The 141,738-nt window shown below is 39.7% G+C and overlaps 9 protein-coding genes across 15 annotated transcripts in view; 6 read left to right on the top strand and 3 right to left on the bottom strand.

The window, feature by feature from the left end:
- The window catches only part of dgkaa (diacylglycerol kinase, alpha a), a 23,305-nt gene extending 2,663 nt beyond the window's left edge, over positions 1–20,642 (top strand). Inside the window, exons 2-24 of one of the 2 annotated variants that reach the window (XM_078255677.1) lie at positions 6,520–6,623; positions 7,264–7,340; positions 8,507–8,636; positions 8,830–8,904; positions 8,989–9,038; positions 9,211–9,285; positions 9,610–9,726; positions 12,015–12,132; positions 12,297–12,385; positions 12,498–12,617; positions 14,259–14,357; positions 14,586–14,672; positions 14,797–14,870; positions 14,951–15,025; positions 15,185–15,270; positions 15,406–15,495; positions 16,076–16,236; positions 16,327–16,391; positions 16,777–16,867; positions 17,031–17,217; positions 19,103–19,220; positions 19,429–19,489; positions 19,639–20,642. In XM_078255677.1, coding sequence (XP_078111803.1) covers positions 6,548–6,623; positions 7,264–7,340; positions 8,507–8,636; positions 8,830–8,904; positions 8,989–9,038; positions 9,211–9,285; positions 9,610–9,726; positions 12,015–12,132; positions 12,297–12,385; positions 12,498–12,617; positions 14,259–14,357; positions 14,586–14,672; positions 14,797–14,870; positions 14,951–15,025; positions 15,185–15,270; positions 15,406–15,495; positions 16,076–16,236; positions 16,327–16,391; positions 16,777–16,867; positions 17,031–17,217; positions 19,103–19,220; positions 19,429–19,489; positions 19,639–19,719 — 2,202 coding nt within the window. In that variant the 5' untranslated portion in view covers positions 6,520–6,547 and the 3' untranslated portion in view covers positions 19,720–20,642. Of the gene's footprint in view, positions 1–6,519; positions 6,624–7,263; positions 7,341–8,506; positions 8,637–8,829; positions 8,905–8,988; positions 9,039–9,210; positions 9,286–9,609; positions 9,727–12,014; positions 12,133–12,296; positions 12,386–12,497; positions 12,618–14,258; positions 14,358–14,585; positions 14,673–14,796; positions 14,871–14,950; positions 15,026–15,184; positions 15,271–15,405; positions 15,496–16,075; positions 16,237–16,326; positions 16,392–16,776; positions 16,868–17,030; positions 17,218–17,720; positions 17,785–19,102; positions 19,221–19,428; positions 19,490–19,638 lie in introns of those variants that run through there. The other variant, XM_078255679.1, reaches the window with a different exon arrangement.
- Positions 20,643–21,972: 1,330 nt separating this feature from the next.
- tamalin (trafficking regulator and scaffold protein tamalin) lies at positions 21,973–33,661 on the top strand. The gene is made up of 8 exons (XM_078255676.1): positions 21,973–22,326; positions 24,712–24,764; positions 25,899–25,953; positions 27,886–27,988; positions 29,199–29,292; positions 31,381–31,447; positions 32,371–32,437; positions 32,668–33,661. The coding sequence occupies exons 1-8, from the start codon at positions 22,129–22,131 to the stop codon at positions 33,159–33,161; spliced, it is 1,131 nt and encodes a 376-aa protein (XP_078111802.1). The 5' UTR covers positions 21,973–22,128; the 3' UTR covers positions 33,162–33,661.
- Positions 33,662–59,308: 25,647 nt separating this feature from the next.
- On the top strand, positions 59,309–64,442 carry nr4a1 (nuclear receptor subfamily 4, group A, member 1). Its single transcript, XM_078255675.1, has 7 exons — positions 59,309–59,421; positions 60,637–61,435; positions 61,554–61,683; positions 61,774–61,937; positions 62,047–62,249; positions 62,425–62,603; positions 63,277–64,442. The coding sequence occupies exons 2-7, from the start codon at positions 60,647–60,649 to the stop codon at positions 63,531–63,533; spliced, it is 1,722 nt and encodes a 573-aa protein (XP_078111801.1). The 5' UTR covers positions 59,309–59,421; positions 60,637–60,646; the 3' UTR covers positions 63,534–64,442.
- A 6,833-nt stretch (positions 64,443–71,275) lies between these two features.
- gtsf1 (gametocyte specific factor 1) lies at positions 71,276–73,567 on the bottom strand. 3 transcript variants are annotated; one of them, XM_078255674.1, is made up of 7 exons: positions 73,479–73,567; positions 72,677–72,798; positions 72,469–72,575; positions 72,192–72,318; positions 72,014–72,097; positions 71,768–71,825; positions 71,276–71,679 (listed from the first exon to the last, which is right to left on the bottom strand). In XM_078255674.1, the coding sequence occupies exons 2-7, from the start codon at positions 72,759–72,761 to the stop codon at positions 71,598–71,600; spliced, it is 543 nt and encodes a 180-aa protein (XP_078111800.1). In that variant the 5' UTR covers positions 72,762–72,798; positions 73,479–73,567; the 3' UTR covers positions 71,276–71,597. The 3 variants fall into 3 exon arrangements, with proteins under 3 accessions (XP_078111800.1, XP_078111798.1, XP_078111799.1); XM_078255672.1 differs by lacking the exon at positions 73,479–73,567 and adding an exon at positions 73,143–73,323; XM_078255673.1 differs by lacking the exons at positions 71,276–71,679; positions 73,479–73,567 and adding an exon at positions 73,143–73,329 and having other exon boundaries at positions 71,802–71,885.
- Positions 73,568–73,612: 45 nt separating this feature from the next.
- letmd1 (LETM1 domain containing 1) lies at positions 73,613–86,285 on the top strand. 2 transcript variants are annotated; one of them, XM_078255670.1, is made up of 9 exons: positions 73,613–73,782; positions 75,370–75,524; positions 76,997–77,112; positions 79,377–79,459; positions 79,681–79,867; positions 82,164–82,265; positions 82,777–82,929; positions 83,068–83,164; positions 85,390–86,285. In XM_078255670.1, exons 1-9 carry the CDS (start codon positions 73,763–73,765, stop codon positions 85,476–85,478), a joined length of 1,002 nt encoding a protein of 333 aa, XP_078111796.1. In that variant the 5' UTR covers positions 73,613–73,762; the 3' UTR covers positions 85,479–86,285. The 2 variants fall into 2 exon arrangements, with proteins under 2 accessions (XP_078111796.1, XP_078111794.1); XM_078255668.1 differs by lacking the exon at positions 73,613–73,782 and adding an exon at positions 73,872–74,319.
- A 663-nt stretch (positions 86,286–86,948) lies between these two features.
- cd63 (CD63 molecule) lies at positions 86,949–99,012 on the bottom strand. The gene is made up of 8 exons (XM_078255671.1): positions 98,866–99,012; positions 97,286–97,372; positions 90,557–90,745; positions 89,688–89,762; positions 89,497–89,595; positions 89,162–89,305; positions 87,875–87,958; positions 86,949–87,349 (listed from the first exon to the last, which is right to left on the bottom strand). Exons 2-8 carry the CDS (start codon positions 97,349–97,351, stop codon positions 87,284–87,286), a joined length of 723 nt encoding a protein of 240 aa, XP_078111797.1. The 5' UTR covers positions 97,352–97,372; positions 98,866–99,012; the 3' UTR covers positions 86,949–87,283.
- Positions 99,013–102,265: 3,253 nt separating this feature from the next.
- Positions 102,266–109,166, top strand: nemp1 (nuclear envelope integral membrane protein 1). Of its 2 annotated transcripts, XM_078255666.1 has the most exons (10): positions 102,266–102,406; positions 103,378–103,499; positions 103,798–104,014; positions 104,100–104,172; positions 104,258–104,351; positions 104,454–104,568; positions 104,962–105,187; positions 107,140–107,316; positions 108,109–108,159; positions 108,336–108,417. In XM_078255666.1, the coding sequence occupies exons 1-9, from the start codon at positions 102,295–102,297 to the stop codon at positions 108,113–108,115; spliced, it is 1,143 nt and encodes a 380-aa protein (XP_078111792.1). In that variant the 5' UTR covers positions 102,266–102,294; the 3' UTR covers positions 108,116–108,159; positions 108,336–108,417. The 2 variants fall into 2 exon arrangements, with proteins under 2 accessions (XP_078111792.1, XP_078111791.1); XM_078255665.1 differs by lacking the exon at positions 108,109–108,159 and having other exon boundaries at positions 108,336–109,166.
- A 1,979-nt stretch (positions 109,167–111,145) lies between these two features.
- On the bottom strand, positions 111,146–116,967 carry ormdl2 (ORMDL sphingolipid biosynthesis regulator 2). The gene is made up of 4 exons (XM_078255667.1): positions 116,860–116,967; positions 115,293–115,466; positions 112,944–113,095; positions 111,146–111,931 (listed from the first exon to the last, which is right to left on the bottom strand). The coding sequence occupies exons 2-4, from the start codon at positions 115,464–115,466 to the stop codon at positions 111,796–111,798; spliced, it is 462 nt and encodes a 153-aa protein (XP_078111793.1). The 5' UTR covers positions 116,860–116,967; the 3' UTR covers positions 111,146–111,795.
- Positions 116,968–126,926: 9,959 nt separating this feature from the next.
- Positions 126,927–140,258, top strand: pan2 (poly(A) specific ribonuclease subunit PAN2). 2 transcript variants are annotated; one of them, XM_078255664.1, is made up of 26 exons: positions 126,927–127,027; positions 127,481–127,786; positions 127,881–128,050; positions 128,202–128,322; positions 128,473–128,550; positions 128,636–128,906; positions 129,492–129,837; positions 130,841–130,937; positions 131,540–131,653; positions 131,766–131,885; positions 131,987–132,115; positions 132,241–132,440; positions 132,981–133,129; positions 133,262–133,368; positions 133,466–133,564; positions 133,690–133,778; positions 134,136–134,280; positions 134,390–134,527; positions 134,659–134,718; positions 134,816–134,906; positions 134,991–135,148; positions 136,534–136,677; positions 137,762–137,941; positions 138,086–138,179; positions 139,584–139,775; positions 139,909–140,258. In XM_078255664.1, the coding sequence occupies exons 2-26, from the start codon at positions 127,499–127,501 to the stop codon at positions 139,941–139,943; spliced, it is 3,615 nt and encodes a 1,204-aa protein (XP_078111790.1). In that variant the 5' UTR covers positions 126,927–127,027; positions 127,481–127,498; the 3' UTR covers positions 139,944–140,258. The 2 variants fall into 2 exon arrangements, with proteins under 2 accessions (XP_078111790.1, XP_078111789.1); XM_078255663.1 differs by having other exon boundaries at positions 139,584–139,787.
- Positions 140,259–141,738: the final 1,480 nt, after the last annotated feature.

Below are 141,738 nucleotides of genomic sequence, written 5' to 3'. Positions count from 1 at the left end.
TGATAGTGGCGCCAAATATTATTTATCCTTGAGCACTGAACAGAGCTGTGAAAACACCAAGCACATTGGCTTCCCATTTACCTCTGTGAAGAAGTGTGTCCACTTGTCTTCTTTTTTGACAAAGACATTTTCCACCCGCAGCTAGTGCATGAACAGCAGCCTAAACTTGACAGTGTTAAGCCTGTACGTAAGCATGTGGGATCTACAATAGCAAATCCAGCATAGGGCCTGCTACTCTTTTTAAGACAGTCCATCCCCCAATGGACAAATAGGAATATTGAAAACTTGGAATTAATGACTTCTCTGCAAATTTCACAGTTTGCAAAGTCATCCAGTGGGGCGGATTGCACCCATTGGCCGGTTCTGGCCCTAGGGCTGTATGTTTGACAACCCTGCTCTGGGGATAAACAAATGTGAATCATCCGAATCAGAATACTGTATTGATCCCCTCTGGGAAATGTTTAAGTTGTAGTTGCTCACAGTCAAATTTAAGTCAAAATAAGAGTAAGAACAAACTAGTCAATAAGTGACATAGCTAAAGCACAAGAAATAAAAAGTTCAGTAAAAGTAAAGAAAGTTTAGGTTTATGAAGAAGTGGCTTTTTAAAAAAATCTCATATAGTTCCACTAAGTGAGTAAAATGTTACTGCTGGTTTATTTCTGGCTTGGCCTGCAGTGACCCCTTGAGCAAACAGTCCATTTATAAGTAAGGGAGTTTTCCCGCGTTCATGCGATGAGTCACAGTAGCATGTAGAATGCAATTTGGTTTTGAAGGCCAAACATGGCTCATAGCATGGGAGGAGGTGAAGCTGCAGGGGGAAGACTCACATACTGACAGGGCTCCCTCGTCCCTGAGCCTCTCAGCCTGGGCCTCCTCCTCCTCTTCCTACAGTACCTGGTAAGTCACCCGTGGCATTGCTCTGACGGAAAGCAGCTGATGGAGGGAAACACTTTCCATAGCAACCAAGCATGTCCTTCCTCCCCCCTTCTGTCAACCTAAAGCAATCTGTAAATCAGTACACACTTCAGTGAAGAGGATTGTTGTAGTTTCAGGAGAAACACAATGCCCAACATTAGATGTAGACTTCACTTCGGTTCAAAGAACCTACGCAGTCTTTTCCAACCACAGAATGACGAAGTCAATGGCTCGCACCCTGCAAGTGTTGCAAAACAGCAGATTTCCTTGACACAAGGCGTGGGCGTTATGACAGCTTTCATAAATATTAGCCTGCATGGAAAAAGGTCATCCCCAAATGTACCTTGAGACGGTTCTTGTTAAGAGAATCCTTTAGGGTTCTTGACAGTTTTATGTCAAGACATTAAGGGTTATAATTAAACACATGGCATGTGTAAAGGAAAATGCCAACTGAACTGTTTACTTTAATTTCTAATTATTTCACTGTTCAAGAAGTCGCTTTGGTATTTTTCAGTTGAGTGGTCAGAAGTAAAAGTGAATGTCAGGCTCTAAAATAGTTTTTTCAGAGGTTTATGGGGGAGTGGATGTTACTTTCAAGTCAACAAGCTGTTGCTATAGACTGCTTGAAGAACCACTTGAACATTTCAATTGTTCTTTACTGCCATTTCGGTCACAGTATAGCATAGATCCAGGAGGCCGTAACTCGTGTGCATTGCTGCTCAGAACATGTGCTGCACCATTTATTCTGCACTGATTATACCGTGCGACATTTTGTTCAAACAGAATTATACCTCAAGCTTGTCTGTCAATAGATCAAATCAAAGTAAATAACACTGAAGGATGGCTATGTGACTCCTGTTAGCCCACAATTAAATCGTTCTCATGTCTACACAACAGAGTCTTTCCCGCATAAATGTTTCTATTAAGCAACATAAACAGTTCCCTCACACCATTTAACTGAAGCCAAGCAGTGTAACCTTATTGAGAGTCGGCCCCCCGTATTAAGTCTTAACAAGCTTCAGACATTCCTCAAATCACGTGCAATCTTTATACTTGTTCCAGTAAGCCCATTAAGATGGTGCCACTGTTTGTCAAAACTCCATCCTATGTTTGAGAGTGGAGGATACTGCCTCGGCATATATTACATTATTCTATGTCTATCTCTAAGTGCAGGGAATGGCTCATCCTGTGCTCCGTGTTCTGACTGGTCCTTATTCCCACTCTGCACCTTGCATGCAAAGCATTATCTAATCAGGAAGTGAGGAATCAGATTACTCTGATAGGCTTGAGATCTTGTTGAACCAGACTATTATGATGATGATGCTCACGACATCACGCTCTTCTGGAAAGCAGAAAAACCAGAAAGGAGAAAAAACACCTAAGCGTTCTCTAAAATAAAAGGTGTGTTTTAGGACTATTTTTAATTTTTTTGTATGACAGTGTTTGAATATGGAGTGTATTTTTAGGATAAAGATTTTTCAGGCTCTAATCAGGTGATCAGTAGCAGGAGGTTTTTCGTGATTCCTTCATGTGTCACTCTGCTGTTGGTACAGACCTGGCCCACCTGATCGGCTGCATAAACAGAAGTGCTAGGCAACGCTGCTGACCTTTTGAGGGAATTAAGTGAGGACAGTGTGAACCTTTCAGAGTCCAAAGACCGCAAATGGATACATATTACATGTAAAGAGTGGGTGCTATTTCAGATGATTTCATTCTCTTTTTCTCAGTACGTTCTTTGTCCTTCCAGTACTCTGTTCTTCTGTTAAGTTCAGGCAGCCGTCACTGATGCGTGCGCTAGCTGCACTTTAATGTTTGATAACACATGCGGACAACTGTGTGAACAGCGCATTTACAGCGCGGCCCTTTTCATCAGGCTGGAAACCACCAAACAGTCTAAAATAAGCTTTCGTTTGTGTAATTGACGATAGAATAGGCTCAGATCTCACTCAGACATGATTTACAGTGACTACAGCATGTGTGTATTTAACTCCTTAAAACTGTTACGCCAGGTTCAGTATATATCATATATTTATAATGTATTATTATATTTGAAACTCTTTCCCCTCGTAATTCCTTTAGTAACAATCACTTTTTTAAACATGGAATTGCCATAATTGTTACTGAATACATGCTTTTAAGCCAGCAGGCTGCTCTTTAAAGATAATACAAATAGTTTTGTTTTACTTTCTTTAAGGACACATTATTTCTACTGACCATTTTCCAAAGCATGCTGTAAAGTTTCTCATATTTGACTTTCCATCCTTCAGTGTCCTTTCATTTCCATACAGTATTGAAATCAATGAATGAAACCTTTATTTTAGTCTTTGGTGATTAGACTCCAGGATTAGACTGACGATCTGGATGGATATTTAAGTAAAGTGTGGCCTCTGATGATGGAGGAACCCTGGGTGCTGGGAGTCATGAAGACTGGAGGTAAACTGGGTGGAAGAGGGTCGCATCGATTTTGCCTGAAATGACAATTGACAGCAGCAGAGAGGAGAAAAGATTTAAAGTTTGAATGCAACAATGCGATAGCTCACGGAGATCGTAGCAACATCTGGTTGGTTTAACTGAACGAGCGAACGCCCACATTCAGCTGATGACAATGCAGCTGATTAAGTTGGGAGAGAGAGAGAGAGAGAGAGAGAGAGAGAGAGAGAGAAATGTGAAGCATAGAAGTCTTCCTGAATGAACTTACGCTAAGCTTTATAAAAACATAATAAAGAAGCATCATTTGGGGAATCGATGAAGGACTTTAGGTGCAAGCACAGCAGATGATTCAAACTTCTTGACTTGAGCACTTCAACAGAGTATGGTAAAAAACTACATTTATTATTATTTAAGTATTTTTATCATTTTAGAGAAGATACAACATACAGTGTAACATTACAATGTCAATTATAAAAGACACATTTATTATTTTCAAAGGTCCATTATCGTTGCATGGTAAAGCAGGTGAAGTGCAGATTGATTTATAAAGTCTCCGCTGCATTACTTCATAATGGTAATGTAAATTAGGCAAAACTTAATGCGGTTTGCTGTGATGGATTATACAATTAAGAGGACTTTTAAGCATAGATCGCAAGATATTCTGCAGTTATGTAAAGTATTTAAGGGCTAAGTCATGCAAAATTACTGTTGTGGTTCTTTAAAGAGAGACTATGTAACTTTTGCTTAACAAGTGGTGAATACTTGATAATGGAAAAAACCATAGTGTAAAAGCTAGAGGTGTAACAAGCAGTCAGAAAAGTCAGAGTCAGACAGTCAATAAATTGACTCAGTAATGTCATATATATATATATTAGGGCTGTCAATCGATTAAAAAATGTAATCTAATTAATTACATACTCTGTGATTAATTAATCAAAATTAATCGCATACATAATTAACGGTGCCTGAACCGATACTTTTTAAGAAAGTAAAAAAAGAAAAGAAAAAAAAAGGGTACTAAACAACAGTTGGTGACATTAAAGAACAGCTTGTTTATTGCTAAGGCCATATGGTCAAAATTAAATGATTTAATAACAATGTATAACAATAACAATAACTTATTTCACTAGTAAATTGCTGTTGAACGACAAAAACAACAACCAGATAGGAAAAGGACATTTACAATAACTTCAAATGCACCACGAGGCTGTAGTTTACCAGTTCCATTGAACTGGCTGTGTTGTTGTTGTTGTTGTTTTTTTTGTTGTTTTTTTTTCACCGTCTGTGTTGTTTCTCTGACGGCAGCTGCAGATTGTTACATCCCGGTGTTGAATCCTGTACAGTAAAACACAGTCACACTTTACACCGTTTAGCGTTAGCTGTCAGCATTTTAACCGTGTTTAATCCAGCTACTAGCTAGCGGTAGGCTAACGTTAGCTGCTGTTGAGTATAGTGTTAACTAGCGTCACATGCAGCAGTGTTTGTGTTTCCTGTAACGTCTGTTTCAGAGCAGCAGAGAGAAGCGCAGACATATCAGTGGAACCAGATTTTCGTCTGTATGCAAACGTCAATATGGAATAGATTAATCTGCGTTAATTTTTTCTCAGATTAATTAATCGAAATTAACGCGTTATTTTGACAGTCCTAATATATATATATATATATATATATATATATATATATATATATATATATATATATTTATATATAAAGTGTGCTTACATTAGCCACCATGAGCTAGCTACTGGTGTCATACCAGACCAAGCAAAACAACAAACCTCTGAGATTATAAAATAGAGCAAGGGCGCATTTTATCGCTGATTAACTAAACGTTTTGTTTGTAAAAGGGAGAATGTTATTTTATCTATAAGAATATTACATGGTCTTGCTTTAACACAAACATAACCTAATACCAAATAACCAAGACAAAGAATGCATCAGTGAATCAGAAGAGCATGTGTGCTGTGTCTTGGTGCTTTTTAGGACAGACCTGCTTGGAAAGATCACATGTCCTGGCTATCATAATTGCTTTACATATTGAATATACAGTTAGCTGCAATAGGCATTCTATACTTTTTGTATTGATCTGTCCCTGTATTTTGTTGCACAACCTTTTATACATACATCTACAACAGCAACAAGGATGGGAACCTTTTCCCCTCCATTAACTTGTTACTTCCCTTTCTTAAATGATTCATGGATATACATTTGTCTGTTGTTTTTCCTGTCATTAGGGAATCTCCTTCCATTATGTTTCACCTGCATGTTTGCTTGTGATGAAAGCATTCATAATGAACCCACCAAATGTTCATCCAGACTTCGTGTTTCTGACTTCAGAACGACACGCAAGGCCAACTTTCATTGCGATTACAAGCTCCTTTTCTGTGTCAGATTCAAATTTCATGCTCGCTTTCAGCCTTGTTTGACATTTAAGTATCTTCCCTTTGTTTGGAGGGGACGTCCCCTGATAAGCCAAATTTTGTTTTTACCTCTCTGCAAGATTTTATTGTTTATTTCCGCATTTCAACACTTCATTGTACTCTCTTTTGTGCTAAATTTAACCAGACACTCTCTATATCTGGTATTATATAAATCAAAAATGGGCCAGTGAGTATATGGAAAGAGATTTTGGGTGCAGAGAATCCCTAGAGTCGAAGTATCATGGGTACCTTAACTTTAGCCTGACATCATTTCTACCAGTCCCAGTTTTTAATCGCTAGTTGCATGTTACTGGTGGCGAGAGATTTAAAATAAATACAGTATATAGACGTGACAGCTCAAAATTGTTCATGCTTGGCATTGAAGCCGCTTTTCACAGCATACAAGAAAATAGTTTTATCACACACACACACACGTCGAGGAAAGACTGTGGGTTTATGAATACAAACCACAGTGATATGGCGGTTAGGCATACAAACCTATTAGAATTATTCATTGTGTTCACCATAAGGCATATTGTCTGGCAGTTATGTCCTTGCTTCTTCTTCACTCAAACTTTGGATGTTGAGCGTGATTCTCCCTCTCTACTATCATGGATTTTCACAGAGTGAGACGGGAGATGCTATCTTTTGCTTGCAGCCATGCTTTTATGTTTTACAAAGAGGTAGGCTACTGCGCACCCACCTTCTTTCTTCTCTACGTCTATGTCTCACTGTTTCTCTCGCTTGTGCACAGGCAGGCAGTTAGTGCAGAAGCAGGCACCATGTCCACCCCCACAAACCCAGAGGTGAAGGAGCTGAACCCTGTCGACTTTATCCAGCTACAGCAGTACATTGAATGTGAGTACAGACAGGCGGGCGGGCGGGCAGGCAGCTTTCTCAGCGCTTAACACCCCCCCTCCACTTCCACTTCCACCCACACATACACTCATTTACACTCGATCATGGTTTCTCATATCTAGAAGAGGTTGCAGCCTGCCACATTCTTTTTAGCACATATTTAGTTGTCGTCGTTGTCCCCCCCCCCCCAGATAAATGTATATTCATTGTATAATCATATGTGTACATGATATTACAGAAACGTGGATTTCAACAGTTAGAGCTGGGCGATATGGAGAAAATCAGATATTAAGATATTTTTGACCAAACACCAAAATATCGATTTTGCGGCAATATTTCACAATATATTTACACAATAAGATTTTTGATAAATAATCATCAGTGATGTGGCTATAATAACTAAGTGGGTAAAGGCAAGAACAGTCTGGTAAGTTCAGAAAATGACATCACTTAACTGTAATGCAGCCTTTAAAACCAGGAAAAGGCAACACTTGTGTCATATTGAAATCGATATAGTATCGATATATTGCCCAGCCCTACATGCAGTAGAGTAGCATGTGAAAAATGTAAATTTGAGAGCCTCCCCCATGTACAGAAGTATATGTGCATCCCTGTGTGACCTGTTTGTCTTTGCTTTCAGACTGCAGCCTGAAGGTGAAAGACGTGCTCAGGGAATTTGATGCAGATGGCCGTCTGGCCCGGCACAGACATGGAGAGGTGAGGGGACGCCGTGTCCTGCTGTTCCTCCATCAGGTCCAAAACTCACTGGAAGTGATATCAGCTACGTGACACATTACTAAACTGAGTTATAGTTGTCAGTGTAGCAGTGTAATGAGAAATTAGCATTTGATTTACTGTATATTGAGCGGTTAGTAATTGTCCTGCGCCGATTAATTAGGTACAAACCCATCGATCATGATGACTAAGCTGTCCGAGAGAAATATCTTCATTCGCATCTTCAAGCGCATTCAAGCAGGGTTGATGTAAATTACCTGCTTATTTTTGCCCACGCAGCACAGCTGTGCTGTACAGCATGCTGGCTGCCCTCATGCAGTGTAAGCTCAAATGTGAGTGAAAAAGATCTTTCCAATACGTTAGTGTCAGTGAGTGACACTGCCAACTAATTTGTGCAGGAAGCAAATGCAGTAATTTCGGATGGGTAATTTGGCTGCATACAGTTTAATTAGATAATTGGAAGGAAATGTTTTTTTTAATGGGAGAAAACTATATATTGCCATAAAGTACTAGTTAATAGCTTTTAAAACATACAGAACAATTTAATTATTTGGAAATGCTGGTGTGTGTGTGTGTGTGTGTGTGTGTGTGTGTGTGTGTGTGTGTGTGTGTGTGTGTGTGTGTATGTAGAATAATTATGCAGTTTCTGTGGTCTCACCCTCGTCTGCCTTTTTTTCTTCTTTTGTTATTGTGATCTGGCTGTGACATTATTTATTACTGGGTCAGCTCTGCAGGGTATCAACTAGGGAAATGGAATAATGTCAACAAGAATTGGGTTTGTGGTTCACCGTTATCGAGGGACTATTGCTTGTTAGCCCTGCAGCATATTATCATGTGAGAAAGACAGCTACCAGGCCAAACAGATGGACTGAAATGCATGACTCTCAAGCTCAAACCAAGGTTTATTTTCTGAGAAAACGACAAATGAACGTCATCTTCCCTTATTTCAGAAGTGATGACTTTGAAAAATGCAGAAGTTAACACACACACGCACACACACACACACACACACACACACACACACACACACACGCACACACACACACACACACACACACACACACACACACACACACACTCTGACAGTTAAAAAATGTCACAAAAGTACTGTAAACTAAATATGGCTCTCCTATTCTCCCCCCCCTCAGTGCATCAATGAAGAAGGCTTTCGTCTGTTCCTGAAGACGTATTTAGAAGTGGAGGACTTCCCTGTGGATCTCTGCCAGCGACTCTTCCGCTCCTTCCAAAACTCTGAACCCACCCAGGCAGACAGTGCCAGTGAGATTATACACCATGTATTAACACAACTCACTGCCTCCACGCTACTTTGCAGCATGCCCTTATCACTTTACACCATGGCCTGTTTGGCATGCACTCATTTATCACCACATAGCTGTGTGGTGCTGTTTGTGCAGATATTGTAACCAGAGTATTCACAACCAACCCTCTGTCTCCTCCGTCTCTCCTGTAGAGGAGGTCTTTCTGAAGGATGTTTCATGTTACTTCTCTCTGCTGGAGGATGGCCAGCCAAGGGACAAGCTGGAGTGTAAGTCTTTTAGTTCCTGCCCTGAGATAATTTGAGTGATGACTTGGTCCAGCACTTGTACTTTCATTTCCCCTCTCTTTTTAGTTGCTTTCAAGCTCTACGACAGAGACGGCAACGGAGTCCTCGACAGCTCTGTAAGTTGTTGAGAAGAACTTTTAGGTGTGATTGTCAAAATCAAATACAAACATTCTGGCTTAGTTGTGGATCCGACTGATAAAATTAAAGGTGGAATTGCCATTTATTTTAAAGTACTGTATCATACCAGTCACATTACTAAAACATGTATTTTGTTGTTTTTTTAAACAGGAAGTGGATAGGATTATTGCTCAGATGATGCATGCTGCAGAATACCTTGGATGGGATGTGTCAGAGCTGAGGCCGGTGAGTCCCAGAGTGCTCGGAAATGTAAACGCCCTCAAACACATGAAAGCCTGTGCAGGCTGCTCTGTCAGCTGTGGCAATATAGTAAATGTACATAAAGATAGACACCTTTGTTTGTACAAGATGCCTTTTACAGCACTGCATACGGTGTATGGCAGTACTTGCTACTCATTTGCTAGGGTTGGGTAAAAAGATAAGCGTCTCTCCACCTATAAAGTCAACAAATTCCCACGCAGGACTAGTTTCAGAAAACATATGGTCTTCTTTAAGTAATAGAGGTTTGTGTGCTGATTGGATAATAACAATCTAATGTCATTTCATCAGGTTCTGAAGGACATGATGACCGCAATTGATGCTGACAGCAGCGGCACGGTGTCTCTGGAGGAGTGGGTGGAGGGAGGCATGAACAACGTTCCCTTGCTGGTCTTGTTAGGTCTGAAGGTACTTTAAAAGCAGCATGTTTCACTTTTCATTAAGTGCTGGCCTTGAAACCATAACTCAGATATATTTCATTTTTACAGCAGGTGGTAAAACCCACATTTTTTTTTTTTTACTGCTCTTGTGAAACCTTGGCTTTCTCCTCTGTCCTGCGCCTCCTCCCTGTCTATAAGGGCCTTTTTGCCGACTCAGTGTTACAGGGTGTGGTAATGTCATCTCCTCTCTCATGCAAGCTCTGCACCATCAGAGTGCTTTTCCATTTACTCTGCACATTCTGTGCCCACATTGAACAAAGGACTTGCATAAAATAGCAATCTTTAGGCAGTGGGCACTATATTTGACTAAAGAAATAAATCATTTTAATATCGGGTATGTACTTAAAAATGGTTTTCTTGCGGGCAGATCAGTTTTGTGGTATGGGTTTTCTGTAATGTGTTGCCAAGAATGTAAAAGCCACTTACTGTTAGACTGCATGTCTGCCTACTCACTGTGGCGGTGTAAAACCATGGACTGGACTCTGCCACCGGCCTCTACAACAATGCCAGGGACTTCCCCTCCGGCTATTTCTAGCCACCAACAGACATTTGAAGCCTGGGGTGCATGAATTGAGCCCCCTCACAGTTGCTGTGTGTTTTTTCGCAGCCTGCCTGCTATGCCTCATGCAGTAAATGATAGGCTGATGCATTACGTCAGGGAAAAAGCATTTCAGTGTGTAATCCGGATAAGAGCCGTGCTCGCTTTGTAAACAGATTGAAGGCAACCTTATAATCTTGTGTTGAGAATTTGAGATTATAGTCAGTGTTGATTTGAATATCCATGGTGCTACACCGTATGTCATGATATGTCAAGCCACTACATACTGCATATCAGCGAACTCATTAGGGCAAGGTTAGTCATGAGTGGGTGTGAAAAACAACTGTGAAATGCAGGCCTTGCCCACAGTGTTTTTATGAAAGGATTTGTGTAGTTTGATCCACAATTTAACAACGGAAACAATATGAGCTGTATGTATGATGTCTTTTTTATATCCAAATGCAGATGAGCTAGCACAGTCACAAAGATCTTAAAGTGCTCATATTATGCTTTTTGGCTTTTCCCTTTCCTTTATTGTGTTATATATCATTTTTGTGCATGTTATAGGTTTACAAAGTGAAAAAGCCCAAAGTCCACCCCAAAGGGACTTACCATCTCCAACAGAAAACACTGTATTCTATTGTAGTCCAGCCTTTACTTCCGTGACAAACGTGCGTCACTTTGTAACACACGTTATAATGCTCGCCTAGCTGCTAGCGTGGCACGCCCTCATACTCTGCTTCTGACTGGCTAGTAGTCCTTACCTGGGTACTGTCAGGGCACGCCCTCATACTCTGCTTCTGACTGGCTAGTAGTCCTTACCTGGGTACTGTCAGGGCACGCCCTCATACTCTGCTTCTGACTGGCTAGTAGTCCTTACCTAGCTACTGCGCATGTGCGACTCCCAATAAAGATGGAACAGAAGTGAGATGCCTCACTCTGTAGCTAAAACAGAGAGCTCAACACACAGGGTGAAAAGAGGAGCTGCAGCAATGTGTAGTACGACAAAAATATGGTGTGTTTTTTTTTAATTAAACCATGTAAACCTATTCTGATATAACCTCTAAATGCAAGTATGAACCTGAAAATGAGCATAATATGAGCACTTTAAACTAGAGATGCACCGATAGACCGGTTTTCACGTGCTCGGCCATGACCGGCAGGTCAGTCTGACATATGCCGATTTCATGCCGGTCAATGCTACAATTAACTGACAACACAAATTATACCAGTTACAGTTCTCAAGGACGCACGCACACACGGATGTGACAGCACAGTCTCTTTTTCCTTTCTCTCAACTTTTCCGCGGTGTGAAGTGCGTGTCCGCGCTATTCTCTCACATGTAGGGAACCTCGTGAATTAACCTGCAACATGTCAGCTGTTTGGAAATTCTTCAGTGTGTGTGCAGAAGATAACAAGTTTGCAATATGCAACACGTGCAAGGAAAGAGTACGGCGTGGAGGGATGACACCAAAAACCAAAATCACATTTTTTTAGTTGGTTATTGGATGTGAAAAGAAGGAAATGGTTCTAACATTGCACTTTAGATGTGTGTGAATTTCCCACACCAGGAGTAATTTATATAGTTCTATTTTATAGTGATCCATTATCTGTTCAAAAAATGTTCTATGTTCTGTGCAAAATGTTCTATTAAAGAAAAGATAGAAAATAATTTAACTTCCATTGTCGTCTTCAATGATTGCTCCTTCAACAACCAGATGACCCAGAAGGACGGACAGCACCTTTGGAGGATGAAACATTTCAACAAACCTGTTTACTGCAACGTGTGCCAGAGCATGCTGCTGGGTCTGAGGAAACAAGGACTGTGCTGCACTTGTGAGTACCTAAAGTCAGCAGAAGAGGGCAACACTACAGGGACATTTGTCACTAAAACTGTAATGTCAAAATTGAGAATTGCAGGATCCGTTTTAAATTAATATTCAGCTTTAAATTTATATGAATGTAAACATCATATGACAGCTGGGTGTCCTGTTGTGCAGGCTGCAAATACACAGTCCACGGACGCTGTGCTAACAGGAACCCGGCCCCCTGCACCCGGACCTATGTGAAGTCAAAGAAAGAAACAGGGGTATGCCAGTGTCTCCATGAGAACATTTACAGTGGCACTTAAAGTGTCTATATAGGACGCTATACTGTGAGTGATCTTATGTGGGAATTTAAACATTCATCTCACATTTCAGGTTCCAGCACACGACTGGGTGAGTGGGAACTGTGACTCTAGGAGGTGTGAAAAATGCCAGAAGAAGATCAAGAGCTATCAAGGCTTAACGGGCAAACACTGCGTGTGGTGCCACACGATGGTGAGGATGCATCTCAGTCTGTGACTGATTTTTTTAGGAACAAATAGTTTGAAATTAAATGAAATCTTTATTTCCAACGATTAAATAAAAAATGCTATGTTGTTAAAAAACAACAAAAATAATTCAACATGACACACACTAGACCCGTTTGAAAAGGGATAGGAAGCAGTCTAGGCTTGTCAAGTCCTACGCCCATCTAAGTGCACAATCCAAATATACTAAACAGACTATTTTAAATAATACAAAAATACTACTCCAATTTATGTCATAGTCTATCAAGCTATTAAGGAAAAAAAAGGAAAAAAAACAAGCACCATTAACGTCAGTGAGATTTACATTCTCCTTCCTCACTTCTGTACTAAAAATATCTGTTGTAAAAACATTTAAATTGAATTATATGTATACTTTGTTTGATCGTTTTGTCAAGTCCATTCCACAAAAACTGTGCATTTTGGCTCAAACGGTCTCATTGTACCCATGATGCTTTGGGTTAAAAATTCAGCCTGGAGAGGCTTGTTTCACCTAGGGCTGTGCTCAAAACATCGATACAGCAATATATCGTGACGTACTCCTCGCTTACCAATGCAGATGCTACTATGGACATCGGTATCGAGTATCGAGTATCGAGTATCAAGTATCGATACAGCAGCAAATGCTGTGACGGCAATTTTGGGAAAGAAACCTCACCCATGGTGCAGTGTTCAATGAAGCCAACAGATGGCAGACAAGGCCAATCCACATTACAAAAACAGCACACGTCAATTCAAAACAAACATTCATTCAAGCATGTAAAGGTTAAAAAAGGTACAAATATTATATTTGCATTTATTGCTAACTCTGGGATTAGTAACGGAGTATTTTAGTTTAGTTTAAAAGGCAGGGTTGGTAACTATTTCCAATATACCCTTTTTTATATCATGTTTGAAAGTAATAAATAACTTATGGACTCTGAAAAAGGAGTGAAAAAGATCTGTCATCTGTAGCTGCTGTAATCCTGTAACAACACCCACCAATCACTGCCTCGCGGTCCGCTTGGAAAGAACCAATGAAATGCCTCCTCGCCCCGCTGCGTGTACTCTACCCCTCCCGTGTTTTAGCCTGAACTCAATGCGCGTCACCTCATTACTGACAGTAGTCATGTTTGTTCTAAACATTGGGTTTGATAATATTAGCTGTTTACTTACCACTGAATGAGATATGAAGTCAAATGTCGGTCCTTTCTCCGCTCTGCTCTGAAGCAGCGACGCAGAGGTGCTCGTGCACATCTGTGTGGGCGGAGCCCAGAGGTGATACTACTTTCAAATCTGGCTAGCTTTTCAACATTACCAACCCTGCCTTTAAATTCTCTGTCTCCAGTGTTTTAAGTTGTGCGATCGCTTTTATACAGAATAATAAAGAACAGCAGTTATAGTAAAGTCTGTGAAGGACATGGTCATGATTCAAAATGAACGTGTGTTGTGATATGTATCGTATCGTGGCTTCTATATCGTGAAACGTTCCCACCAAGTTCTTTCTCCTAACTTTCCTGTCTCTTTTCACTAAGCAGTAAGTGAAGCAGAAATGCAAAAATGTGGATCCTGTCAGTTGTCATCACTGTTGTGCTGGGAGTTTATGTAATGTGACATTGTTTGTGTTTTACAGCGTCATGATGAATGTGCAGGCCAGGAGCCAACACAGTGTACCTGTGGGCCCCTCAGAGACCATATCCTGCCTCCATGGGCAATCTATCCTGTTGTAAAGGTACAGCATTATCCTCGGGCACATGTACTGTACGGAACAAACACTGTCTGTCACACCAACGCAGAACATAACATCAGCCCAGGGCTGTTTGTTGTTGTTTCTTTCTCACCTATGTGGCATTTCGACAGCTACAGTGTGTAAATATTTTTCTTTCTCCTTAAAGGGCAAGAACATCTATTACATTTCCTCTGTTTTTATTCAATCTTTGCTTTGTTTTGGTCCCTAAAGGAGAGACCAAACAATGTAAAGAATGGCTGCTCAGGCTCAACAGATGACAGCGAGCTCAATACTACTCCTGATGGACAAGTGCTTCAGGTATTATTCTCCCCCAGCAAAGTTTTTTTTTATTAATGCTAAATATTTACAACGAGGTGGCTAAATTTGGTTTGGATGTATGTACGGGCAAATGAAACTATTACATTTGTTTATCATTCAACAGATCAGCCCCGTGCCAAACACCCATCCTCTTCTAGTGTTTGTCAACCCCAAAAGTGGTGGCAAGCAGGGAGAAAGGTGAGTTAAAAGAAATACATTCATGAAGAAATAGATGTCTAATACATGCACATTGTTAAGCCTGGTTTCATGTATTACAGAGTCCTGCATAAATTTCAGTATTTACTGAATCCACGGCAGGTAAACAACCTTTCGAACGGCGGACCTGGACCAGGGTGAGTAAAACATGTTATGGTCAGCATGAAACAGAGAAAAATAGGTGAATGGAAATAGATTTGATTTTAAAATACACAGAGCCAAATATTACATAACAGACCACATTGTCCTGAATACTTGAAGCGCTGCTGTTATAGATCCCATCATCTTTCTTTCAGACTGAGTTTCTTCAGATATCTGCAGGATTACAGGATCTTAGTGTGCGGGGGTGACGGCACAGTTGGCTGGATTCTAGACGCAATAGGTGAGCTTGATGGATCACTATAAAAAGGAAGCACTATTAGAAGATGCGTAAGCCTCCGCACCATGAGCTTCTGGTGAAAATCATTCTGACGCACATTCTATTTCCTTCCCTTATTATTCCTTTTCTGGCTTTCAGATAAAGCCAATCTGGTGGTACGGCCCCCTGTCGCTGTGCTTCCACTGGGCACAGGAAATGACCTAGCACGGTGTCTGCGATGGGGAGGAGGTCAGAAATAAATGAAAATAATGAAACAGTTTGCTGCATATGTTACTGTTTGTGTGTTTGTTTGAATGTGATTCATGAAATAAGAATGCTTTATTCTAGGGCTGCACAATATAAGGAAAATATGCCATATGCGATACCATTGTTTTGTTAATTACTTGCGATAAATAAACAGATATTAAAGTGTACTCAGTTCTGCATTTCTGCTGCCTTCAGTATTCTGCTCAAATACAACAAACTGCTTGTTGACTTGAAAACAAATGAAAGAGAATCATTTCTAACATTGTTTTATTGAACACAATGAACAGTGAATTGAATATAAAAAGGCACCACTAAAAAATAAAAAATGACAGTTACATTTTAAAGTACTTTATACTTCTTTCAACTAACACAAAGGATCTCTGAGTGTTTTTCGCAATATGCCTTTCACGTGTGATGTGTTTTTTTTCTGCAGTTGATATCGCGATAACGGTTAAAAAAACAATATATATTGTGCAGCCCTACTTTATTCTATATTTGTCTATATTAGTCATACGTGGTGTGTGTGTGTGTGTGTGTGTGTGTGTGTGTTGCCTTTCTGAAGGATATGATGGTGAGGATCTGAGTCGTATTCTTAAAGACATCGAGGGGAGCGCTCAGGTGATGATGGACCGCTGGAGTGTGCAGGTCATCACAGATGAGAGTCAGGAGAAGGGCGACCCCGTGCCCTACGAAATCATCAACAACTACTTCTCTATTGGAGTTGTGAGTTTCTCAGAAACACATCACACAAGAGCAAGTGTTTATTTTTCAGTTTTGTGTTTGGATCATTTCTGTGGTGTGTTGTGTTGACAGGACGCCTCCATTGCCCACCGCTTTCACACAATGAGGGAGAAGCATCCCCAGAAATTTAACAGCAGGTACGCATTCAACTCTTTGGGTAAACACATTCAGTTTTTAGGGCATGTCTTCAGGGACAGCAAACCGACAACAACATCCCACTCATAGTAAGAACACACAACACAGTTTTGAAATCATACGTCTAACAGATGTGCTGTTCAACAACAGAGCAGACCCCGAGGAACACTTTTTTTTACTTTCATTTTTCCTGTTTGAAGTAACGGGTTTTTTAAAGCTGAAAAAAAAAACTGAATGCAGGTGGCGACTGCAGATGTCTGAAGCAGCAAGCGTTGCAACTTGACTCCTCCTGCCTCTAAAGAGCTGCGTGTGATAAAAGGAAAAAATGTTCTTTGAAAATTGTATATCACTTAAACCTGAAAAAGCACACTTTTTCTATGACTGCAGAATGAAGAACAAGCTGTGGTATTTCGAATTTGCCACTTCAGAAACCATCTCTGCGTCCTGCAAGAAACTGAACGAAAGTCTAACCATCGAGGTGAGATCGCAGCATCAACTTTATCAGCTTTGCAAGTTTGCGTTTTGTCTTTGTAACTAGCTGTTTTTGTGTTGGGTGAAAAAAAAAAAGATGTGTTCCCACAACCAGACAGAGTACTGATGCTTTACTTTGTCTCTGTGGCCTGCTGCTGTTTCTTCTTCAGTGCTCTGGTACTCCACTGGATCTCAGTGGCCTGTCTCTAGAAGGGGTTGCTGTCCTCAACATTCCCAGCATGCATGGTGGCTCCAATTTATGGGGTGAGACCAAAAAAGTGGACACTAAGGGACTGACAAGTCAGGAAGAGCCCGAGGTGATCATCGACCCAGAAATCCTGAAAGTGTCCTCCCAAGGTATTTTGTCTTTGGTGAAGTTAGGGTGCATGCTGTATGAGATCAACAGACATCTGATTTAAAGGTGCCGTAGGTAGGATTGTGAAGATCCAAAACGGTCTCCTAAGCCCCTCCCCCCACAAGGGAGAATGAATGCATGTGCATGAGCAGTGATTGACACACAGTTAGACCCCCCCCCGGCCCTGATTGGTGCATCTGAACAGGAAGCTGTGGATTTTTGCAAATCGCACTACAGGCTGTAGGTGGTGCCAGAGGAGCCAGATTCTTTTTTTTCTTTAAATGACCTGCTTCATGTAGTTCTACTGGAACATAGGGTCAGTTTCAGCAAATATGACAGAAAGTCAGTTTTATAAGTCATACCTACTTTACCTTTAAATCTGCCCAAATCTATATTTTTCATCTACAGTTGCCCCTTAAAAACATCAAACCTTATAACTTCTTTCTGCTCATTGTTTTGATTTTACAGCACACAAACCTCACTCTCATTATCCCTGTTTGTTTAGGCAGAAAGTTCCTGATAAACCCACTGTATCTGTTACCAGCCCAGTACCAAAGCAGAGCTAAAAGGCGAGTGTTGTTTGAACTAACATTTGTCAGATGGACACAAACAGGACCCTAAATAAATGATCATGTTGCTTCGTGGCTGCTGGATGTGTAAATAAGCAACTGTTTGCTAAAAAGCTTCACTGAACGAAGCTTCGCTGAAGGGGATATGTCAGACGTGTTATCTGCTTTATCTGCTGCTCCCAAAGTGGTCAAAAAAATCAATTAATGTAGCTTTAAAAGGGCCATTAGCACCAATCATTAAATGCAGTAAATGAAACTGGCTCCCATGTGTTGAAACCATCAGTTTGACTTGATGTATTTTAATGCTGTTGTGGTATTTAAACCTGCATTAACTGATTTTTTTCTGGCCACTTGAGGGCAGCAGAAACAACTTGTAAACCCATCACTGACCTTTCAGGATTTTATGGCAAACAGTTAGTCCAGCACACACAGACCATAATCATTCATCTGGGGTCATGTTTGTGTCCACCTGTGCAATATTCACTCTCCTTTAAGTTCTGATTTTGGTGTCTACAAACTACAGAGGCAAATACATGTCTCTTTAGCTGCTAAATGCTCCACTGTGTTCACCAGCTAGTTGCTAACTGGGTCTGTCTGCTAGGGCTGCACCATATGAGGAAAATATGCCACATTGTTGAAATGACTTGCCATAAATAAACAGATATTAAAGTGTACTCAGTTCGGCTGCTCTCAGTATTCTGCTAAAATACAACAAAACTGCTTGTTGAATTTAAAACAAATGAAAGGAAATCATTTCTAACATTGTTGTATTGAACACATTGAACATTGAATTGAATATAAAAAGGCACCACTAAAAAAAAAAGAATGACAGTTACATTATGAAGTGCAGTTTTCTACTGATATTTTCTTTTAACTAACACAAAAAAATCTCTGAGTGTCTTTCGCCATATGTCGCAGCCTTTCACGATGTGTTTATTGCGCCAGTTGATATCGCGATGATAAAAAAAAAGATATATATTGTGCAGCCCTACTGTCTGCCGTTGACCTGAGCAGGTAGTATACAGTCAGTTTATCAGAACTTTACTGAAAACAGCTACCTGTTGCTGGAAGCGATGTTTACGTGACCCATTGTTACATAGATAAAAAAAAAAAAAAGCTATAATATTTGCACTTTAAATGTATTACAGTTTTAGTATTAGCATAAATGTATCCAATAATGTATGTATGTAATGGATCCAGTTCATGCACAACATGATTTTGTTACTTTAATTGATTCCCACATTGCGTCCTGATGCGGACAAAATATGATGACTGATATGTGCACTGGATGTTCGCTATGTCCATGTGTTCTTGTCAGATCTCAGTGACCGTCGATTAGAGGTGGTCGGCCTGGAAGGAGCCATGGAGATGGGACAGATATACACGGGTCTTAAGAGTGCTGTGAGGCTCGCGAAAACATCCCAGATCACCATCAGGTGAGAAACAGCCTCACACAGACATGTTCAAACTTGTCAGGCTTTTGGGCTCCATGTCTCGACAATGGCTTGTAGTTGACTTTGATCATCGGCTGAGGATGATCCTCTGGTTCTTTACATACCAGCAATTACGTATGCCCGCTTTCCTGTTAATTACACATTAGGGTAATTGATTTTGCTACTTGATCCCGCTCTACTTTTCCCTCAGGACAAAGAAAGCTTTACCGATGCAGATAGACGGAGAGCCGTGGATGCAGCCTCCATGCACGGTAAATAAGACACAGACACAATGTCTTCTTAAATAGCATGAATTAAATATTGAAGCACATGTCACCATTAGCAATACAATTTGTATTGGTTTGGGATTTTATTATATTGTTATTTAATTGACATTTTGCTTTTTGTATTTCCTTATCAGATTCACATCACACACAAGAACCAAGCCATGATGTTGATGGCTCCTCAGGCCAAATCATCTGGCTTTTTCACCTACAAATAACACCTACAAACTGCTCAGAGGCAGCCACATGCACTCGTTTGTTGTAATTAGAGGACTGCCACTTTTTTAAAATATAAAATCAGTTTGAATGTTTGTGTTGTAGAATAACAAGTTATGATAGCTGCATCTGTGTAACACATAACTGAAGCATGGCACTGTATGAATACAACTGTATGGTAGGATATGTTTGCATCGTGGCAAAATGATTTTCACCAAACTCAACTCTCTCGCCGCCTCTGTCTCAGTGCTTCACAGTTAGTGGAAATGCTGCTCTGTAGGAACTTAAAGTAATGTTTAAAGTAAAGTGAATGTCCTGCTAAAAGAAGTATATTCAGCTTCACGTGCCTTTACAATCTGTTCTCTATGGTTATGGCTTTGGTAGAAGACTTACAGAGCTTTGTGTAGACATGCACTTTGGACATAATCCATGTAGTATTACTTTTTTCGTTGTGGCTGTAAAGATGCTGTAAAAGCCAGATATATTGTATGTTCTTGTCAATTTGGAACCAACCACTTTTTTTCATACATTTTTAGAAGATACTTGAAAGTGTTTTGGGGAACAGTAAAAGAACAATCGTTGCCAAAAAGGCTGCATGTTGATCAGCTACAGCAGTCAGCCTGCTCTACTGTTCCTTACTCTACTGTGTGTGTGTGTGTGTGTGTGTGTGTGTGTGTGTGTGTGTGTGTGTGTGCGTGTGTGCGTGCGTGCCTGCGTGCGTGTGTGTGTGTGAGGGCAGAAAGCTGAGATGTATTCACTTTTAACTTATAAATTACGTTGGATGTGAAATTATTGGTTTAAATATATTATGTTAATAATTTAAATGCTTAATCATTCATATCATTTCAAAATATCTAGAAGATGTTTATGTAATATGCCTGCGATAACACACTGTGTAAAGATTTAATAAATCATCTGGACTTCAGTGTTTGGTCTATTTCATTTATTATGTGGTAGAATATTTATTCTACCACAAGGGGGCGTCATCCACTTTTTAGTCTTTGCAGCATCTTCTGCTCCACTAACTCAAAATAATTGTTTTCTCTGCCTCTTTAAGACTTAACTCCTCATTGTAATCTCTTTGTTGTCAAAACAAGAATCTGTGCTGAGAATAAATACTAGTTTTTCCTGAGTAATATTACCCCTAACTTTTAATGAGTAGGTTGGTCTGCCAGCAACTAATGCTGCCTTCAAATGCCGTTGGACAAAACATGACTACCATACTGTGTGTTTGGAAACTTTGCCAACAGCTGTCAGAGTGGTTTACACAACTGTTTGCACATTAAAATAAGCCACCGAATTAAAGAATTGTGTCACATATGTACCTTACAAAGTTACATCTATTCTTAGCTAGTGGGAATATGCTAACTTTTTAAAGAGCCGCTCAGGACATGTTTTAAAGAGCTCAGGACATGTTTTAAGAAATATACTCTGCTTTGAATAATAATTTCTCTTTTTGGCTTTTCAACAAAAAACTTCAATACACTACTTACCCATTCTAAAAAAGGACATGTACAACATGTCTCCTACTTTACTGAAAAGTCTATTTACTGTGTCTGTGTCCAGGAAGTTTCAAATTTGGGTGCAACAACTCAGTGAAATCAGTAGACAGCAGTACAGTAAGAAATGAATAACATTCACTGAACTAGAGCAAGGTAATTGTTGCCTTTCTGTTTTGATATAAACATTGATTTAAGTATGCAACTAATGATTATTTTCATGCTCAATTATTAAAAATGTCAGAAAATAGTGAAACATGTCCAGCACAATTTCTTAAATATTAAAAGTTACGTCTTCAAATGTCTTGTTTTGTCTGACCAAAAGTAAAATACAAGTACAACTAAATAAATAAAACATTCAGGTTACCATTAGATAAATGGTATCTGAGAAGCTGACACCAGGGAATGTTTGGCATTGTTGCTTGAAAAATGACTAAAACGATTAAAATGACTAATCAATTATCCAAATAATGACTAATCAATTGATCAACTAGTTATTCTGCATCGATTACATGCCTTATGTGCATTTTTTTTTCTCCTCTTGATTCTACAGCTAATTTCTAAAATAAAACCACTACTTTCTTTGGCTGCATTTACAACCCCCAAAAACAAAAAAACACGTGCAGCTGCCGAACTGTGAAGGAGGAATGTCCGAGGTACACGTGAAGTCAGCAAAAAAAGGATGCACGTCAACATCCCTATTGGCACTCATTCGTGTCCTTCACAATAAAAGTCCCCGCCCCCAGCCTTTTCAGAAGAATCACTCTCAAGTCATATTATAGTTGGCTCCACGTTGAAGCTCATAACTCGGTCAGCATCTTCCTCGACTGGTTTCACTCTCTGAGGACAACAACACACTTTTATCATTATTTTTATTTTTTATTTTCGACAACTCTCTTTTATGAGCTCAACATGACGTTCAGGAGGCTGAAGAAGGTGAACTCCAGCGGGCCAGAGAGTGGACCCGCACCTCCAGACAACGACATTTATTTCCCCTCGTCAAAGTCAGACAGCTGCCGGACTGGGGACTTACCGACACACTCCTCGGAGGTTTACAACTACAAGACTTTGGCTTACTCTGGAGGGACGCTGCCTAGGAATTTCAAAAAGGTAAGAAGTCCATTCAACACTTGTTATGTTACCTTATTATGTCTCCCCTGTGTCCTCATTCATTGGGTCTTGTAGTCTGAAGTTCTCAATATAGTTAGTATTAGTTATTAACTGCACTCTAAAAGTTATTCTGTTAACTGTTTCAGCTCCAGTTGTTCATACCAGACATGTATACTTCTTTAATGTGAAATGTTTAGAGGCAGAATAGTTTACTTTTGTTTTTGCCTTTTTAGCATCACACCATTTTTTTGGACAGTAGACTTCCACATTTGTTTATCACTTTTTTGTTGGTGAATTGAGTGATTCTTTCACCTGCCACAGGGACGAGAAGATACCTTACAAAGATATGTAGACTAGATGGACTTTGTATGACTTTATCTGAAAGTAAAAACCTGTGGTTCTGGATGTAATCTACTCAGATGTGCAGTGTTGTCGATCTATCTGGTGATTCTTGATCTGAAAAAATGGTTTGGGCACCTCAGCTGGTTCATGGTGTATCTATCTACAGAGAGCATCTTCACTTAAGGCCAACAGTGGCCCATCCAGGGACAAGTGTGGACCACCCAAACACTGAATCTGATTTATGATGTGTCAGGTTTGCCAGGGTCTGGTGCTTCAAAGGAGGACTTCATCCAAATTAAAATGATGATGATGATTTGACACAAGCAACAATCCTTAAAGTAAAAACCTGCAACAGTTCAGGTTTGTTTACAGTTAGATGGAGTATGAATAATACTTTCTTTTTTTTTGTTTTCTTTTTTTTTTTAACATACAAATGACTCCTTTTCTTTTGAGGGATGGTGAAATATATTGACATTAGTATGACTTTTGGAATGATTTACATGTAGAAACAATTACAAGCCTTTTGGTGTAATTATTATCATTTAGTATGACAATAACGTGGTACCAATACATGCTTAAATATACAACAATATATAAAATGAAAAGACAAAACAAAAAACTCAACTAAAAGTTATTTTGTCGTTGATTGATGCCAAAAGACCAATATTCCCATGTTAAAGTCATTTAACTTTGATCTTTGACCTTAAGATTGTCTAAAATGTATTAATGAAATGTACTTGCATCATAAGTACAGACTATACGGTATTGAAACAACTAAGTCATTTTCAAATTGAGTTGTATAAATCAGATTGACTACTGACTGATCTCATAGAGTATCATTTATTCTGCTTTATAAATTATTGTTCTGACTCTCTACATGTTGCCTCTATTTCAAAATAGGAGCACACCGAAGATTCCTTAATCTAAGAGAAACAAATCAAACGTGTTAACCTGATAACACCATGACTGATATCCCCCTTCTCTGATGCTCCAGAATGACACCAACTTTAGCCGATGCGGCATAATATAGGCTGAAGGTTTTCATGGCTAGTGTGTCAATTGGCACACTCTCCTGGCTATTGTGTCTCTCATAAAGATGGATTCAATTCTGTAACTTCCTTTTGGTGTTTCTGACATCCTAGTTGGAAAGCAGTTTAAAACAGACAAGTGTAACAGTGTACAGTAAAGAGAGGCACAGCTATCCACCAAGCTACATGCATACGTGTGTGCAGTGGCTGGAGTGAACGGCTACAAAAGTGCATTGTGCACACACAGGCACAGAGATCCCGCTCCAGCCACCCCCGTCGGTCTCTGAGGGTATTTGGGAATAAATGCACTCATTGAGATGGGAGTGGGACAATTCTGTAAGTGTTGGGACATAAAGAAAGCAACATTTTACGGTACTACCCAGAGAGAGACTGTAGCACAAAGCAGCCTTTCATAGGAGCAGCATTTGAAAATGATTGAGTTGGAACAGTCGAGGATTGATTGTAATGATTTAGTGGAGCCTTCTGGACAGATGCCTTCCTTATTTACACAGTCAGGTAGGGCAGAGTCCTGACCTACTGTTGACTTGGCTTTTCACTCAATGCAGTTATTGTGGCAGTTATTCTCACCACGTGTGTCTTATTTGTTTCTTTAATAGGCTGGAATTTGCACAAACGGCTCTCAAACAAGATCTAACGTTTCACATAGGTCAACATTTTGAGTGCCTGAGGGCAGCTTATTTTGTGTTAATTAAAGCTAGATTTTATGTGCTTTCTGATGTCGTAAGTGTGAAGTAAACAAAGAGCAGCCAGACACGAATTTCTGGTTTCACCTTTGATGTTTCCATACCGGCACAATGGCAAAGTGGCACAATGGCTACAAAATACAAACGCGTAGCGCACATGTACAGCTTCAAGACTAGATGGACCAGTTGATGCACTGATGCGTATAGTAGGTGTGTCCTGGAAACCCCCCCACACCCTCATGAGTGATATTGCGTTAACCTCCCGCAGGTGTCTGACACGCTTCATGTCTTGTTTCGTTTTCTCCTGGCAGGGTGGCGGTCTGCAGAAATGGAAACCCTTAACAGTGACACCAGAACCACAAAGGTACAATCTCCTTCATCCCTCACTGACATTTACCCTTTGTACTTTTTCACTTTCCTCTTATCTTCCTCCGAAGAATGATTACAAGTGAGCAGCGTCATCCCGGAGTGAAAGGCCCTCATTCAAACAGTCAGCCACAACGATGGCAGCCAAATGTTATGCATGACATTCTTTGATGGGTTGTCATGAATTTTCATGTGTTTTGCTGCGCCTGCATGAGAGATGCTGTGTTGACGTCTGTCAGTCCAACAGACCCTTGTACTGTACGTTTAGCTGTGACGTCCAGAGGCTGCCGGACACAGAAGAAGTCCTGTACAGCCAGCAGAGATATCTTGTTATGCAATTTAGATAAGGATAAAGGGAGAAATCCAGAGTTGGACATAAACATCTTGTTGACCTCCTCTCCTCCTGCTCTTGTGTTTTGGAGTTTATATAGGCCTACAAAAATGCTGTTTTATAAATGAGTCTTTGTATATAATCATTACCGTGAGCCAAACAGCTGACAGACTATGACATCCCATATTTATTTGATTTAAAAGAGAACTCTAAGAAAAAAAAAAATGGCCATCACAATATCCTACAGCCCAAGGCGACGTCTTCAAATGTCTGTGCGACCAACAGTCCAAAACCCCCAAATATTCAGGTTACAATGATATAAAACCGAGAAAAGTAGAAAACACTCACATCTGCGAAGTTGACACCTGTCAATATGTGGCATTTTGCTTGAAAAAGGGCTACAATTACTAATTAATTATCCAAATGGTTGCTGATAACATTTTTGAATAATATTGCATGACATGTTTTTTTTTCCCTACTTGATTCTACTTTTGTATCACATGGTTAAGACCCCCCCACTTCATTTCTACAATTGGAAACCACTACTTTGAATTGTAAGACCAGGGAAAGCAGCGATTTCACACAGTTGAGAAGCTGCAAGCTGCAACCATCAAACGTTCGGCATCTTTGCTTGAAAAATCACGTAAACAATCAATTGATGATCAAATTAGATGCTTGTTGCCCACTTAATCATACAGCTCCCATTCATATTAAAAAAAGACTCTGGGATATCTGATTGATATAAAAGATGTTGTGAGTCAGTTTAAATAAAAATGACCAAATCTCTTTCTTCTTTTCCAGAAAGGTGGTGGTCCTGGAGAAAAATGAAGAGGAGACGTTTGGTTTCGAGATCCAGGTGAGAGGATTAACAGCGACTATTTTAGAGCCTCTCGAATGCCATTTAACGGGATTTCCCTGATCGGCCACATATCTGTCACCAGATTATGAAACTTGAGTGACTGAAGCGTGGACATCTCATCCTGTAAATCTCTTAATCCGAGCATTTGCCTGCTCTGGCGGGGGTCAAAGGTCACGCATCAGTCAAATAACTCGTTGAGTGTTAGTCCCATGACTCGAGAGAAGGGGAGATTTTTCTTTTCCCAGCGTTTTAAGCTGTGTGGTTTGCTCACACGCTTGCCATGTAAAACCTGCCTCACGCTCACCCTCTCAGCATGCAGACGCTTCACACATTCAACCTCATTATCTCCCCGATCTCTCATTCTCTCTCGCCCCGAAGCGCTGCAGCAGACCTCACAATGTTACATCTGTAATGCACACCCCGCTCTTAAAATAGTTTTCTGAAATGTGTTAAAGTTTCTGTAAACGGAGCACTGCATCGAGGAAAAGACATATTGTTCTATTTATGGTTTGGATGGAGGCTGCCGCCCTTCCTGTCCGCCTGTGGCCAGAAGGAAGCGAGAGCACTAGGACCAGTTTGACGTTCAGCAGTGAGAGAGATGACTTTGGACTCTTGTGTTTTCCTGGTGGTTATCCTCCCTAAGTGCCTGTTGATCCATACGGATGGATGTGGAGTTGAGAATCCAGCATGCAAATGGGATATTTGCATTTTCAACAGTATTTGCGTGGTTATATGTTGATCTTTCAGGCAGCTGATAAGCAAATTTTCCATAAGAGACACTCTTTTTTTACTTTAATAGGAACACTTGACTGTAGCAGATGGACAGCTTGATAACTCGCATGTTATTTTACGGGACACTCTCATAGTTTTGTGAGTCTGTGGACCTGTTTGTTGAGGGAAAGGCCCTGACCGTTTCAGCTGCAGTTTGACTGACGGCTAGTTGTGTGATAAGGGGAAGTCTATCTGTTGCCTACACTGCTCTGACCTTCTGCAAAGAGTCTGCGGTGACTGAAACAAGGAAGAGCACACAAATACATGTGGAACTGTTTCCAAGACAACTAAATATTAGATACATAATAAGGAGGGGATATCTTGTCAGCTTACAACAATGTTCTGTGTTTAATATGCTGAACTTTCTTAATGTGTTTTATGTGAGCAGCAGGTTTATAAAGTGGCTGATTTCAGTGTCAGTTTCAGGATAGGATCACATTTTCTTAAAAAAATACTGACATGCCTATACAGTGTGTCCACTGAAGGAAATATTGGTCACTGTAATTTGTCCTCATGTCCATACTGGCCACAAAGAGATCCAAATGTACAGTTTTTTGTTGTTGATAAATTCCCTCTTTGTGCTTTCATGGTGAGTGTTTTCTTGGAGGGATAGTAACACAAAAAGGGAGACTAACTCAGTGTGCTGAAGCCTCAAAATTATTTTCAGCTGAACTTTAGAAGTAGTTTATGCAACTTTGGATCATTATTTTTGCACATAATAGAGTTTGTCCCCCATCTCCTACAATAAAACTGCTTTTGTATAGCATTAATGGACAGAAAGAACAATTACAGCATCTTTTTTTAATGCACATGTGGGCATGTCAGTACTGTTTTCAAAATGTGAACCTGTCCTTTAAAGTTGAAAAAGCCTACCGTCGCTTTCTGTTCAGTCAGGCAAGAGAAACAAACCTTACTTTGCATGTTTGTGCCACGTCTCCGCATGTTGAGTGATATGATCTGCTTTCCGGCAGTGTCCGTCACGGCTTCCTCAGCTTGTTAATCAGTGGTTTTTCAGTGTTGCATTGTGCATCTCCACAATATTTCAAAACTGCTGACATCAATCCCATTGTGTAAGCCAATTCCTATACATAGAGAAAAAGGAAGTATTTACTCTTCAGCTTGTCTTTTTTTTCAGAGTGATTGTTCTGTCTCTTTCAGACTTACGGCCTGCACCATCAAGACCAAAACTCTGTGGAGATGTGCACGTTTGTGTGTAAAGTGCACGATGACAGCCCGGCCCAGCAAGCAGGACTTAAAGTTGGTGAGTTTGTGTTTGTATTTCTCTTTCATGCATCAAAGCTTAAAATAACCTGGAAAAAAATGGTAATAGACATGAGGGGAAGTCAGCACTGGAAGTGAGCATGTTTTTTTTTGTTTTTTTGCTCGTCCTCTTTTTGGGTTTGCCAGCTGACACTCATGCACCGTACGTCAACAAAAGCACTCGTGTGTTTCGGGCTGGCTGTTTAGGGAAGTACAAATATGACCGTTTGCCTACTCATTTTCCAGTCAACAAACAACTTAGTGAGCAGCTATTTCAGCCAACACGTATTTGCCAGCTCCTCTCACCAATGTGCCAGATGGAGTAAAGCAAAGACAACCTCTCAAATGCCAGTTTTGAAGCAAGTGTTATTTTTATTTGGCAAACATGACTTGTTTCCTTTTGGATCCCTCTTTAAAAAAAAAACAGAAATCCTCAAAGATAGAAACTTTTAGAAATAGAATAGATAGATTTTAAAAGAGGCAATATTTCTCAAATTGAGTTGAGAAGAGGATGCTGGGTTTTCGATAATGTGCTAAAAAGCGCTGCGGCGGTCGTTCACTTCGCTTTTATAAATTGTCTCTGGTTTTCAAACTTGTGACCGCTCAGTCACAAGCTGGCTGCTCTCGGCGTTAATGTCCTCATCAGTGTGTCAAAAAAGAAGGAAGGCCATTCTCCGCCTCCTTCCTTCATCCGACCTGCGTATGTCACTTCAGTTTCACTTCCTACATTCCTGGCATGCTGGCTCTATTGTTCCCCGTGTCTCGCTGCGAACACAGTGACTTCATCGCATGAAGCCGATTGGGCGGCGATTTTTAAAAAGAGGAAAAATAGGCTTTGTTCTGAAAGCTCACAAAGGCTGCTGTCACGCATGAGAGTTCACACCACATCTAATAAGTCTGAAGTGGAACAATATGACTCTCATAGATAAATAAACAAATATGGCTTTAACATGTTTAAATAAGCCTCCTTTCCAATGGGGCGGTGACTGCAGTTCATTAACGAGCCGTATGCCACGACTGCACACGTCTTCCACATTTGTGTTGCACGTGTGTTGAGGTTTTATTTAGAAATCAAACAAGCTTTAGTGGGCTGCAGCTTGCAGTAATTGAAGCCACAGTGGATTGAAGTGCATCCTGACCTGATTGTGTGTGTGTGTGTGTGTGTGTGTGTGTGTGTGTGTGTGTGTGTGTGTGTGTGTGTGTGCGCGCAGGGGACACCATCGCAAGTGTGAACGAGGCCACCGTGGAGGGATTTCGGCACAAGGAGATCGTTCAGCTCATCAGGGCCTGTGGCAACACAATCAGGTACACAGAAAACGCCGTGGATGTTTAGAAAATTATCATTTCAATCAAAATGTTTTTAGGTAATAATAGACATATTCCAGTTATTATAGTGCTGAAACGATGAGTCGATTTGACAGAAAGTTGGAGGCTATTGTGGTAATCGTTTATCTGACAGTTGAAATAATCTGATTCGTGTAGAAACAAAAACCAAACGAGCTTTTTGATGTTAACAGGCTGTCAGAACTCAAGGTAAAAATATCTATTCAGAGTGAAACAACCTGTGGATTACAAGAGGGACATTTCTTAACAGGAAAGAGAAGAAAAAAGGCGATGCTCATTGTGCAAACACATCAGTCAAATTCAAAATAGAGAGTCTTATTGTGTCTGACATCTCTGGCAGCTCAATTGCACAGCAGTAACTCATTCGTAAAATGAATTTAATGTTCTAGATATTGTTTATTCAACCAAATTTTAGTTTGTTACAAGTTTCCCAAAATCTATTAAAGCTATAGTGCGTAGTTTCTGTGTCCCCCATGAGGAATTCTAAGTAATGACAACAAAACTGTTGGCGCGTCCACATGATACAAGCCTTCCGTGATCGCGCACCACCCCCACCCCTCCCCCATACAGTTGCTTTTAGCCAAGCGGGACAAGGAGGATTAAAAAAAACATGATGGACTCTTCAGAAAAGGGAATTATCTTCGGTCAAGTTTCTGCGCGGGAAAGTCGCCGGACGACACAGTTTTCTGAGTCATACTGAGAACTACAGAGAGAGTTGTGTGGAGCTGATAGTCTTATGTAACTTTTCCCTCTTCGGTCCCCCTACAGGTTGTCTCATTGGAACTACAGCCGCTCGAGCCTTTTTAACATAAAAAGTTACGCACGAAAGCTTTACTGGTCAGTGAAAATTCAGTTTACATGGGACGGCATGGATTCTTGCGACCTCCAAAAGGGGGGGGGGAATGAATGAATGAATGAATGAAAAAGTTTGAAAAACCACTGGCTTAAGTTAATAACTTAGCAAAAAAACAATAAAACCGCAAACATTTTCTGGTTCCAGCTTTTGAAATGCGAGGACTTGCTGCTATATCTGTCAATTGCATATGTTTGTGTTTTGGGCTGTTGGTCGGACAGGCTGTGAGAACAGCTCAGGCTATGAGAAGTTGACATTTCACATGCTTGGAAACAAGGAAGGCAAAAGTATTTAACGGCCACAGGCGTGTTGAAAAGCCATTCGTCAGCAGAGAGGGTTGAGACACTATATTGTTTAAAATATGGGGACAACAGCGCACATTTTCAGACTGTCTCTCGTGAAAGACATTCATACTGTTGTTCATATGAAAAGTGCCCGAAATTGTGTCAAGAAGGGGGGGGGAAGAGAGCTAGAGAGAGAAGATCAAACCCGATAGAAACGGTCAGACACAGACCCCTAATCTGACATGGGGAAAGGTGTGGTTTCAGAAAATGTTCAACCATAGGTCAAGCAGTTCTGATGAAGCATACTGGCAGCTTAGAAGTTTAAAAATAATCGAGGGAATACATTTAAATGTCTTTTTTTTTACTTAATTTATTGAGTTAAAATAGATTTGTCAACCAAAGCTTGAGTATCTCAAACATTGCTGTTAGGATTTAATATGTGGGGGTTTAATCTGAACCACACTCTCCTCCTCCTCCTCCTCCTCCTCTACTTGTAAAAGATTAAAAGGACAATTAGCGAGGTCCTCGCCTGTACGCTTGGAGAGCTGCTGCTAAAAACGTGAGGTGAACCGCATCAGAGTGGCACAGATTTTATGGACTGACATCATTAAATTATACTTACAACTGGAGTCTGTATAAACAGTTAAAGTGAAAACAAGCTCTTTGAGTTACCCACTCTTGTAATCAAAGGATTTGCCACACCGAAGTGAGTGGAAGTTGTATATGTTCCTTATCCTTCCACCTCTCTTGTAAACTGTTTGCCACCAGACTCATTCCCGCCACCGTCTTTATAAAAAGAGCCTTTCATATTTTTTCTAAATCGCTGTTTTCTGCCCTTGTAGTTTTTATTATAAATGTTCGCTTCCTGTTAACGCTCATTAACTGTATCGCCTTCTGGTTTTACGCTTAAAGGCTGGAGACGGTTTACAGTGACTCAATCCGAAAAGCAGAGCTGGAGGCCCGGCTGCAGTATCTGAAGGTGAGTTTTTTCTTTTTTACTTTTGCTGCAGCAGTTTTTCACTGTTTGTCAGCAGTGAGTCCGCCTGTTTGTGTGTGTGTGTGTCACCACACACACACACACACACACACACACACACACACACACACACTATGTTATGTGCCTGATATAGACACCAGTTCCCCCCTCCCTCCACACCTGTCTCCCCAGCACAGCACCACCTGTTGCATCAGCAGTCCACTGATCGTTGCAGACATTCTCAAACTCGTGGCCGTTAAAAAGCTGCCAGCTTTTCCCCCCAAAGATTACAGCAGCTGTCCCGCTCTAATCCACGAGTGTGAGAGCTGCAACACAGCCGCTTTCTGAGATCCTAATCCAACGTTTTAAAGAGTAACCTGCTGCTCAACACACTGCATTGTGTGCAATGTTGATACATGTTGATTTCTCACTAAATGCGACATAATTGTCAACTTATTGATGTTGCTATAGAGCAAAAACAAAAACAGTGACTGAATAAAGTACTACCTAAAGCGTCACGACAAAAACTGCTACAATCATATTCACACTTTTCGGGAAAAGCCCCCTTATATGAAATCCTCTGTAAATTTTAGCCTGTAACTCCTGTTATTTGTCAAAGCAGTTTTTCTGGTTCACACATACTGTCCCCTTGACACAATAAGTAACTTTGGCGACTTTTGCACCTGCAGTTTAGACACAGATAATTTGGCTTTTTAGTCTTTTTTTGCTTTGAAAAGTCTGTTATACATGAGCTGGCAACTGTCAACCCATTACGGTTTAAATTAATATGTCCTACCTTGTAGCATTGCTTTTAATTGTACACAAGTTATTTCAGAGTTTAAGTCATTTTTCATGAGTTGTTTTTACAGCCTGTGTTGTGGTTTTCTTGTCCCAGTCATTTAACATCTCTGTCTTCCTTTTTGTAGCAAACTCTTCATGAGAAATGGGATGAATATCGGTCGTTGATGGTGCAGGAGCAGAGGCTTGTTCATGGTAGGTCGTCTTGTTTTTGTGTCTTGTTAATTCAATTAACTTTATTTCACCAGGATAATCCACTCAGTGCATGTATATACATAAAAAAAAAACAAGACAGGTTGAGGAAATATTTTTTTAAATGCACGTTTTCATACTAAGAAATGCTCAGCTTCCTTCATGCATGCATGTTTAGGGATACTTAGTTTAATCATGAATGAAATCCCTAACTCTGCCCTTCTCTCCTGTAGGCATAGTGCTGAGTGATGCCGCGGTGTACGAGTCGCTGGAGTCAGCAGGCGTATACGGCAGCCTCGGCACTCCCAGCCCCGCCGCTCAGAGAGCCCTCCACTGCACCGGAAGCACCAGCAGCAGCGCCAGCTTCCTCAGCACGGCCACTGAGGACGACCCTCTGTACCAGACCTGCCTGTACCAGGCGGACGGCAGCGTGGACTCGGACAACACCAGCGCAGACAAAAAGAGAGAGCAACAGCCGGCACAGAGGCAGCAGCGCCTCCGACCAGCCAGCGAGCTCTTCACGACGGCCAAGACGCAGCTGACCCGCAGCGCCAGCACACGCAGCTACATGAGGGGATCTTCGTCATCCTCGGCCACCTCGGGGGAGAAGCAGGGAGGATTCAACACGCTGCAGAGGAAGCCCAAACAGAAAAGCTTCCGCAGGCGCCTCCTCAAATTCATCCCGGGCTTGAACCGACCGCTGGAGGAGGAGGAGAGCAAACTGTGAGCAGCAAAGTAACTGAGCTGTTTGCCCAAACTTCACAGATCCAAAGACTTAAAAGCACCACTGACTGTCAAACGAAACTGCCAAAGAAAAGAGGTAAAAGCAGCCCCAAAGAGTGAAGAGACTGAGACCAAAGTGTGATGGCTCGACAGTTGCACCTCTCCACGTTTTGACCAATGAACATGTGGCTACGCTCTGTAGCCCTCAGTGTTTCACAGCTGTACATAACTTTTGTTTCCTTTTTGTTCTTTAAGTTATTTATTTATTTTAACATGTCAGCTTTTATGTACAGAATGAAGGATTTTTCCGTTTTTTACTGCATGCACCGACTTTTATTTTGACAGCTGAGTAAATGCCCCGTTACCATTTGTGATTGTTCAACACCACTTTTTGTAAGAGACAAGTTTAATATCTACTTTAGATGATTCAGATTGATGCTGTTTTATTTTATTTTTTCCACCTAAGTCACGGTTCCTAAAAATAAAATATGTGTCATTTTCAAATTTCACGCTCATTATTTTGTGCAGAACTTGCAAGAAAGCTATTTTGTTCCACAAGCCACAACTGTTTGTGGGAATCGTAGCTGCCAAACTTAAATTAGCGCTCAGACCTCAAGTATACACACAATCTGTTTGTAATTTCCCCAGTGGAGATGTGTCCTACTCCATGTGATACTTTTAAATATAGCAAGCCTTCGTAGTTCCACAACTCTTCCTCCGTTTCAAGAATGTTATCACTCGAGTTCTCGAGGTTAATGTCTGGTTTTTGGATGGTTTGAGGCTTTTTGTGGTGTGAGGTATCCAGAATGGAGGCTGTTGTATCGGCTATGACACAGTTTATTGTTGCGAGGATAGTGAGGAATGTGCGGAGAAAGGCATGACCCAAAATTCCAAACACAAATGCTTTCTTTCAGCTCCTGCAGACGAATGCTGATTCCTCCTCTTCCACGCTCCCATATTCCCATGGCAGCTTCAGTTGTCCAAGAGGTGTGTGTGTGTGTGTGTGTGTGTGTGTGTGTCTTGGAGTCTTTTCATTCTTGGCTCCCAGCTGACCCATGAGGTCATGGTGGTCACTCTCTCTTCAGCGTTGATCCCTTTTGTCCTCTCTGCCGCTCATTCACAGATGCGTCGGGTGTGTTGATGATGGTGAGCGATGGTATGTGGCCATGTGTTTTGAGCCGAGCCCTCTGACTGATGTGGGCACATTAAGGAGAAGCAGGAGGGGGGTGACTTAAGGGATTGTTATGCAAGCTTGCCGGTGCTTGAAACGTGGGTTTAGAGCAAATGGGCTGGATGCATAACGAGGGGATAATTATTCAAGATGATGGTACACTAAAAACAATGTGTGAATGGCCCATTTAACGGAGACAGAGGGCCCAAACAACCAGGGTGCTCAGCAGTTAACCTAGCAGGCGGTTAGTATAGGGGGGTGGCTAGTCAATAATACTGTTGCAAATGAGCAGACTGTAGCAGTCACCCTACTGCTAAAACACCACTGTTGTTCCACAGACTCTGGTGAATTTGTTTTGCAGCAGTTGGTTTAAGTATGAACTGCAGATGGAGGTCAGTTTTTACTTAATGTGTGTTTTTTGGTTGTTTTTTTGTAACTATAATTACTTATTAACTTGATGTTCATGTTGAGAAAGGCTGGATTACAGTTTTGTTTTTTGTTTTTTTTCTGATGTTTTGGTGAAAATGCTCCAGCAGGTGTTGTGTTCTTAAAACTCTTCATAGAATCATCACAGTAACATACTGTACTAGGATCTAAAACCAAAATACTCTGAAACAAAAAACTCACACACATGACAGCATGAGAGCACCTTTTATTTAGTGGAGATGGAGATCAGGGCTGCAGACTGCAAACTTTTATTATGGATTAATCTGCAGATTGTTTTCTAGACTAATTGATTGATCATTCGGTCTATAAAACATTAGAAAACAGTATCTAAAATATATCAAATGTCTCGTCCAAAGACTCCAAATATTCAATTTACAATAATGTAAGACCAAGAACTTACAACAATCAAATGTTTGTCAATCAATGTATGTCAATCGACTAATCCATTTATTAATCATTGGACCTGTAGTGGAGATGAACAAAATCGAAAATATTCTTCCTCGTTTTTGATAAGGAACAATAATGTGTGAAATATAAAAGACCATTTCTCGATTTGTATCCTTTTTTGTAAACTGTCCAATCGTGAGTCTGGCGCTGTAGAGCCCCTTGACCCCTCTGCCCTCTGGGCCTGTTCAACTGCAGGCCCAGGGGGCAATTGTAACTGCATCTCTTACTCTTTTTTTTTTTTTTTTCTCACATTTTTGTTTGATAAACACTTGGTACCAACCTGGGGTCTCTCTCGTTTTTGTTTTGGCATGTACTGGTTATAGAGTCAAAAGTGTACCTCAGTGAATGAGCCGACGCAACCGAAACAGTTTTATCTATTTATGTCTGCACTTGTATTCAATGCTCTGCAAACGATGCTTTCAATGGGAAGTTTTTTTTTTTTTATCTCTGAATTTGCACTCTTCAGACACGAAAAGAACTGTACTTACTGGTCCGGTCCTGTTAGCACCAGTCAGTGATGTGAAATGAGAAGCTTTTGAGAAGAGGAAGCAGAAGGGCTTGCAGGACACAGTTCAGCCTCTGTGGTGAAACAGCTCAGACCAGAGTGCTCTTTCTCAAGCGTGGTGTGCGTCACAATTCCTAATGGCCGTTAGTGCCTCTCTGGTCAAATTAGGATTATGGATCAGTGCAGATGTTCTTATTGGTTAAAAATAAGGAACGTGCACAGAAAAGACACCAGACAAAACCACAAATGCTATTCTCACGCAAAAGATAAAATATACATGTTAGAAGCAGAAAGATCACTCAAAACGTTTTGGGTGTCATAAAGCGTGGGTGGCCAGTGTGGCACTGTGGAGTCTGTTGTGTCTGATAGAGGGATAAAAACTGGAGTGGGCTGTCAAGGCACAGGATGTGGGTGACAAATGTGCCGGAAAACTACTATAAAGATAAGAGAACGGTTAAAAAAAGACACATGCATGTGATTATCTCTATGTTTGTCTATCACTATTTGTGTTTAACAAACAGAGAGGACAGGTAACGTGCAGTAAAACAAGAAAGCACGACGCCAGACTGGACACCTGCTTCAAGAGACAACAGGTCTGGACTAAAGACAGGGTCAAAAGTTACATATAAAAAATATCCTTTACTTTTAAAATTGTCCATAAAAGAGTGAGTCTAGCACCAACAAGAGTAAACAAAACTGTCCAGCATGACTTGGCTGAATCCGCTTTAGCCATCCCCTTCTACAGTATTTTTTAATAAATGCAAATTGAAGAACAGTCATCATAATCTGCATCTGAGATAAGGATTCTGCATTTGGTTTCCCAGCAGCAGCAGCAGTAGTGAGCTGATACCTTACAGGTTGTATTGTCTCTTTGTGGCTTTAACTGCCTCTTTCCTGACGCTGCTGCTCATAATTTCCATCCAGCAGCTTGTTAATGGACAGATCAGTCATTCAGGCAAAACCTCTTATTTAAAAGCTGGACAGCTCTGTATTTTATTAACCCCCCTAGATACAGTCCATTAAATTCCAGTAGCTGCGTGAGTCTATAGGTCCAAATATACACAACATACAGTAGTGCTAATAAAAGTGGTACAGAAATAGCAGCTTACACATGAAACATTACCTTGAAGGCTGTGAAAACGTATTTTGATAATCAGCTTCTTATTATGAGATATGGGGTCCGACATGAAAATGTTTCTGCCAAAGCTAATTGATTATTTTACAGTAAATCAAGTTCAACTTCAACTTTATTTGTGACCCCGAAGGGCGATTAGGTGTGCAGCAAGTATAAACACATACAAGACACATAAATACATACAGGTTCTACACACACTCCGACTGGAACACAACCGTAACAGTACGAGGACAAATAAATACCAGTACAAGGTGCAAATGAAAGATTTCTGGTTGTTTTTTTTGTTTTTCTTTGTTGATTTGAAGTAGGAAGAGCTAAGTTAGAAATATTAACATCATTTCCATTAAAGGTTTAGCAACCTTCAAAATTTAAATCTGATTGTAGTTGCCAGGCGCTACCGATGAAATCTGATCAAACAAACACCTCCACAAGCTGATTAGCTTCATCAGGACTAGCTAGTGTTGGAGTGTTACTGAGGTTAACTAAAACTTCCATAGTTGCTTATCTGTGTCAGTCAAATTCAATGTTAACTTGTAACATGCTACTCCAGAACACCTTATTCGTCATGAATAGTAGGCTACTACTCCGCTTGTTAAAACAGTTGTATATTGTTTTTTTGTGGCTCTGGAGGCTGCATTTTAAAGTCTGAGAAAATAACCCATGATATCGTCATGGTTATCTTAAATAATGTTGGAGACTTCCCATTTTTTTAACAGTGGTCAAAACTCCAGCAACAACTCAATTGTGTTGTATGGTGACCATGAAGAAGGCCTCACGATAAAATTGTTCTTTGTGCCGGAAATCCCTACTCTGCTGCACATATTTAACAGAAAGCTGACGTTACAAACTTCAGGGTGGAGTTTGAAAACGTGGACGTTTACCTGACAGGGAGGGTCTAATGACATATGCTGCATAATGAGTTGCATTATAGGAATTGTAGGATAGTATTTTGGACTAAAATTAGGACCAATTTCAGCTATTTCTTTTTTCTATCCGTCTTTTGTGAGTCCCACCACCGGATGAAAGTCCATCCAAAGTGCTAAGTAGCTGCAATCAGCTATAACCTCTTTAGAGGATTACGTGGGGAAATCAATTCAAATTGTGTTTTACTGAATAGATCTTTCAGAGCTGTTTTTAATTGTTTTAGGGGCAAAGGAAAATCACTACAGGATCTGGTAGATTGCAGTCCAACATCTCAGGGGTTGACAAAGTTGGTATATGAGTATGAAGATAAGATGAAGCTTTCTGCAAAGACGACTGTCCATAAAAATAAATGTGTTTAGTTAGCAACACTTCCTGTTCATTGTATCTCTTCATAATGTGGCATCTCAAGTCAGAAAGTAGACCTTAAATGGCCCCCGCCCCCACCCCTACACACACACACCCACACACCCACACATACATGACGCACGCATACACGCACACACACACACACAAACTTGTATACTATTTCCTGTTTAGGGGAGCACCTGGTGTAAATGTCTGGTGTTATTTGCTTTTATTTTCCTTTGCTGCTCATATGTCAGACAGTCATGACCATTTAGCTTTAATGCTAACACAGGAAACACAACAGCTGCATGGGTGAATTAATTAATGAATCATTTGTATATTAGTAGATAGTCGTAGGCTTAGCCCAAATAATACAATATATATGAGATTGTGTTTGGCTTAAATGCTGCATTACTCTGTCTTTTATGTCCTGCTTACAAAAGCATCAGTAATCAGGATTAAACTTAATCATTTGCAGTTTATTTTCTTAGATTTGAAGGGATGTCAAATATCACGTAGCCTTCACAGTGGGTGTACAGTGGGTGTACAGATGGTGTATGAAAGGCCCCATTTAGAACGTTTAGTTATAACAAGTTCCTCTTTTTTCATGATTGTTTTATGATGTTTGAGAATACAAAGTCAGATAAGGAACCACCTGCCAATGTTCAGTCTATTTCACTCTCTGATCCACACACACACACACACACACACACACACACACACACACACACACACACACACACACACAATTACTGAAAATGAAAATAACTGATAATGATTTCCTATAAATTTCTATAGGAAATGCATATGGGTATTTTTTGACCCACATATGAAAAGTTGAGATAATAATGATAGCCTAAAAAAATGAATGGGGGAAATCAAAAACACAATTTTTGAGGAATAACTGGAATATAAAATGTTGCTGGGTCATTTCTGCCCCATGCATCTAGGACTGAAGTGCTTTTACATAAAACCTCTGACAGCCGTGAATGTGAGGGAGAAGGAGAAAGTCCTCAGTACAATGGCAGGAAGTGTCATGGGGTTATATCTTTAGCCTCAGTTTGAAACCTTTTTGCCTGAAATTGTAACAGCTAAATATCTCAGTTAGATTATTTACCAAAGCCCTGAAGCTATACGTGTGTGTAAGCACGAGTGTCTAGAGCAACACGCAGACCAGTAGACATCCTCACGTGGGTCGAAAGAAAGAGAACAGCGACAGTAACTTCTTCCTGTCTCCAAAGACAGGAAGTGGTGGGGATCACCCTGTTCTGAATGTCTTTTTTTTTTTTCTTCCTCCAGGGGATGCTGAACAAATACAACAACCACATCCGTACTGACTGAACAGTACAGCCGACAAGAGAGGACAGCATATTGTCTTCATCTCCTAACACGTCAGGGCAAATGAAATCAGCATGCCCGCCTGAAAGCTCAGGCTGCAGAGCAGGAGCGTCTGGGCTTCAGGAATGCTGTAAGCTGTGGTGTTTGTCCAAGAGGAGAGAGGATGTTGACTCAACGGGGTTTTTTCAAAAGCCAGCTCCAGGAATACAGAGAGGATGGAGCCCAGAGATACTGTACCATGTTCCCAGAAAACAATTTGTTGAAGTTCTCTGTTCTTAGGAAGATCACGTTGTGCTTTTGTTTGATGATGACCTACCGAAATAGCCCCACTTCTGTCAATAAAACCACCTAAAACTGATACAGGGTGTGGTCTGAAATGACTTTGAGACCTAATAAAGCTCAGTAATACACCATATTTACAGTGGGTACGGAAAGTATTCAGACCCCTTTACATTTTTCACTCTTTGTTTCATTGCAGCCATTTGCTAAAATCAAAAAAGTTCATTTTATTTCTCATTAATGTACATTCAGCACCCCATCTTGACGGAAAAAAACAGAAATGTAGAAAGTTTTGCAAATTTATTAAAAAAGAAAAATTGAAATATCACATGGTCATAAGTATTCAGACCCTTTGCTGTGACACTCATATTTAACTCACATGCTGTCCATTTCTTCTGATCCTCCTTGAGATGGTTCTACTCCTTCATTGGAGTCCTGCTGTGTTTAATTAAACTGATTGGACTTGATTAGGAAAGGCACACACCTGTCTATATACGACCTTACAGCTCACAGTGCATGTCAGAGCAAATGAGAATCATGAGGTCGAAGGAACTGCCCAAGGAGCTCAGAGACAGAACTGTGGCAAGGCACAGATCTGGCCAAGGTTACAAAAGAATTTCTGCAGCACTCAAGGTTCCTAAGAGCACAGTGGCATCCATAATCCTTAAATGGAAGAAGTTTGGGACGACCAGAACTCTTCCTAGACCTGGCTGTCCAGCCAAACTGAGCAATTGTGGGAGAAAAGCCTTGGTGAGAGAGGTAAAGAAGAACACAAAGATCACTGTGGCTGAGCTCCAGAGATGCAGTAGGGAGATGGGAGAACGTTCCACAAAGTCAACTATCACTGCAGCCCTCCACCAGTGAGGGCTTTATGGCAGAGTGGCCCGACGGAAGCCTCTCCTCAGTGCAAGACATATGAAAGCCCGCATAGAGTTTGCCAAAAAACACATGGACTCCCAGACTATGAGAAATAAGATTCTCTGTCTGATGAGACCAAGATTGAACTTTTTGGCGTTAATTCTAAGCGGTATGTGTGGAGAAAACCAGGCACTGCTCATCACCTGCCCAATACAATCCCAACAGTGAAACATGGTGGTGGCAGCATCATGCTATGGGGGTGTTTTTGAGCTGCAGGGACAGGACGACTGATTGCAATTGAAGGAAAGATGAATGCGGCCAAGTACAGAGAGATCCTGGAAGAAAACCTCATCCAGAGTGCTCAGGACCTCAGACTGGGCCGAAGGTTCACCTTCCAACAAGGCAAGGACCCTAAGCACACAGCTAAAATAACAAAGGAGTGGCTTCGGAACAACTCTGTGACCATTCTTGACTGGCCCAGTCAGAGCCCTGACCTAAACCCAATTGAGCATCTCTGGAGAGACCTGAAAATGGCTGTCCACCAACGTTCACCATCCAACCTGACAGAACTAGAGAGGATCTGCAAGGAAGAACGGCAGAGGATCCCCAAATCCAGGTGTGAAAAACTTGTTGCATCATTCCCAAGAAGACTCATGGCTGTACTAGCTCAAAAGGGTGCTTCTGCTCAATACTGAGCAAAGGGTCTGAATACTTATGACCTTTTATGATGTAGAATTTTTGCAAAGTTATCAAAAAAGAAACAAATATCACATATTTCAGTTTTTCTTTTTTGATAACTTTGCAAAAATTCTACATTTCTGTTTTTTTTTTTTCTGTCAAGATGGGGTGCTGAATATACATTAATGAGAAATAAAATGAACTTTTTTGATTTTTAGCAAATGGCTGCAATGAAACAAAGACAAAAATTTTGTACTTTCCGTACCCACTGTATATAGTGTGTGGGTACATAGTACCTTTTGGCCATTGTACATTTTGGTACATAGCTTTTATCTGACGCAGTTCAACACATTCTCACTTTTGGCCCACACACACTCCCCCTCAAAGGCCTTCATTCTCAATCCAAGAAGGTAGAACTGACTCATGTGGTGATGATGACCCATACACACTTCATATTGAAAGATTTGTATTTAAGGTGATGGTGACACACGAACGACGATCATGAAAGGAGATACTCTGCTTGTGATAACATGTTGCTAAAACTACGCTAACTGATCAACATATTTTTTTTTTTTTTTTTACATATTAGGAAAGGAGGAAGTTTACCCATCTGTCTAGTCAGTATGTGGTTTGTCAGCCGCTGCTTCTTCTATCTTTTTTTCCATTTAGTTTTAGATTACAAGATTACATCTCACAGCAAATTTCTTAGTTTTGCCGATCATTTTAGAGCAGAGGTCGTTTCCATGTTACATCCAAAACAATCTCTTTTGTGCTTAATCTTTAACACCCATAGACATGTATATTCACAGGACTCACTGTCTTATCATTTGGTCTCTTTGGTTTAGTGTGAAAGCAGTTTGTTGGGCTGAATTCAGCACCAAAATAGAGAGTGACTGTATTCTGCATGCTGATGAGACTGGGGAATTCACTGTGATTTGAAAAGAGACCAAACATAAGCACGTTGGGGCAAAGCTATTATCCATTTCCATCTGAACGGCAGCTGTGGTTGTAACAGCTGACATTTCTCTTCCACCCTCTACAAACTTCTTCAATCCCTGTCTTATACTGACAAGCTATGGCTTTGTATTGTTTGGGGATTCCACTTGCATCAGTGCAATCAACCCCTGGTGCGCACACACACAAACTCTTTATAAAGTCCCCCTGCTTACTCTTAAACAACAGCCTCCTGGCCTTGAACAGGTCCAGGAAACTTTGAGACAATAACACTGCTATTTCATCCATGGACTGTACTGTATCTGGAAAAAAACAAGAGGAAATTCATTGAAGAAAAAATGAAAAGCGGCCAAAGTCAGCCAAGAGCCAATATGTGTGAGTCAGTGATGGCGACTGTCCCAGGCCTGGAGAGGAATCAAAACAAAAGCACCAGCAGCCCAGCGCGGCGGCCGTGCAGGCCTGTGAGGTGATAGGGACTTCCAGGGGGTGTTCAGCGCTGCCTCCTGACTTTCTGGCTTGACCAAGTGTTTTGGGACCTAATGTAATGCTTCCTGAGGGTTTTCCTAGGAAGCAAGGAAAACATTTCCAACCCTCATCCACACCTCTGCTCAGAGACAGCAGCAATGACCATGACGACAACCTGAAAAATCAAAAGGAAAATATCACAAAGCTGAGGTGTGAATAAAAGCAGAGGTGCTTCCTGTGAACTTGTTGTTTTCTTAAATGTGTGGTGATGGCGCAGTATATATGACACATGCGCAGTGGATATGACACATTCCTTTGGTGTGGGCGATCTGGGTTTGATTCCCACTGCAATACATCAACCAATGTGTCCCTGAGCAAGACACTTAACCCCTAGTTGGTCCAGAGGTGTGCGACCTCTGACATATATAGCAATTGTAAGTCGCTTTGGATAAAAGCATCAGCTAAATGACATATAATGTAATTTCAAATGTTTTTATTTTTTTACAGTGGTGGAAAGTAACTTAGTACATTCAAATACTGTATATTTAGGCATATAATTTTAAATACTTGCACTTTACTTTAGCAGTTCAAATGTGCTATTTTATGGGTAAATATTTTACTTTTTACTCCACTACATTTATTTGACAGCTATAGTTACTAGATACTTCTCAGAAAAAAAGTATATAATAAGCTTATTAAATAGACTATTGGTAAAGATAAGACCAGTGATTCCCAATGTATTTGATTTGTGACTCCATTAATGAAGGCAATACTTGGAGAAGTGTTTGGTCTCTACTTGGTTTCAGACATCTATGAATTAAGCAGATCTATTTAGAGACCTTTCCCCGATAAACCTCACAGATGGTTTTATTTAAATAACTTTTTGAGACCCAAAGAGGTAAATTATCCAATATTTCATTAAAAAGCAGATGTATCTTGTGACCCTGTGGAAGGGGCCTGGACTTAACTAAACTACTTAACTGTACTGTATATAAAGTAATTAAAACTAGCTCCAATTCGGCTACAACAATAAAATGATTCAGCCCGTGACAGGAGGCCAATCACTGGTCATTTCAGAGAGAAGGCATTCCTATTGGCTGTTCTACAAATGCAGATGGGCATGCACGTCCCTTCAGATGGTGAAAGTCTGATTCAATGGAGGAAAATCCTGCTGTTATTCCAGCATTGGCAACAACTCCCTACACTGCAAAGCAAACCAAGAAAAGGAAGACGGACAAGAGAGTCAGACAATAAACACAATAAAATGTGTCAATATCGGTGGACACTTCAGAGATGGAGAAAAAATGCTAATAGTTTAGCCTTTTGCTAACTGTTGCCGAAGGATCACCACTGCGGCTAATTCAAGTTCATGTTTATGCAGCTAGCTAGAGCCTTAAAGGTGCCCTGCCACACAAAACTGTTTTTACTTGTATTTTTTTTTAACTATGTTCGGTCCATATGTGTTTGTGTTATGTGGTGAATGTGAAAATGAACTGCTACCTCCTCTGTCAGCTCTAGCCACTGAAAAGAAATAAGCGGAGTAATCAGGCCAATTACAAAAGCTAGTCAGTCTGACGTTGTGTTGCCTGAGCTCATTACTATTCATGAGCTCACATAGTTGCGCTGGGTAAAGGATGCTGATAGCCAGGCTCTCATTGGCTAGCTGTTAGCCAATCAGAGTCAAGCAGCTTAGTTTGTTGGATATTAATGAGAACTGGCACAAAGTCAGAACAGAGTCTTCCTGCTGGCTTTCTATACCACGCTAAAATGGCTTGAAACAAGGTAACCAAGGCATTTGTTCCACAAAAAATGTTACAGAGTCTATGGTAGAACTTCAGACATTACCACAAAGTAATGAAATACATGTGGCAGGGCACCTTTAAATCACAGTATGTCATAAAGGGCTTTTCAGGCCCCCAAGTTTGCTAAGAAAACAGGACGGTAATTCTCATAGAATTGCCGCTATATAACTGCATCAAAATCATGATCGGGATGATTGAAATGAATGACTAGTAGGTCTACTTGTACATGTTACTGTCTGAATAGTCTCACATTTCCAGACCTTACTCCACATACATTCTGGGATAGGATGAAAAAAACACACTGGGTTGTTTGCATTTCTTTAAACCAATCACAATCGTCTTGGGCAGTGCTAAGCTCTGCAAAAAGGTTTTGTGAAGAAACTTGTTTTGGTTTGAACCCTGCAAAAGAAAACGCCACATACAACATTAAATACAGTTAACTGTTCACACAATACACTAATGTGAGCTATTTAAATTAGCTGGATACATGGTTAAACCTCATTTGTTCTTACAAGTGTGTCGCCGTGTATATTTTGTCCACAGCAATCGCACCAATCGGTCCCAAAACGTCCCAAAACGTCCCAGTCAGAGAGTAAATGCCGTAAACATATTCTTTGTAAATCTTTACAATCATTCACCGAAAGAACCAAGTAGGCCTGTCTAATTGTATGATCCAAATTTTGTTCAAAACTTGCCATTTTCAGCATGTTGTTTGAAGTTAGTGAGTTTGAGAACAGCAATACACACAGAGCAGAAAGTGAGGGACATCCGGCGCGTGAGCCACGCGCAGGAAATCAGGCAATTATCTTTAAAATGTACCTCCATTGATCAGGCTACTGTACGAAGCGTATGCATATGTCTGTGCTCGTCTGGTGGGAGGGGCTAAGAAAAAAAGAGAGGGGCGAGCTGCAGGGTTGTATTTTCAAATTGTTTTTTTTTTTTAAAACAGCTAGATTTTTGGGATATCATGAGATACTGCGAGAAGAATATGATGAGCATAAATCACATGAAATACTGTATATCACACGAAAATGCCTATGTGTCCGAACAGCAGTGGATCGAATCAATCAGCGTCCGGTAATGAGCTTCTGGCAGCTACAGGCGTGGTTAGGTGTGTGTGGCGGCCGCGACTGTTTGTTTAAAACAACAATGGCAAATGTCATATTTTGCATGTGAGTACTTCTTCCACTACGGTTTTCCTATGCGATCAACTGTAGCTCAATAATCAATGCCTACAGTACAACAATATATATATATATATATATATATATATATATATATATATATATATATATATATATTATATATATATATATATATTATATAATATAAACACAATATAATGTGTCCTGAGACTGTCAATGACTGCCCCAGTGACATCCTCAGGGCTATCCCTGAAAATGAACCTAGTGCAGGACGGTCCAGTCTAGTGTGTGTGGCCCAGTGTATGTGGGCAGTCGATGAGGGAGGAATGTGAGAGTGGGAAGGCTCAAAGGGGGACATTCTTGTGACCTACAAACAGATGACAGAAAAGATTTTGTCTTCCCGGTTGACAAAGACACGCATGAAGACAGAGCTCATTATTCAAACCGTGCTGTGATGAAATGTCTCTGTTGACAGCACAGCGGCCCTTGCGTCATTTTCACTTAATGAAATCTGGATGGAAAGTTATTGTTCAACACTGACAACTACCATGGCCCATGTAGGCCCATTGACTAGAGTATCTCACATAAGTATCTGCATGGTGTGTAGCCTGCCTGTAACAATTAATAGATTTAAAGTAATAACATCCACACATAACATCAGATGTGTAAATCATTTACATTTTCTTATATTATAAACAACTGTCTTTCAATTCTCATCTGTGGAATAAATACCATACTGCAACTTATTCATCCAGTCACATAAACTCATTTTGTAGATTATGGCCATCTCTCTCTCTCTCTCTCTGCTTGTCTTTAAGGCCTATTAGCAGCAATAGACATACGTTTGTTTTTTATTGTTGACAAATATATATATCATAATCTTCTGTATCTTGTGCTGTGTTATGTTATTTTATAGTTGTTTCCCCTTTTCATTCATTAATCCTAATCTTAGCACTTTATTTTTCATTTTGTGAGATGTCTTTATAAGCCCACATCTCCTTCTTTTAAATATGTAATGTATTGTTCTGTTTGTGTTGTCTTACCTGTGCAAATAGGTAAACCGATAACTAACCAAAACTAGTATTGCTTAAAATATTGATACAATTGCTGATGTTCGACATGTGTTGATTATCCAGCCAAAACCAAATGCCAACCATTTACTGTTTTTCCTCATTAAACAACTAGATAGAGCAGCCCTGACATTTAAGTGCAGTAAATATGGAATTTACTGAGATGAGGTTGCTCAGTCACGTCGGGATGCTGCCCTCCAGTGGTAAATCAGTGCACAACACAATGGTTTCTAAGCAGAATTTCATTAAACACCCTTGACACTGGTAGTGAATCACAAAAAGTATATGTCAGGTTGTAATCTTTGATTTCAAAAGACACAAACCAACCTTTTCTTATTTCCAGATCTGCAATCAATATCTAGCATCTTGATTCATGTAAATTTCTGTCAAAGAAACTTTCTGTGACTCTTAAGACACAGGTCATTTTTCCACTCAGTACATTTCTCGAACAATAATAAACTATTGTTCTTTGAAGGATCAGGTTTACAACAGTTATGTATTGTTAGATACAAGCAAAATATAGGTGTGTTCCAGTGTGAGTGACTCAGTCAGCATGCACAATACCAGGACGCTGGAGCAGCTAAATGGAATTGAGCCTTAATCTGTTTGATTATTTACACCTGTGTTTTTCTTTTCTTTTGACAAGTCAAAATATCTTCATGAAAAAAGGGTTATTAGTCAGGTCTGCTTCCTTGTATTGTCTCTACAATGTTCCGACCAAGTTAAAAATATTTTACCCATTTTATTTTAAGAGCCGATACATTTTCAAGCTCACTTTTATACAGTTTAAGATTATTTTTGGGGGGTTGTATTGCTAGGATAAATTAAGACAGGAAAGTGGAAAAGAAAGGGGGAATGACATGCAGCAGGTCGGAACAAAACCCGTGGTCACGCCGACAAGGACTAAGCCTCTGTACATGAGGTGCATGCTCAACCAGGTGAGCTAACCTGGCGCCCCACTTTTATACAGCTCGAACAAACAAAGCTGTGAACTGTCAGAGAAGACTTTTGGCCAGCAGCATTGACCCCAGTGATTCAGTAACAGGTAAATTACCTTCAACAGATCCTCACGGCCCTTGAGCTGAATTTCAACCCTAACCTGAGAGTCAACACAAGTCATGCTTAGTTAATGAGCATGCTGTCAAAAAGAGAAAAGTTATAGTGTCTCTCTACTGGTGTGACTTCTGTAAGAGCTTCATCAGAGCAGCAAGCCAGAATTACAAAATGAAAGTGAATCATTTTTACTTGTATGTTTGTTCAGAGAAACCATCTGTATAGATAAGGACCTATAGTACATCATTGTGCTCAATGTTTGGATACCCCCTGTTAGAGTAATTTAATTCAATTCAATTTATTGTGTCAAATCACAACAGGAGTTATCTCAGGACACTTTACAGGCCTAGACCACACTCTATAATTTAAAGAGACCCAACAATGGCCAAATGTGTAGTGTAGTTGATGATATGATGTGGTTTGTGTTGATGATGATGACGATGATGTCTATGCTGCTGCTGATGATTGTGTTAGGACAGCAGAGATGTTGATCATGTATACAACATGTCTAGTCACTATACTCCTCCTGTGTATTTGTATGGTCATATTCTATTCTGCCTTTACATTTTTTAGATGTTATTGCTGATGTCTATGTTCTTTAGTGTATTGTAATATGCCTTGATGTAAAACCAATTGCCCTCCAGGGACAAAATAAAATTGAAAGTTTAAGTAGGCCTACTCAAGAATATTTTTGAGGTACTAGTACTCTATTTGAGTATTTTTATTGCATGCTACCTTCCATTTCCACACTTCAGAGATATCACTCAGTCGGCCTCAGTCTTGTCCCTCCCTTCAGCCACATTGTCACTTCCCCAGCCCCCTGCATTTCCTCTTCCATCCACCAGATGCCCTCAGACCCCCCACCTCCCTGTCCCAGTCATGCTCTCTCATTCACCTGCTCACCTGTTTCCACTTTTCCACATCAGCCCTGCAGTATTTAAAAGGGGTGATAGAATGCAAAACCGATTTTAAATAGGACATACATAGAACCTCAAAATCCCATTGGCCTCCCTTTCCTCTGAAAATCTCACATTTTGAAACTGCCTCTGAAAACGAGCAAATCTCAACAAACCACCGAGTTGATGTCAATTTATCACTAAATTCACTTCTGAGACTTTTTCATGCAAAACATCAATTATGTAGAGGTCAAATATTGGCCTTTAAAAAAAATTGATGGCTAATTGCAAATTTTGTCCGACTGTCGGAATTCAGCAGCCGGTGCTGCCTGGGTAGCAGCTTTGCCGCCTGGCCTGTCCTCCTTCACAGACCCTGGCCCGCTGTGAGCTAGATGGAGCTCCGTCACGGCCGGCAGCCCGCAGTGCTCCATACCCGCGCAAAGTCACCGTTTCTGGGTTACTGGACTACCAAACGCCGCTGCCCTGAGAGAGCTCCAGGGCCTGCAGCTCCTCTCTTCCTGCTAAATGGCCGGTGTATGTGGGTGAGAGTGCGGTCAGTGAGCTTGTTACGTCCGCAATCTCTTACCACAGGTTCCAGTTAATCTTATAATGGATATGTGTGTTGAGTTATTTAAATAAACGATTGGGGAAAAACATGCCTCTTGTCTGCAAGTCTCATTGATAGTGCCCGCGGTGAGCTGGATGGAGCTCTATCAATGAGAGCTAGCTAGCCTCCTCCAAACGAGACCCATAGGATTGAAGGGACACTAGCAGCTAACGAAACCCCTCGAATTCACAAAAATGCATTAAATTGAAATCGGACACAAGTGTTAGCTAAGTTTTGTAAGACCCTACGGTAGCTGTAATATAAGTGGCGTGATGAAATTCAAACTGTAAATATACTATAGTTATGCCGGCAGCCGGCCAGCTCCGCGGAGCCCCGAGACCCGGTAGTCCAATAACCCAGAAACAGTGACTTTGCCCTGGGAATGGATCGCAGTGGGCTGCCGCTGTCTCGTCAAACTGTGTGGAGCTCCTGCAGTCTGACACGTCTTACCAAATAAAACGGCCCATATTTGAGCTTCATATAGTTGATTTCTCACATAAAAAAAGTCTCAGAAGTGAATTTAGTAACAAAACATTGCAACGTCTGAAATATGAGACCTGCTGTCTCATCTCCAATGTATGTGGTTCGCTCAACCAATCAGCACGCAGCTCATCTAAATATTCATGAGCATACCATATTTGGAAGAAAAGCTCTCGTTCCAAATAGGGCCAAAACACAGGGCCCATAGAATAGCAAACGGGCCATTTTCAGCCCAATCAATGTTACATACCCTATTAGGAGACCTTAAGGAACAGTGTGAACTACCCTATATAATAATCAATCATTCTATCACCCCTTTAACTGGCCATTTTCCACTCAATTCCTGCCAGATTATCAATGAACCTGATTTGTTCCTTTCTTACTTTTGTGTTGCCTTTTCCTGTGTTTTGACTTGTTGCCTGTTCCTGACCTGCTCACCTATCATGCCCCTCTCTTGGATTTGGATTTTTGGTCCAGGCTGGTACTGGGGAGCTGGGGGTCCTGCGCCGATCTGCCGAACTCTTGTTCTGCTCTGTGGTCCTGAGCAACGCCTCACGGGCGTCATGCCAAACCGGATGACAGCGACGTAAGTTCTCCTGAACAGAGGGAACCGCCAATTCCTTATCCTTATACCCCAGCGACGCCTCGAAAGGGGATAGGCCGGTAGCAGAGGTGGTTAGGGAGTTGTGGGCATACTCGATCCAGGGAAGGTGTTTCGCCCAAGAAGATGGATGCTGAGATGCTACACAGCAAAGAGACGCTTCCAGGTCCTGGTTGGCTCTCTCAGTCTGGCCGTTTGATTGTGGATGAAATCCTGAGGAGAGACTCAGTCGCGCTGAGAGCAGAACAAAAATCTATCCAGACTTGAGAAATGAACTGTGGGCCTCTGTCAGAAACAATGTCTACAGGTATTCCATGGGGACAGAATACATGCAAGACTAAGAGGTCCGCTGCCTCACTGGCAGTCGGTAATGCTACATAGTGAGCAGATTTAGAAAATCTGTCCACAATGGTGAATATTGTATCATTACCTTCGGACGCAGGGAGACCAGTGACAAAGTCCAGGGCTATATGTGACCACGGACGACTCGGGACCGGCAGGGGTTGCAGAAGACCCGAGGGAGACTGGTGGGATGCTTTACCCTGGGCACAAGTGGTACATGCTGCCACGAAAGCCCGGACCTCAGCTTCTGCTGACGGCCACCAAAAATGTCTTCTCAGCAACGTAAGGGTACGTTGCATCCCTGGATGGCAGGTGAAACGGGAAGAATGGACCCACTGCAACACTTCGGACCGCACAGATACAGGGACATAGAGCCAGCCAGATGGTCCATCTGCTGGTCCAGGGTCTGATACTTGGGCCGTCTTGACCAGAGATTCGATCTCCCAGCGAACTGTGGCCACAGGTAGAGGGCAGGATGGACTCTGGTTCCCTGGACTCAGAGATGGAAGACTGGCGGGACAAAGCATCAGGTTTTACATTGTGAGATCCTGGACGGTAAGTAAGAGTAAAGTTAAACCTACTGAAGAATATGGACCATCTGGCCTGGCGAGAGGTTAGTCTCTTTGAAGACTGGATGAAGGCCAGGTTCTTGTGGTCGGTCCATACCACAAAAGGCTGTTCTGCCTCATCCAGCCAATGCCTCCATTCCTCCAGCGCCAGTTTCACGGCCAGCAACTCCCGGTTTCCCACGTCATAGTGTCTTTCTGCTGGAGATAACTTCTTGGAAAAAAAAAAAAGCACAAGGATGGAGTTTTTGAGCCATGGGGGAGCGTTGTGATAGAACCGCTCCAACACCGGAGTCTGAAGCATCCACTTCCACCACAAAAGGCAAAGTAGTATCGGGGTGAATGAGCACAAGGGAGATGGAAAACAGTTTTTTCAGGGTACTCATGGCTAGATCAGCTTCAGGAGACCACACAAACCGAACTTTAGGGGAAGTGAGTTTGGTGAGGGGAGCAACCACCTGACTAAAGCCCTGAATGAATCTCCTGTAGAAATTAGCAAACCCCAGAAAACGTAGTTGTTTGCGAGTCTGGGGAATGGACCATTCAGATACTGCCTTAATCTTGTCGGGGTCTGCTGAAACCTGTCCCTTTCCAATAATGAACCCAAGGAAGGGGACTGACTCACGGTGGAACTCACACTTCTCTGCTTTAACAGAAAGTTTGATATCCAACAGACGTTGCAGGACGAGACGGACGTGGGAAACGTGTTCTTTAAGGGACTTAGAGAAAACAAATAAAAAAAATTAAAAAAATTCCGAATATCGTCCAGGTAGACGAAAACAAAACGATTCAACACGTCTCTTAGCACATCATTCACCATAGTTTGGAATATAGCTGGTGCATTTGTGAGTCCAAAAGCCATTACCAGATATTCGAAGTGTCCAAGTGGTGTATTGAAGGCTGTTTTCCACTCATCTCCTTGCCGAATCCCGACGAGATGATAGGCATTTCGCAGATCCAGTTTAGAGAAGACCGTGGCGCCCTGAAGTGGTTCAAAAGCAGAATTGATTAGTGGCAAAGGGTATTTATTTTTTACAGTAATGTTGTTCAGACCGTGAAAATCTATACAGGGGCGCAGCGTCTTGTCCTTCTTGTCCACAAAGAAGAACCCCGGCCCCACAGGTGATGATGATGGACAAATGATACCCGCGGCCAGGGACTCTCCGATATATTTCTCCATAGCCTCTCTCTCAGGTCTCGACAAGTTGTAGAGTCGGCTAGCAGGCAAGGGAGCTCCTGGAAACAACTCAATCGCACAGTTGTAGGGTCTATGGGGTGGCAGAGATAATGCTTTCTCCTTGCTGAACACTTCCGCTAAATCCAGATATTCTTTGGGAACTGATGACAGATTGGGCAGTTTCTCTGATACAGAAGGGGTGTTCACGTTGGGAGGAATAGCTGAACCGAGACACGAGGAATGACAAAAACTGCTCCAACTGCTGATAGTTTTGTGTTGCCAGTCTATTTGGGTGTTGTGTAACCGGAGCCATGGAAAACCGAGAGTGAGAGGGGATGAGGAAGCTGACACTACTTTAAAAAGTGATTTCCTCTCAATGGTTACCGGAGAGAACGAGTGTAACTGGGATGGTTTGTTGTGTAACTTTAGCCAGTAGCTGACCGTCAATGGTTGTGACATTGATAGGGGATGGGAGTGATTCAAGGGGAATGTCAGCCTGCTTAGCCAGATAAAGTCATAAGCGGCATAAGCGTTCAGCTGGGAAAAGCCGAGCTCCACCCAAATGCATGGGCTCCCCCTCATCTCTCGCAGCGGGGACAGGTGCTGCAGAGAGCTCTCTACGGAGAGAACATGAACTGGGTCTTGGTGTCCTGGAAACCCGAATGGGAACGGGTGCGGGTCCACTCTTCTCCCGTCTCCTCTCTCGGATCCTGTTGTCAATCTTAATAGCCAAAGAAACAAGACTATGCAGGTTACTGGGTTCATTGCGAAGAGCAGCTCAGCTTCGACAGTGTGATTCAAACCATGAACAAAAACTCCATGTAGTGCCTCATCGTTCAATCAATAAATTAGAAAAATCAAATCAAAAAGAGTATTCAGCCACACTCTGTGTATCCTGTCTGAGGTCCAACAATCACTTGGAAGCGTTTCCGACACGATCTGGGTGGTCAAAAACGGTACACAACCGTGAGGGGAAAAAAAATAAATAAATCAGAAAAGGTTAATCCGGAGAGATGTTGATTGGAACACATAGCTTCAGCCCAAACTAGTGCCTTTCCCCTAAGTAACCCCAGTGCATAGTGTACCTTTGAGGATTCTGAGGCAAAAGACAGTGGCTTCTGTTGAAAAATGAACCCGCATTGAAACAGGAAACCTCGACACTTGTTCAATTCCCCAGAGAACGGTTCAGGAGATGTCACAGGTGGTTCCCGGAAGAATGGCGCAGATTCCATGGCAGAGGACGCTGACTGAGTGGGAGGAGGAGCAGGGAGGGGTGGAGCACTAGGAGCACTGGGAAGAGACAGAGTTGTAATTTGAGAAGACAGCTGAGTTACTTGATTGAATAATTGTTTGTTGGTTTCCAGTAATTTATGGATTAACTGGTTGTCCTAACAGAGCTCCTTGATTTTTAATGGCTCGAAAAATGCCGTCTTCGTCTGGTAACTGGGAAATCTCTGCAGGGTCCATGGCCAGTTCGTTCTGTTAGGGGCTTGTTCTGACCCAGAACGCAGAGATTGCACACACAGACAATGAAAGCAGTTTGTAAAGTTTTTAATGAACAAAATGGTACTCAGAGATACAGTGTGGATTTTGTTTGAGCGGGGAATCGCCTGGTTAGTCTGAGTACCGAGGCGAGCCGAGGTGGAAGGATCCAGGTCGTACGAGACTCGAGGCGGACAGGCAGGGAAGAGTTCACAGAAGTTTCCACAGGTGGAGGATAAGGCTGGACGGTAAGGCTGGAAGCTTGTAGGCACAGCGGAAGAGGCAGCAGGTCTGAGCGGTCATTGAATAAACTGAGAACTCAGAGCCACGTTACCACATGGATGTAGATAACGAACTGGCGCCGAAGAGGCGATCAGCCCGGGTTTAAGTATTGCTGGAATGAATCTTGTAGATGAGCTGCAGCTGTGAGGAACTGCTGTGCAGTGTTGATTCGGCCACGCCCCTTGACCTACTTTCCTCTGAACACACCTCCAGCACTCCAGGTGGAAAAACACAGATACACACAGACAAACAGAACAAAAACACCCAAAACAGGGCAGAGAGAGAGAGCTGCCCATAGCTCAAACAGCTACGACAGTAAAGTGTACTTCTGTGTGCTATTCGTACATTCGAGTACATTCGAGTATTAATCAGTCACAGAGGCCATTTTCTGCAGAACGAATTGACTTTTGATACTTAAAGTACATTTTGTTGATAATAACTTTATACTTTTCAATACATCACTGTAATTTGTAATAGTGTAAATAGTTTTACATTGTTCTATTGGTACTTTTACTGGAAATTATCTGAATACTTCTTCCACCCCTTGGAAGTCTTTCCACAAAGTTGATTAATAGTTGTTCTGGAGCTTTCAATTGTATGATTGAGCTCCAATATATATATAAAAAAATGTCTGTCTCTCTCTCTCTCTCTCTCTCTCTCTCTCTCTCTCTCTCTCTCTCTCTCTCTCTCTCTCTCTCTCTCTTTCTCTGGTCTAACTTTCACTTATTCCAAGTGGGATTTCTTGTTAAATCAGCTTACATTTTTGCATCATGTTTGCAGTCAAGACCAAAAACTACATTAACCTTTAGACTTGAATTTCATGCTCCCACGTGGCACCACCAGCTAGAGCATGAACAGTATGTAAAATCATCCTCCCATTAGTGCAAATGTCAGCTTGTTGACAACTGTGCTAACAGATAGGTTAAGATGTCACTTGCTCCTGGAGTGTCTGATAATAAATTGTCTCCCAGTACACACTTATGTAACTTGTCATATATAATTCAAACATAGGAAGTCCACAACTGTGGAGAGGAGAAGTGGAAGAGGAGGTCATAATGAATGTGATCTGTATGTAAAATATAAGATATCTCTTATGTGTGATGTCTCTCCTCTTTTCATTTGAAACTGGAAAGTGGAACTCGATAAGGACAGTGGTGATATAAGCCTCATGGAGGAATGTGAGTGCAATAGAAAACTGCCTCACGTGTTTGGTCAAAAAAAGAGGAAGAGTCACAAGGAGGCCTAGTCATGTTTTCGTCATGTGTGCAACAGCTTTTCCAAATATGTGAATTTCATGGTCTCTAAATCCGTCTGTAAAACATTTTCCATATTGTGGTATTGAATGAGGCATATGGATTATCCCTGACAGTTCTTGCCAACTTTCTTTTTCACGTCTGTTTTACAGAAGAAACTACAGTAATGGGTGGATTTATTTGTGTTTTATGATGTAGTGACTGTCTTGTAGACTTTCCATTTGGTGCCACCATAATGTGAAAAAACCTTCTTATTCCTGCATTTAGACCACATCAAACCATGTATCAAAATGTCCAAGATACATCAGTAATCATACGCTGTCACAAATATAATATAGTTAATTGTCGCCAATCAAAAATGGAAAAACATGACTTCATCAGTGGAGAAATAGAATGAATGCAGATGCTTCCACACAGGACACAAGTGGCCATGAAAAATATAAAAATGCTGTAATTATAGACAATCACCAGACCTCAACCCAATTGAACACCTATGGGAGATTGTGTTAGACAGCGCTATTCTCTCCACAACCAACATTAAAACAAAAAGTGGCATGAAATGATGTATTTGTTGTCCACAGAGGATGACAGGAGAAGTGGTCGAAGAAGTCATAATTGATGTGATCTGTATGTTAAATATGAGATATCTCTTGTCTCTCTCTGGCTCATTCTCTTTTAATTTGAGACTGGAAAGTGGAACTTGATAAGGACAGTGGTGATATAAGCCAGAGGACTTTGGTGAGCCCCTGAGTTTTGATCGTGCCACCATGAGGTTGACACTTTGGGGCTTTAGTGAAATGTCTCGACAGCTATTAAATGGGCAAACTATTTTTGGTGCAGAATATGAGCTGTGTCAGACACAAATGTATCTGGAAGTCCTAAAACACACATGGATGGAGTGAAGAGTCAGGTGTTGCTTCAATAACGTCATGTTCACACCGTGTGCTTTCAGTCAGTGTAAAGCCGATGAACGTGTGAAAAATAAGCAGAGTAATGGACGTGTTTGGTTAACCACAGGTTTGTTTTTATCCTTTTCACATTCAAGATAAGGTTATTGTCATTGTACCATTTCACAAATCTATTTTCTTCAGACTGGTCCACTGATAGATTGTCTTATATTAGGTATATCTGCATATGAAATAGCATGATTGTCAGAGTTTATGTGATGACACTTATTATTATACAATCTGAATATAACAGGAGATATGCCACATCCCTGGAGTGTGTTCAAACACTGATCTGCTGTGTACAACTGGTAAGGAATGACTGATACCACTTTATGTAGACACAAACAAACCTTAATCTACATAACTTCCTAACTTGTCCTGTGCACAAGCAGAGGAATCCTGTAAAGTTTGGAAAAAGATGCAAAGCAACACTGATAGCATCTTCATCTGTGCCTTATTTACATCTGTATGCAAACTACCAGGGATCTAATGCACAACTGACTTCAACAGCTATAGCTTTTTTCCGGCCGTAACAGTTGGAGCTTCAGTCAGTCTATCTGATGAAAAAACTTGTTATCAGTGCCATTACAATGTTGATCTTCCTCATGGATCCCCCAAAGGTCTCCTGGTCGCTTGAATGAGATGTTAAGCCGTTGAAATCTCACCAGAAACAAACACAGACGTGACGGACAAGACTGTATTGAAGAACTAGAGGATTTCTCCACAATGACAAACATCTTCTCAACTCAAAAATAGCACTCTGGAGGAGCAACAGGTGGTGGGTGGAGCTCTGGCTATGTACATGTGAGAATACAAAATAAGTACAGTGTGTGTGTGTGTGTGTGTGTGTGTGTGTGTGTGTGTGTGTGTGTGTGTGTGTGTGTGTGTGTGTGTGTGTGTGTGTGTGTGAGAACAGTTGCACATAAAGGCCACATTTCTTGCAGAACACATAATGTCGAAAACCCTCACATCAGCCTTTACACACACAGATACACAGTAAAATTTACATTACAACTGACCAACAACTGTCATTGTATTTACAACTTTGTCATTCCAGCAAATAACTTGAAGTAGTTCTCTTTCATATGAATCTGTGCTCAAATGATGTTGTTGATGTCACAAAATGTGCCCTGTGTCTGCTAACCCAGATCAGATAACCAGTGAAATCAGTTTCTGTGTAGCAGGGAGGCACAGTCAGTGCTGGCATGACATCACAGACGCCCAGTCATTCACAGGAAGAAGAAAAAAAAATCTTCAATGGTAGGGTGATTAGTTTCCACTGCAGTCTGCAGTCAACCACGAGCCAAAAATGTGTACCATCCAAGAATTTTGTCTCAAAGCTGATGGCAGACGCACAACTCTTAATCTTCTTGCAAGAATGACCTTGAACAGACAGCAACAACAAGGATCACAATGCAAACACACAGCTGAGTCCCTTTATTATAATATTCAGAATTTTTGCCATCACAATTTCAGCTTGATGTGTTTGTGGCCTGCTTCCTCTGTTGCGCCAGATTGTGAGAAGCTCTTTCTGTTATAATTGACATTCTGGAGCAGTGATCATTAGTGAGCCTCTGTAATTTGAGAAACAAAGAAGAAAAAAACTCCAGGTGGAAGGAGAAGTAAAATTCTGGGATCGTACAGCAGGCCTGCAAAGAGTACGTATGCAGTTTCCTCTACTACTTTAGGAACATTTAGGAGGTAGACAAAGTAATAGGAACACCACAAGTATCAGCCAACACTGACACTTGTGGAATATGTCCATATCCCATACTTTTTATATTCCTTTCTCACACTTTTACGCTGCTATTTATTGCTTGTTTGTTGTTTATTTGCACAATAAGCTTATTTTGATTTTCTTTTATATTTCTTTTAATATTAGGGAGTGCCAACACAAGTTTTGTTGCATTGTTGTCTTGCACAGCAGTAGTATAATGACAATAAAGTACTTATCTATCTTATCTAGTATACAATGCTGCAATACACCACAACTATTACCTTTAGAAAGACCTTCAATTAGGACGTCTGACTGTCTAAAGGGGTGGTAATGGCACAGTGGATATGACACATGCTTTTGGTGTTTGGTGGGTTTGAATCCCACTGCGATACATCAACCAATGTGTCTCTGAGCAAGACACTCAACCCCTAGTTGCTCCAGAGGCGTGCAACCTCTGACATATATAGCAATTGTAAGTCGCTTTGGATAAAAGTCATGTAAAATAATCTAATAGTACAAGTTTTAGAAATATTATTATTATTATTATTATTATTATTATTATTATTATTAATAGTAGTAGTAGTAGTAGTAGTAGTAGTATTATCATGAGTACAATAATTGGATTGATTGCACATGGCTGGATTAAGTAACCTGTTTCTGCCCCATTAACCTCTTGTTCTTCACACTCTCTGTGCAATATAAATTAAAAATAGCTTTCCCACCTATAAATCGAAAAACGTCTAAACTACTGTGACTTCCTGTTTATAAATCATAAAATAATTTTCCAGTTTATCAGCAAAACGTACTGTATTGGCGGTGTGTCAGCCTGTTCAAAAATATTATATCATATTCCGCTTTATTGAGTTGTATTTATGTGTGTGTGTGTGTGTGTGTATGTGTGTGTGTGTGTGTGTGTGTGTGTGTGTGTGTGTGTGTGTGTGTGTGTGTGTGTGTGTGTGTGTGTGTGTGGGGCATGGATGCATAAAGAGAACGTGTGGGGAGGACAATGCTGCGGTTCTTCACCATTCGCGCGTCAACGGAATCCTGGAGTGCGTCATCGAACGTCTATTCTCTCGAACGCGCGCTATGATTGGCCGGAGCCTGGAAATCTCCCCGCCCACCGCCCATGTATGGAACTCTTTCTCTGGCGTCATGGGTAGAATAACTCGGATAGTATAAAAGTGTTGCAGAGATGTAAGCGCGCAGGGACTTGCTCCTCAGCTGGGAAACACTGAAGATGACTGACAGTTGTTTGTGGAATACAGACAGTTCAAAACACTTGTAAACGGGCCCAACAGGTAAGAAATATTTATTTTTATTTTTGTAATATAGTAGGCCTACTCTTGAATGCGGAAACTCCATTTTTTTTTAAATGTCACATCCGACACATGGGCTTTACAATGAGTTTAAATGGAAGAGAAAGCAGCCGCCCCGTTCCCATTTATTAAGCAGAAAGCAAAGTGAAGTTGTATTGACGCTACAGGTGTCTATATAGGTGACTATATAGGCCTACTCAATATTTTACTCATTCTTGCACAAAACTGTACAGTTGTTTCATTTTAAAACGAATATATTGTATTTATTAAATATTTTTTCATATTTTTATAGTAAAACCTGTTCTATATTTATGTGTGTTGACGTTTGACTTGCTTTATATATTTATTTTCTCTTACTGTGTAGTCTATAGCCTATTGTTATGCACCGAAACACCAAGGCAAATTCCTTGTGTGTGAAAACCTTCTTGGCAATAAACCTGATTCTATTCCTGATCTAATTGGAGTCAACTGTATTGTCATTACACACAGTACAAGGACAGAGACAACTAAAATGCAGTATTAGCATCTAACCAGACGTGTCAAAAGCAGTAAAGTGCAAAGTAATATACAGAATAAATCGTGATATCTAGAATAAAAATAGAATACAATAAAGTAGAAGGTATGGATGTGTCAAGATATAAACAGTATGAACAGTATGACTAGTGTGATATCAATACGCAAAATATATAGTTTTTTGCCATCCAAGTGTTTAACATGTGCCTCATGTGTTGTCATTGAGCCCCTGTCTGAAAGTCAACGCCCACATACTGTACTCTCCGGCATGAGCAGCTGACCATATTTACTACATAGTACTAATACATGACACAATGGTTTACGACTGTTGCTATGAAGAGCACGGCACATTCTAGGTTTTCTCATGAAGTATATGCAGTATGTCTTTCTTAAGGCAAGGCTGGATTACCAAGTAGGCAACTGCACCAGGGCCCCCACAACGCCAGGGGACCCCCGAAGTCCACTGTGTGGCAACTGTAGGGCAACCTAAATTAGGTTATATAACATTTTATATAACTTTTAAAATGTATTAAATTTCAGCACATGAATACTGTGCACAGGTAGTAAAAGAGGGCCCAGATGCTCATTCCTGCCCTAGGGACCCCTAACAGGCCATGGCTTGAGTGTTCCAAATAAACTTAAAAATCAGTTTGGCTTTAATATTGTTGATTATGTCTTTTTCAGTCTTGCAGCCATGACTTGCATACACCCTCAGCATGGATCTCAGCTCTACGAGAACAGCCCTGGCAGCTCGGAGCTTCAGAGCACAGACTTTCTCTCCAGGCTTGCTGTGGATACGAGCAGCCCAGGAGACCACCTCTCTGCTCCATCCCTGCCAAGCATCAGCTCCCTGGTGGACACTTGCGTGGGTGACTTTGACGCTTATTCATGTCAGTTCACTGCAGCCCCTGCCCACATCACTCCGTCGCCGGGCCAGGAGACCCCTTTCAAGCTGGATGACCTACAGGTTTATGGCTGCTACCCTGGAGCATTCACGCTGAGTTACCCTGACGAGGCAGTGTCCCCTGGTGGGTCCGACTATTTTGGCAGCTCCGCATCCACCTCATCTCCTTCAACCCCCCGGTTCCAGAGTCAGCATGCGTCCAATTCCAAGTGGGATTCAGCCTTTGGGCCATACTCACCCAGTCCAGGGTACTGGGCAGCAGAGGACAACTCAGTGCCACAAGAGCCCTCTTTCTTCACTTTTGGTTCTGTGGAGGATATGTCCCATTTGGGTCAACCACACTCACGAGAGCAGAATCCTTTCACTTCGACCCACCCTAACCCCTCTGCATTGACCTTCCCCACCTTGGTGATGGAGCAAGCGTGTAGCCTGGATGGCACTGAACAGCTGGATGGGAGCTCATCACCCAAGTTAAAAAGTCCCAGTGGAAATGAGGGCTGCTGTGCCGTGTGTGGGGACAACGCCTCCTGTCAGCACTATGGGGTTCGCACCTGTGAGGGATGCAAAGGGTTTTTCAAGGTATAGGATCTGACTTGTCTATGCAGCCCATTCATCTATTTCCATGCAAAGACGACTGTTTGAATGTTAAATGATTGTTTGAAACAGGTTTGGAGTAATTCTTCTTTTTATTTCACAGCGTACAGTACAAAAGAATTCCAAGTATGTTTGCCTTGCCAACAAAGACTGTCCTGTGGACAAGAGGAGGCGGAATCGATGCCAGTTCTGCCGTTACCAGAAGTGTCTTGTTGTGGGCATGGTGAAGGAAGGTGAGTTCAGTACATATCCAAATGATTGGTTTAGAATTAGGATGGTAATGCTGAACTGAAAGTAACATTTGATGTCACCAATTTTTCCAGTTGTGAGAACAGACAGCCTGAAAGGACGAAGAGGCCGCCTGCCTTCAAAGCCTAAAGTGGCCCAAAACGTGACAGCCACTGTGTCTCCAGTGAGTATGATCGCTTCACTTGTGAGAGCCCACATCGACTCAAACCCCAGCATTGGGAAACTGGATTACTCCAAGGTAAAAACAAAACAAAACAAATGACATGCAAAATCCCAGTTTTTTTCCCTTAATATTTAATTACGCACTTATGAATCTGTTTGAACTTCTCTGCTGTTTGCAATTTCAGTATGATGAGACAGAAGTCAGTCCAAACCAGAAAGAGGACGCTAGCGATATCAAACAGTTTTACGAGTTCCTCACATCCTCCATGGAGGTCATCAGGAAGTGGGCGAAGAGCATCCCAGGTTTCTCTGAGTTCTGCTCAGAAGACCAGGAACTGCTGCTGGAATCTGCCTTTGTCGAACTCTTCATCTTGCGTCTTGCATATCGGTGAGTGCAGTGCCATGCAAAACTTTCAGCATGCTTATCATTAGGGGTGCACGATTCAGAAAATGTCACGATTCGATATCGATTTTCAGGCTCAAGATTCGATTCAAAAATCGATATTGCTGATGCCTTGAATAAAATCATCACACTATCTTGTTATTTTTCTTTTCTTTTGAAGTTCCAATCCTGATATGGACAAGCTGATCTTCTGCAACGGGGCCGTGCTTCACAAAGCGCAGTGCGTCCGAGGCTTTGGGGACTGGATCGACTCCATCTTGGAGTTTTCTCAAAGCCTCCATCGCATGAGGCTAGACGTTTCCTCCTTCTCCTGTCTCACAGCCCTGGTTATAATCGCTGGTAAGAGCTGCAGTCATCCTTTAACACTATTTAACACATTGACGTTTAGAAGTAGAGGTATCAGGCTTTAACCCACTGTTTTCCCCCCCAATTTAAAGCCGAGTTATTTTTATTAAGCAAGGGCAACTGTTTGCACAAGGAATCTGGTTTCATTGGTGTGAACAATTCTAGGCAGTTACACAACACAAGAGTGGCATAACAGGTGTTTGACAGAATGTAACACAACCTCACGTATAGCGCAGAGAAGATGTAAGAAATCACAGCAGACTGAATATAACCACAATGCAGGTTTAATTTCGGTGAGGGGATCAATAAAGGATTCTGATACATTTAAAGCCAAGGAATTGTAGCAGCATTAACGTTTCTGCACCAGTGTGTGTCCACTTTAGCAGAGCAGTATCCCACTTAATGTTAGTTAATGTCTTGTATAAAGAGTTTCCAAATTCAACCAAGAGTTGTGGTCTTTTTAAAGCTGAGTAAAAGCTGAGAAAAGAGGAAATTATTTGATTAAAAACTTGATGAATCCTATCAGTCAGATTTGTCACGTCATGCTTTCAAAGTTTACAGTCTTTTCTATCAGTGTGTGATATTTGTGTGATGTATCCAATCAAAATACTAAAGCATAAAGCTCACTCTGACACCGACTCAAAATGTATCTTATTTTCTGCTGCAGACCGACATGGTCTTAAGGAGCCAAGACGTGTGGAGGACTTGCAGAACCAGCTCATCACCTGCCTCAAAGATCACATTTCTGGCTGCGGCTCTGACTCGCTGCGGCCCAATTATTTGTCCAAACTTCTTGGGAAGCTGCCTGACCTCAGGACTCTGTGCACTCAAGGCCTCCAGCGTATCTTTTACCTTAAATTAGAAGATCTTGTTCCTCCACCACCGATTGTGGACAAAATCTTCATGGATACGCTTCCGTTTTGAGTGTGAGATGTGAAGATGTGATATATAAAATTTGGAGTTTATATAAGAGCCAAAGAAAAACAGACTGACTCATACTTCAGGTATAAGATGAAGAGGGGATTTTGCAGCTCCAGAGGAAAAGGGCTACTTCTGAATTAAAAAGTGAATGATTTATAACACTTGCAGAAGCAACATGTATGTGGAGCTGCACAAAATGCTCTTCCTAGTTGGTTTTTCCAGGAAATTGTGTAGACAGGCCAGCTCATGGACCAAAAGGTGACTGTTTACATACAACTAGGTGCCATGAATGGAAACATTTCTGATGGAGGGAAGATTATTGCACTTTCTAAACAGTTACAAATTCAATACAAACAATATCAGCCCATCATTTGAAGGATATAATAAGCACAATCATTTAGCTTTTTTTTGCTTTTGACTGTAAATTGCACATCAAGTATCCTACAAAGCATTGTTATGATATCTTCAGGCTCAAGAAATAAATATGGGCATTATATTTCTGTTTAGTTTAAGTAATTCAGGTGCTCCAGGATGTTTTTAAAACAAGCAAATGATTTCACAGAACCACTTGAATACACTTTCCAGTCCCTCTGAGCTCCAGTTTGCATTATATCTAATGCCACCATATGTATTTGGTGGTAATTAAGTAGGTTAAACCTACAGAATTATTCAGTGGTATCATTCATGTATCATGAATAGACATTGAGCAGCTAATATACTGTGTATCATCCAGTTCAGTCTTATACACTGGCCTTTTATGTAGATTATTTTGAATGAGTTTTAAACCTGTTGGTGTTGTTGCCACATCATCTGCTTGTTTGGGGGGAAATGTAATTTTGTTTTGGGTTATTTTTACATACTAAGAAGTTATATTTTACTGCAGCTAAACATGAAATAAAATTTAAAACAGCATATTCCGACTGCTTTTTGTCATCTTTACATATTTAGAGAAGTATATTGAATTAGGGCGTGCTTGTAGTTTTTTTTTTTTTAAGTTGTCCCTACTTGTGCTTGTGAATTGCAAACATTATAAATAACAATAAGTCTTACTTTGTTAAGTAAATTAGTATACAGTTTATTCTTCCATTGTGTGGATCCATTGTGTGTTGCTATGCCAGCAGCCTGTAAGCCTGAGTCAAGTGTAACCTCTTCTTTTGGCAACAGATAAGAATCCACCTCCCACCCAGTTATGTGCTGGTCTTTTTTTAGAAACCAGTGGAATTCCCAGTCCGGTCTCAAGTGACACAGACTACTTCATCATTGTATAATGTCACATTCTCACATGCGTGTGTGTGTGTGTGTGTGTGTGTGTGTGTGTGTGTGTGTATATATGTGTCAAAAACATAAATGAAAAACTTGTACAGCTTGAAGTAAATGTTATGGAAGAAGTGCTGCAAGTCAGCCAATAAAACAATATTATTTATAGATTACTCTGGTGCACCTGTTGACAGCCCATGGGCCTCTATGATCCACTATAATGGTCCAAAACATGCAAAGTCAGCATGATTACAGAGGCTCAGGATCATGAATTAATAAGAAGATCACCAAAGTTATATGAAACGATGGTGAGGGGGACGTAAAGGCCTGTACTAGATTCCATGGCAATCCATTAAATAGTTGTTGAGATATTTCAGTCTGAAGACAAGGACACTAAAAACAAGGAAACAGCCTGTATCCACGTGGGAGCTAGACTGATAAGGTCATCAGGTGATATTGGCTTATTATCTATAGTCACTGTCGGCATATACAGTATGTTTGCTGATAAGTGCCAAGAAATTGCAATGAAATGCCTCAGTCAGTGCACATCTTGGTAATAATCTTTAATAACCAAATTTAAGGGATTTCTTTTTTAAATGTTATGTCTTTATGTAAAAAAACGGCCTCATAAATCCAGTATTAGTCAGGCTCTAATCCAGCCCACTTCTTCAGTTTGCAAAATATTTTATGCAAGTTTATGTGAAAGGAGCTAGATTATAAAAGTAGTCTGATAATCAGACTGAATTGCCACTCTATTTCACTTCATTCGTTCAGCTTGACATTGTGTTAATGTTAGACTATTCTTTTTTAGTTTTGTTAACAATCAGTAGTGAGTGACGTGGTTCTCAACGTTTTTCTCTTGGTATTTTACATTAATGTAGCTAGGTATCTTTTGTTTTTCTCCAACCAGGGGATTAAAGTCGTCATTGAAGCACAACACCAGACCCATCTATAACAAAGTTCCTACAAAGAACATATGCAGTATTCAGTACATTGTGTTAATTATGTTCTCTGGTGTTTATTTAACTTCAGACACACTTTTGTCCAACAGCACACCGAACCAACATGAGTTGCTCAGTGCACATCCATTTTTAGCTGCAGTCACACTGGGGTGTAGGTTGACAGTGCATTTGAGTCTATCTACAGTGGGGAGAACAAGTATTTGATACACTGCCGATTTTGCAGGTTTTCCTACTTACAAAGCATGTAGAAGTCTGTATTTTTTTATCATAGGTACTCTTCAACTGTGAGTGACGGAATCTAGAACAAAAATCCAGAAAATCACATTGTATGATTTTTAAGTAATTAATTTGCATTTTATTGCATGACATAAGTATTTGATACATCAGAAAAGCAGAACTTAATATTTGGTACAGAAACCTTTGTTTGCAATTACAGAGATCATACATTTCCTGTAGTTCTTGACCAGGTTTGCACACACTGCAGCAGGGATTTTGGCCCACTCCTCCATACAGACCTTCTCCAGATCCTTCAGGTTTCGGGGCTGTCGCTGGGAAATACGGACTTTCAGCTCCCTCCAAAGATTTTCTATTGGATTCAGGTCAGGCATAGTGTGTTACTAATGGTTTTCTTTGAGACTGTGGTCCCAGCTCTCTTCAGGTCATTGACCAGGTCCTGCTGTGTAGTTCTGCTGATCCTCACTTCCTCATGATCATTGATGCCCCACGAGGTGAGATCTTATGCAGAAGCCCCAGACCAAGGGAGATTGACCGTCATCTTGAACTTCTTCCATTTTCTAATAATTGTTTCAACAGTTGTTGCCTTCTCACCAAGCTGCTTGCCTATTGTCCCAGCCCATCCCAGCCCCAGTAGTCTGGCAATTTTATCCCTGATGTCCTAACACAGCTCTCTGGTCTTGGCCAGGGAGAGGTTGAGTCTGTTTGATTGAGTGTGGACAGGTGTCTTTTATACAGGTACCGAGTTCAAACAGGTGCAGTTAATACAGGTAATGAGTGGAGAACAGGAGGGCTTCTTAAAGAAAAACTAACAGGTCTGTGAGAGCCGGAATTCTTAATGGTTGGTAGGTGATCAAATACTTATGCCATGCAATAAAATGCAAATTAATTATTTAAAAATCATACAATGTGATTTTCTGGATTTTTCAGATTTGGATTTGGATTTTTTAGATTCCGTCTCTCACAGTTGAAGTGTACCTATGATAAAAATTACAGACCTCTACATGCTTTGTAAGTAGGAAAACCTGCAAAATCTGCAGTGTATCAAATACTACGTTCTCCCCACTGTATATGCTTCAGCGTCACTTGAATTCTTGTCATGTCACTCGATTTTTTGCACTTGGTCCGATGTCATATCAAACACTGAGAATAGACCTTGCTCATGGTTTTAGAGGTTACCTATAGCTAAATTATCTGAAGCAGCAACCAGCTGGCCTCATGCTTCTCTTGAGTTACAGCTTCTAAATTTCTCCGCCTGGTGTTGTTACGTAACTTAATATAAGTTGGAGGACTTGATAACATTGCAAATGTTGGACTTATGCATTAAGAGCAGTAGGATAGATCACTCCTATTACGGATCGTATGTGGGTAATGGTACACTGATAGCGACAAAGGGGGGTAGGGTAGCTCTCTTATGATCTACCAATCATGCCTTAGTGGAAACTTGGGAATTCAAGAGCAACTTGACTGCAGCTTGTTTGAGTTGAGTATGAAATACCAGTGATAATAGAGGATCACAAGCTTCAGACAGAGTTACAGGATAAGAGGCCAGTTACAGAGACTAAAGTGTCCACTCCACATTGTGCAGGACTCTTAATGTCTGTGAGAATATGAGAATGTCACATTTATAAAATAAGATCAACAAAGAGGCTTGGGTTTCACTGCGTGCCTGAAACTTGTTAGCAGAGTGTCCAGCTGCCGGGTGAGCGTGATGAGTATCATAAGGGTCATAGCTCATTGTGGACCAGAAGAGTGTACTGTGAAATATATCCAAACAAGCAGCAAGTTGAATTTTATAGTTAAAAAGTAAAGGAGCATGCTCAGTGGCTTTTACTTCCCTTAAACCCTCAGATGACCAGCTGGGGTCAAATGTGTCCCCAAAGATGTCAGTTTATGAAAATATCATTACTTTAATTAGATTTTTAGGGATATTGTACATACAGAGGTCAAACGTTGGAATTATCACATTGCAAACATTCTTAGAAAACAGCAAAAAAAAAAGGTCAAAAGCGTCTGAAACACAGCATACCTGTAGCTTTCTGATTTACCTATCTATTATTTATTTTTATTTATTGTATGTCATTATTATAATTTTTGTGATGTGTATCTGGTATTCATTTTAACAAGACTAAAGGTTTACAGCTCTGTGAGGCTGTAGGCTTACTTAGCTAAGGGCACAGAGGCGCTTTGAGCTAAATGCTAACATCAACATGCTAACAGTGACAACGCAAACATGCTGATGTTTAGCTGGTATGTTTACTATGTTTACCATCTCAGTTTGGCGTGTTCATAGCTAAACTAAACACAAAGTGCAGCTGAAGCTTATGGACATGTCATTTAGTCATAAACCAAAGTATTGGACAATAAGATCATAAATAAATGTTGACCTGGTTATGGTGCTAGATGAAAAGTTAAGGGATCAACAAAGTGATTAGTGACGGAATTGAGGGTGGAAGTGGTCTGGGTGCAATACAGGGGTCTGTTTATTGGACTACCTCAACCTCACATTGGACAATGAATGGACACACAGCAGTGTTTTGGTAGTCTCCTGGAAAGACTGCTTAACATGTCGTGCATGGTCTAATTTTTCTTGTCATGGACTGTCTATTCTATTGTATTCATTTTAATTTTTTTTATTTTTAAGTATAATTCTATCCTTATTATCTTATTTTAGTGCCCTCACTCTGATATTTCAATATCAACATAATACAGTTGTGTATTTTAATTTTGCCTCTGTTTGTTTGCTGTAAAAATTAAAACTCAATAAGTCTGAGTTTGAGTCTGAAAAAACAAAGTGATTAGTGAATGGCTGAACCAAATTTCGTGGCTATCCGTTGAGACATTTTACTCAAAACCACAAATGTAAACCTCATGGGGGCGCTAGAGAAAAAAGTCAGGGGAAAGCCAGCCAGTAGGATTCATCCTCTGGGGACCATGAAGGTCTGTAGAAAATCTCATGGCAATCGATCAGATAGTTGTTGAGATGTTTCAGTTTGGATCAAAGTGGTGCACTGACCTTGAAACATACTCTGAAGGAGCAGAAAAACTCAGAACAAGTAGACAAAATATGTTGTCTTAAAGGTTGATGCCACCCTAAAAATGCCATGTTTAGAAATGCACTTTAATCAAGCCATTGAAACAGGAGAAGGGAGGAAGTCTCACAGGTGACTGGCAACATACAGTGTCTTTTCTCCAGTAGACTTACAGTGCTTCTCCCCACTGGCAGTGACTTGTACTGGGCACTCTGTTTAGAACAGGATGTACCCAGGCTATTTAGTTTCATTTTATGCTGCTGGTCAGCAGGAGTTTAAACATGGATTTGGTATTAGATTTCTAGCCAAAAAGGGGGAAATGGTTTTAATCAATGATAATTTATTACTGATCAATAGCCACAACGACATTCATTTAGAGGAAAAGGGTTTGGTCTAACATCTTGAGAGGAAACGCAGTAGATTGGACATTTGACAGACACCAATTGGACAGACACCAATTACATTTTTATTATAGACTAGATTGACATTTAATTAAGTTTATATCTATAATATGGACATTGCCAATAGTGAAAAAGAAGTATATTTATTCAATAATATTTTTAAGTATAGTTTCGAGGTACTTGTACTTAAGTGTTTTCATTTTATGTGTACCTCATTTCCAAGGCTTTTAAGATCATGATTTTTTGCAGAAAACATACGATCATCTGATAAAGTATGATTCATTGTTTTAAATGAACTAACGGTATATAAAGCAGTATAGCTCCACATGTACAATTCAGTAATGTAATTATATGAGTATTTTATAATTTTAGAACATTTAATTGCTAATAATTGCTGTACTTTTAATTTTGAATGTAGAATTTTTGATAGGAAATAATAGCGATAAATATCCACAGTATTTAGAAATTGGAGAACATCTTAAGAACTATTTATATATCTTGCCAAGTGCAGTTTTGTTTTTTGTAAATCATATGTAATCCTGCTGGCACACCGCTCTGCTGAGCTCAAATTAACATCACTGACTTGGGATCAGAAGAGACAACATGACATTTAAGCCTCATCAATGACAAGTTGAAGAGTTCAGAACTAACATGAGCTTCTTCATATCACTCAGTGTGCAGGTAGTAACAGCTTTACATTTAAGAGGAGGAAGCGGTTCCTCGAGAGACATAGGGGCCTGTGCAGGGCAGAAGATGTGCACGTACTCTTCTCTGAGGAGTCATATCTCCTCATCCTTACTGATGGTGACAGGGCAGCAGGCCCGTCTGAACACTTCTATTAATAGCCACAACTAAAATAGACAGTCATCACATGAAATCAATAATGCCACTTAGATATGACAGAGTGCTCAGGCTGGCAGGTCTCACACTGGGATTATTCTGAGACTCATCACACTGAAGTCACTCGAGTGAAACAAACATTAGGAAGGTGTCACTTTGGGTCTTGGGTAATTGTGACATAATTTACCCCCCCCCCTTTTTTTTTTTACAAACCAAACAATCAGTTGATTGATGGTGAAAATAATTTGCAGATTAATCCATAATGAAAAAAAACAGTTGCAGTTTCATTCAAAATAGTTCAAAATTAGCTCGAACTCAGTTAACCAAAACAGTAAAATCCTGCCTTTACATTTATGCTTGATTGTCAACAGTCTGATAATTGTATATATAATAGTTGAACAGTCACAGGAGCCATTTCTCTGCATAGAGTAATTTTACTTTAAAGTCTTGAGTACATTTTCCTGATTATACTATATATTTTTACTTAACATTAACATAGGACTTTTACTTGTAACATATTTTCAGTGTGGTATTAGGACTTTTATTTATGTAAATTAACTAAATCCCTCCACACTGCAATGGCTAATGATGTACTTTATGCATGAAAAGTGCCTTTATTAAACATATTTGCTTACCAGAGGAGCTACTTGAAACAAAAAGGGGATAATCAAATCAAAGGAATGAAGTATTAAATTGAGTGGGAAGCAGGCAGATAGTGATGTCAGTGCTTGGGTTGATGAGTACTGCCATCCTGTGGCCATGAAGTGACACTTAAAACTTCTGAACAGCTGCTTACTTTGCTTGGGAAGAGTACCTCAACGATTGACTATAGTTATTATAAAATATAAGTGAGTTTACGACCCAATTGCTATTTTGAAATAGGCCTGTGTGTATATACACATTGTCCATGTGTGTATTTTCTGTACCCATTTAATGTCTTTTCTAATTTATTTTCTTTCATTTTGTAGTACTGCCACTGAGGCTTTCTAAAATAGAAAAACAAAATAGGAACAGTCCCATCCCATTGCCAAACTGTATTTGAAATCCATGCACATCACAACATTTTCATAACTCAACCACAAAATTTGAAATAGAACACATACCATGCTAACTTCACACAATTATTTGAAATAAAAACACCTTTAATATAACAAGCCCACAATATTCAACTACTGCCATTTGTAACTGTTAACAGTTGGGAATGCAAGGAAATACAGAAAACTAAAACAAATGGAGGCTATGCCTGCAGTTATGGTACCACATCAGGTGACTAAAATGAGACTGCTGCAACTTGAACCTACAGTAGATCCAATATAAAATAAGTTACGCATACATTATGGTTTATATCGGGGTCCAGGGAAGGGTATTGGGAGTTCTAAAACTTGGACCAAGGTTGTTGGTGGGCCTCGTTTCCTGTAGCTGCCTGCAGAGAAACAAGACAACAGTTAAGGTATTAAGAAAATATGCACATGCTAAGATCTGAAGCAGATTGGATGAAGAATAACACTTACTTCTGATTCAAGACTGTATTTACACCCCAGACAAACGGAGCGGCATCATCATCAGCCTCTGCACGACAAAATGCTCAGTTACTTTTACAGACAAAATCAGAGTTTTCAAAGTCTGGTTCTGAGCATGGAAGGGGAGAAAAAGAAAGTTGCTTTAGAAACTATGCATTGAATATTTCAAACTCAAACTTCTTTGTTCAATCACACAAAAATCAAAGTGTTAAAACAAGTTGTAGTTATTAGTAATACCTTTGTCCCAATCTTCAGTCATGTTCTGGTTTACCCAAGTGCTGACTGGGACCTGCCATTTACTAAGTCCATTTGTGCTTCCACCTGTAAACACAGCATAATTCAACGCAAAACACTGCGAGAGCATGTTAACTCTGCAAGGTAAAAAAAAAAAAAAAGCCAAAAAGTGATGACTTACCATCTTCAGTGTCCACAGATATTCTGTCTTCACAGGTTTCAGTGTGGTATGTCAGCTCATGCTTGGGGACCAGGTGGCGAGCATTGAAAGGGCAGGTTTTTAGCTCCATGGCCAGTTTCGGATGATTCTACATAAATGAGAGAGAAAAGAGGCAAAGGAAAGGACATTTTTGGTTCAAATATACATAATACACACATCCCTGAACTCTACGTCCATGTAAATCTACAATATTTTGCCATGCCTGCTGGTGTTACTTGCTATAATGAGTTTGACTCACCTTTCTGCACTTTATAAGATGGTAAGGGAAGCGGCAGGCTCGGATTTGGTGGTTCTTATCAAAAGGGCACTGCAGAAGTTTTTCCGGGTCACAGTTTCCTTTTTCATCTTTAAAGTCAGAGAAGAACAAAAACGTTTAACCCTTTAATATTTACTATAACGGAAGACAACTTAAGATGTTAAAATGTGAGGAAATATTTTTGTTTTACCGGTTTCTTCTTCCAACTGTGGACTCTGGACAGGAGCAGTTTTGCATGGAGCACAGGTGGTTCCAAATCTGATGGTGGCCGCCATCGCTAGCTGGGATTTACTGAAGACACCAACTGGCAAACTGGTAGGGTGATAGATACAATTCAAGTTAACATGGAATACAAATAAAAACAAAGTAGATATAAGGTCAAAACAAATAAGGAATTCTATTGGTTTCTAGATGCACATTCAAAAGTGGCAGAACCATGACAATGGCATCATTAATATGCAGAATTTTGTCTAGTGTACAGGTGAGCCGAATTATCTAACACCTGATTCGAGGTGTAGGGTTGTTTGGAATCATATACCAAGTTCTGGCGTTAGTTATACTCTATGCTATCTACACTGAGTGAAGCAGTCGCCTGGGGGAAAGAGAAGAGAACGCATTAGCACCAGATATATTATGTTTACACGGTCAAAACGTACCCAGGTTTGCAGTTTCCAATCAGCCGTTTAGTGCAGTTAAGTTTCACCTGGATGGTTATAAGACTCATTATCTAGAAGTATTCGTTGAACTATAATTAGCTTATTCATTGTCAAGCATTGCCCTTAACCGCGCAGCCGTAAAATGTTGGCTAATGTTAGTGGCGATGTTTGCTAGCAAAAACTTGGCAAGTCGCCCAACCTTAATTGTAAATTGGCCAATAAAGAGTATAATTCATATTACCTGAAAGAATGTTTACGAAGTTTTTAACAAGTGCTTTGAAATACAGTCGGTTACAACATTGAGAGTATTGCCACGCAAAATAAAATTTTATGGACCTTTTTGTTCTTTTTCTTGTCGGTGTCTTGCTTTCTTTAACTGTCCAGCTATGCTTGAGACCGGTGAAAGCTTTCGATAATTTCGTTGCTCCGCCCCCATTTAGGGAACATCTCGAAGTCACATGACTTCCTGCCTAAAATCATCTGCATTCAAATTAACCCAATAGTCGTTACTTTTGCTCAATATTTTATATACTTTTTAAAAATACCTGAAGGTGACCCAGCATCAAGTAAACTCGAGAACGCAATATCTGAAGAAATTGCGTCATGATACTGAAAAGCTGATGCTATTGGCTTTAAATGTGTAAGTATGCAGGAATGTAGGAATAGTTGGAAATAGTTTGGGAATATTTGTATAGGTTATTTGTATGATTGCCATTAAAAGCTGAATAATACCGATAAAGTTGTGGAAACTTAATTGCTGGCCTTAAAACTTGAATAATAATGTATGAAAGGTGTGTAACATTGTAAGGTTTGGATTAAGTTTCTAGCTGAAAGTATGAGTAGGTAGAGAAAAGCCTGTGTGTGTGTGTGTGTGTGTGTGTGTGTGTGTGTGTGTGTGTGTGTGTGTGTGTGTGTGTGTGTGTGTGTGTTATTGCCAATAATACATCGTTGAATCCGTGTACACGGCAGACTTTACGATAACTGAACGGCTTTTGGCTTTGTCGTACATGAGCGTCATTACGGTAACGTACGCGGAACTTTACTGTATGCATGTATGAAACATGGCGCTGTCCTGCTTCAACCTGTGTAGCCATTTGTCTTTGACCCGTCTGTGTGGTCTCCGGACAAACAGGATATCAAATGGGCTTTACTTTCCTTATGGGTCCTGTCAGTCCAGGTATGTTTAAACATCTTTATGTTTCATTCGTCCAAGATTTGTCTCTTTGTTTTACTCGCATCTCACTTGAACCCTTGCTAAATTAAGCTAGCTGCAACTCAGTAACGTTAGGCTGCTACATGCTCAACCGTTTGTGTTTGATTTAAAGATATGTTATAATGTAAACTCAGTTGTCCACTTTATATTTAAATCATGCTACTATGCTGTGTCATTGATACACGACCAGCATACAACCACCTTTGATTTTTGTCTAAAAAATATCCAAACCACTGAGCATGGAGGAGTTCTGACGATTTATGCTGCCTTGTCGAAAGATGTGTTTTTGTGTATTCCCGTCAATATTATGACACCTCATTTGTGTTTTTGATTACAAAACAGGGATTAGTGTACTGTAAGAATATATTGGGAGCATATTTTGATATCTTGTTTTCTTTTATCAGGGTTAGCGTATTTCGATAGACCCAATCCCATAAGAAATATTGCTCCCACTACATAGCTAATTGTGTTAGATTTTACACCACTACTGACTCTAGTGTAAGAATTAGGGCTGCAACTAACAATTATTTTCATTATCGATTAATCTGCAGGTTAGTAATAATTAATAGGGAAACATGTTAATCCCAGTTTTTCATAGTCCAAGGTGATGTCTTTAATAAAACGAAAAACACATTTTTGCATGAAGATTTACTTTAACGGTTAATTGATTATCAAAATAGTTGCCGATTATTTTTCTGATGATCTGCTAATCGATAGGTCGACTAATTGTTGAAGTTCTAGGAAGAATATGGGGAGCATGTTATGATACGTTGTTATGATGCATTAATGTATTTAAGATTTTTCAGAGTAGTATTATGATACTGCATTAATGTATTTATTTAAGATTTTTCAGAGTAGCATTTTTGAAAGACCAAATTCCCTATTAAATCATGCTCCTACACACGGAGAACCGAAGCACACCTCCACATCGGGGGGAAAAAACCCACCTGCATTTTAATTGCTGATCTTTTAGTAGACGTTAATTTATTTGTGTTTACCTCTTTTACTCTACAGGTTGCCCCTGTGCCGACACTACTCATCGTCCAAAGTTAGACGAGGTATTGGTCGCTATGTGGCCTCCAGCCTCCAGAGGGTAAATACCAAATATGAAGGTTTCCTTAAAAGGCGATTTCCCCGCTTTTATCAACTCTATCACACTTTTACGGAAGGTAAGATAGACTGTTACTGTAACTCACTTCTCTGGCATCGTTAATACTGTATGGTTGTATAGTTGCAGTTTTTTAAGATTAAAGTTCAAAAGTGGAAAAAACAAAATGGTAATGTTAATGGGACTGCAGTGCACAGTACAGGGTAGGGCTGAACAATTAATTGCATTTGCGATAATATCGCAATATGTAAAGACGCGATTTCCTAATCGCAAAGGCTGCGATTTGGTCACATGACTCGCAAGAGCAAATCAGTCTGCACCCGCATCAACTTAGCACGCTAACGCTACGGCGTACCTTGAGCAGATTTCTGTCATTCAAACAACTCTGAGTTGTAGTTTAAAACTTTTACAGCCATTTTAATAAAATTAAGGGTTTTATTTGGGCTCGAGTCCATACATGCAGTTAATAGATACAGGCACGTAGAACTGAAGGCTCGGTTAGCAACGATTAGCTCTGATTAGCGGTTAGCTCCAGTTAGCTAGCCCCGTTATAAAGATATGGAGAGGGGTAACAACCAGACTCTGATAAATGACGTTAGGGGAGCTTTCACAGCAGCGTGGCTGCGTTGTTTCAACGGTTTTATTAGTACAGTTAATCCCACGGCAAGACCAACAGCAGCATGCTACTGCTAACGTAACGATAGCCTCTCTGAGTGTGAGTGCAATGTTGACGCTGTCATGCACGCGGCACGCAACTTCATGAGGGGAGGGATGGGCTGGAGGCAGCTCCTCTGTGTGCGCTGTAAAAAAAAATACACCATTGTATATACTGTATATACTATATTTTTACTTATTTAACTGTCTAGTAAAGTTCAAAGACAGTGTTTAAAAAGTGCAATCCACATGTTTACATATGTTACAGTAAATGATAATTAAATGTAAATACTACTAAGTGTGGTAAAGCCACATATTTGTTTTTATATTTCTGCAATCTGCACTTTAGTTTGTGTGATTTGTTTCTGACTTTCATATGAATGTTTACACCAGGCGGTCAGTGCTCAATATACTACTGTGACTGAAGTAGTTAAATGTCATTCATATAAATTCATGCATCACCTAATTTCATCATCACATACAGGCCTGGCCTCCAGGAAAGAACAGTTTGTTTAATCTATCTAATCTCGTATTGTTCATACTATACAATGATTTATTGCTTGTCTTTGTTGAATAATACAGAAGACAAAGAGCTTAAAAATAATCGCATATTGAATTGCAATCGCAATATTTTTGAAAGAAATCGCAATTAGTTTATTTTCAAAAATCGTTCAGCCCTAGTACAGGGCGGCTGTGGTTTAAGAGGGGGTTGGTAGTTCAATGCCCACCTCCTCCTGTTCACACGACGGTGTCCTTGAGCAAGACACTGAACCCCATTTGCTCCCCCGATGGCAAGGCCAGCACCTAGCATGGCAAGCTACGCCGCCATCACTTTCATCCATATTTGCATTAGCATCAACGTGTTTTTTATTATTCCAGGATTCAAGCTACTGTTCCGAGATGCCAAAGATGTGCAGAGGATAAAAGCTAAGATGTTCTCTGATGGAGTGCAGTTCAAGGATTTGCCCTACAGGGAGATGGAGAAGCTCAGACAGGTGGGTCACAACACTGTCACATTTATAACCAGATATTGAGTCAACAATTTTTAATATTTGATATTTTTTAAGACACAGTGAGACGATTGGCTGGGTAGAAATGCTGTAGATTATTGATCATGTTTTTACACGTTTCCAAAACACTAAGTAGAAGATACAATAAAATGATCAAACAGCATTACTTCAAAGGAGGCCGGCAGTATCTTCTATTGTGTGCACTGCAGTTAATGTTAATAGTGAGTAAGATGGACTTGAATAAACCTGAAACTATCCTAAAAAATAAAAGAAGATGTTAGTGCTGTGTTGTATTACAGAGCTAGGAGAAAAAAAAGTTTTTCTAATAGTGGAAGATGTGTAGTGGAGATTCCAGTAAAAGACCTATACCAGTGTTTCCCACACATAGACTTTACCTGGGCAGGCTGGCCAGGTATATTAAGGGGCGCCAAATTTGGTGACCCATTCTAGCAGGCTATTAGCCTAGAAATCTAGACGCACCCTAGCGGCAGCAAATGTAATTTGCAGCCAAGGTCGTCTAGCAACTCTCTGTTGGCTTGCGAGCTGGAAAAACCAAACTCTGGTCAGGCCAATCACATCGTGTATAGAGTTGGTGGGCGGGCTTAACGTAAGGACGGCAGAGTTGTATTAAGAGAACAGTTCTGCATGACTTTCCTGCTACTTGAAAACAAAGAAGATGGATGCTGCTGCTGGCAAACGGCGCCCTTTTGAATCACCTTTAGCCGCGACTCTGGATGACTTGAGTTAAGCACTGAAGTCATTCTTACAAAATGAAGATGTGTTTGGAGTTTTGCCGACTAGTGATGGGACAGCTGACTCTTTTACGCGAGTCGGTTCAACCGGACGGTCATAGGTTGGCCTACCGAGTTAATAGATTCGGTCACCGGTTCGCGTACCCACGGGGTAGGGGGTGGTGATCGCGTGTTTCCTTCCCCCGCCAGAAACCGCTGGATTACATTAGACTCGAGCGGTTGCGGTTACATTCGGTCTCGACATACTATTTACACACTCATACCGACCGACATTCGGTAGCCTGGTGCGCGGTCTCCTTGTGACAGTCTAACTTCTAACATTTAACTTGACATAACTACCAAGATAACATTACGTGTATTTGTATGTGATATAATAATTTCCCCTTGGAAATGTTGTAGCCTATGAATTTCCATGAACACAATTCTAAAATGCACGAGACATAAAGGCTTCTGGGATTGGTTGATAACTCAAACTTGCCGTTAACCTAGACACCCGTTTGATTACATAGACTCATGCATTAGGCACGGTTAGGGTCTCGTTCAGTAGCCTGGTGCGCGGTCTCCTCGTGAAAGCCTACCTACCATGTAACAAACATTTAACTTAACATAACTACCAAGATAACATGACGTGTATTTGTATGTGATGTAGCCTACTTCCCCATCGATAATGTGTGACTTGCCATGAACTCATCTAAGATGCACCAGAAACAAGGCTTGGTTAATAACTCAAACTTGCCAAGAACCAAGACACCGCTTGATTACATTAGACTCGAGCGGCCGGTTGCACGGTTACATTCGGTCTCGTTCAGTAGCCTGGTGCGCGGTCTAGGCCATTTCCTGATTGATTCTACCACCACTCCAGTGGAGGCGGTAATGAGCTAGATTACTACACACACCGTAGCAATCTAGCAGAAGAATACCAGCTACACACAACGGCACGAATGCATGGATGTATTAAGAGAACAGGAGTGAGTCGGTTCATTGACGTATGGCACTCGATTCTCCCGGTTCAGTGACATGAGTCGGGTTAATTAACTGGCTCTTCGGTCAGTTCGTCAACACTATTGCCGACCGGATACGGCAAAAGTTTAATCTATCAACTAGCGTTGCTCTGGTTGGCTATGAGTGCAGAGGGAATTTGACAGACAACTGTTTATCCCGCCCCTCGGATTGAGCCCTACCAATGGTGAGTTCCCAGACCCAACATCTTGATGTGGGTCTGGCTTGTCAGGCTAGCAGGCTATAATTAAATATTAGAAAGAAAAATGAGACAGAAGAAAGGAGTTGGATATTGAAATGACAAAGAAAAATAATCAGATTAAGTCAGATGTCTGAAGTTCCGCAGCAGATTCCAGAATTCAAGAATTACGTTCTGCAAGTTATTTCTTTATAAGTGAGCAGTACTTTCATTTAACGCTTTGTCTTTATTGTATAATTTCAGCTCTGTAAAGTGTATTATCTCACAGCAGCTTTACTTACTTCACATTTGTTTTGCAGTTTCGCAGAGACATGATCAAGGCCGTGCCGCTGGTGGTGATATCTATCCCTCCCTTCGCCAACTACCTGGTTTTTGTCTTGATGTGAGCTACTTTAAAATAACCATCTTTTCATTCCAGTTGGCACCCTTTTGATTCATATTCAGCAAAGCATTCTGAAATGATTGATATTAATGTTCCTTTATGTCCCTCTTAATGTTAGTGTTGGATCCTCCTTGCTATCTTGTCCCTGTTGAGATATATATATATATATATTTTACCGTCCCTCCTCTTCTCTGCTACCATCCTCTCCTGTTCACTGCCAGGTACTTTTTCCCCCGCCAGCTCCTGATCCCACATTTCTGGACTCGTCAGCAGAAGGAGGAGTTTCAGGGATTGTACCATTCCCTGAGGGCCCAGCACCACTGGTCAGTGCTCAAAGGGCTCGAGAGCACGAGCCAACAGGTCAAAGACGGCCAGCTACAGAGACGCCTTAAAGACCTGTGTGCCACAGTAAGTGAACGCATCCGAAGTGTTTGGTGGTAGAAATACGGCATTATGATGAGGAAATATGTGACAGGGTACAGAAGAATGGATGTAGAATAGATCAAACCTTTACCAACCATCTGTTCTAGTACCACCAGCTATACATCACACTCTTCTGTTGAAAATATGCACAAGCATAATTTTAGAGCATACATTGATGCATTCGCTGTCCAGAAAGTGACTGAGCAGATAAAATAACTAAAATGTAAGAACTACCTGACAAACACCTGGGGCTTATTTATCAACTGTGGATATGAACTGTCTAGTGCTTAAACAACGCAGAAGCTCCTTACAAGTAATTACAAGCATTCAAACCCTACATAAGTAAAATATAATATAAATTATATTATTATATATTACATTATTACGATTAACTATTTTTATTTGTTTTTTAAAACAACGTACAAAACATACACTTTACAACATGAACATAGGGAAGACGGGGGAAAAATCATTTTGGTACATGTGGACGTTAGCCTAAAACTAACCCTTGTGTTGTCCTGTTTTCAAAGCTTTTCATAGCAGAAATATAGGTTTATTTCAACCAAATTGCCCCAAAATAACATGCATGCATGGATGAAAGATCTTCGCAGGTTATTACTTTTATTGAATTGGGGATTTTAGGTGTTTTATTCAATTTCATAGCATTTGAAAAAAAGGTTAAAATGGTTTCAAAACAGTCTCCTGACTTAACTTTGACATAAACCAGTCTGTGATGCACTCTGATCTTAACTATTAGTCAAAATAATTCATAATTTCAGCTTCTTTTTTTTAAACTAAAGAATTATTATTATTATTATTATTATTGTCATATAAATTAGTTTTATTGACCATGACTTTAAAAAAGTGTCTCAAAAAGAGACACAAACTGGGCGGAAAAAGCGACAAAAAAAAGACCCGGAAGGACATCAAGCTCATGGTCGATGGGAAGACAACACAAGGGTTAAGAAAAGATGACATAATAACATAACATTCAAGACAATATAATACATTATAATTGACATTTTTAGCATTTTACTGTTGTAGTTGGTTGAGGTAGTTTCATCTACTTTATATACAGTGAGGCAGGTGAATAGAGTGGTTCCCATGGTAGGGGTCTGCTCATCCAGAGGACCACAACTTAAATCTGAGGGGTTGTGAGATGATTGATGGGAGAGCAACAAAGGAAAAAAACTAAGTTCCATTCTTTGGCCATTTCTCTAATCTTTTGTTTGTGTAATATTGAATTCAATTATTTATTTATTTTTAAAGATATTATTTTGACCTCTTTTGGCCTCACACTTATTAAGATAAAACCAACTGTAAAGTTTTATAGGATAAATTTGTCTTTGTTGGAACTGCTACCAACTCATAGACATCGGAAACATGACAAGAAGAACAACCAGACACTTTTTATAAACTCCTCATATGTTTTTCTATGTTAAAATCCTTATCTGAAAAGTAACTAAGAACTACAGCTGTGTGTTAACTATAGTGGAGTATCAGTTGCGTGGCGGCTGTGTAGCGTTTTCTATGTCTTTTCACACCAGAAACATATCTGACGCGGCGCTGCTGCTGCTGCTGCTGCTGCTAGCCTTGTCTGTACACATGTACAGTATGTTTCCCATTGATAAAATTAAATAATAGCGTTCTTCAACCTTATATACTGATTTGATTACAGCAAAGATAACGTCGGCAGTATTGACGGCAAAATAGGCTACAGAATATTTCGTTCTGTATTGACAGGTGCAATATTTGAAAATTGATAATTATTTATTTATTTTTTGCAAAATTACATTTATATCTGCATTTATGTCAAAACCTAAATGTATTTGTGTCAAAATGACATATAAACATATTTTTGTATTCTATTTTGCCTGGAAACTCTTCCAAAACGCTTGCGTGTCGCGTGAAAAATAGGCGACGGTTCTATTTCTAGCATGCACACATTTTCGGCGCGCCTGAGACGTGCGTGTCACGCAGGCCGAGCTCTAACCTGTTAACATGGGAGCCGAAATAAAAACGGACACGCCATGCAGCTGACACGCTCACGCCACGCACCCAGTGTGATGCCAGCCTAAAAGAGTACAATATTTGCCTATGAAATGTAGTTCAGTTTAGGTATAGACTATCATCAAGTACAAAAATGAAATTACAAAAGACTTAATGGCCAAATATCGTTGGTTAGGTAATCGGATAGAGTCCACACATACATAGTTGTAAAACAACAGGTTGAACTTTATTCCATGAAAATGGGATAAACTGATTTTCTGTTCATTTTCAGGTGCAAAGTGGAGCAATCCCTAAAGTGTCTGAAATCCTTGCCGTCCGAAGCCTGTTTTCTGGACCTCCTCTGGGTATAAAGAGGATGAGCGTGGATCAAATGGTTAGTAACACCTAGGGTTGGGAACTAGAAACCTGATGCCAATATGGCCTCATTTTGGTGCTTGCACTTTTCGTGCCTGTGCCTCTGGTGCTTCGAAAAAGACGTTACAGGCAACAGAAGCATCACTGCACGTGATGCTAGTTAACCCTACACTTGGCAGCAGGTAACATTAGCCTACCGTTAGCTACTAGCTGGCCTAAACACGGTTAAAATGCTTAAAGCTAAACGGTCTTAGCAATAAACAAGCCGTTCTTTCATGTCCTTGTCTGCGGTTTTGTGCTCTTTTTTTATATTTCAAGTATCGGTACAGGCACCGTTTAAAAGGATAATTTTAGCACCGGTATCGAGGGGGGGGGGACGACCTAAACGATACCCAACCCTAGTAACACCCCTCCACTCTTCTAAAATCCTGCACCAACAAACACTCATTCAGTTTACATCAAATGCAAATGGCTTGGTGAACCTGAACACCACAAGAATATCTCTCCTGTCTGTCTTCACGGCCAATCAGAGACTTGTCAGCCCCCTGCTCTTCCTGACGCCTCACCTCCCGGGTTTCCTGATTGGCCGCCGGCTGAACAACCACGGCCTGGTGCTACTCCAGCTGGACCGGGCCCTCAGCAGGCTGGGCCCTCACCAGCTGAGTGACTCCGAACTCCGAAAGGTCAGTCACTCTACACGACTTCACAAATTTCACATTCACTGGCCAAACCAAAATGGTTTACATGATGAACATGGTTTACGGATGTGCATCCGTCAGTAAGCTGCGGTATATAAATACATCATTTTTCTCCCTTGTTAGGCTTGTTATGTAAGGGGGCTCCATTCTAATAGTCTTGGCATTAATCAGTACCGCGAGTGGTTATCCCAGTGGCTTCAGGTGTCCTCCTCACTGAAAGGTATTTTCATTTGGATGTGCAGTATTCTTATAATTTTTTTTACTTCAGCATTATCCTGTTGACATGTCTGTTTTGTCTAATATATAAATAAATGGTATAAAATGATTTGCTTTCTTGCCGAGAGTTAGCTGAGAAGATTGATACCACTCATGGCTGTACTGTAAATGTGAAGCGTCTGGTTAGCTTAGCATAAAGAAACAGGATAACAGCTGGCCTAGTTTTGTCCGTAGGTAACAAATTCAGCCAACAGCACCTCTAAAGCTCACTAATTAGCACATTACAGCTTAGGTGTTTATTTTGTACAAAAACTGACTAATTACAGTTTTAAGAGGATTATGTTTAAAACATGCTTGACATTTTTCCCTGTATTTCCAGTCTTTATACTAAGCTTAGGCCTTACACAGGTATTTTTGAAAACTTGGGTTTCCCTCCTCTTCTCAAAAAACAATCCTGTCCACACAAACACTGTTTTGAAAAAAATGTCTCTCCAAAAGAAAACACAATTGAAGCACTGTCAAGAGCATGCCAAACCAACAGGTGGTGATTTAACCTTAACCCTAAAGCCATGTAAGCCAGTCACGCAATGTTGGCCAATGAGAAGCCTGAAAAAAAAGCTATTACCGCAAGGTTATGTGACTGCAATGGCGCATCGAGGAAGGGAGGAATCACGTGTTGATGGCGGAGTGGAATTATTCCTAAATATTACACTCCAATATGTATACAGTTGTGTTCAAAATAATAGCAGTCCAACATCACTAACCTCATAAATCAAATCTTTTGATAGAAGTGATATTTCTACATGGCAAATAATTTACTAGTAAGTGTTGTAGAGTCATAGAAAACCAACAGACTCAACAGTCATGACATGCATGCTGCTCATTCTGTGTAAATGAATCTGTAATTGAAAGGGGCATGTTCAAAATAATAGCAGTGTTGTGTTCAATTAGTGAGGTGATTGATTCTGTGAAGAAACAGGTATCAATTATGGCCCATATTTAAGGAAGGAAGGAAGCAAATGTTGTGCATGCTGGTTATGGTGCATTTCACACTGAAATACTCATAGAGTGAAATGGGGCAACATTCAGTGGACTGATGAGAGCGAAATTGTTCTTTTTGGGTCTAAGGGCCGCAGACAGTTTGTCCGACAACCCCCATGCACTGAATTCATGCCACAGTACACTGTGAAGACAGTAAAGCATGGTGGTGCAAAAATCATGTTATGGACAAAGTCTTGGTTCCAGATGAACAAGATTGATGTTATGGAGTGGCCAGCCCAATCCCCAGACCTCAATCCCATAGAAAATGTGTGGGGTGACATCAACAATGCTGTTTCTGAGGCAAAACCCAGTAATGCAGAGGAACTGTAGAATGTAGTTCAATGGTCCTGGGCTGGAATACCTGTTGACAGGTGCCAGAAATTGGTCGACTCCATGCAACACGGATGTGAAGCAGTTCTCAGAAATAATGGTTATAATAACTAAATATTAGTGCAGTGATTCAAAGTAAAGCAAACCCTTTAGACATTTTTCAGTTTATACAGTAAATGTTTGAGTTTGTAAAGACAAATGCAAATACTGCTATTTTTTTGAACAGCCTAATATTCCTTTTTCTTCACTTTCTGTAAAGGTAGAACACAAACTTGATCAATTTTGGTCATGTTTTGATTTGGAATTGAATGTGCAGTGTTCCCAATGCATTGATATTATGGAATTAAAAGCTATTCTAAGGATTTTGAGCATTATTCACTTTTTTTAAACACACTGCTATTATTCTGAACACAACTGCATATATATATTTATGTGTAAAAAGTCCAGTTAGCAAGGTTAGAACCAGGACTATTTTGGCCACGTCCACCATTGCACGAAATGTTGCTTCATGTGTGACGCCCTACAAAGGAGATTGTGTTTTTTATTCCATGCATTCTTTTTTCCTTATCAAAACCTTGCACCTACATTACCCACAATGCACTACACCCATCCAACTCTTGACTCAAGTGGCAATTTATCAGACTGTGCAGCTCTCTTTGGAGCCACAAAAGGCTTTATACAGCTTTTTTCACATATGCAGCAGTTCTTTAATGCAAGAATATAAAAGTGGTATTAGTCTTCTTATTTAACTCTCTGGCCAAAATGTTGAACTATTCCTTTAACCCTTCCTATAAACATGGCTTTTCTAGTTGAAAATGTAATGCTATTTGTATGCCTCTTTTGTTTAATTTTCTGCAGACTCAGAGGTGTCACTGCTTTTGCACAGCATTGTATTTCTCTCTGCCAACTACCCGAAAGGTGCCAGCCGACACGGACAGGAAGCCTGAAGCCATCTGCTTTTGCGATTATGCTCTTTTTCGCGCACTAAGCAGCACAACTTCCTAAGAGTTGTCAACATCTCCTTTTCCCCCCACAAATGAAAACATTTTAGACTGTTCTTTGCATGCTTTTGAGATTTAAGGTAAAAAAATAAGTCTTAACCCAAAACTGGAAGCTGATTTGCAGTAAAGAAAAAGATGCAGTTAATTCTATACACCTTAGAACTGTGCTGTTTTCCAAGTACACACCAAGTTAACAGGATTTTTTTTTGTTGTTGGGAAAAATAGGGAGAATCTAGTGTCTTTAACTGAGGAGTGGTATGGGATTCCTCTTAATGAATAAGCTCAGTAAGACTAAAAAGTCTTGCTTAGTGAAGTTCTCATCTAATTCAGACCCTAACGAGGGACTTAAATTGATTTTGATGCTGTATATCTAGTGGTGTTGTTGAGGTAATATGATTACCTGTTGCTGTATTTCAAGCTTGTTACCACTGTTAAGCTCAGGCAAGCCTGAGCATCCGTTTACTTCTGAGCTAATGCACCATTACACACTTATAAAGACAAGCAGGGAAACAAAGAGGATATTGTTAAGTAAAAGTTCAGCAGCACTTTGTGTGCTGTTAATATTTTACTTGTGGAATGGTAAAATAGTTTGGACTCATTCCACTTATATAAAAATATAAATCGCTTTTATGTGGCCGTGTTAAATGTTTTTACATGTACACATCAAACACGTGCTGTAGCTTCTCATACATTTACCTCACTTCGTGCTCTGTTCGTACTTCTTTACAATGAATAAAGCTGGCCAAAGGGGAATTTTGTTGCAACTGTCTTGAGGGGAGAAACGTCAAATATGGAACAAATGGTCGATATGAAAAATCAGTAAATTACACAAGGCACCTTCTACAAGCAAAGACAAGGTTTAAGGCTCATATATAGAGATTGAAAAAAGCCCAATTGTTAGATTTGCAATTGCAAAGACATTCAAGCCTGTTTGTGTGACGAGAAGCGGAACTTCTTGTACATAATACTTTTTGGGGTGCAGCACAGCATTTACAAGCTGTCTGAAAAGAGATGTGATGGCACTTCACTTTGTTTACTTGCTTTGGAGGCTTAAGATGACATTATCCCATCCTGGTTTTCACAGAATTTCATGTAAGTTTATTTTTTTACTACTTCAGGGAGGCAGTACAAAAAGGAACTGCACATCCCCCTGCGCTGTTGTAGAGTGTGAAAAAGGAAACGTCATCTACTTCCTGTGCCATTACGCAAGTTCCTCTGAAATATGAGTTGCAAAAGTTCTTTTTTGTTCAAGTTTTTATTATTTTAATATATATTATTTGTTCAACAGGTTTTGAATGTCATGTTGCTGAGTCAATATTATATACATGGTACTGTAATAGAACTGTGTCTGAAATAAATACCTTTTTGAGTGCATTTATTTTCCCTGTTTGTATTTATACTCAAAGCAAATTCAGATGTAATTTAAAGAGTCTTTAATAAAAACAGAAACTGGCAACCAGCAGAACATATAAAACAAGAAATGAAGTCTCTAAAACGGAACAAGTAAAGTAATGTAACTTTACAGTAATGTTAAAATTCCTCACAAGCAACAAGAACACACGCTGACGAAGTGAACATTATTTCTATTTCCTAAGCACATACAGTATCAAAGCAGAGTTATTGTTATATGTAAATATAATCAAAAATCAATAAAAGAGAAAATATATTGTGCTGTGCATTATATCTGAAGTATGAACATATTAAAGTTTTCCACAGCTACCAATAAGCGCGACCTGAACAGACAACTCCTCCTACATGACTTCGTAGCCGCTGCGGATTCCTCTCATCAACAAGCAGGCGAACACGATGCCCATTACCTGGAAGGAAAACAATCACATACAAGACAGAGAGGACATATATTAACAGATCGGTTTCTTTTTTCTATTAGTAGATTTAGTTTGACAGACTTGTAAATCACAATCTTTGTTTATATCCTCTTTTTTTTTAAGATTATTTTTTGGGCATTGCCGCCTTTAATGGATAGGACAGCTAGATATGAAAAGGGGAGAGAGAAGGGGAAGACATGCAGGAAATTGTCACAGGTCGGACTTGAACCCGGGACCTTCTGCGTCGAGGACTAAACCCCTATATGTGCACCAACTGAGCTAACCCAGCCACATCCTGTAGCACTTTTAAAAGCAAGATAAAACCACCAGACGTGACAATGCAAATGCAATAAGACAAAAGTAAAAAGTAATGAGTTGAAATGAATACAAAAAAAAAAAAAAAACTCTTTCAAATGAATTTGTTTTGGGAAGTAAAATGTAGTAAAATGAACTGCTTAGGAACTTTGCACTAGGTACTGTCTTGTCTTTTTCTTTTTTTTCATTGATGTTACATACCTGCAGGACGGCAATTACAATAGCTGCAACTATCACCCACAAGATGTTTTTCTTCAGATAAGCCACCATAGCATCATGACAACCCTACAACAAAAGAAAAAAAAAAAAAGGAACATTTAGATTCAACATCACCAGTTGCTTCGTAGGACAACTTTGACTTCTTTTTATAACGGTTGCGTTTTATTAACTTTGGCTTGACGTTCTCATCAAGTCCCACACACCCCAATGCTGTATGTATAAAATAATAATTATTGCAAAATCAACTTTCTTTTGACCTCAATAAAACTCAGTATGTAGAATGTATTGAAGTGGTAACCCTTCACTTTTCCCACAAACTGTTCTTGCACATTTGCTATATGCACCACAGATAATGGAGGGGTTGTGCAAACCAACTCGAACCAGGATTCCCATGACAATCAATGCTAGGCCACATAACTGCAGGAAAGAGGGGTGGGGGGTGGGGTAGTTTAAGGTGGAATTTGTGGGATAATTTCTGCTCATTTTCATGTAATACAGGCATTGTTATTACACCAAATAAGGCCATATTTGATCTTTTATTTGTTAACAAAATATTTTTTATTTTGTTTGCCAAAAAGTCATCCAACATAGTTTGGGATCAGTTATACCACCGAGATGTTTTTGCTGCTGCTGCTGCTGGAGACAGTGTTGAGCTAAAACAGGATAAAAAGCAAAAACATATCTGTGGAGTTGGGTCATAATTCTCTGTAGGTTTGTAACACTGCACAACCTATTTCTCCTCAGTCGCTCAGTCCAGTGTGACCAATAAATCAGCCGATGTATTCATGAGCACACGTGTCCGTAAAGGTGTGTATGTGCGCTAATTAAAAAGAAACTGTAGGACAGAAATGCTCAAAATGGGTTTGATGGAAGTTAGAAACATTGTTGTCTCTATTACATAGGTTGTCCGTCTGATAGCACTGAAACTTTTTTTTTTTTTTTTTAAATTGGTAAAATGTCCTGCTCACTACACAATTCTTGAGAAATGTAATTTAAGGGTTAACTAAAATGTTGTGTTCATGTTAGAGATACTGTTTTTTTTTTTTAACTCAAATATCCATATCTGCTGGGTTCTACTTCACACAGTAATTTGTTTTAATTGGGGGGGATTATATGCGGACGGTAAACAATCCAGAGTTCCTGTTCACTCTCCTACAAGCCGAATGACAGCTGTATAAAGTTACTGCTCATGCAAACACTACATTTCCTCCTATTGTTGCTTCACATTTAGGATGTGAGATGATAAGCTGTGAAACAGTCACAGTTTACCTCCTGGTGAACTTTGGCAGCGTCTGTCATGGTCCCGACTCCACAGTTGAGAGTGACTTTCACACAGCATGAGTCAGGCACAGATTTCTTATCAGATCTGAAGTCTACCCAGTCAGAAGAACTGTTCACGCCACAGCATTTCAACTGCAAATGAAAAACATTTTATATGGACAGACATGCCAGCAATGTACCGTAAAAAAAACTGTATCAGTAGGTAGGTGCAAAGAAAAACAATGTCATGTCATGCAGCGCAGACCAACAGGATGCAGAGGTGTTATGTGAAGGTGTTGTCAGACTGAGTAAACAATGAGTAGGAGAATCGACACTGAACTCACATCCTCCTGCAGCTTATCAAAAGACTTTTTGAATTCAGCTGTGCCGTTCTTGTAATCAGAAATCATGTCTTCAAGACTATCCTGGACGACACCTGAGAGCTACATGGGAGACACGACATGGAAGTCAAACCACACCTTCTGCAGGGTATTATGTACTGTAACACATAAAAACAGTGTAGTTCTAAACTTACTTTGTTTCTGAAGACGTATCCAGCGATTACTGCTGCAATCTCAACAAGAATGACCAGAACGAGGAGGACAGCAAACTGGCGGAAAAAAAGAAATAAAAGATAGTTCAGTGACTTACATGAAGGTAATTATTATTCTAAGCTACAGCCACACATTCATTCATCCTACTGCAAAATGAAATTCAGTTTAAACATATTTAGGCTACATTTACATTGCTACGTTTTGGTTTAAAAACTAATATCTTTTGCTACGTTTACACCTCGCGTTCACACTGCTCTGGCGTTTCAGAGCCCCTAAACCTTTGGCAACACCGACACTGACGCCAATGTTTCACCGCCTGATAGGGTTATGATGTCTCGTTCATGATGTCTCATTCTCTGAGACTGCTAGGCTACTAACGTTACCATGGCAACTACCAGCAACAGGCCGAGTATACATGCGGCCTCCAGTTTACCTCGGCAGGCGCGTGTCCAGTATATGAGAATGTTCATGACATATGCGGTTTGGGCGTGTTAGTTTAAACGGAGAGTAGTTCTTTTACTGGAGCTGTAACACTTGTGTGCACGGAGTTCGCTTTTGGCTCAAAACTCCCCTTAAAAACCAAAACATGGGCGCCCGGATAGCTCAGTTGGTAGAGCGGGCGCCCATATATAGAGGTTTACTCCTCGACGCAGCGGGCCCAGGGTTTGACTCCGACCTGCGGCCCTTTGCTGTGTGTCATTCCCCCCCTCTCTCTATCTCTCCTGTCATGTCTTCAGCTGTCCTGTCAAATAAAGGCCTAAAAATGCCCAAAAAATAATCTTAAAAAAAACCCTGTAGCAATGTAAATGTAGCCCTTTTTGTTGTTGTGTGGTTTAACTATGTGAATTACCGTGGCGACCATGCAGTGGTTCTCTTTCCAGGCACCACAGCAGCCGAAGAAGGCAATGAAGAAAATCACAACGCCGACGGCAATCAGAACAATCGGAGCCCCTGAGGCTGAGGCGTCCTTCATCATCAAGGTTTTGTGCAGACCCACTTGAACGAGGACTCCCACCACAATCAATGCTAGGCCACATAACTGCAGGAAAGAGAGGGGGGTTAGTTTAAGGTGGAATTCGTGTGACGTCTGCTCATTTTCATGTAAGACAAGCAAGTTTCTTTAGTTTGAGACGACAGATTATCTGATAACACTATGGAGGTAAAGAAAGGCTGTAATCATTTTATCATGTACACATTTTTTTTATTTAACCACTACTAAATACTTGTAATACTGTAATGTGGAAATTGTATTTATCACAATTAAGTACCGTGTCTGACAACCTGTGGTATGAATTCTCTTAAAAATTTCCAGACGGTAATTTTAAATTTAGCCATCATAAATGGTTTACCATCTTAAATTAGCAAGCTAACATTTGCTAATTGAAACTGAAATAGGCTGACAGAATGTCATTAGCTTTGCAAAAACTACGTTTAGAATAAATTGGCATTTGGACCCGATGGTGGCGTTAAATAAAAAAGGGGACCATGAATGTTTGTACATAATTTCATGACAATCCGTCATTGTTGTTGAGATATTTCAGTCTGGACCAAAGTGCGGGGAACCAAAGATCGCCATTGCCATCCATAGAGCCAAGCTGCTTAAAATACCTAGTAGAGATTGTACCGGTGGGAAATAAAACCACATACATAGATGATTCTCAAAGTATTAACTACTGTTAGATATCCACTTGCTTATAAGATTCAAACGTCCATATGTTCCATTTAACTTCACCTTGCTTCCATATGAACAACTCACTCAAACTAAATGATTAATAAGCACTGATGCTAAATAGATGGAAGGAAGTTGCAACAGTCTTCAGTTCCTGTGTGCAGATGTGAAACCATCAGGTGATAGAATGTGACACATGTGTCACTGCTTTGGGTGGGGTACCGAGAGCAGACCATTAAATCTTCTACAAACATTGTGTGGGCGGACTGTTTGACAATGATCAGATGGGATCAACTGGCTCTAAAGCAAACATCACACTGAACGGCATGTTCTTCACTTTGACAGCAAGCTGCCTGTCCACTCCATATTATCCAGGGTAGATACAACAGTGGTGGGTGGAATTCAATTAGAGAACAGGAAGGGATTTAACCACGAGCTGAGAATAGTCAAAATGAAAGATTAGTCCAGCAGTAGAAAAATATGTATTAAAAATGTATGTATTAAATATATTGATATGTGCCAAGACAATAACAGGCAGAGTAATCGATAAGGAAAATAGTCATCAGGCGCAGCCACTCAACTCTACCGCGTCTTCATTTATTTTTATTGGACATTAAACAGACCTTCAAGTACTAACTCTAACTGCAGCAGAAAAACTAAACCACAAACTTAAGAGTTTAAAAACTCCTTCGCAGGCAGAACTGTAAAAAAATTGCAAAAAGACTTAATACTTCCATATTTTCTACATAAATGCTGACAGGCTATGTCTTAAACTGCGTCTTAGGTAATGATACATCAATGAGGATGTTTGAGTAAGGACGTCACTGGTCAAGTGATACATGAGGACAGAATAAGACTGACCATAAGGCGTGAAGTACTGTGAACATATTAATCAGTTTGGAAATTGTGTGTCATTGTTTGTGACGACGATAATGTTGCAATGAGCATAACATACTGATAAATAGAGCTTCAAATTATTTTGTTATTTTCTTTATTACTCAATGAATCGTTTAGTCTATGATAGAGATGGTCCGATACCATTTTTTGCTTCCCGATACCGATTCTGATACCCTGAACTTGCGTATCGGCCGATACCGAGTACCGATCCGTGACCAGTGTGTCACATATTTTATTATGTTTTAACAACTGTATACTACTATCCCTGTATGGATGATATGATGTATAACAGCTGTATACTACTATCCCTGTATGGATGATATGATGTATAACAGCTGTATACTACTATCCCTGTATGGATGATATGATGTATAACAGCTGTATACTACTATCCCTGTATGGATGTGATATGATTTCTATCTTTGTTGTCGATCTGGCTCAGGTTAAACTCTTTGTGAAACATGAACAAACACAAACAATGAACGCCACAGAACTCTCTTTTTTTTATCCAGTTTGACAGTCAGTTATAACGGAAAAAGAACATAAATAAACTACTTTAACGTAGATTTTCTTTAGGGCTTTATTACGTGGTATCGGATCGGTGCATAAACTCCAGTACTTCCCGATACTGATACCAGCGTTTTAGGCAGTATCAGAGGCGCCGATACTGCCTAAAACGCATCTCTAGTCTATGAAATGTAACCAACAGTCCAAAATCCAAAAAAAAGAAATATTCACATTTGAGTAGATACAAACTGTGATATTTGGGCTTTTTTATTTTAAAGAAATCATTTAAAATATTGTGTCTGGCCTGGGGAACGCATCAGGGGTAAACGTTGCTGGGGAGATAGACGTGTGGAATACTTTGCTTAGCCTGCTACCACCACAGCCCGGTCCCAGATAAGCGGATGAAAAAGTATATGGATAGATTAATTGAGTAATAAAATTGTTGCTGATTAATATCTTGTTTGACTAAACAATTATTTCAGCTAGCTGATAAATAATAAAAATATGTGGTTAAACCTTAATGATGCCTATGTAATCATTTGAGTCAGACTGAGATCATTTATTGACCTTTTGATCAGTCTTACTACCGTTACATACGTCATCACGCAAAAACAAACACATCCTGGCAGAAGGAGGCACAGGAAAGAGACCTACATTTGGCCTATAGGGTTGTTATAGAACTCTCTTTCTGTATTTAATTTAAGTAAATTCTCTCAAGCCATTTTTATTAACTTTTTTTTTATTTTTATTTTTTATTCAGTATAGCCAAGTCACTGTCAACAAATTAACAGAAGCCTCAAAATCAACAACTCCCAGCCAAACTCAGAGGCCTTCACTACGAAGCAAGATTTGGCGTTAGCGAGGTGACTTCAGGTTCAACCCAGGGTTTTGTGTATCACGACGGTGGATCACTTGTTACCGAGTTCAATCGCCGTGGTAACTTATGCTGAACACCTAACCTGGTCGGGAGCAGGTTATGTTGGAGATTAGAGATCTACCGGTGTAAAAGCACCGCCTACTGACCAATCAGTACTCGATTGATAACGGCGACACCGTTCTTAGAAGATCCGGTGGAGCTCAGTGCGCGCTCAGACAGAGAGAGAGAGAGAGAGAGAGAGAGAGAGAGAGAGAGAGAGAGAGAGAGAGAGAGAGAGAGAGAGAGAGATGCGCTCAGAAAAGTTCAAACATTTAGAGACCGACAACCCCGTTAACATTACCTGATGGGTATTTTTATGAAATATATAGACTCAGCAGAGGGAATTACGTATAGGCTATTTGTCGGCTTGTTGAGCCGTGTGCTGCCAATGTGCACATCGGTTTGAATTATGTTTTTATATTTTTTATTTGCTCTAACGATCACTTACCACTGCCAGGGTTGCAACTGAAATAATAGGCTAAAGCAACGGCTGTTTATGGAAAGCACAAGTGTAATTATGGTCAGCCTGTAAAACCGTGTCTGTGTTCTTCATATTTATGTAGAATTATAGTTTGCTCTTCTTATATAAAATATGCAGCTCTGGTAGAGGTTTGCGATTGGTCGTGCTGTGCAAACACCGCCTCTTTTATGTGAACGCGCGCACCGCTGGATTGGGAAACCCTGGGTTGATTGAACTAGTTGTTAACCAGCGTCGTGACACAGGTTATGCGGGACCGCGGTTGTTAGGTTAGGTGAAGCCGGGGAACTGAAAGAAATCTAGGGCATGTTGATCTTGATTCGTAGTTCTGATCTCAAGTAAGATTAACAGAAATGTCTGTCAGAATAAAAAGTATACATATGTACACTGGAAGTCTCTAGCCTTAATGTTGTGTGTTTTCCATGTTTGCCCTTGCTGTCACTTTGCTGGCTACACCAATGTAAATATGTGAGCTTCAATCAAATAGGTAGCTAATGGTTGACGTAGGAAAACATAATGGAGTGAACAGAAAAGGCAAACAGGGCAAAGACGGTCACATCAATACCACAACAGAATAGAATAAAAGAGAATACAATAGAATAGTAATGAAAATAAATACGGGTTTATCCAGGTTATGTTATTATTTGCTTTAGCTTGAGCTTATTTTCTTGATGAAAATATGTAGAGCTGAAACATTAGTTTACTTAATTATTAATCATCACCCATTCTGATACTCAATTAACTGTTTTAGTCAAGCAATGTTAAAATTAGTTTTGTTTTATTGTACGCACTGAGTAACATTTGGACTGTTGTTTGAACAAAACAAGACATTTGAAGAAGTCTTACTGTTTTCCAACATTTTATTTATATATATATATATATATATATATATATATATATATCATATATATATATATATTTCCAACAGACTTATATCATTGAGGAAATAAATGAATCAATATGGTAATATGTTGCTTTAACCCCTCCTATTTAGCATTAATGTACAGTATTAGTCAGCAATTATAACTTCTCCTATTCAGTCTTTTTATCATTACAATTGTGTTCTGCTATATTATTACTCATTATCTGTTAAAACAACTACATTATAGTGCGTTACAAACTTGTATTTGATTACTATAAACTGCTGTTTTTTTGTTATATTGTATTAAAGTGGACTGTGGACTGACAAAACAAGACATTTGAAGATGTCACGCTGGCATTTCTTACTGTTTTCCATAGACTAATTATAACCGACATGATGCTTTAACCCCTCTATTTAGCATTTATAAGCAGAATATAATCATTTAATAAATGTTTATAACACACTACAATGTTTATTAATGTACAGTATTTGCTAACAATTATACATTCATGTAAATGGATGCATTTATATAGCGCTTTTCTAGTCTTAACGACGACTCAAAGGGCTTTTACAGAGTACAGGCCCCATTCACACCCGGGTGGCTGAGGCTGCCATTAAAGCTGCTCATCAGATAAACATTCACACACCGATGGTGCAGTGGCATTCAGCGTCTTGCCCAAGGCAAGGACACTTCAACACGGGACTGCAGAGCCAGGGATCGAACCTTAGACCCTCCGATTGGTAGACGACCGCTCCACCACCTGAGCCACAGCGCCCACCATGAAAACATTTTTTCTGTATTATTACAACTGTGTTTTATTATACAATTAGGGCTGGGAACAGAATTCAATATTTGTTTAGGTAACAACCAAATTGCCTCCTTAGTATCCAGTATCGAAAAAATGCCTCGTCATTCAGTACCAGATTTCAATACCTAAGGACTAAACCTCATCAGCGTCAGTGAGTCAATAAGCAGGCAGCATGCTTCTACCAAGATCTAATAATGCTGCTGATTGGCTGTCTAACGTTACACGCCGTAGAGGAATGCTGGGAAAACTCATGTAGCAGGAGCTGGCAAATAAATAAAAAGATTTGTGCCGTAATGTGTAATGTTGTAATTTATTTTTGTTTAAATGGATTTTATAAATTGGTATCGAAAAAAGTATCGTTCACGAACTCGTATCAAAGTCATGGTATTGGTAGCGGTATTAACATTTTTGAACGATACACAGCCCTGATAATTATCCAGCTGGACCAAATTATTTATTATCTGTTTATACACCAGCCATCAGATTCATTTTATTAATTATTCTCTCAATTACATTAGTTCATAAAATGTTGGAAAGTAAAAAAATTACGAGCGACGTCTTCAAATGTCATGTTTTGTCTAACCAACAGTCTAAAGATATTCAGTTTATTACAACAGAACAAAAATACAAAACGTGGTTACCATCAATAATATAATACAAATAAGATAATTGTTAGTTACAGTCCTAAATGTGCACGGAGTAGAGGGAACATTCTGTACGTCCTCCTGTCCTGTGTGAGATGATTTTCACTCAGTGCAACAGAGTTAAAATCACCGTGTGAAGCTTTCAGTGGCATTGTGTCAGTAAAGTAAAAAAAAAAAAAAAAAGTGTTGATTTGGAATCTGTACGAGTCACATGAGGCTGTGACACTTTAAAAAAATCTGGTCATAAGATTCACATTCCATCATCACCACCTCTTGCTCAAACACGCAATGAACGGGCAGGTTACATCCAGGAAATGCTCAGTTTAATCCAGGATATTTGAGACGAATGTCCTCGTGTTCATGTTCCCTTCATGCTTTCAAATAAATTGGTAATAAACAAAACATGTGACCCAGTGAGTAAGTGTTCAGGAATAAAAAGGTTGGGATGTCAAAGGTTGCTTGCCCATCAGCTGATTTTACAGATAAATTACATGGAAAAATAGGAAAACAAGACCAGATTCCTGCTTCAAGTCACGGGGGCAGGCAAAAAAGAGAAATGTTACATTAACTAGTACGTATTTCAGCCTGCCAAAAAGATACACTGATGTATTTTGATAACACAAATCACATTGGAGAACATCACCAGGTCTTATGTGCTGTTAGCTCCTTTGTTGCTTTTATTTTGGCAACCACAAGCTCCATCAACTTTGCAGTAACATTACGTTTAGGTGTCATCTGCATCTACTCTGCTACCTTTTGATGGTTAACATTTAAAGAGATAGTAAGCGGTTACTCACCCAGAAAAGGAAGTTGAAAAAGAAGAGCAGGAACTTGACACACTTCATTCCCCCCTCTACACCCATGGCTGACGAGGATATGGTTTCCTGCAAGAAGAAAAAATAAAAACACACTTTTTCAAGGCAGAATTATACAAACATGACCTCAGCTGTAATATGGGCAGCTATGGAAGACATGAGTCATTTGATTTCTGATTGAGATTTGAGTTATAAAAAGGTTAACAGACAGCTGTGACAAACCGCACATTTTAGTTTCCATTACATACGTAGGTCAGTGGACCACACGTCCCCATTGTTTGACTGAATTTAATTACAACCAGGACGATGGATCATCCAGGCTAAACTACTGCACGTTCCTTTTCACCTGCCTCAACATGTAAGGCTGCTGCAAGGGTGTTGAACAGGTCCAGCAGCAACATGACTCCCATTTTATCCTCCTCACATTGGCTTCCTATCAAGTTCAATACTCATTCTAAAGTTCTTGTTCTGACAACTAGAGCCCAGCATGGCCAGGTACCGGTGTACATCTCTGACCTGCTCCATCCTTATATCACCATCCATCAGGTGACCAGCCAGGGCTTACTGGGTGTTCCTCGCCGCTCCATGGACCATGCCTTTACATAGTAGCTGGGACGCCTGTGTAGCTCACCTGGTAGAGCGGATTCGACTCTGACCTGTGGCCCTTTGCTGCATGTCATTCCCCCCTCTCTCTCCTCATTTCATGTCTAAGCTGTCCTATCAAATAAAGGCCTAAAAATCCCCCAAAAAATTATCTTAAAAAAAAAAAAATAGTGGCTGCGACGCTGTACAACGCCCTTCCTATTGTCTTACGTTCTGTGTTCTCTGTTGACGATTTAAAAAAAAAAAGCAGCTCAAGACTAAAAAATGGCCTTTGCCTCATGTTTGTAATTTAGTTTCTATTTAAGTTTTATTTTACTGTTTTTATTTCAAATTTTTTTATGGCTTGTTCTTTTTACTGTTTTTTTTTTTTGATTTTTTTGTTGGCCTAATGGACTTTGTTCTGTAAAAGGTGCTATATTAAATAGCCTAAACGTATTATCCATAAAGTTAATTAAATTAAAAAGACAAATCAAAGTTTAAAGCCAACGCTACTTTGTGTTAACAGTAAATGGGCCCTTAAAAAGGGGATAGATCTGTACTTTAAATATATTAAATGATGTTCAGGCCCAAGAACACATCGTCTGGGCCCCTGATAAGATCAAAAGTTCCATTTTGAGGAAGAAGCAGAGCCCGTCCTCCCTCGGACCGTAACTAAATCGCCGCTAGGTTAGCAACAATACCAGCTTTGTCTCAGACTAAATAATTACATCAACCACTTGCTCTTATTGAATTTGTTAAGTTTAGCCAACTAAGTTAGTCTTACATAAACACAAACAACGTTTCCTCCACGAGTGTACAAGTGTGAAAAACTTACTCTTTTTAGCTAGCTAGCTAACTAACTAACGTTAACTCCTTTTTTTGGGAAGATCCTTGACCGTTCCAAAATTGTTAACGGAAAAATGGTTAGCATAACGAATAAAAGTCCGTTATTTCGCTGGTCTTTTGATGTCTAACGTTACCTTTGTGTGAAGAAGTCTTAACAATCCTGCGATGAGAGGCGCAGACGACGATGTGTTGAAATTTTAGTCTAACTTCTGTTTATAGTCTCGTCGTTCCTCCCTTCTCCCTCCTCCCTCAGCTTCTTTACTTTCCACCTCCTCCTAGCGACTTCTCCATATATTGACCATAACTTAATATGCTGCCTTCAGGGTCTTTTCGTTTAACACACAACTCCATTAAAAAACGTCCACTGGGCGTGGCCACTGGGTCTGCTCGCTGGTACTCATAAAGTGGTAGAAGAAGTATTCAGATATTTTACATAAGTAAAAGTAGCAACAGTGGTGGATCGTTAAGTACTGTACTGAAATACAAATTTGAGGTACTTGTACTTTATTTGAGTAATTCCATGTTCTGTCATTGTGCTACATTTTTCTCCACTAGGCCTAGTAGGCCTACATCTAGCCTAGTTAAAATCTTTAGTTACTAGTTTCTTTGCAGATTCAGATTATCAAAACAACTTATAAATGATGATGTATTATAGATTAAACTACCCAGCAGTATAATAAGTAGGCCTACCAGAAGTAAAAGTACTCATTAAGCATTACAAAAAAGTATAATATATTAGTGTATATAACTGATGCATTAATGTGTACATCACTTTAATGTTGCAGCTGGTAAAGGTGGGGCTAATTCCAAATACTTTATATACTACTGGGCACCTTAATCTATAATACACCATAGTTCATCATCATATTCTTTAATAATCTGAATAATAAGGGTAATGCTGTTAATCATTAATAGATGCTTAAAAAGTTATTCATAAATTGGTTTTGGTTCAGACCCCCTCTGCAGCCTTTTTCCAGAAATAAGTGGTCATATGGTCCAATCAGTCAAAAGGAGTTGTTCCTATTAATGGCTAAAAATGAAAAATGACTAACACACCTTTCTTTCTTGTTGCTCTGGTCTCAAAACACCTTGCCAAAGTACTACAGTTGAAGATTAGCCAGCTGGCTAACACTGGCACATTTACAGTAATGTTGTGCATTGTCCTTATAAATAAAATAATAAATACATTAAATAAATAAATCTTAAAGTCGCATGCTGCTCATAATAGTGAAATACATAAAAGAAAGAAAGGCAGTGTGAAATATATGAATCAGATTATTATCCCCAGATATTCCAAGTCTCTCATCTCCTAAAACAGAGACATTATTAAGGGTGATTCAAATTGAAATGAAACACTGTAACTCATGTATTTATTTTATCTATATTATTGTAATTTATGTTATGCCTTTGATGTTTATGTAGCCAACCTTATTTTATTCAGTGCTTATTTGTGTTCAATTTATTTTATTTTTTTTAGGACACTTGTAATTGTAATTGTTAATTATCTATATAGCTGTAATCCCTCTCTTCCTTAGGTGAGACTCCTTCTATAAGACCCTAGGGGTTTTCTTTATCTCACCTGCACAATCTTTATTTTTTATTATTTAGCTTTTTTTGTGTTATTGTTGTCTTGATTTTATTGTGCAAAATAAAAAAAAAATAAAAAAAAATACCCCCAGCATTTCCACTTTTACACATTGACTGAGTAACATCCTCAGGCTGCTGAATGACTGTCTTCTTGAGCAATATGTTCGAAGAATTCAAATGACACTCAAGTTTTTGTTAAAATACAGGAACTTTGTATGTGCTTTACATTCAAACCAGAAATCATTTTTGACAAAGTAACCATCATTACTCTGATAACCATGTTATGTTAAGAAGAGTGAACAAAGTGAACTTGTTGCTCAAAGTTATGGCCATGTGGTGAAAGTCTTAAGTCTTTGTGAATACTATGAATTGAGTATTTGAATATCACATTTTTTCAAACAATTCATTAAGATGGGATTTTTTTTTTAAGTGGTTGACCTCTGAATCATGCTACATTTATTCTCACATGAATGCTGATAAGATGAATAGAATAGAATAGAATGTATTTTAGTGTCACTATACACATGTAAAATGAGATTAACTCCTTTCCCAGTGCCAACATATTTTTTTTATTTTTAAATATAAGTAAGGTAAGAATGAAAACTGAGACCAATGGAGGTAAACAATTTGGTCTCACTATAGCTACCTATCTACGTACTGGCCATAAGCTTATCACAAATCAAACAACTGAGTGACCCACATCTCTGAGCAAACCATAATGGGCCTATAATATCAGCTTAAACTTTAACTCATGCTCAGGAACTGAATTTACAATAACATTTTCATTTGACTGGAACAAATATGAGTGTTGTGGTTGGTTACATTGACACCTATACAGCAGAAGGGTTCAGTTTGAAACTTCCTGTGGGACCACAATGATAAGGCAACTAAAGTGCAGCATCATGTAGTTAAGTTATTCGTACACCACGTAGGCCTGCAGAGCAGTGGTAAAGTGTAGAATGAGAGTGTATAGCCATGCTAGGAGCTCTGTGAGGCTGTACTTAGGCACAGTGGTACTTTGAGCTACATGCTAACATGCTCAAAATACTGACGTTAGTTAAGCATGCCAGCATCACAAAAGTCAGTGGGATTCATCCTCTGGAGACCATGAATGCATGTACAAAATGCCTTGTCAATCCACCATTGTTGTATGTGGTTTGGATGTTGCAATGTGCAGACAGCCTATTCAGCCTATTAGTCACAGCATGCTTACAGTCATCAGTGTGTGTGTGTGTGTATAGGACAAATCCAATGGTAAACCTTCATAAGCTTATGAGCAGCCTCCATATCTCTACTTGTATTTACTTACTCCACCAATGTCAAACAGGTGTTCTTGTTTGTACTAAAGGTACACAGGTTGGTAAAAGAGTTTCTATCTGGGCCCTCACATAAACTAATTACAGTAACATTACATTATTTTAAACATGAAAGTAACTAATGTAACTCTGGTCAACACCCTAGTATAATATGGCAGCAATATTGGAATAGTGCAGAAAAGGGAGACACGTACATGCAATACAAAATAAAGTAGGAGGACTGAGAAACATTGGGGCTAACCGAAAAGAGCAAGTAATTATCATTAAATTACGAATTAGTCATAGCAGATTGAAACGTACACTTTTTATAATAGGAAAAAAAACAACTGGACACTGCTGCTGGCACAGACTGTGTGAGGAAAAGGAGACGGTGGAGTCCTGATTTCATGCAGGAAATACATTCAAGAAGGAAGGGTCATGTTTGCAAGGCTACATAAGTTATTAAAGATGTCCTTGAAAGTGGGGTCACCGTAAACGGGAAAAGCACCGGACTAATTAGAAAGTTGTAATGGAATGAAATAATAGATGACTAGTAATAACAGTAGGAGGCAGTAATGCAACGTATGGGATGCCAACTGCCGTAAAACCCAAAAGAAGAAGACGAAGAAGGCGGAAGGGGCGGGCAAAAGATAAGAGGAGGAGGGAAATGGTGCTATCATCATGGCGGGATGCATGAAAATGATAAACAATTACACCTCTATAAGTGCTACATTAATGGTTTTCACGGTGCTGCTTATAGGTTTATCTCACACCTCAGGATACCAGGATACGGGTAAGAAGCTGTTTTAGGCAGCAATAACAGATACCTTAATTAGTATGATACGTATTTTAAACAAGTCTTTGCTCAGGCTAACTCATGTTAGCTTGTGTTTTTTTTTTTTTGATGAAGTGAAACTGTAACGTTAAAGAAGTTATGCTAAGCCTTTCTTTAGCCCGGTCACTGCTGGCTGTTCTCCGATTCTGTCTCTGTGTAGGGGAGACATTTATTTTAGTTTTTTTTAATCGTTTATTTAGCTGGTATAGATTTGCTGAGAACAAATCTGTTACATTTTGCTCGAGCTAACAGCCCGCCCGCCCTCAGGTTATTCTAATCATGCTAAATATGAAACCTGTGCGTCACTAAACGCACAAACGAAAAAAAAAAAAATCGTTTATTGCAGCAGCACACGGACAGTAAAAGTACAGATACATACATAACAATAGGTATATACAACTAAAATAAGAATAGAATACAAAATCTGCAATGTAAATTGACATAAATTAGTGTTAAAGTGACAATGTAATTAATAGCAGAGTCAGCACCTATGTAAACAGTGTACACCAAACTGATGATATGATTAAGTAATGGTAACTAGTGTTCGTCTGTATTATAGAGATGTAAAATAATATGGAATATGATGCAAGGAAATATAAAACAATACAAAAACAATAATACAACGCAGGTGTAATTACTCTCTAATGCACCATATGTGTATTCATTTGCAGCTGAAAATAAACAAAAGCATTATTAACTCACGGTTGAGTAATGTTTGCTAAAAACTACAGCTGTTTTGCTGTGAGTTACAGTCTTAAAAACATACACTAATGCCAGTGTTCTTTAATTACTTATCTTAAGACAACAGACATCTTTTAAATAAGTTGTTCATGTCACAGGTTTCTGTTACACTGAACAGTGCATTAAAGTAAACAAGTAATGTGATGCAATCTTAGTATTACATGCATGTCTCTGCTTTTCAAACGCAGGTAACAAACATCCAGTAACTGATCTCAAGGATGGAGAGGAGTATGTCATGTCAGGGTCCAACAGGTTCTGTTACAAAAACTCTGTGGTGCCAACTTGGAGGCAAACATGGACAAGAATTCAGGTAAGTTACATGAATGGCACTCAGCCAAATCCAGAACTGTTTAAGTTTACATTTAATGCACTTTCTCAATCATAAAGTCTGGGTATCTTGGGGCCACATTTGACCAAATCTGGAAATTTGGTTTTAAAGCTTAGATATGATCCGTGACATCAAGAAAAAGTAGAAGCCTCTGTGTTAAATTTGTCAGGGATATAGTGTCAACGGTTATTGTTGTTAAATCTTGCAGCACTTTATTTTAACAATTCCTTGTGGCGAAACTCAGTTAATTAGGTCCATAATAACTGAAGATTTCTGGCAGGTCAAAGTGTGGAGTTCAAACGTGTTTAAGGTGGAAACTGTGGAGGGGGAGGAGGAGTTGCAGGAGCTGGAGCGATTCAGTGTCTGGAGCTGGTTCCAGAGCTTGTTACGTGAGCGGCACAATGAGACCACTATTAACATCAATCTGTTCAGCAAGAAGACGTGCTTCAAGATCGATCCTGCTGACAAAACAAAGTTCACTGTCCACCCCCTTCGTAGTAAGTGGAAAACAAATTAGCACAATTCATTTGCTTGTTTTTTGACAGATATTACATGGTCAACACATGTTCTTTTCCCTTGCAGAGTTTGATATCTATCTGTTTTTGGTATTCCTCACCGGAGCATTGTTGTTCGTCTTTGCAGGATCACTCAGCAGGTAATTTTTCTTGCTCATGTTACATTGTTAGGATTCAACAGGAGGATTATATGCTATAAACTAATTTGTCCTCCCTTTAATGAAGGAGTCAAGCTTTCTTCTACTCTGCTGGTATGAGCACAGGCATGATTGCCTCTCTCATCATCCTCTTTTTTATTTTGGCACGCTTATTGCCAAAGGTAAGGAATTTCATTACTCTTAAATATCCATGATTATATAGGTTAAATCGATTTAGCCTCATGCCTAATTATTGTACCCTTTTGTGTTTGCTGTTACCGCAGAAAAGCCCTTTTTATGTCTTGATTGTTGGCGGCTGGTCGTTTTCTGTGTACGCCATCCAATTTGTCTGCAGGAACCTCGGCGTAATTCTGCGAGAACACTGGAACGTCGCATTAGGTACATACCCTTTGTCAACACAAACTTCTGGTTTTTGACACATCAGACCAAAGCAAGAATCCTACTATAGCATTTTAAATGGCTATTTATTCAGACCGGTGAGTTAAGTTAAGCATCCCCTGTTTGATAACTTGAGAATCACCTTTTTAAATGAACACAGATTAGTCTCCTGCCTTTGTTTTCTGTAGAATGTAATGCTTAAGTATGCATGCTTAAATCTACATACAATACACCATCTGCCCCACTTCAAGCCTTGTGATTCGAATCACCAGGGGCCAAAATACAATATGTATGATAAGCTCTAGGCCAAAAAAACGTGTAAAACACTGAAACTGTAAATAATGTAAACACTCTAGGTCAATATGTATGGTCTTTTTTTTTCTTTCCTTTCAGGTTATGTAGCAGTGGTGGGATTTATCACGTTTGCTGTGTGTTACCGTTACGGTCCTCTGGTGGATGAGAAGAGCATTAACATCTTGTCGTGGACGCTGCAGCTATTTGGTCTGCTCCTGATTTATTTAGGGATTCAAATCCAGCATGTTGCCTTCTCCATCATCGTGGCAGCTGTGTTCTCCAAACATCTGGAGTACCCAGTCTCTCTGACAGTTGCTGCATGGAGGTGGGTGTTCACAAAGCTGACAGAAGGTGGCGCCAAAGTACAGTAATATATTAAACAGAAAATCCACTTTCAAAACAAGCACATATGGGGTTACTGTTATGTCATGCAGTGTAATGCAGCTCTGTGGTAGTTAGGGCTTTGACTTTTGCCCAAAAACCATATTCGAAGTTCGTTTGTTTATTAATATTAATATTCAAATATATTCGAATATTTATTAATAATATTTTGACCATTAAATGCCTTCAGTAAGGCTTATATTGGTATCAAACTTCGTATATGTTCTGTCCACCAGAGGGCAGTGTATCAGTCAGTACGCGTGCAATGATGTTTTCAGAAGAAAAACACACTCCCACAACAATTTTTTTATTAAAAGTCAGACCCTGGATTAAATACAAACAGTATGCTTTCAACAGTAAGGTCGGATATTTCACCGTAGCCTACGTAAGTGGTCTGATGTTTATACATTTGCGCTGGTGTGTGCGTCGAGCCAGCGTGTGTGTGTGGGGAGTGTGTGTTAGAGTGAGAGAGTGACGGTGATTACCGTTAGCTTCAGAGCGAGTAGCGACTCTAGAGTCATAGTGAGAGAAACAAAGTGTCTCCCCTGTTCTTTCTGACCACGGTGAAATCTGGAGCAGGAAAAGTTAACCCTCTCCTTGATTTCATGTTGTTAATGGAGAAGGAGAACCAGGAAATGAGTTGGAGGAAATGCAACGCTACCACGCTATGGCCGAGCGAGAGTTACATTTTGAAATGCGTGAAAAAGTCTCGGAATCTGAATTGAAAACAACGTTTACAAGCAAACACATTTACAAAAAAATAATGCCCATAACAGGTTCGAAATTCGAATATTAAGGGCTGCCTAATATTCGTTCGAATATCAATATTTCTTTTAATATTCGAATTATATTCGAATATCGAAGTTCGGAGTCAAAGCCCTAGTGGTAGTAAACAATAGTGTCACACATTTATTACCAAGAACAGTCTTTTTTATTGTACAGGAGTTTTTGATTTGATAATCTCTACTATATTTTAAGAGTCATTTGTCTTTGGAAAGTTTTGCATGATGTCTGCTTATTTCTGCCTCTTAAATCCAAGATAAGAAAAGATGCACCTTTTTATTGATAGATTGAAAAATATAAACTATACAGAGCATTTTGAGACAGATGACGTAATAATGTGAGTGTTGTCATATAGCAAACTATGGTACATTATGAAATAGTGAGGGAAATAAGTATAAGGTGCAGTAGTGTAATAATATAGTATAGAATAACATAATATATAGTAGGGCTGCACGATATGAGGAAAATATGTGATAATGTTGTTGAATATTGCGATAATGATATTACTTGCAATAAATAAACAGATATTTAAATGCAGTCAGTTCTGTACTCAACACATTGCTTGTTGAATTTAAAACAAATAAAAGGAAATCATTGCTAACATTTTTATTGAACAAATTGAACATTTAATTAAGTACAAAAGACACCACTAAAAAAAGTGACAGTTTTTAAAGTGCATTTTCTGCTGATATTTTCTTTCAACTAACTAAAAAAATCTCTGTTCGCAAAATGTCGTAGCCTTTTGCGATATGTATATTCGACCAGTTGATATTGCGATGACGATAAAAAAAACGATATATTGTGCAGCCCTAATATATATAGTATAGTACAACAATATAACGTATATAGTATAGTGCAGCAATATAACAAGAGCATAAGTATAGTGTAGCAATGTAACATAGAATATAACGGTGAGTAAGTTGCTTGAACTACTGAAGCTTAAAGCAGATGTGTGTGTGTGTATGTATGTATGTGTGTGTGTGTGTGTATATATATATATATGTATATATATATATATATATATATATATATATATAATTTCCATTTAGAACCATAGTATATATTTTTTTAGAATTTGGATTTTTCTTATTAAGCTTTTGCTGTGTTGTACAGGAAAATCAGAAGGTACATTCACTGGAAGCCGGAGCCACGTCGCCTGTTGACTGAGGAGGAGTTTCAGAAGCAGGGAGAGGAAGAGACTTTGCGTGCTCTGGAGGAGCTGAGGAAGCACTGCAACAGCCCAGAGTTCAGGCCATGGAAGACGGTGTCCAGGCTTCAGTCCCCGAAAAGGTGCCTATCGTGATATTCTGTTCTTTAGCATATCATTTGTTAAAACGCATGACATCTTTTAAGGTATGATTAAAGCTCAGTCCCGAGACTCTTAATATACACGTTAACTTACATTTAGGCTTAGCTAATAATGTTTTACCTTGGAAGTTTGAATGTTGTATCATCTTACCACATGGAGTCAAAGTAGATTTCATGTTTTTTTTGACACTGAGAAAGAGATGAGATTGTGTAGGTTATGCCAAAATACTGATTGACCAAACGTTGGACCTTCTGGAAACGGTCCAGGTGTATTTATGCTACAATCAATTGAAATCCCAATTCCCCCCTATCTCCATTGAATGTGACTTCTGAAACCAAAGGACTGCACGAGTGATGATTTAGGTCATTTATATTTGTGATTCATTTAAATCACTTTGTAGCAATCTGTTTTCACCTGAAATCTAAATGTTGTAAAAATTAAATCGGTAAAACATAAAAACTTCCCGGGGGGGGGGGGGTTGCATACTTTTTTGTGTGTGTGTGTGTGTGTGTGTGTAGGAATAATTTCTAATGATTATCCCACTATCATCCTGTTGATCCCACATTTGAATTTCTGGTAGCATCAGTATGTTTGTAGACTAGTGTACTGTAGTTACCTTTTTAAGGGTTAATCTGCTACTGAAAACTAATGATATATGATGCATTGGTTTAGAATGGCTTAATCAGTTTATATTGATACTGATTGAAATTGGGATTTTACCTTTTTTGAGTGGTTAATAAGGAGGTAATATTTGTTGTTTTTATTTTTAACAGTGATTGATTAACTATCTCTTGCAAGCTGTGTCTGCACATTTAAGATTTGAGGTATATGAATATGAATCTATCCAAAATAACGTCTTTCACTGCAGTGTGGCCAAATGTCGCCTTTAAGTTGTGAATATAAGTGTGTGTGTTAGTATATAGGTATTTAAATACCAGTACATGGTTTATATACAGTGTAACACTGATATTGATGCTGATGTTGTCATTTTAACCCACAGGTTTGCTGATTTCATTGAAGGGTCTCCTCACTTGATGTCAAATGAGGTGTCTGTCCATGCACAGGAATACGGCTTTGGGGGATCTTTTTTTGAGGATGATTTTTTTGACACAGACGACGACGAAGAAGACGACATTAAGCCTATGATGAAACCCGAGTGAGACACCACTGATGTTAAAAGACGTATGAAAATAGAGACAATTATATTATTGCCTTTCAGAAAGGTGGCCGGAGAACGACTCTCCGTGGCTTCTGTGCGAACATCCCGACTGACTTCTGAGTGATTACTGGATTGGGATTTCAGTCACAAAATCACTGACGGTCAACAGGCAGAACAATGCGGCAAAGTAATGTAGTTTCCATGAATTTGCACTAAAGCCAGAACTCTTGTTTTTTTTGTTTTGTTTTTTAACGGAACGAAGGCTTCTGTTAAAATTGAGGTTACAAATACGGTGATACTCTGTGAACGGGACCTCTTTTTTTTGGAGGTCAAAGCAATTGAACTTTTTACTGTGTGATGGTAGTTTTGTTGTCTTAAGCTTAGAAAAAGGTTTTTACAATTTTAGTTTTCAAAACCTAGTGTTCACGCCCTCTAAATGGGCTCACTCCAGCAAACTGTAATGAGGCCATCCAGATTGCATGTATCCTACACCATGTGTTAAACGTTCTCACCTCTCTGAACAGCAGCATGATGAGGCGGTCATTATTATTCTAGCTTTCTGCTGACGGAGGAAAAGTTTGGTCAAGTTTGTATGTCACTGTTTTCATTTTAATGGACATGCATCAGAGGAAGTGTCCCCAAAGTATTTTGAATAAAAAAACATATTTGAGATCTGATGTTTATGCATTAGCATCATTGTAAAATATTATTAGGACTAAAAGGTGGCAAGATGTTATGGCTTTGGTTAATGATGTAATGCATTTGAAGCCAAAAAGCTGAGGTTATATTTTTCATAGTGGGTGCAAATACAATTTCTTCAGTGGTGGAAAGTAATTTTACTTGAGTTCTTTACTTGAGTATTTCCATTGTATGCTTCATTTTCTACTTTATTTTAGAGGGAAATATTGCACTTTTTACTCCATTACATTTATCTGACAGCTGCAGTTACTTTGCAGATTAGGTTTTAGATACAAAAGATATGATCAATTTATAAAATATGATGCATTTTTTTAAAACTACCCAACAGTGCTTAAAGTAGCTTTTCTTCAATCAGCTACAATATAAAATGCTACACAGTGATATATCTGCTTTATATTAATAAAAAAAAAACACACACTGACAAAGACCATTCTGCTACATAATGACTACTTTTACTTTTGATACTTTAAGTACATTTCCTGCTAGTACATTTTACCTTGAGGTTCTCTATTTTTACTGAATATTTTTTTTAATGGATTTTCCATAGGGATCTTGGAGTTTTACTGTTCCTCTTTGCATCTATGGCTGCAATTAATTAACAGAATTTTCTATTAATCATTTAGTCTATAAAATGTAAAAAACAAAAAAAAGTGTTAAAAAATGCCCACCAGAAGCTGTCTTCAAATAGTTTTTGTCCAAACAATGTCAAAAAACGGGACATTGGACCATCCATGTACAAAAACAGCTCAACGCCCTCAACTATTTAATGTACAATGGTACAAAACCGATCATCCCTGCATTTTAGAAGCTGGGGCTCATTTGTTAATTGACTTAATCAATGGTCAATATTGTTTTGGATCAATGTCTTATCTGATCAACTAGTCTAGATAGTAGATACCCTTACAGAGAGCTTATTAATTTAATGACCAGTGGGAGGAAGATAGACATGCATCTTTGGAATTTCCATTTTACAGGGGGCTGACCTGTATTAAACCCTGCACTTGCAGATGCTGCAATTGATTAGAAGTGACACACCAAACAGTTTGAATCTGTGGGTTTGAAAAATGAATCATTCAAATCCATCCATATGAATGACATCTGTTGTTTGCCTTTCAGTTATCTAGAGTCCAAAATGAAACAGCATTTAACTTTAAACCCTATTTTCTAAGAAGTTCACCATCTGCATCCAAGTAGAAATTTCTGACCTTTCTTATATCTGCACTTTACCTCTGACATCTCCTTTGGTATATCTTTCCATGTAACAGTTTCATAATGTTAAAATCAAAGCAAAGTGATGACTGGCATACACTGCATATACAATAAACAGCATATCTGCAGTAGATAACCAAAATTAGCCGTTTAACCGAGACAGCGTTATCCTACATCAGGTAGTTTTTTGTATATGTTGCAGGAAAAAAACATTGTATTTATCCTCTCTCTCTCTCTCTCTCTCTCTAATTTTAGTGAGCCCAACTGCCCTCTGCATGCCACTACTGGCTTCTCTGAATGTCCTCACAGCATTTGAAGGCAGGAAACACCCCATCTACTGTTGCAAATTATTACATGTATATTACAGCTGATACAGCGGGCATTATTTGCATGTGTTTCCCAGGATCAGGTAGGCATACACAACAGTAATCAAATTCACATGGCGTTGCATTTCCTATGACTTACTTCCCCAAAACAACGTATCACCAACAGAGAAACATCAGTGCAATACAAACATGACCACATTGGGGGAAGGGGGGGGGGGGATCCCTTTGATATATGAGCATATTGCACACACTGTGACAGCCCCCTCATGGTGGCTTCATGTAAAGTGTCTGTACTTCCCCACAGCTTACAAACTGGCCCACAGTCGATCAATTGATACTTACAAACCTACACACAAAAGGAATTTGCAGTTTTTCTACTCGACCATGTGGAATAGAGATAAGACGACCACGCGTGCACACCGTGTAGCTCTTACTGCTCATTTTATAAGTGGGAAAAGACATACAGATTTTTAAGAAAACAGGAAATGATGTGTCCTACAGCAAGACTGCAGTGTTTATTGTAGGCGTGTAAATGCATGCTGCAGGTAAATCCTTCATAGTAAATCAAGAAAAAAAGCATGAAGGAAAACGGAAACTTGCAAGCTTCATTCGGAACAGGAACCACACTGTTGCAATGAATTCATTCACATTTATGGCAACAGCCAGACAGTTTTACAGACGTGCAGCCAGTGCAGTTTGCGACAGAAATCATCTGAGACAGACAAGAAATGAATAAACGTCACATTCGAAAGCAGTGCACTTCAAAAGTTGCTCTTTCTTGAAGCCTAAGTGTCTGGCCTTTTGACAAACTTACCAAAGGAATGTCAGTAAAGAAAAAAATAAAGACTTTCATAAAACAGCAGCAGTGCATTTACTATTTTTTCATGCATGCTGCAAGAGGCAGCACAAACTGCAACTTTCATATATTACTCCACACAGTCTGTACAGTTAAGACAAATCCAAGTGGTTCTCTTCTCCTCAACCTCTAGACATAAAATAATTCAGCAGAAACAGAAAACTAGAAGTCCAGTGTTTGGTGGTTAAAATCCAAAGTTCAGTCAGATCTGTCAGTATTTGTTGATTCCAAATATCCGTACTCCGTGAAATTGAGGCAACTTTGGGAGGAGGACACTAAGGAGGGAGCTCGTGTTGATTAGGAAATGCGTGGGATCATATTTTGTGTAGAAACTGGCAAGAATATACCTGCAGAGAGAGAAGAATAGTGTCAATGTCCATGACAAACGATGAGTTTCATAATCCGTAATCAAAAAGTAAAAAAATACGCTCCACGACACCTCACAGGTTGATATTTTATTCTGCAGTGCTTTTGGTCTGCATGATGAAGGAAGCCCAGGGCTATACGATTCACACTGCACCTCCACTAGCCGTGGGTTAAATGTCTGATAGACCACTTGTGGGATAGAACATTTAGACTGTAGATTTTGTCACTATGGGATAACCCCGCCTGGGGATAAGTGCAGTGTGAAAAGCACTCTTGAGGTTTAAAGGTCTAAATACTGAAGGAATCAAAAATTTGACCTGATGCTGGTGATAGAAAAAAAAGTTACAGGATCACCAAAACTAATACCGTTCATCCCGTAGGGGAACATGAATGTCTGTACCAAGTTTAATGGCAAAACAATAGTTGTTAAAGGCAAAATATGTGTCAAACCATTCTGAATTAAGTATTGTGGCGCTGCAGAGACGTCCCGGCCTACAAATCCTATCCTACAGACTAGAGAAAAAAAAGTCTTTGTTTGGTACATATCCTCGCAAAAATCACACTATATATTCATTTTAATTTGAATACTTTTCAGTGAAAATGAGAATAATGATACAAAAATTACCATTCCCTCCAGTATCGTGAATCATATCGCAGTATCAGTCAAAAATAATCGCAATTAGATATTTTCCTATCATGCAGCCCTACCATCAAGTGCATGTTTAAGACCCCTTTGATTCTTGTTTTAAAATGAGTCATCTGGAAGCATTAAATAGTCAGCCAGAGACAACATTTTCAACCAAGTCGTGACGCTAACATTAGCTTAATTAATCGTTATCATAATAAATGAGTCGCGTGAGAATGGAAAGCCCAGCAGCCTGAAGAACTTGGTCAAAAACATATTTAAAGGCATGCTGATTTAGCCATCATATTGAAAGAGAAACTGCAAACCAAATGTCCAGCTCTGCAATAGACTTTTCAAAACATACTTACAGAACAATTGGTGAGATAGTGAGGAATTTGCGTGAAGATGTGAACTGGACGCCGTAGTCCATCTGTTCCCAGTGTGTGAGCAGACGAGCTTTGCCTTGGTCTGGTGTCTCAAAGGGAGTGCCCTTCACTGTGTGTAGAAACAGGTACATCACCTGCAGAGACAAGACGCAAAACTACTATCAGCCACAAAGAAAGATGGCTTTCCCTCCAAGTACTGTAATGCTCAAAAGTTCAGGAGTACAATTAAATAATTAGCTGTCTCGAGGAGATTTACCCAAACTCTCATTTTCAACAACTGAAAAGATGCCTTATATACGTGCAGGCTTGCCACATATTTAATAATTTATAGATGCAGCTGTTGCAATTCCAATTATTTTAAACTGTTGATGATTAAGTGGTTTCATAGTGAAGTAAGTGTAACAAAGTGAAAAGGTACTTAGCCACTTCTTTAGGTTAAACAGGATTGGCATACTGATGGAGATTTTAGACATTTTGGGTAAAAATAAATGGTGGGAGAGCGATACAATTATCTTCTACAGTATATGTAATCTTTATATCAAGATATAAATAATGATATATCATGTCATAGTAGATTTTCTGGAGAATCAAACAAGACATCAATGTATGTTTGTTTTTTGGCAAATCCAAAATTACATTAATGCATAAATCACGTAAAAATCTAACATTTAAGAAATAGTTTGACATTTTGGGAACTATGCTTTCTTGCTGAGAACATCGATTGAGAAGTTGAGAGGGTCAATATCCACTCTCATAACTGTTCATTAAAAATGAAGCTGGGTTTGGTTTGCCTCGCCCACAGCGGCAATTCTAGGTTTTAAACTTTACATTTCAACGGAGCCAACTTTACCTTCCTGTGTTGTCGTAGCTCACCAGGAAATTCCTTTTTTTTTTATTTTTTATTTTTTTATTTTTTTTATTTAACCCCGCCTTCGTTAGTTTTGGGCTGGTTTCTCTACAGCAGCGGACATCTGTCAAAACTCCAGCCGGTGTCCTCCTGTCCTCAGCATCGGCAGGTGAGGGGGGAAGGGCGGGAGGACTGCACACGTTTTAGCAAAGAATAATTGACCTCCAAGAAATTCCCTGGATCTCCCAGAAAATGTGAGCAATAGTTGTATAGCGCTGTTACTTCCCCATGTAACTATTTATTATCAGCAAAACAGCAGCATACATATAGGGATGAGTTATTTTTCAGATTATCAATTTTAAAACTTTCCCTGTCTAGTGAAAACCACGTATCTCCAAATTTGCTGATTTTGTATTTTTCTGATAAACTGAAGAATGAAGTGTTCCTTGATGGGATGAGAGATTTGGTTTGGTTAGCTTAGCATCACTCTGTCCAAAATCTGTGTACCAGCACCTCTTATATTATTATTAGTTTGTTGTGCAGATTAAACAAATGAGATATCACATGTTAATTAACTTGCCTTAGAAGTGCTGGAAAGCGGTTCTTTTTTTTTACTCTTTGGACACATCCAGGCTAGCTGTTTCCCCTTTGTTTTCCTGTCTTTGTGCTAAGCTAAGCACATCCTGGTTAAAGCTTCATATTGCAATGTCCTACTCTGAGAACACACAGATAGTAAAGTGCTGATCAGTGTGAACTTCAATGCAAGTCCATCAAATTAAAAACTATAGCTTCATATTTAACAGACAGATTTGAAAATGTATCCCAAAAATGTTGAACTATTCCTTTAACATATGGTGGTCCTAATCACTGATTTTTAACATTGCCCATGATGGTCTAACACACCCAGAGATACTATATAGCAGAGGTATTCAACAGGGGGTCTGTGACCCCTAGGGGGTCCTCAGAGTTAATGTTCAAATTATGTTTAAAAAATATTTTTTTTAAAGTTTCATTTTTCAAAATATACATCAATATGAATCCAACATATTTATAGCAAAGTTAAATGAAAACAAAACATTTAATTTACACATTGAAAATAAGCTTACAAAGGTAGCCACTATGGTAGCCGTACAGCTCAGCTTAGGGATTCACTTCCACTTCCACATGTATATTTAACAATAAAACATAATGTTTACATAATCCATATATATTCATTTACATCCATCCGGCCCAGTTTAATATGCAACTCAATTGTATACAATATATGTACAAAGTAGGGGGGGGTCCCTAGTCGGTCTCTTTTAGCTTAGGGGTCCTTGGCCTAAAAAAACGTTGAAGACCCCTGCTATATAGGATAAATAACATACTGTATGGCAAAATGTATGGCATGGTAAATATCGTATTGCCCATCCCTAAAAATAAATATATTTTTGGATATGTAATGAATGCTGTATCGTTGCTATATATCTCGATCTTTAACTGACCAGGTTGTGGAGGACGTTTGTAAGAGTCCAGACGAGCGGCACAGTGAAGAAAGGAATGCTGAGCAGGACGATGTGCAACACGACGGTCAGCAGCAGGTAGGTGAGCCATATTCCTCTGCTGTTCATCACCCTAGTGTTGGGGTTCACCTCACTGTGAGCTACGCCCACATTCATCTTCAATACAGAGAGAGACAAAATGCAAGGGTTCAAGGAGGCTGAAAACAAGAGTCTGTTGTTTCAAGAGGCACCCACAGATAGGGCTGGGTATCGTTAATGTGAGAAGGGCACACAAAGATACTAGAATAAAGAGCCATGTAGCCATGGATGTGGGGAGAGGCCCATTCAGAATGCTAATGTTAAGGGTCCACAATTTTGTGCTATGCCCCTGCTCCTAATATCCAGCTTCTCAAACTCGATTAGCAAGCACACAATCATCACACTGCAACTTCATTTCATGTTTGTACTTTTCAGTGTTTAGAAGTAAAGTCTACGCACTAACTCCTTAAAAGCTAACTGTCACATTCATCAAAAGGCACCAACAAGAGCTGCAACTTACACTTATTTTGATTTGATTGATGTGATGATTGTTCTTCTTTAAAGTTCTTGCTTTGTTCAAGCAGTAATCAATCAAAGATATTCAATGTTTACAATAACATAAAACAAGGAAAAGCAGCAACTTATCACGTTGGAGAAGGGCAAACCAGACAATGCTGCAACTAATTATTATCGAATTATCCACCGATTATCTCAAATAGATTCATTGCTTGGGCTGTCAGGAAAGAGTCAGAAACGCCCATCACAATTTGACACTTAAACGTTTGTACATTTGATTGAGTTTATGTTTATTGAACTAGTTTTCACAGAATTTCAGTCGATCCATAAGTCGATCAACAGAATACTGAACAATTTCTAAATTCATTAAATTGGTCAAACATTTACTTTTTCAGCTTTTCAAATGTGAAAATGTGCTTACTTTATATTACTGTACATTTAATATTATGGTGTTTGTATGATACATGTTTCACTGTTTAATGGTGTAACGTTAGACGATTAATCGGAAGAAAAAAAATATTGCATCTCTGGCGTTATATTAACTCTGGGAAAAGACTCCGCCCGACTGAATTGTTCTGAGTGTCTAAACATCCCCCCCCCCCCCCCCCCCCACCACGTCTACATCACTCAGCTACATCTAGCCACAACATCCAGACACTAACGTTAACCAGCGCTGAAAAAGACAATGAAGCAGCAATAACGTTTAAATCTTGAATATGACACGAGAACATAACCAGTTCACCCAAAGCCCAGATTGTTTAACTTTCAGCTTAACAGTTGACGTAAGATGACATAACGTTCGCATGCTAGCTAACGTTACCAGTTGAGCTGCTATCTAGCTACAGGTCGACATGCTAACGTCAGTTCAAAAGTTAGGTTATTCAGGATGTAACGGCTGCGGACTGCAAGTCAATACTGAAAGGGTAAAGGGTCATGTTAAATAGTGATACATTAGCCTCGCCCACAGCGGCAATTCTAGGTTTTAAACTTTACATTTCAACGGAGCCAACTTTACCTTCCTGTGTTGTCGTAGCTCACCAGGAAATTCCTTTTTTTTTTTTTTTTTTTTAACCCCGCCTTCGTTAGTTTTGGGCTGGTTTCTCTACAGCAGCGGACATCTGTCAAAACTCCAGCCGGTGTCCTCCTGTCCTCAGCATCGGCAGGTGAGGGGGGAAGGGCGGGAGGACTGCACACGTTTTAGCAAAGAATAATTGACCTCCAAGAAATTCCCTGGATCTCCCAGAAAATGTGAGCAATAGTTGTATAGCGCTGTTACTTCCCCATGTAACTATTTATTATCAGCAAAACAGCAGGATACATATAGGGATGAGTTATTTTTCAGATTATCAATTTTAAAACTTTCCCTGTCTAGTGAAAACCACGTATCTCCAAATTTGCTGATTTTGTATTTTTCTGATAAACTGACGGATGAAGTGTTCCTTGATGGTATGAGAGATTTCTCCTATACTTCTCAAGCTAAATACGTTTTTAAAGATATGTGGTTCTCACAGGACAGCAAAAGCTACAAACATATGATGAGTTTATAGAATATGATGCATTTCTATAGATTAAACTACCCACTGCAGTCTATAAAGGAGTTAAAATTAGCACTTAAACATGGACAGAATGAATGCAACATACACATGAATGCAGCAGTAATCAAAACAAATCATAATAGCAAAACACTGACAGAGACCAATCTTCTGCACAATTTTGATACTTCAGGTGCATTTTACTTAGGCGACATACTTTTACTTAAGTAAGGTTTTGAATGCACGACTTGTACTTGTAGATGATTATTTTTACAGTGTGGTATTATTACTTTTACTTAAGTAAATGGTGTGAATACTTCTTCCTCCACTGGTTTTAGTTGCTTCTCATGTACAGTTTAAATAAACAACACCTAAAAAGACAAATAACAACAAAATTATGTTTTACAAATTTGCTGAAATAGAACTTTAAACCTTTATAAATGACACCATTTAATATATTTTTTAAAAGTACCACAAAAAAAACATCCCAGAGGTTAGCAAACTGAACTGCATATAGTAGTTGGTACAAAAGTGGTTTAACACCAGTGGTGGAAAGTACTTAATGGACACGTCTGGTGACATTCTGTAGTTTTTGTTTTCATATATCCTAATTTGTTATTAGGATTGTCAAAGCCTGATATAGCTTCCCACTGTGCCACAGAGCTCCATTGTTGTCATGTTGCACTGGGTTTAATCTACATCGACAACGTTTCATTTCCAGGATTGTTCAGATGCCGCCGGAAATTCTGCCGAATGTCCCTCTTTTTAGGCGGGATGTCCATTAACTTCCGCTTTCTTTGTGCTGTAATTTTAATCTCTGGTGGATTTATGAGGACTATGGTTAACTGCTCCTTAGATCTCTGCAGGGTAAATCCAGACAGCTAGCTAGACTATCTGTCCAATCTGAGTTTTCTGTTGCACGACTAAAACAACTTTTGAACGTACACATGTTCCACCAAAACCAGTTCCTTCCCGAGGCTATTTTGCAGAGCACCGTTGCTCCGTGCGGCGTTAGCATCGCCCAAGATGATTGTGATTGGTTTAAAGAAATGCCAATAAACCAGAGCACGTTTTTCTCCTATCCAGGAATGCTGGGTGGACTAGCCAGACCCTCCTCCGCAGCGTTGTGGGCAGAAAAAAAGCACAAAATCCACATGTGAAAATAGTCTTGGTCGTTTTACTCCAGCTTTAGAGCATTTGCTAAACAGTGCCCAAGTGTTTTAGGAAATAACTGAGCACTTTTCTTAAAAATTAAACTATATATAATATTAGAGATGGTCCGATACCATTTTTTGCTTCCCGATACCGATTCTGATACCTGAACTTGCGTATCAGCCAATACCGAGTACCAATCCGATACCAGTGTGTCATATATTTTATTATGTTTTAACAGCTGTATACTACTATCCCTGTATGGATGATATGATGTATAACAGCTGTATACTACTATCCCTGTATGGATGTGATATGATATATAACAGCTGTATACTACTATCCCTGTATGGATGTGATATGATGTATAACAGCTGTATACTACTATCCCTGTATGGATGTGATATGATGTATAACAGCTGTATACTACTATCCCTGTATGGATGATATGATATATAACAGCTGTATACTACTATCCCTGTATGGATGTGATATGATGTATAACAGCTGTATACTACTATCCCTGTATGGATGTGATATGATTTCTATCTTTGTTGTCGGTCTGGCTCAGGTTAAACTCTTTGTGAAACATGAATGCCCCAGAACTTTCTGTTATTCTGCAGTTTGACAGTCAGTTACAACGGAAAAAGAACATAAATAAACTACTTTAACGTAGATTATCTTCAGGGCTTTATTACGTGGTATCGGATCGCTGCTTTAACTCCAGTACTTCCCGATACCGATACCAGCGTTTTAGGCAATACCAGTATCGGTATCGGCTCCGATACTGCCTCTCTATATAATATACGTGATCCCTTTTTAAAGACTTATGTCGTCAGTAGGAATCATTTGCAACAGAATGACTGGGAACTCATGTTTTACTTGAGCATTTCCATTTTATGCCACTTAATACATTATTTTTGCACCACTAAAATATGATATAAATTAAGGCGAATCTTGCACCATTGGCTCACTTTGCTAGCTTTGTTACCTGTGTCAAAATCTAGTTTTGTCCAATGAAACTACCGCAAACTAACCCAAATTAAGAATCTTTCCATAGGAGGACTGGTTGCACTGGACTTAGTCTCGCTTGCCAGACCTCTCTCCACAGCACTGCGGTGTAAGGTCTGGCCCTTCCACACATACACTCCTGGACAGGAGAAAAAAAACGGCCTGGGTTGTTTGCATTTCTTTAACCAATCACAATCGTCTTGGGCGACGCTAAGCTCCGGATGCAGCGGTGATGTATCTACAAATTGGTTTTTGGAAGGAACTTGTTTTGGTGGAACATTTGCACCCCACGAAAGAAAATGCCACATACAATATTAAATGAATTTAACTGTTCACACAATACAGTAACGTGAGCTGTTTAAATTAGGTGATACATGGTTAAACCTCATTTGTTCTTACTAGTGTATCGCCGTGTGTACTTTGTCCACAGAAATCCCACCAATCAGTCCCAGAAAAGTCCCAGTTAGAGAGTAAATGCCATGAACATATTTGTAACTCTTTACAATCATTCCCTGAAAGAACCAAGCAGGCCTGCCTTGTTGCACGATCCAACTTGCCATTTTCAGCGAATCGCTTGCTATTTGAAGTCTGTTGATGTTTCCCAAACCAACAGAGTTTTGTAAGGTGAGGGACATCCGGCGAAAGATCTGGTGGTAACGGATGTTCCGTGATTATCTGGTAAATGAGCTTTCGTCGATCCAGACTACACTGGACCTAATGGGACCTCAGAGGTAACAACATACACATTGCACTTAGGGACAGTGAGCAGTGGGTTAAGAGCATGTTTTTCCCTTAGGGCCCCTAATAGCTTATACTGGCCATGCCTCTCCTCTACTGCATACATACTCCTTTGCAGATTCAGATTTTATATGCAAAACAGTAGTAGTTAAAATGAGCCTCCCATCGGCCGCCTACAATATGTAAAGGTTGCGCTTACACATTAATACGGTAATAATCAGTAAAAAATAATATAACATACAGTGTATAATTATATACAATTAGGAGCATTCTGCACAATGAGTACTTTTACTTTTGATACTTTGAATACATTTAGCTGATATTACTTCTGCACATTTACATAAGTGCAATTTTAAATGCAAGACTTGGCATTTTTTTGTTTACTTAACTCTATTTGAATACTTCCATTACTGCTTGTGACCTCACGGCCTATAATGATTGATACCATGTTTTTTTTTACACATAGATAAATATCATCAGGATAACTGTACATTCAAAAGGACTAGTAAGGGAATGTGACATTAATTTGTCCAGTGATGCTCAAATTTCACTTTTATTTTAATATATTAAATTACTTGACTGAGGGGCGGCCTCTAGCTCACCCAGTAAGCGCGTGCGCCCCATGTAGGCTGAGTCCTTTGCAGCGGTGCGGGTCGAATCTGACCATCTGCCCTTTGCTGCATGTCATCCCCCATCTCTCTTTTTCTTGAGAACTTAATTGAGGAAGTAACCAGATGGGAATGTTTGTTGTTGTTGGCTTATTGAGCGAAATAAGTACCTGACAAATCAAGATCAAATTGATAATCCAAGCCTGTTAAACCCGTAACCCAACTTTTACTGTATACTAAAATGTATTAACACCCTACCCCTTAGATTAAATGCCATGTTTGTGCACCAGTGAAAATCCTAGTTCGTAGTCAATATAGAGAAAGAGCCTGGTGCAAAATCTTGCTCAAGTACGTCATCGTTGTGGAGCTCACAACAAAAACACACACACAGTCCATTACCAGCTGTTACTCAGCGGATTGCTTCCCAGTAGCATAAGCGGATTGTGTAGAGAAATTAAATAAGGAAGTGACATCACAAATGACACATACATGTGCGGGACGTCCTGAGGAACTTACGGTTGCTGAGTCAAGTAAAAAAACACTGACGATGTCTAAACTGTACACAACTTACAACCAGTATCTTTTCATATTGTAATACATTCAAGTTGAAGTGATTATGAGACATAAAGTGTCAAGTAATAGCGGATAAGTGGATTTCCTTGCATTTTTGCATAATTTAGTCATAAAATGTGGTCTGATATTCCTCAAAGTCACAATAATGGATATGTATCTTCTTAAAATAGTAACATAGCAATTGCATTTTTTGGAACTGCTACAAGTCAGGTTATTCCCTTCAATGAACAGTTCATTGAAGGGAATAACCTGACTTGTAGCTTTTACAGAGGCCATTTGTGAAGGGGTTCACATGCTATTTCCAAATTCCAAAGTGTTAACGTGTTTTTTTCTTTACACTGTATGACATAATATCTCACGTGACTTACTGTAACACTTGACCTTCCTGCATGCATCATCCTCACACAAACAAAAGCACAGTGCATAGTACTTTTCATGCTCACAGCATAATAAACCTTTTTCACATAGGTTACCTAAAGATCTTAATTCTGACAATACCCTCTGGTCCATTACTACGCTAAATTTACTTTATCAAAAACAAATGGAGAACCGCTAGTGCATCTTGTTATATGCTTACTTTATTATTGTTGTTGTGTTATTTTATGCATGCATTTATTTCCTTTTGTTTGCGCACCTTATTTGACCATATCATGATGATCTCACCTTTCTCGGGAAGCACTTTGGAAAGTCTCTTTTTAGACAGGTGCTAAATAAATAATTTGGGCCATGGCAGATATGCAGACACTCCACCATGTAAACAGAAAAGTTGGGAGTTTCTACCCTCAAAGACAGGATGAGAGGTTGAATAAATTATGGATATTAAGTCACTTGGAGAACAAACTTCCGTGTTGAGCAATCCAGTACCTTTAGCTCACTGCTACTTCCTCTTCCCTGACGTCACACCTTCCTTTTTTGTACTGAAATGTACTACCAACACACTAACATTGCATCATCAGAGTGTGTGAGTGAAAAGAAGTGAGCATTATAATAGAGACACTGACTGGGAGGAAGTATGCAGGAAGTTGTCGATCTCAAAAGAGCTGCAGGAGTGTTTAAGGAAAGCACAGCTTCCTCCTTGTCTCAGCATGTTGTTTTGTAAATTCATTCACAGAAAAGTGCCGGTAACTTCCTAACTCACCTGAGTGAGGAATTGCTTATCACGATGCTTTAAATGCAAGGAATAATCAGCATAATGACATCATTTATGAACCATAACACACACGATAAAGAAAGTAATATTGTTGGTTATGAATATTGTCTTTATTCTGCATAAAAAGGACATAACTGGTTTCAACAAATATCAATAAATAAATGCAATAAATATGATTACAATAAATATGTTAGATAATAAATCCATTGGAAATACATGCCATGTATACATGGCAGAAACAAGAGTGGAAACACACTATTATCAGCGACTGAAGGCTGTACTGGAAACTTTGATCAATGTGATCACAGAAGGGGTTGCTTGTACAATTCACAGCTGCATGTCAGCGAACATTTAATGCTCTACATGCACTTATGAGCGGAGCCTGTGTGATGAGCCGGATCACCAACAGCAAAGACTCGAGCGGTGAGGATGGAGAAGGAGAAGAGCCTGTCCATGGTGTAGTGGCACAGCAGAGCCTCCTGCCACTGAGCAATGGGCTGAGTATCTTCTTTACTGATGTGGGACTCCTATATAACCAGAAAAAAACAACTGTATTACCAATTTTGATCAGATAAATGACGCACAGACTTCTGATAAACCTGTCTTTTTTTTTTCTTTTTTTTTTACATTTAATTTCAGGAGACCGAGCTTACCTTCTGGTCATCCATCCCTGCCTTTGACATCACACACTTTCTCATGTCTTTGTGCAGTTTGTGCATCGCCGGTTTCATTTTGCTGACAAACTCTGAGCAGCTTTGAAATCCAGCAACCCTCTCCACTGCAGAGTTGTATCTCATCAGGACATCGAGTATCTTCCCAAGACATGTCTGAGGAAGAAGAGAAAGACGTCACATCACAATCAGTAATTCATTGTTTTTTTTGTTGCTTGCTGTCACTGATATGATTGCATATACTGACATTCATGTGATATTTGTTTCATGTATTGTTGGTTTTGTTGCTTACCGTAGACTTCTGTTTGAGGCTCTCTGGGTCACACATGTCTTCGGCCTCCATCCAAACAAGAGCAGTGTCGAAATTTGTCTCATGCTTGGATCCATTTCTTGCCTTTACAGATAGATTTGAGACATACATGCTCAGTAACAATGTTGCATTATATAAAAAAAAAAAACAATAAAGATATCAAGCAATGAATGCTGGTATATTCTGCTAATTTAAAGTCAATATACCTAAATAAGTGGAGCCAATATAACACTAATGATAGTTTCAAGTGAGAAAAATCTGCCCAGTCAGCACACACAAAAATTGACAATAAAATAGCTAATTGCTAATCGCTAATATTGCTGATAACATACTCTTAGTTAGATAAAAGACATGCTTCAACATGAAAATATATTTGTTAAAAAAAAAAAAAGAAGCATATATAACATAATTTGAGTGAACAAAACATATTCCGGAGGCTGTATGGAAATGTTATTTCCAATATGTGTGAGTGTATTTTGCAATAATAATAAAATAAAAGCACTTACCTCTATTGATACAGTTTGGGCAATGTGATTGAGTTCCAGAGAGCTGCTCCGCACATCCGCACATGCATCTTGCAGAGAGTGCACGGCTGGAGCGCAGGACGCAGCCGCGAGAAGCGAGATGAAAGCAGCAAGAGTCGCGAAACAAGAATCCATTGTGTGTGTGTTTTTTCTTCTCCTCTCTCTTTTTTCTTAGTGAGCTGTGTCCGGTCGGTGTCTCCTGCTGTGAGTGATGTGAGTGTTGTGTTGAGCCTCCGCTACTTTTAAGAGGCACACTATGACTTCACAGGGCTTTCCCCCATCCCTCAGGTGAGTTGATGTTGAGTGCAAATCAATCATGACGTAACGCACAATCAGGAAAACTGAGCAATATGAGGTCAGAATAATTACATAATATTATGTAATTGTCATTGACACAAAAAGGGAAGAAAAAAAACCAGTGGCGGAAGAAGTAGACAAAGATTTACTTAGTAAAATAAATAAGAAATAAGAGATGGGAATACTGCAAAAAATACTTTATTACACGTGAACGTCCTGTATTATCAAAAAGATGCGTAGTAACAGTTACTCAGTAGCCTATGCACCATTGCTTCACATCCATCCATCCATCTTCGTCCGCTTATCCGGTATCGGGTCGCGGGGGGAGCAGCTCCAGCAGCGGACCCCAAACTTCCCTTTCCCGAGCCACATTAACCAGCTCCAACTGGGGGATCCTGAGGCGTTCCCAGGCCAGGTTGGAGATATAATCCCTCCACCTAGTCCTGGGTCTTCCCCGAGCCCTCCTCCCAGCTGGACGTGCCTGGAACACGTGTTATAGAATATTATTCAGTTTTCATCCCTAACGAATAAGAGCATTTTAATAATTTGAGATACTTCGTATACAACTGGGTAGATTAGTACTACTGCATGTAAGTGTATCATGTTTTTATATGTAAAAAGTAACTATAGGCCTAAGTGTTGTAGTAGTAGTAGAGTAGAAGTAGCCTATAAAGTAGCATAAGATGGATATACTCAAGACAAGTACAGGTTTGCCAAAACTGTACTTAAGTACAGTACTTGAGTAGATGTACTTAGTTACTTTCCACCACTGAAAAAGGCAAGGTAAACTTACCCTGGGCAAGTATGAACAAGGTTTTTTTTTCTAATCTAAAAAATGTTCTAATATTAAATTAAATATCCCTCTGTTTTTCATATTTAATGTATTTTCAAATCTCCAGTCATCAATATGGGGTTACTTTAATGTAAAATACTCAATATTATTATCTGAAATGATTTACACTTATAATATAATACAACTTTGTGTGTGTGATAGACAATACTGGTAAGTGTGACACACCAATTAACCTATATGTGTCCTAATCAAGTTTCACATCTATGGCTATGTCGAGGAAGTGAGATTAACCTTTACATTACAGTGTGAGAATGAATGAATTCTCACTGATTGGACAAACTTTCCATCAGTGTCTGCCCCTCTGCTCTACCAGAGAAAAACCTTTGCCTTTCAACCGAATTTTTTTTTTTTAAGGAAAGGAAATGATAAGGGAAGGCATGCAATATTTTTGTGCTTCCCTAATCTTTCCCATTTATGGTTTTACTAGTAATATCATTCTCTTAATACATCCATGGGTGATATAGATATAATGCAACTGACTCACTTAGCGCACCAAACAATGATCAAACAAAGCAGACTTTTTTTGTCATTGATTTATTTATTCATTCATTTCAAACATTGGTAAATGTGGAAAGAGAACTGATAGCCTACTACCAATTTAAATGTACAGAAAACAATACATTTGCTGCTCAATTTGTTGACTTTTAGTACATGGACGATGTTTATACTAAAGGTAATATTTTGTACTGTTTAGACCAGGGCTGGGATCATTCAGTAGGGGGTCCTAGGGCAAACTTATGCCGTGGGCCCATTTTAACCACCCTTTCATCCCAGTCCCACTCTTTTAAAACAATAATTTGACAATAATTTGACACAGGGACCTACGTAAAGCCTTCATCATTTCAGTTTATTTAGTGCTTCTATGGTGCAAACTCTCAAAACAAATGCGTAGGTTTGCAACTAATGGTAGTTAAACGTATCGATTATTCTGCCAGTTATTTTTTAATAAATCAATCAATTTCAAATGTCTTGTTTTGTCCGATCAACAGTCCAAACCCCAAAAGATATCTAGTATAATATGATATAAAACAGAAAAAACAAACAAATCCTCTCATTTTTAGAAAGTTGAAACAAGAGAGTGTTTGGCATTTTTGTATGAAAAATTACTTCAATGATTGAATCAATTATTAAAGTAGTTACCGGTTAATTTTCTGTTGATCGACTCGTCGATTCTATGGATTCATAGCTCTGCAAATTTGCAATTCATAAAATTATCTCAAACTAATAGCCAGCGGTGTAAGAAGTACTCAGATATTTTACCTGAGTGAAAGTAGCAATACCACAGTATCAAAGTACTCCATTAAAAGTAAAAATACTCCGTTCAAAATCTTACGTATGCCTACAGAAGTAGTGACAGCAAAATGTAGGCTACTTAGAATCTCAAAAGTACTCATGTAAAATGTCCCCGTTCAGAGTTCTAGTCATCATACACAGATATTGGAATATTACTGATATATTTCTGTAGAGTTGAGTTGATTTTAACAACCTGATATAGCCTGCTATTGGGTAGTAAATCTATCACAATTTATATTTTATAAACTGATCATATGTTTTATGTATAAATCTTGAACTAAAAAGTAACCATTTACTAATAGCTGTCAGATAAATGCTGAGGAGTAATATTATTGCGGGGACACTGAGGGTCTTGAACGCACCCCTGTTTGCTCCGGAAGTATTTCATTTTTAATTTTTTGTGTGTGCATGTTATTGTTGTGACGGCAGTGAGCATGGATTCCTCTACGGTAAATCGTATCACAATAGGAGGTTGGTGTAAACTTTATATTGATATTTCAAATCGTTCATTATTTTTGAAACACACACTCTCCAGTAATGTGAGTATATTTTGGATAGCAACTGACAAAATGTGCTGTGTGTCTGGCTCACGCTAACGTTTGCTAAATAAGCTAACCGTTAACGGCAACTAGCTGACCAATAATGAGCCACAACTGTTGTAGCTAGCTAAGTGATGAAACATTAACTTAGATTTTTTTTTTTTGACACATTCCAGAAATGAATGCAACCTTGGCTTTGAAGGCTTTTTCTAGCAGTTCACTATATCGTTAGCTTCTGGGGCTACTGTTAGCCAAGCCAAAGCTAACATTAAAGTTAGCCTAAAGATAATCTTATGGGTCGATACAAGAGTTTGGTTTATTAAAAACAATCAAGAAAAGTGAGGGGGTGGTATTATTGTTTACAGAAGGTGTTTTTCCTCTGCAGGTTGATTTAGCTGTACCCATGATGAACTTTGACGGTCTTGACGCTGGGATGGGTGAGTACCCACCCAGCCTTCACGGGACTCTGGACACGGGGATGGAGCCCTCCATGGACCCCCACCTTAACCCCAGTTTACTGCAGGGTGTGGAGCTTGACCCAGAGGGGCTTGCCGTGACAGGCCCCGAGCCTGTGCACCTCATGGAGGGGATGTTCTCAGAGCTACACAGTGCAGTTTCAGAAGTTGGCATCCCAGTCACAGCAACACATTTTGATCTCCAGGAGGAAATGCTCTGGATGGGAAACCACAGAGTAAGATTATGAATTGATTATATAGGCTTTCTAAAACATGCCGGCTGCTTAATTAAGATGCATAAATACCTATTCCTTCAATTATTCTCTTTAGGGTCATGTGACCTCGTTCTTCGGACCTACAATGGGCCGCCACTCCTCTTTCCAAGCACATGCAGCAGATGACATCAGACACATTCAGAGTTTGGAAACAGGCGTCCTGTTCCTTTCCAAGTGTAACCTTAAATGCCACACTCGTGGGGGCCTTGTTATGTTTGATTACCCGTAAGTGTCACAAAGTATTGACTGGAACAAATGTCCTTGTTCTTTGATTGAGATTGAGTTTAGACAAACTGCAGCCTTAAACTTATGTATTCTCTCACAGAATTCATTGATTTAAGTTTATGATTATTGATAATGTATGCTTGCATTCCAGGATGGAGGAAGGAGCTGATATGCACAGTCTTCTCATGACCGATAACAACACCTTGCTCATAGGTGGATTACAAAACTATGCGGTTGAATTTGACTTGAATACGGTTCAAGAAACTCAAAAGGTGAGAGATTGGGATAAAGTTTATCAAGATCCCCAACTATCTATGCATGCATCACAAGGCAACATGATATAATTTGCCATTTAATATAAGAATAACATACGTAAAAGCAAGTGATTGAATGTTTATTGTTTTGTCATGCGCACTTGACAGTTCACTGTTGAGGTACCTGGAGTGGCAATAATGCGTCAAACCGGTCGTTTCTTTTTCTGTGGACACACCTCTGGCAAGGTAAGGACGACTTGATCAAATCAGTTTGTGAAAGACATTTTTCTGGTTTACAGAGCGCTCGCATTCACCCTGTGTTTAAAAACAGATAACCCTTCGGGACTTGCGTAGTTTCAAGACGGAGCATGAGTTTGATGCATTCTCTGGCAGCCTCTCAGACTTCGACGTTCATGGAAACCTTCTGGCTGCGTGCGGGTTCTCCAGCCGAGGGATGAATGGGTTGGCGTGCGACCGATTCCTCATGGTGTATGACCTCCGTATGATGCGAGCTGTAACGCCCCTTCAGGTGCATGTGGACCCCCTCTTCTTGCGCTTCATTCCGACCTACACGTCACGCCTGGCGATCATCTCCCAGACAGGTATCAGCAAGGCAAAGTGGGGTTACCTTCATGCCAGTTCTGTAGTCAGTGTCTTTGTAGACTTATTTCTCTTGGAGAGTTTGGTCAATAAATGTGACACATGCTTAACATTATAATATCATCATTTTAGTATTTTAGCATCACACTCTAATACCTAAGTAACTACAGTGGAAGTGTTTCCTGAATAGTGGTACTTGCAAATGATTGTCCAGGCTACATGTACCATTATTTAGTTACCGTTACCACCTTAGTAGTTCAGCTAATTGAGTGAAAATGTTTCCTGAATACTGTCACATAACACCACTAAACTGTGCTTTACTATGCAAATTGCAATGCTATTTATTCATTTACAAGTGCAATACATCACATAGTCGTACGGACAAATATTCTTCTGGAAATTATTTATTCTGTTTTTTATATATATTCATAGAGCGCTATTGATTACGCTGTTTTTAATCTGCGTTTTTAAAAGGAGCGATACTCGTAATTTTGTTGCTTTACATTTCTGTGTTTTGCTGAATGACAATAAAAGGAATTTTGAATGTAGCTTGGAAGTAATGTTCCACCTCCTGTTTATTCGTCCAGGTCAGTGCCAGTTCTGTGAGCCCACTGGACTCGCCAATATGGCAGACATTTTTCACGTCAACACTGTGGGCCAGGTGCTCATGAGTTTTGATGTATCGTCCAGCAAACAAGCCTTGGCCTTCGGGGACTCTGGGGGATGCGTGCACCTGTGGTCGGACGCTCCAGAGGTTTCATTTAATGACTACTCCCGGGAGACAGAGTTTGCTCTGCCTTGCCTTGTGGACACGCTGCCTCAGCTGGACTGGAACCACGACCTGCTGCCCCTCTCGCTTATCCCCATGCCACTGACCAGCACAGAGCAGCTGCTGTCGGAATGGTCCACTGCAGTGGCTACACCCAGCCCCAGGTAGGAGTATACTACTGTATTTGTCTTTAGCTCAGCTGGTTTTGTATGACTGGTAATTAGAAACGCTAAATGAAAGCAACAACACTAATATGTATTCTCGGTGTATCCAGAGATTATGTAAGTTATTCCTCTGCATCTTAGAGCTCCATAATTGTCCGCACACTTTTAAAAACACACCAGTAAGCCACACTGTGCACTAGTTGAAATGTCCCATTTTTATATAATTCATGGGCACTACAGTTAATCTCAAGTCAACCTCAAATACACCATCCTGCTGCTAGAAATAATCAGCAGTGCACCAAATCTGCAGCCACAAATTGTTCCCAGCAAATACGTTTTTTAATACCAACCGTTTTAGGAAATCATTCAGCCTTTATTAAACGTGAAACTATATATTAGTGACATGTTCTGTGGGAACCAATGGGCTTGGGACTAGGTGCAATAGACAAGATAGGGAAGTTGGAAAGTATTGAGAGACAGACGAACGCATTGTTGGTTTTAGTCTCTTCGTGGGATTTGCCAACGACAGCAGTAATAAAGAACATTGCCTGCTTTTTCTTTTAACTTGTGGTGAACTTTTACATACCAACATCAAACCAACATCAAACCAACATCACACTGGGATGTATGATCTCCCTGCACATACCCTGAAAATATTTAGTCACTGGAAGTTATTCATTTCTCTTTTCTGCAGCTATGACTAAATAGTTCTCTTGAAGTTATGTCAGTGTTTGACTCTATCATGTTGTGAGTCACAAATGGAACCATTTGAAACAAGATGAGGACCACATCACATTTGTATATAACTGATTAATTGGTATAAAATCTGTATTAAAAAAATTTGTTAGTTTTTCTGTGTTAAAGCTAGGTGTACCTAATAAACTGGCATCTGAGGGTATCACTTACAGCATTTGGCCAGTGGTGAGCGTTCCCTGTTTGTTTATTTTTTAACTGCTCCCATTTATTAAAGGTTTTCCTCTAAAAACACTATTCTTTCCAACAGACGAGCTCCCCCCGTGGACCCAGAAATCCTGCGCACAATGAAAACGGTTGGCTTCATTGGTTACGCAGCAAATCCTCGTACCCGCCCGCGGAACCAGGCATGTTGAAAACATACAATGTAGATCTTTACTTTACATCAGCCATTTGTTGTTGTGGAAGCCGTCAAAAAACGTGAAATGGTTAAACACATAAACAACAAAACACATATTTTGTTAACAGCCTTAGTGTTGAGTCATTTCCACTATATTCAGATTTGGAAAACAAACTAATTAGCAGTGTCACGTTTGTACATAGATTTCAATTAGGGCTGCTCGATTATGGAAAAAAATATAATCACGATTATTTCAGTCAATATTGAAATCACGGTAATTTAACACGATTACTCGTTGACTTCTGGAAAGATGTTGCAATTATTGAACTTAAAAAAACAGTGGAAAAAGTTAAATAAATCAACCGTAAAAAAAACCCTGCATACAACTGTGAAATTTGCCTTAATACTCTTCCTATTTAAACTTTATTTTTTCATTCAGAACACAAGAGAAAATAAGAGTTGACTTGCAAAATGTAATGAGCTAAATAATAGTTTTTCTCGATTATTCTGTTTTTGTCATTGGGAGCTGAAATCATAATCACAATTACATTTTGATTAATTGCACAGCCCTAATTTCAATCGAATATCTATTTTCTGTGTTGGTTTCAGGTTCCTTACAAAGATGTGGAGCTCGATTATGATAATTACAACCAGGTGCCTGAATCACCAATTGGGCGTGATGAAGAGCCACACCTCTACATGGTGCCCAAAAAGTACAGAAAGGTTCGATGCATGTCATTATGGTTTTTAGCAGATTTTTTTTGTGTTAAAATTTTTGTTTACTGTTGCTTTGTATAAAAATGAAAAATATAGTTTGATCTTTTTGCGGCATCAGGTCACAATTAAATACTCCAAACTTGGACTGGAGGACTTTGACTTCAAACATTACAACAGAACCTTGTTTGCTGGCCTGGAGCCTCACATCCCCAACGCCTACTGCAACTGCATGATCCAGGTAAGAAACAAGGAAGGGTTTTAGTGATATTAAATAAAGATTGTTGTTTTTTTTGACCAATGCAGAGTTGTTTTTCTCCTGTTTCTGTGTTGGCACATTAGGTATTATATTTCCTGGAGCCAATCCGGTGTCTAGTGCAGAATCATTTGTGCCAGAAGGAGTTTTGCTTGGCCTGTGAGCTCGGCTTCCTCTTCCACATGTTGGATTTGTCACGAGGAGATCCATGTCAGGTACATATTTGTTATTGTTACTCTGAATAACAGAAGTTTGATCCCTAATCCACATTGTGTTGCAACTGCACATTGCCTCCCACGTACATTTCCCAATCCAACCTCTTCTATCTCCTCCTCTCAAGGCCAGTAACTTCCTCCGAGCGTTTCGTACCATCCCAGAAGCCTCAGCGCTGGGTCTGATCCTCGCGGACTCAGATGAGCAAACGGGGAAGGCCAGACTCGGCCGCTTAATCCAGAGCTGGAACCGCTTCATCCTCACCCAGCTCCACCAGGAGACACAGGAACAGGAGGGCCCACAGGCCTACAGGGGAGCCAGCAGCAGGTCAGAGCAGTCAAATAAAAAGCTTCCAACACGTCCAGGACAGAGTCTGAAAGTATTCCGGGCACTAGGGCTGGGTACCAAATTCAATACATTTTAGGCACCGACCGAATTGCCTCTAAAGTATCTAGAGTGTCTAAAAATGCCTCATCATTCAGTACCCAATTTCAATACCTAATGAGCATGCCTCTACCAAGATCTAATAATAATAATGTCTGTGATTGGCTGTTTAGCATCACACGTCGTAGAGACACGCAGGAAAAACGTTACGTTGCACACAGAGACAGGGCTCACGTAGTACGAGCTGAAAAATAAATAAAAAGATTTGTGCCGGAACGTGCAATGTTGTAAATTCTTTTTGTTTTATGAAATTGATATTGTAAAAAAGTATTGTTTAGGAACTGGTATCGAGGTCACGGTATTGGTACCGGTATTTGAATATTTCTGAACGATACCCAGCCCTACTAGGCAAAAAGCTTTTGCAAAAACAAGTTAAGGGCAGATGTAATTTGTTTGTGTTGTGTCGATGATCCATTTATACAGTTCTCTGGGTTCCTCCGGGGAGTCCGCCATCGGAAAACTGTTTGGATGTGAAGTTGAGAACAGCAGCCTGTGTCGCTGTGGCAAGGAGACGGTCCGCTCCTCCCTCACGCTGCTCTTCACCATGCATTACCCTGAACAGAACTCTCAAGGTGCTTTTAAAGTACTCTTTCACACTGCTGGGCAAGGATAGTCTTGTGTAGCTGTCTTGCCCTGAGACACTGGTGTATAGGGAGCCTGGGGCTGATAAAAGACAACATATTCATTTCTCTTTGACTCTTCAGAAAAAACCGTAAAGGAATACGACTTTGCTGAGATCTTGAAGAAAAGCATCTGTCTGGAGCAGAGCACTCAGGCGTGGTGTGAAAACTGTGAGAAGTATCAACCCACAGTGAGTTACAGCTCCCACTCAGACCCATCAGCAGCTCATATTTGTCTGATTTCCACCCTATTCTGCATCATGACAGTGTTTCTGCGTGCTACTGTAGGTGCAGACACGCAACATCCGATGTCTTCCAGATGTGCTGGTCATCAACTGCGAGGTGAACAGTGCTAAAGAGGCTGAATTCTGGAAGGTTCAGGCGGAGGTAACTGAATACATGTCATTTTGGTTTCATTTCCATCCTTTTCCAATGCATTTTCAAGATTAATTCATGACTTGCCTGCCGTTAGTTAAATTAATTATGTGATTGTTTTTCTTTTTTCTTCACAGTACGCCTTCAACAAGGCCATGCAGAAAGAGGCGCAGGAACCTCCAAAACCCAAAGAGCCCCCACCCATGCCCACCGAGTGGTGCTTGGAGTAAGATCTCTTATAATATCAAATAAATAAGGTTGCATCATTGGTTATTTCTATTGTGGATTAAGGTTTTTGATTTGATTCAGTCAATAAAACATCTGAAAACGGTAAAGGAAAGCCCCATTGTAGTTTCCCTTTGACTATCTTGTTTGGTTCCAAACAAGAGCCAAAAATGATATAAAAGAGAGGAGACCATCAAATCCTGAAGAAGAGAAGCTGTCTCTATCACGTCTGGCAAAAACTGATTTAAGCAATTTATAGATAATTTAGTTTCTAATCAATTTGCTGCCTAGCAACTAATTGACTAATTGTTTCAGCTCTGCAATTAACGTATCACACAAAAACTGTACGTCCTTGTAGCGGGGAGGACATGTGCAGCATGGAGGGCATCACCTTCGACACGCGGGCGGAGGATCTGCGACACGTCTGGATCCCTCTGACTCTCAAGATGTCCATCAGCAAAAGCCAGGGACTGGAGATCAGCAGCTGGCCCGAAGGAGAGGAGGTGAGCAAGGAAGCGTTTGATTAAAACACTGACTTTGATTCGTTATTTTCTGTGAGTTAAGATTTACAGTACATGCAACTAACGACTCGTTAACATGGTCTCCGATCAGTTAAGTGCTGCTGAAGAGGAGGAGGGCGCCTCTGTTTACGACTTGGTGGTCACGGTGCCTCATATCCTGGACGCTCGCACAGGTGGGAACTTGGTTGCACACATCAAGGTGGGAGAGACCTACCATCAAAGGAAGGAGGTGAGCTTACATTGGAAAATACAGTCTGAGAGAGTCTTGCGAAGTTGAGCCAAAGTGTCGTTGATGTTTTATACTGGGTCACATCAAATCTGTGTTTGAAAACGGACTTTTAAAATGTTTGTTTGTTTCAGGGAGTCACACATCAGCAGTGGTACCTCTTCAATGATTTCTTAATTGAGCCAATTGACAAGGTAAATATTTGCTTTCATTTATGTTAATGAAATGTCACGTTTGGAGTCCTGTAAAAGTATTGTAATTTTTTTTTTTTTTTTTTTTTGTTTGTCAAAGACCGAAGCTGCTCAGTTTGATGTGAGCTGGAAAGTGCCAGGCATTCTGTATTACGCCAAGAGGAACTACCACACCAAATACGACCTCCGCAGTGAGTTTTAGGACACTTTACTTGGTTGGTTTTAAAGGTTGGCGTTCATTCATTTCCCTGCTCATGCCCTGCTGTTTGCCTCAGTTAAAAATCCCATAGACGCCAGCGTGCTGCTGACGGAGGCCTCGTTGGCTCGGAAGCAGAGGAAGAGTCACGCCACTTTCATCCCCCTCATGGTCAGCGAGATGCCGCAGGCCAATGACTTGGTGGGGCTGGACGCGGAGTTTGTCACGCTCAACCAGGTGAGTCTGGATTATAATGCCACTGTGTGTTTACCGCACTCTGTCACACAGGATGTTCACACGCACTCATGAAACCAGGTTACTCTGAGGACCCAGGTCATCAGAAAACATGTTTACAAGTTGAGTAACTGACTGTAAAGGCAAGTATACAATCAGCCGTCAGTAATCCGATTCCTCCCCTACTCCTGCTCATACTTTGGAAGCATGGCTTGCTTACTTTAACTGTATTGAAAGGCGCTGCATCCTGACATTCAGCAGAAACCAACATATTCAGACTTCTAGAGGCGACTTTGTGTCCTTTCAGTTGTAGTTGGAAGTTGGATTGAAATATTTCAACGCTCTGTATAATGATCTCTCCTCTCAATCCCTCACTCTCTGTCTTAAAGGAGAACTCGCATCAAAGTCTGTTTACAGGTGTTAGGGAGTATGACTGCATATGTGAAAAATTACTCTTTCGTGGCTCCAGAGGGAGCTGTGCATAGTCTGATAAATTTGCGCTGAATACTAAAGGTTTGAAAATTAAAATAAATCTTGGGGTGTGGAGTTAGAAAGAAGTGAGACCTCGGTAGCTCGCTTCTCATCTCTGCTGCAGGCTAGTGTCTCAAAGCTACAATAGCTGCTACTAGCATAACACACCCAAATCTCTGACGCAGTTGGAATGTGGCTAATGTAGGCGTTAGGTTCTGAAAAGGGAGAGGAATGCATGGAATTAAAAAAAATATATATCTCTCTGGTTCTGCTGCATTGATTTTCATCTTTTTATTGTTTTCAAACTGTCCATCGCGAGTCCGATAATGAGTACTCTTCAAAGTCTTTGTCATGCGCATGCATAGTTGTGAAAAGTCGATTAGAAACCTGGTAACCCATATACTACTCCATTTTCACTTTGCTAACGTTCTGAAGGAGCACTGACGGGAGGCGGTGTGTTTGTTTGGGTGTTCAGTTCAAATATCAACTGAATCGCAGATCCCACCTTTTATTACTGAGGTCTGTTTACCAAATTATTCTTTTCGATTTCGTTGTTTGTGACAGGAGTTGAGTTGGAGTGACGTCTTTCATAACAGAACAAAAAAAAAATAACATAACTCTTCTCTTTCTGGCAAGGAAACATGGACAAACTGATATTCTAAAAAAAAGAGAAATATTGGCCTGATATATTATGAAAAAAACAAAATGATAGCCTAACTTGAATCACCTCAATGTGAATAATGCTTTATTGTTAAGCTCTGTTTATAGTAAAATGTTTGTCATATCTATGATCAAACATTATTTCTACATTTTACAGTGTGTTTATGCTCACAATAATACTGTTTTTGTTATTAAGTCTTAATCTTCATGGAATAGGACCCAATAAAGCTGACCTATGACTGTGTGTGTGTTTGCAGGAAGAGGCAGAGCTTCGCAGTGACGGCACCAAGTCGACCATTAAGCCCAGCCAGATGTCTGTGGCCAGGATCACCTGTGTGAGGGGCCAGGGGCCCAACGAGGGGGTGCCCTTCATCGATGACTACATCTCCACTCAGGAGCAGGTAAACAGCCAAAAATACAGGGAAGTGTTAAAGGAAGTGTTGAATGTTGTGCCGACAGGATAGCCCTGACTGACACCTTTTTCCCCGTCACTACCTCTATCATGTTGCCTTCATTGTCATTAAACGGTGTCCTTTTGTTCGTGTTGATAAAAAAATAAAAATAAGTATTAGCATTACAGAAAGATTTCCTGATCTTTTCTTGTGCTCGGGTCACGATGATTGGTCCCTTGTCCCTTGTCTGTCTAGAGCAGAGATGCCCAAATTCTTTCATATCAAGGGCCAAATTATATCTGGATGGAAGGCCACGGGCCAAAAATAAGATGTTAAGATAGATGTTAAAGAATACCGTAATTCTTTGTAGATAAAACTTACTTATTTAATAGGGAAATTTACCAGCACTGTGCTTTACAGTACATTGCTGTAAAACTCTGATGAACCCTTGTGTTGTCTTCCCATCAACTATGAACTTGTTGTCCTTCCAGGTCAAAACTGAAAATGATGTATTTGTCACTTTTTTCCATGCTTCTGGTGCTTTTTTAAAAACCTGAGCTGGCTTAATAATAGGTTTTAAACTTATTCTTGGAATTCATGGTCAACAAACCTCATTTATATGAAATTATACATACATTTTTAGTTAAAAAAGCAGAAATTATGAATTATTTTAATTAATAGTTAAGCTCAGAGGATGTTGAGTGGCTCACAGATGGGTATATGTCAAAGTTTAGTTCGGATACTGTTTTGAAACCATTTAAAAAAAAAAAAAAGTCAAATGCTATAAAATTGAATAAAACGCCCAAAAATTCAATGAAAGTAATCATTAATTTTACCTGAAGAACGCTGTATGGAACCATCCATTTTATTTTTGGGCAATTTGGTTGAAAGAAATCCATATTTCTGATATAAATTACTTTGAAAAACGGGTCAAATTTGACCCGAGGACAACACAGGGAGTACTTTCTGCCCACTTGATAGAAAAGTCTTTATTCATTAGTTACGAAACATTAACCCTGAAGAAGAGGTACAGTACAAGTAGTATGTGTAGTATGTGTAGACACCTGACCCTTCTGAATGTCTCTTCTCCCAGGTGGTGGACTATTTGACACAATATTCTGGCATCAAACCAGGAGACCTGGATGCAAAGATTTCTTCAAAGCATTTGACCACACTGAAGTCCACGTACTTAAAGCTGCGCTTCCTCATCGACACGGGAGTCCGCTTTGTTGGTCACGGATTACAGAAGGACTTTCGGGTTATTAATCTCCTGGTATGTTATTTCACAACTCAAGTCAGATTTGTTTTGTAAATAATTTAAGTTTACAGTTGACTGTGTAGTGCATGGCAGTGCATACTTAAAACCACTGTAAGGGGATCACAGGTGACTGAAGTCTGTTTCTTTGCCGCTTTTCAGGTTCTAAAGGACCAAGTCGTCGACACGGTCTACCTGTTCCATTTACCCCGCAAGAGGATGATTTCTCTGAGATTTCTCGCCTGGTACTTTCTAGGTAAGTACAGGCGGCTAGAATCAATATTTCAGATCACAGGACTGCGTGTGATGGGAAAGGGGTCGCTCGCAGTGACGAATCTGCAGAGAATTAGCACCCGACTGCAGTTACTTCGACTCTACAGAGCTTTGAAAGCGTCCTTCAGCTCATAGTTCAGCTTTCCGGCCCGCATTTTGTAGTTTCTCTTTCACATCTACGGAAGGTGGCAAAGCTCTAACAATCCACTACACCACCTGTTCAGCACCAGACAGCAGACAGACCCAGCTGGAGACTAGCTGGTGAACATAGTGGAGCATTTAGCAGCTAAAGAAACACATATTTCCCCTCAGGAGTTGGTAGAGACACAAAAACGGAGCTGGAAAAGAGTGAATATTGGACTTACATTTATCAGGTGGACAGACATATGACTCCAAATAAATGCTAATGTTGCTCTGTGTCTGCTGGATGTGTAAATAAGCAACCGTACGCTTAACAAGTTAACCTTTATAAACTTAAAACGTGATAACTTGTTCATGTTTTTACAGCTTGTTTCTGCTGCCTCCAAGTGGCCAAAACAATCTGTGATTGCACCTTTAGGGAGAAAACAATAAAGTAGACAGCAGCACAGATTCAGGGTCAAAGCAAATAAAGCACACCCAACTTCATGTCTGCTTCCAAATTATGAACTGATCATCTGACGTTTCTGTGGACAGGCAGGGGGCTTAAACGTCAGTTGGTCGATTGCAGTTGATTTGCAGTTGTTCAAGTCTCAAATGTCTCGAAGATTAGATTAGATTCAGCTTTATTGTCATTGTGCAGAGTACATGTACAAAGACAACGAAATGCAGTTTGCGTCCAACCAGAAGTGCAAAAAGAGCATAAAAGTGCAATGCGATATACAAAGTACATAGACAGGTATAGACAGGTGGTGCGTAGACAGGACAAGAAATATAGTGCAGTGTAGACAGTAGTATACCGTTGGTTTTCAGAAGGTGGTTTAGAGTAATATAAATTAAATATAAATGTGTGCAGTGTGTTAGCAGTTACCTTTTATAAGAGCAGAATAAATATGGCTATGTAATATGAACAATGTATGAACAACATGTACAGATATGTGCAATGTAGCAGCAGTAACATAATAGTAGTAAGAATAATATAGATATATGCAGTGTATTATTATAAGAAAAGCAATAATAAATATGGATATTCGGTATGAACCATATAGACAGATATGTACAGCTATGTGCAGTGTGGCAGCTAGTGCAGAAACGGTAACAAGATATTGTGCTTTAATACAAAGAAGTGAATAATTTAGATCATTTCAAATACCTGCATTGTAAACTGGTGCTTAACAGTTGAGATGCAGCTGTGGGAATCATGATGACACGGAATTCCTAAATGTCCGTTTGTCTGTGTGGCTCCCAGACCTCAGCATCCAGGGGGAAACCCACGACAGCATAGAAGACGCACGCACCGCTCTGCAGCTCTACAGGAAGTACCTGGAGCTGAGTCGCGGAGGGGGGAACGACGAAGTGAGGAAGGTCCTGAAGGGACTGTACGAAAAAGGCCGCCAGATGGACTGGAAAGTCCCGGAATCGGACACTGGAGATGGTCAAGGTAGCCCAAAAAGTACGACGTAACATTGAATTACATGTGTGGGCGGATGCTAATGACGTAGCGACTTCAGAGTAGACGGCTTCATGGGAAACTGAGTCAGAGTGAATTGAAAGCACTCTCCTTCCTTCAACAGGTGCTGCTGTGTTTCCCTCTGTGATGGGGCTGTGAGCTGCACCGTGACACCTTCCCACTCAACCGTGTCGGCTGACATCTGCTACTGTAGTTCAGTTAGTACCATATTGTGTACTTATTTGCATTAGCTTTGTGTGAAGTGTTTATGAAGCTCTTTGTTGCCTGTACAGTCCACTTCAGCACGGTGACTAAACAGTTTTAATCATGTCAACATTTTTACTTTTTGTCCAGGAAAGGTTTTCAGAAAAAAAAAAAAAAAAAAAAAGGTATGTTGGAGCCTTTTATAAAAAAAAAATAAAAAAAAAAAAAAAGTTTTTTTGTGCATGTAAATAAATAAATGTATCATGAGCACTAGAAGATGCATTGTGTTTAATACCAGGACGTGGGAAATATATTTTAACGTTATTAACGTGGTCTTTCTGAGAAGTCGATTCAAATGTAACAATGCATTTAGTGTCGTCTGCTTCACAGCTTTCTGAGAAATGTGTAGCATTTTGAATGCTTGGTTGCAAAATTTGCCTGTTGATGTTCCTGAAACGTTTACTGGCAGATTAGGGCCGTTCCCATTCGCATTTAAAACACAAGCACCACCAGTACAAGAATGACATTGCTTTATCTGTAGGCTACATGAGGATTTTCAGAAGGCATACATGCATACAAGCCATACAACTGAATGAGGAGAAAAAGTTTCTTTTACCCAAGTTAACATTACTTTTTTTTTTTTTTTGCACCGGTCATGACTAACCGTATTAACAATATTGTAATATATAATATATCAATCCCAGGAGCCATTTTTTTTCACGAGTACTTTTAATACTTTAAATATTAACTACGTCTGCCTTTTGCATAAGTTGTATAAGTTGCAGACTTTTACTTGTAACAGAGTACAAGTGAACATACTGTACATTACATTTAAAAAAAGACAACTAATTTATAAACCCTTGTGCGCTAAGAGTAGACTAATGTTCATCTTCCATTTTAATTCCAAGCTGTCTCCCGTTTTCTTAAACCAGAGCAGCGTCGGTCTTGTCATTAGAGGATTATAAGTTATAGAAATATATTTTGCAACTCTGTTTCCTATCCAGTAATGCATATTTAATACTGGATATGACTTTCATGCATTTGTATTCAGTGAATCCAGAATAATTTGGATCTCATGTGAATGACTGTAGTTGTCAATCCAGCGTCAAATTCCCCTCCTGTTTCTGTTTGACTCGACTCGCTTTCTGTTTGCAGCTGTTCTTGTGAACAAACTTCCTCTTCAACACTTTTGCATCTTTAATGAACGTTTGCATCAGAAATGTCAGATGTCACCTCAATTTAATCTCTTTGACCTTCTCTGCATGGTGACATGTTGCAATGAAATGAATGTAAAAGGAACGTTTTGAACCAACCCTACAGCAGTGAAACATTAGCAAAGAACCACTCAAACCCCCAATCCCAGTTGTGTTATTATTTTAGCCACATTATGTTTGTCAATACCCTTGACTTAGATGAAGATCAGATCACATTTTATGACAAATGTATTCAAAAAACCATGAGATTCCAAAAGGTTCACATACTTTTTCTTGCCACTATTTAACTCCTTTAAATGAAGATTACTTGTTGGAAGAAACACAAGCATGTACAGTATCTCACAAAAGTGAGTACACCCTTCACATCACATTTACACTGTTATACAAGCTGTACACTTAATACTTTACATTGTAGCAAAGTGTAATTTCTTCAGTGTTGTCCCATTAAAAGATATAATGAAATATTTACTAAAATGTGAGGGGTGTACTCACTTTTGTGAGATACTGTATATGAATCTCTGATGAGGCATTATTAA

The sequence above is a fragment of the Sander vitreus genome, chromosome 7 (genome assembly GCF_031162955.1).
Source record: "Sander vitreus isolate 19-12246 chromosome 7, sanVit1, whole genome shotgun sequence".
Lineage (NCBI taxonomy): Eukaryota > Metazoa > Chordata > Actinopteri > Perciformes > Percidae > Sander > Sander vitreus.
Note: the sequence above shows the minus strand (reverse complement) of the source record. Positions and strands in the feature narration are given on the sequence as shown.

Excerpts from the sequence above, each read along its gene's own strand:
- gtsf1 (XM_078255672.1), bottom strand. The coding sequence starts at position 73,210 with ATGAGTCTTATAACCATCCAGGTGAAACTTAACTGCACTAAACGGCTG. Across the intron at positions 72,319-72,468 it reads ATCTTATAAAGTGCAGAAAG|AATCATCCGAAACTGGCCAT; the intron begins GTGAGTCAAACT and ends TCATTTATGTAG. Across the intron at positions 72,098-72,191 it reads ATCTGTGGACACTGAAGATG|GTGGAAGCACAAATGGACTT; the intron begins GTAAGTCATCAC and ends CTGTGTTTACAG.
- pan2 (XM_078255663.1), top strand. The coding sequence starts at position 127,499 with ATGATGAACTTTGACGGTCTTGACGCTGGGATGGGTGAGTACCCACCC. Across the intron at positions 135,149-136,533 it reads AGTTTGTCACGCTCAACCAG|GAAGAGGCAGAGCTTCGCAG; the intron begins GTGAGTCTGGAT and ends GTGTGTTTGCAG. Across the intron at positions 137,942-138,085 it reads TTCGGGTTATTAATCTCCTG|GTTCTAAAGGACCAAGTCGT; the intron begins GTATGTTATTTC and ends GCCGCTTTTCAG.
- cd63 (XM_078255671.1), bottom strand. The coding sequence starts at position 97,351 with ATGGGTGTAGAGGGGGGAATGAAGTGTGTCAAGTTCCTGCTCTTCTTT. Across the intron at positions 89,596-89,687 it reads GATACGTCTTCAGAAACAAA|CTCTCAGGTGTCGTCCAGGA; the intron begins GTAAGTTTAGAA and ends TCTCCCATGTAG. Across the intron at positions 89,306-89,496 it reads TTGATAAGCTGCAGGAGGAT|TTGAAATGCTGTGGCGTGAA; the intron begins GTGAGTTCAGTG and ends TTTCATTTGCAG.
- nr4a1 (XM_078255675.1), top strand. The coding sequence starts at position 60,647 with ATGACTTGCATACACCCTCAGCATGGATCTCAGCTCTACGAGAACAGC. Across the intron at positions 61,684-61,773 it reads TGTGGGCATGGTGAAGGAAG|TTGTGAGAACAGACAGCCTG; the intron begins GTGAGTTCAGTA and ends CAATTTTTCCAG. Across the intron at positions 62,604-63,276 it reads AGCCCTGGTTATAATCGCTG|ACCGACATGGTCTTAAGGAG; the intron begins GTAAGAGCTGCA and ends TTTCTGCTGCAG.
- nemp1 (XM_078255665.1), top strand. The coding sequence starts at position 102,295 with ATGGCGGGATGCATGAAAATGATAAACAATTACACCTCTATAAGTGCT. Across the intron at positions 103,500-103,797 it reads AAACATGGACAAGAATTCAG|GTCAAAGTGTGGAGTTCAAA; the intron begins GTAAGTTACATG and ends GATTTCTGGCAG. Across the intron at positions 104,352-104,453 it reads TGGCACGCTTATTGCCAAAG|AAAAGCCCTTTTTATGTCTT; the intron begins GTAAGGAATTTC and ends CTGTTACCGCAG.
- tamalin (XM_078255676.1), top strand. The coding sequence starts at position 22,129 with ATGACGTTCAGGAGGCTGAAGAAGGTGAACTCCAGCGGGCCAGAGAGT. Across the intron at positions 22,327-24,711 it reads TGCCTAGGAATTTCAAAAAG|GGTGGCGGTCTGCAGAAATG; the intron begins GTAAGAAGTCCA and ends TTCTCCTGGCAG. Across the intron at positions 31,448-32,370 it reads CCCGGCTGCAGTATCTGAAG|CAAACTCTTCATGAGAAATG; the intron begins GTGAGTTTTTTC and ends TCCTTTTTGTAG.
- ormdl2 (XM_078255667.1), bottom strand. The coding sequence starts at position 115,466 with ATGAATGTGGGCGTAGCTCACAGTGAGGTGAACCCCAACACTAGGGTG. Across the intron at positions 113,096-115,292 it reads CAAACGTCCTCCACAACCTG|GTGATGTACCTGTTTCTACA; the intron begins GTCAGTTAAAGA and ends TTGTCTCTGCAG. Across the intron at positions 111,932-112,943 it reads ACTATCTCACCAATTGTTCT|GTATATTCTTGCCAGTTTCT; the intron begins GTAAGTATGTTT and ends CTCTCTCTGCAG.
- letmd1 (XM_078255668.1), top strand. The coding sequence starts at position 74,204 with ATGGCGCTGTCCTGCTTCAACCTGTGTAGCCATTTGTCTTTGACCCGT. Across the intron at positions 77,113-79,376 it reads AGATGGAGAAGCTCAGACAG|TTTCGCAGAGACATGATCAA; the intron begins GTGGGTCACAAC and ends TTTGTTTTGCAG. Across the intron at positions 82,266-82,776 it reads GGATGAGCGTGGATCAAATG|AGACTTGTCAGCCCCCTGCT; the intron begins GTTAGTAACACC and ends ACGGCCAATCAG.